Source organism: Panthera leo, chromosome B2 (genome assembly GCF_018350215.1).
Source record: "Panthera leo isolate Ple1 chromosome B2, P.leo_Ple1_pat1.1, whole genome shotgun sequence".
Lineage (NCBI taxonomy): Eukaryota > Metazoa > Chordata > Mammalia > Carnivora > Felidae > Panthera > Panthera leo.
The window spans coordinates 82650063-82794241 of NC_056683.1; the positions used below are offsets into that span (position 1 = coordinate 82650063).

Genomic DNA, 144179 nt, shown 5'->3' on the forward strand with positions numbered 1-144179 from the left:
TATCCCTTAGGGAAGAAAACTCACATGGAGGTGATTGGCACATAAACAAATGTATCAAAGGCCAAAAATGTATTATCTCACCAATTGTCAGCAGAATTCCTCTTGGAAAGAAGTTTGGTATAGCACCTAGATAAGGAGCTTGGGATAGAAAGTAAGATGATGATGAATTGGGGATTAGCAGCAATCCTCTAGGCAGGAATAATATATCCATGCAAGCAGGATTGAGAGTGCAGATAGCAGTGAGCTGACAGATAACAGGAATAGGCCAAGTTTTAAAAGGCTTAAGAATATCCAAAGAATTAAATGTGGAGATAAGATTTCATGAGGCCAGTATTATCCTGATACCAAAGCCAGGTAAGGACACTACGAGAACATAAAATTATGGATGAATATCCCAGACGAATGTAAATGTAAAAATTGGCAACAAAATGTTAGCAAAGCAAATTCAACAGCACATTAAAAAAGTTATACACCATGATCCGGTGGAATTACCCTGGCATTCAAGGATGGTTCAACATACACAAATCAATAAATGTAATATGCCACATTCATAAAATAAAAAAAATAAAAATCATGCAATTATCTCAATAGAGACAGAAAAATCATTTGAAAAAATACAACATGATAAAAATGCTCAAAGATTAGGTTAGATAGAACAAACCTCAACACAATAAGGGCCATATTTGAGAAGGCCCCAGATGACCTTACACTCAATGGTGAAATGTTGAAAGTTTTTCCTCTAGGATCAGGAACAAGATAAGGGTGACCACTCCCACCACTCCTATTCAACATAATATTGGAAGTCCTAGTCAGACCAATCAGGAAAACAAAGAAATAAAATGCATTAAATTGAAAAGGAAGAAGGCAAACTGTTACATGATCTTATATATAGGAAATCCTAAAGACTACACTAAAAAATGGTTAGAACTAATCAACACACTTTGTGAACTTACAGGATACAAAATCAACAGGCAAAAAATCTGTTGCTTTTCTATACACTAATAACAAGATAATTGAAAAAGAAACAAAGAAATCAGTCTCACTCACAGTAGCATTAAGAACAGTAAAATACCCAGGAATAAATTTAATCAAGGAGGTGAAAGATCTGTACACTGAAAACTATACGACCAAGACTTTGATGAGAGAAACTGAAGAAAATACAAAGGAAAAGATAACTTGTTCATGGATTGAAAGAAGGAATATTGTTAAAATGTCTGTACTACCCAAAGCAATCTATAGATTCAATGCAATTCCCATTAAAAAAATCCAATGGCATTTTTTCACAGAAATAGAAAAACAATCCTAAAATTAGTATGGATCCACAAAAGATCCTGAATAGCCAAAGCAATCTTGAGAAAGAATAAAGCTGGAGACATTACACTGCTTGATTTTGAGCTATATTACAAAGGTATTGTAATCAAAACAGTATGGTAGTGTCTTAAAAACAGATACGTAGGCCAATAGAAAAAAATAGAGAATGAGAAATAAACCCATGCATATACAGTCAATTAATTTATGACAAAGGAGCCAAAAATATACAGTGGGAAAGGATAGTCTCTTAAATAAATGGTGTTGAGAAAACTGGATAGCCACATGCAGAAAGATTAAACTGAACACCTTTCCTACACCATTCACAAGTTAACTCAAAATTGTTTAGAGACTTAAACATAAGACCTTACTCCATGAAATTCCTAGATGAAAACAGAAAAATCTCCTTGACATTGGTATTGTCAAAAGCATACACAACAAAAGCAAAAATAAGTAAATAGAACTACCTCAAACTAAATGCTTCTACACAGAAAAAAAAAAAGCCATCACCAAAATGAAAATGAAAAGCAACCTATGGAATGGGAGAAAATATTTGTAAATCATGTATCTAATAAAGGATTAATTATCAAAATATATAGAGACCTCATACAACTCAATAGAATATATATATATATATATATATATATATATATATATATATATAATTTAAAAATGGGCAGGAGGAACTGAATAGACATTTTTTTTTTAAGAAGACATATAGGGGCGCCTGGGTGGCTCAGTCAGTTGAGCGTCCGACTTTGGCTCAGGTCACGATCTTGCAGTCTGTGAGTTCGAGCCCCGCGTCGGGCTCTGGGCTGATGGCTCAGAGCCTGGAGCCTGCTTCCGATTCTGTGTCTCCCACTCTCTCTGCCCCTCCCCCGTTCATGCTCTGTCTCTCTCTGTCTCAAAAATAAATAAATGTTAAAAAAAATTTTAAAGAAGACATATAAGTGGCCATCAGGTACATGAAAAGATGCTCAACACCACTAATAACCAAGGAAGTGCAAATAAAAACCACAAAGAAATATCACCTCACACTTCTTAAAGGTCTATCATCAAAAAGTCAAAAGATAACAAGTGATGCAGAGATTGTGGAGAAAAGAGAACCCCTGTGCACTGTTGGTGGGAATGTAAAATGGTATAGCCATGACAGAAAATATTATAGAGGTTCCTCAAAAAATTAAAAATAGAACTGCTATATGATGTGGCAATTCTACGTTTGGGTATTTATCTAAAGGAAATGAAAATAGGGTCTCAAAGAGATATCTGCATCCCCATGTTTATTGCAGCTTTATTCAGAATACCCAAGATATGGAAGCAACCTAGTAGACAAAGGGTAACCTATCTATCTCAACTCTTGTCTCAGCCATGGAACTTGCTTTGGCCAATGGGATATTAATAGGCATGGGCTTGGAAATACTTGCATGACTAGGCTTATCCTCTTGCACCTCTGCCAGTACCATGAGAAAGGTTCAGGAGAGAATGAAAAACACATGAAACAAATCCAACCAGCAAGGGTCAGCTGAGCCCAGGAAGCTGCAGACACATGAGTGATTGTAGCCAAGACCAGCAACACTATCCCTGCATACCCTGCCTAGTTCAGCCACCCTCAGCCAATTGACAGATTGGCTTATTTTTTTCAATGTCATTATTTTTTTTTCAATGCAGAGATAAGAAAAAAGAAATGGCCTGTGATAATTTTCTGATTTGATTGAATGGAAACTGGGGCTATTAATCAGAATATAAAATTTTTAGGGGAAATTTCTCATTTATTTCTAATATATGTAGTCTCTAGTGCCTTTAGGACATTATCTAATATTTTCCAGATACTTCTCAATGGCAACATAATGTCTAAGCCCTTCTATGTTTCCCTCACTCTGAAGAGATGACATTCCCCATAACTCATAGAGAAAACAAAAACTCATTTTCTCAGAGTTAATATAGGAAAAATCCTATTCCCAAGCTAATGATCTCCATATCTTCCCCAATCCCCATCATTGCCTATTAGTCTCAGTTGAATGGAATATTTCCACCCTTCAGAGCTAATTATCCCTTTTATACTTTTGATCTCATTTTGTCCTAAACCCTCAAAAATTATTCATCAGTTGTTTCCTTCTCTTTCTCCTATATATATTCAATTGCTTCTGACCATTGATTCCTTTAAGTACACAGTATAAATACAATCAAGCCTATATATACGTAAACATACAAATACACATGGGCATGCGTACACACACACACACACACACACACACACATAATTTAAAGCTTTTCTTACATAATGAGTAGGAGTCAAAGGAGGATGGGAGCAAAGCAGTCAGAATGAGTGCATGTTTAAAGGCTGAGTAACACAAGACATGACCAAGTGAGAGAAAGTTGCCTTAAGTACTAACCAAGAGAATAAGGAAAGATTCATATAAAATTAGATCCATGGTATGGGAGGCATTGGATATATTTTACAGGCAGTGGAAAATCACCGTACAAAGGAACTCTTGATGCTAATATTTGCGGCCTGAGTTTAAGTAATTGTCATTTCATTAATTTTAGTTATAAGATTAATTTATACTTAGCTCTACTTGATTTACCCATTCAGTCATTCAGTCAGCCAGTGTTTATTGAGCATATATCTTTTGTCACAATCCATCCTGGGAAAGGGAGTTATACAGAAAACAATAAATGTACATCTGAACATTATTATTTTCCCAAGAAATTGCTTCATTAGACTCACGTTTTCTACGATTTTCTTCTCTGCATATTTTAAAAATTATTTTTATTAATACTAATTTTAGTTCCTAGTGCTAGTTCCTTAATTTAAAATCTGTGTAATTTAGCCACTTAAATGCATATCACAAAGATTATAAACTTAGGCTTATATAAAGATTAATGAAGTAGGACATAACATGACTAATTTTTCTCTTTCTTTTCTCATCACTCTTCATATTCCTTAACATAAACTCATATGCCCATTCATTTGTGTCAGCTCTTGCTCATATTTGGGTCAATCATCAATGATTTGTCATGAAAGCTTTGAGCCATGTTTTGGCAAGAAAAGAGCAAAGGACATTCCTGTGTAAGAAATAACATGTGCAAGTGAATGGAAAGAAAGCAAACATATCAATCTACCTGGCTAATGACGTTAGTGGGTGTTTCAATATTTTTTAAATAGGTATGGAAAATATTTGTTTTTTGTTTTGTTTTATAGTGTTTTTTTTTTTTTTATTGGACTATAGCTAACATACCATATCCTATTAGTTACAGGTATACAACATAGTGATTCGACATTTACAAAATGATCACCATGAAAAGTATAGTTACCACCTGTCACCCTACAAAGCTATTAAAATAATATTGACTATATTCCATATACCATACTTTACATCCCTGTGACTAATTCATTTTTTTTATAACTGGGAGCTCATACCTTTTAATCCCTCTCACCTATTTCACCCATCTTCCCACCCCTCTCCCCTCTGACAAAATTTTTTAGGTTAATCTGAGGTTAGATGATAGAGAAGAACATGGATGTTTATGGATGTCTGGCGATGAAAGAACAGTTTATTGAGCATTGAATCAGAAATAGCACAGCATGACCATCACAAACTATAGATATGAAATGATTAGACAAGTATACAAAGCTCTTGAGGATATCTTGATGACATCACACACTATAGATATGAAATGATTAGACAAGTATACAAAGCTCTTGAGGATAAAACATCTGATTTGCTCCTGGATCCCAAGCAGGAAGTGTGTCTCTCACTAAAGCATTAGTCTTCCTGTTTCTTTTTGCTACAACACGACAGAAAACAAAAAGATGTTTAATGTTTCAACAGATAAGTCTCATTACCTACTTGTTCATGGTTGGTCCATTGTGATTGTGCCTATATTGTGACCTTATGCCCATTTGTGACTTATAAGCCTCCAAGAATATCTAATGAGACTGTGTATCTTTTCCTGATCTTCAAGCATGAAGGCAGAGAGCTCTGTTAAGAAGCTGCCACAGTCATCTAGGTGAAAAGATGATCAAAATCTAAGGTGGTTTTTCATGGGAATGACTGGGAAGGGATATACTCAAAACTATATAGAACAGTGATTTTAAAATCCAAATTGTCTACATCTATTACTAACATTTTTGAGCATGTATCAGTTATAATCCAATCAGAGAAGGAAGAACATCACGAGTGATACGAGGGATTTATCCAGAGATTCATTTTTACAAGATCCTGGAAGCTGGTTAGGCAATCTATGGAAGTCTGTTGCCCCTACACCTGAATGTGAAACGGAAGATAGTATGGACATACCAGAACCTACGAGGACGAACTGGTACTTAGGAGGACGAACTGAAGCCTATATCCATCTGTCCCAGCTTCTAAGCCTCCATCTTGGATGAGGAAGGTGAACTGTGGTAGGACTGGCGTAGCCATTACAGAGCTCCACCTGCTCCTGGCCTGTGATCCAGTAAGGCTGAAGTAGGTGATTTGGCTGGAGCTGCAGGACCTGCAGATGTGGCTGCTGCCTGCCGGCAGGATGAATGAGCACATTCACCTCGAGGTGGGTACACTGCAACAATGCCTGAGTTGACAAAGACCTTCTGAGCATAAATATGTTGGCCACTCCACTTCCACTTTCCAAATCCTGTGCAAATGTCTCTTACAACCAACTTTAGCTAAGAACCATTCAGGGAGAGAATTCTGGGATAGTTGGCGACACTTATTGCTGGTTAAACAATCTATATAAGTCTGTTCCCCTAGTATCGGGATCCAGCTTAGCCAAACTGACACAACACGAAGACATAGCAGACACTACATATGTTGTGTATACTTGGGTTTCGGTTACATTGAGATAAATGTGATATAATTTAATAACAGTATAAATGGCGTTCTACTCCCAAATTCAAATGGACTGTTTGAAGAGGTTATATTAACATGACTTAGAAGTTATATATATATATGTCTCTGTGTGTGTGTGTGTGTATATATATATATATATATGCATATGTATGTGTATATGTACATATATATACATATATACATATACATATACATATATACGTATACATACATATACACATATATGTATGTATACGTATATATGTATACATATGTGTATACATATACATGTGTATACATATACACACACATGTGTGTGTACATATATGTATACATATGTGTATACATATATGTATATATACATATACATATATGTATACATATATATACACATATATATGTATATGTGTATATATATATAAAACATATATATATATTTACTTATTAATGAATTTATGTAGGCTTTGTGATTTAGCGAATCTGCGCAATCACAAAAATAAAGAATGTAGCAACTAGTTTTAAGAGGGATTTGAAGAGATGGGTCGCAAACTGTTGAGTCTGGGGTACATGCAAGATGTTGCACTGGAGTAGTTCCTTACCATACTAAATAAATGAATGCAGATCATAAGAGTACAATGTCAATTGGGAGACAGTTTGAAAAATGTGTGCAAGTGGTGGCCATTATAGCCATGAAAGTTCACTAATACACGTAAAGTGAAGAGATATTACAGTATGTTCCAGTAATGAAGCTCAGAGCTCAGTATAAAACAAACATATTTGGCATTTTTCCCTTCATTCTAAAGGTAACTATAAACAAATAGAAAGCTGCTGTTAAATATACTATATTTTGTTTTATATCTTAGCACTTAAAAGCACAATATATTTCATGATATTGAAATCTCATATTTCACATGAGATTTGAGATTTTCTAATAAATTTGACATACATGTGCTTATGAAACAAAAATTAAACTTTTAGGTAATTCTGAGCAGCAGACTATTTTTGCTTCAGAAATATTTTTTATGGAAAATATTAAGCTTTTAACATGTGATGATTTTCTTACATAGGAAATAATTTTCAAATGCACCTGTATTTTTCTTCCCCTTTCCATAAACTTTTGTCTTAATGTTTTATTGTGACTTTTGATATTATGTTTCCTTTTAAAGTTAGTCTTTTATTTTTTTCTGCCTTATGCAAACTTTGTATTTTTTTTTTTTTTTGGAAAGATCATTTTCATTATCAAGGAGTTAACTTTTTGGTTTGGGGAAGATCAATATTTGTTTTGGCTTGCCCTGTTTATATAGATATAGAATTTAATCAACTCAAATATATGGTCTTCATTTTTCATTTGGAAAACTTGCAGGACTTTGAAGAACTAGAGGAAAAACATTTAGTTCTCAATGCATGCTGAGAATAACAATTAATAGAAATTTCAACATATACATTGTATATACAGCTGTCTGGATTATGACTGTGGCAAATCCCTATGGAGACCAGATTTATTGACTTTGATAAATGATACATATGCATATATACGTATATATTTTTTACTTAACTTCCCTTAAAGCCAATTTTAAAAGTAGGAAACTGGATTTTATTTTGCATGTAAACCATAACACCTTGTTGATGGGCACAGACAATCAATTTTAATATAGCCAAGAACACAGGGGAATTTTCAAGGTTATAGAACAATTAGGTCACAGGAAAATGAAAGAGTCATGCTGACAACACTTTGGGTGGAATAAAATGATAAAAATTACTATTTCTCTCTATATAAATTTTGTACTGACCCCTGCTATACTAACAGTTTTGATGAAGAAATACAGAGTAAGTTCTAAGAGAAGCAAGTCAAGAATAAAAAGGCTTAATGCTGACCCAAAATAACATTTTACTTCCAAGGTTAAAAACAGAGATGGAATGCCCTCAGTGGTTGACTTTCTTAGGCAAAGGTGGTGGCGTTGACAGCTATTACCATTATTCAGCACTTTGGAACTGTAATTATTACAGGACTGCGTTCTATATCGTTGCGTTCATTTCTTAGGTGTGAATGTATTAAAGAATAACAGTATTCTAAGTCTAGGTTACTTGTGGGCTGAATAAGCCCCTTGAGCATAAAGGTCACAACAGAACATATTTTTCTTTCTCCATATTTACATTTGAATTAATTGAAACCCTGAAATTATATCATGGCTTTGGAACTTTATGGAGAATATCACTGGCTGAATCTATAATTTCTTAGAAACTTTGGAAACATTTTTTGTCAGTTTTGTAAATTTGTGTTTATTAAGAGAAACAGAAAAATATTACATCTCCATATGCTGATTGTTGTCTAAATTTTAATTTTTGCAGCAGACATCTCTTAAATAAGGAAACTCATTTTTTTTCAAGAATGATGCTGCATTCATTATCATATTTAGAGTACGTCTATATTCTTCTAATGAATATGTAATCACTAATCGCTTAAACAGATAAAATGATATTTCTCTACTATTCTTATAATGGATAAGTTAGAAAATACTGCTTTTCAGAAATGATTTAATAATAGGTACACTATTATAATTGTATTCTGATTCATTTAAGTAAGTTTTTTGTAAATGTTTACTAATGAAATTATCTATTAAAAAAGGGCTTTCTGAAAGTGCTACAGTGGTTAAACTACAGAGAAAATTGATCGTAGATTTAAAATACCTTAATGAATTCACAAGCTATCGTGCACATCTGTGAACATTTTGCAGGATCAGTGATAACCGATTATTCCATTAACTGTATTTTGGGGATCATTTTTTGCAGTGTTCAACATTAAAAAATGTATATATTGGCAATTGAATGTACAGTCTATATTTTTTCTATTGGTATTTACCAGAATTAAAGGAAAATTCTTTTTAAAAATACTTTCTTCAAATAAGAACATGGTAAGGCTCACATTCTCATGCTCATAGAGATCAGTTCCAAAGGAGAATACTATGCAATGTCAGGTAGTTAAAGACAAATTGATCATTGTTTTAGGAGAGGAATTGGGAATAAGTTAAAGTTTATTGACATTCTTTTATCTGCCAGGTGACTCAGCAACATGCTGTATATCAAAAATGTCATATATATACTCACAGGTGCATATCAATACATACACACATCATTCTTTCTCTTCCTTTGTAACAAACCTGTAAATTGTATCTTTATCTTGTTTTACGGACGGGAAAGTAAGGTTTAGAGAACAGAGTAAACTGGACCCAAAAATCACATCTAGATTGTTCTCTTTATCACCAATTGCTTTTGTGCTGTTATGTGCTACGTAGCAGAGTGAGATCATACTAGCTTTGTAGTGTACCCTTTTTATTTCTGGAAGAACAGCTTCTGTGTGTAAAATGTAAATACTTATCTAAATTCACCTACCCAATCCTTTGATTTGTATCATTCCTAAAGGAGTAAAGATTTAAAAAAAAAAAAAACAGAGAAAATAATCATTCAATAATTGAGTTCTCCTGGGACTAAAATTTTAAGATGTTTCAGTTAATAACTATTCTATTGGTTCATTTAAACCATCTAATCTCTTTATTATGCTCACTCTCTCAAAGAATCTACAGTTAGAATCTATTTCTAGAAAGACAATCATGAGCAAACAAGAAATCCAGAAAACAGTCCAAATTATTTCTTTGCTGATTCTACAAATCACCTTTTAATGATCATAGACCTAGAATGAGCTTCTGACAGGCACTTTTTTGCTCTGGTCTCCTGCTTCCCTGCTCTACCTTCAAATGTTTTCTTTATTTTTCACTTTCCCTCCTGTCAGAACCCATTTCCACCCTGAAAAGGGTCCTGTAGATAGTGAGTATGATAGTCAGGCTCTGCCCTGACTCCCCTCCTTAACCATGTCACCAAAGACATGGCTTAGATCTGTAGGATTATTTACAGACAACATCTGTCATGTCCGTATTAGGAAGACAATAATTTACAAAAACAGTGAGGAGACAGACGCTGTTAGTGTGATATAGTCACATGAATTCAGAAGTACACTAGCACCTGTTCTTAATTACATTGGCATCAAATACTACTACACGTTTCAAGTCCACACTGCGGATGTGAGAGTAGGGTTTAAGCTTTGCTGCTGCTGCTGTTGGTGGTGGTAGTGGTTTGTTGTTTTAATCTCCCAAAAGGTATATTGCTCAAGTTTGAGATTATTTTTATCCAATGATTACAATGCTTTCTAGGAAGTTTGTAAACATTCAATACTTGGGCACTTAGTCATGAGTTTCATTTATTCTAAAATGTAATTTTTTCTTTGTCGAGTAGAGTAGCTAAAGTAACTATGTTGAACTCGAGTCCTGAAAAACAACTTTGATAAAACTTCTGTGGTTCTTTCATATGGCTTGTTCTATGATACAAAACCATCCATTTCTACAAGAGTACCCTGGAAACAGACTATATTTTCCCAGATTTTTCCCCGTTGCTTTAAGTGAAATTTGCATTTGAAAAAGTATTTAACTCTAGCTTTAAACTTTTTTAGGGTCATTGTAATAATAATGATATTTATTAAATTGTGCTCACAATTCCGACTTTAATCCTGGAAGCACCTACTGGTGTCACCTACATGTGACAAGTGGAGAAGCGAGTCTTAGACACTCTCTTGGTCAAAATCAAACAATTATCCCAGGATTGGGGCAATCTATGAACCAAGGTTCTGACACAGGGACTCTCTGAACTTAAAACTCAGTTTTTCAGGCATTACAGAGTTACTTACAAGCACCATGTTTATGATGTGCTACTCAGCAGCTCAACTCAATGCCAAACTATCCCCTGAAATTCCATTTATTTTCCGTTTCTGAAACTTTGAGAGCTAGGAGATATTCCTTATAATAATGTGTTCCTTTTTAGTTACTTCTTTGTGGGAAGTAAGGGAGAGGATTCATTTTCAGAAATACCAAATAAAAGCTTTGCTAATTAACAATAGGTTTACAACCTTTTAGAAATATGTACAACACCCCGCCACCCACGCCCACACACACAAAATGGATTCCCAAACCCTTAGACAATTCACTTCCTGGTTCTTCTTACCCACTCTGACTTGTGGGCTTATTTTCGTGGGCTTATTTCTGTGGCTTTGCAATGAGCATGCACCATAAACAAAGAACGGAAGGACTGAAAGTGTCTGCATCACCTCAGGGAATGTATATTTGTTCCAGTCAGACTACTTTTTGCTTTACATGGACATAGGCAACACCTGGGTAAGGCTGTAACCTCTGTAGTACTCAGCCAATGAGAACCCAGGGGAGGGACTTGCATGCTAGGAGATATATTGTCTGCTGTAACTTCCCAGAGTGTGTCTGCCCGTCAGACACCCCCTTTTGCAAGAATGTTGATTACAACCTCATTTCACTGTGCTCTGAATCTCCATGTCCCTCCCTTGATTAGGTTGATGGGCTTATCTCTATCGTTCTTCCATCCATTTATTTATTTATTTATTTATTTATAGTGGTTTGAGCTAAAAAGAAAATGGTGTCTTAAAAAGTCAAAGTGTAACACAAGACTGCCATCAAAGTACTGTTGCCAAGGGGACATTGTGTTCTGATTTAATACCATGGTCAATGGCAGCTTTATTTATTTATTTATTTATTTTTTTTTAATTTTTTTTTTTTATTATTTTTTTTTATTTTTTAATATATGAAATTTACTGTCAAATTGGTTTCCATACAACACCCAGTGCTCATCCCAAAAGGTGCCCTCCTCAATACCCATCACCCACCCTGCCCTCCCTCCCACCCCCCATCAACCCTCAGTTTGTTCTCAGTTTTTAACAGTCTCTTATGCTTTGGCTCTCTCCCACTCTAACCTCTTTTTTTTTTTTTTTTTTCCTTCCCCTCCCCCATGGGTTTCTGTTATGTTTCTCAGGATCCACATAAGAGTGAAACCATATGGTATCTGTCTTTCTCTGTATGGCTTATTTCACTTAGCATCACACTCTCCAGTTCCATCCATGTTGCTACAAAAGGCCATATTTCATTTTTTCTCATTGCCACGTAGTATTCCATTGTGTATATAAACCACAATTTCTTTATCCATTCATCAGTTGATGGACATTTAGGCTCTTTCCATAATTTGGCTATTGTTGAGAGTGCCACTATAAACATTGGGGTACAGGTGAATGGCAGCTTTATTTATAAGTAAAGCTCTAGATTCAGAGAGAGCTTTGAATGTTAAATTAAGATTTAGGATAAATTACCAAGAAGCATTCTACTCAAGTCTAGATAAATTTTCGCTTGATAATAACACTTAAAATGGGGGAAAAACGAGTTGTATATCTAGGTATATAGTCTTTCAATACTGCTTGTAGTTTTGCATGGGAAGAGTTATGTTGAACTGTTGAGGCAAAGAAATATTGGGATGGGAAGGCAGGCTGAACTTCCTGTCAGAGAGAAATGGCTGCTTTAGGAAGCAGGCATGAGAAGAACGTGGGATTTTACTCTTTTGTCAAGACGCTGCTTTTTAAAGGATTAAAGGAAGCCCCAAAACCTGCAGGGGAACAATCTGCCCCTTTCACTTGGATGATCATTAAAGTCACATTTGCAAGTGTAAGAATCACATCATTCCTCCCTTTTCATCTATCATTTTAAATCATATCATGTAGCACACAAAACAATCTCATTGTGAAAAAAGAAACTAAAAGTGAGAGCTGAGAAACAATAAAGTGAACATTCCTCTTTATTATCATTTTCTCACTCTATATTCCTTTCCTCACCATAAAAAACACTAACAGTTGTGCTGAAATATAAATATACTTAGTTTTAAAATTTCTACACAGCATTCCATTAGACAGATATAATGTAATTTATCTGACTTTTATCTAACTGAAAGACATTTTAGGTTGTCTCTGTTTTTGAGGTTGTTATTTTGCTACTAAATAATGCAGCATTAAATATAATTTGATGAGTCTCTGCAAATGGGTAAGCATTCTTTAAAATATACTATTTGAACTATAGATCAAATATAGATATCTCAAGCTTGATAGATATATCATCAAGTTACTTTACTTCCACTATTTTACCAATTTACACCCCTGTAGTCTATCAAACATTACTTATATCTATCTTTTAAATGATGCCACTCTAATGAATAAAAATGATTATTTCTTAATTCTGATTTGCAATTTACTGGTTACTAGTGTGATATAAATTATTTTCATGTTTTTATTTGCCATGCATATCTATTTTACTTAGAAATCACAGTTCATATTACACACCAATGTTCCTATTTACTGTTTTTTCGTTTCTGTTTATATGTAAGAGTAAATATGTCGATTAAGTATATTGATATCAACTCCTTTTTTGTTTTAAGTTATTATTCTCTTTTTACTCACCTTATTATTGTTAGTCATAGCTTTCCTAACAGCATTACTTCTATCTTTTAGATTGGGAATATTAAAGGTCTGACACTGTCTTTTTAAACTGTTTAACATAGTACCAAGCACAAATAGTTACTTGGGGTGTGTGTGTGTGTATGTGTGTGTGTGTGCATGCACACACATGCGCATCTCATGTGTATGAAAGAGATGATGAATCCATAGGCTATACATTAACAAGACAAATATAGTTTACATCAAATAAGAAGTATGACTAGATTTATTTGAATAAAATGGAATTAAATGTGACTGAAGAGTGTGCAGGGTCCACAGTATGCATTTTGTGGACTACAGCACTCTAGCTGGGTCATCTGGTCATGTTCCTTTGTGCTATACATAGGTAGATCCACGTGTTAATCAGCTCAGTTGTGACATATATTTATAACCTATGATTAAACTCATAATAGACTGCCCAGAACAGAGCACAAGGTCAAGAAGAGAGTTGGAAATACTAAATGAAACTGGGGATTTATGGCTCTCCAACTTGGGCAATTCTGTTCATCAAAACTAGTGTCCTCAATTAGTGGTTCAAATAGTTCACTTCTCACTGAATTATTTAAAGGTTGAAGTTACGTAAATTCAAGCATTTTCTTAAGCTTGTTTGCAAAGGAAGAACAGTTTCATTTTTTATTTGTGAAGACATTTCTCAAATTTTAGCATGTCTTAAGTTATAAACCTATATGGGACATGCTATTTTTTTAAATAGATTTTAAGATAATTATATCTAGATGCCTTGAACATTTTAAAAGAACTTGGAGCATGGTGGGGGAGACTATAAATGTAAACACCCTGTGAGATACTTACAAAGATGTTGGTCATTGTAAAGGGTATAGAATAACTGACAAAATATTTTTTCACTTATAAAATAACTAAGACATCAAGCACATAAAAGATATTTGTACTGCTGGATAACTATATGGATGGCTATTCGACTATTATAGAAATATATAAAAAGAAAAACTACAAAAAGATACCTAAATTACAAGATTGTTTCCATGGCCACATCCAGAACCTAAATGCAGATTATTCCAGGCCATCACTTATACAGCATCTTAAAGACCCACTTGAAATTAGAAAGACCGCTTCTCTCAGATGCATATGATTCAACTTTGTTTGGAAAAGAAAGCATTCATTAGGAGGCTCTTGCTGGCACACATATAGCATCATGGGAAATGATTAGCGGAGAAAGACAATTAAAGGACCCTGATGAAAGCCATGCCACCAAGATGTTGACATAAGTTGTTCCTGACTTTGCTCCCCCACATGAGAACAACTAACAGCTATTTAAGAAAAGCATTACAACTGAGAGAATCTTAGAACACACGGGGTGAGAAGGAATCCTCCCTCTCTGCACCACGGAGACCAAGAGAGTTTGTGTGAGGAGAGTAACAGAAAAAAGAAGTGGCTACACATTGATTATATTGAGCCTTCCCCAGGCCAGTACAGCAACATGCAGAGAAGGCTCACTGAACTTGCAGTTCCTCCAGTGGGGAAAGAGAACCGCTAGGACACCAGCATTCCCTTCAGCATTGTACGTTGCTTTGTGGGAGCTCCTACTCTGATCTCGCACCACAGGGACCGCAGAGGAATCCCCAGGGCTCAACCCCTGGAAATCTGATTGTGACAGGAAAGCAGGGCGGGACTTGCAACAACCAGCACAGGGATCTTGGCAGACCAAATTCACACCCACAGTGCCTAAGTAGTAATCCCAGCCAGTGGTTCTGCTCACCCACAGAACAAAGTCAGTGTTGCACTCTCACCAGGAGACTTGATGGTTTGCAGATCTGCCTGACTTGAGTCCTCAAACAAGGAGTTTCGCTGGCCCTAGCCCAGAGCCTATGAGCAGGTGAAGAGCTGAAGCTCAGCCCCACCCACTGTGGAAAGTGTCTTCCAGCTCCATTTGACCACAAGGGCTGGTGACAACTCCTGGAAGCAGTGCGGCCCCGCTGCACTCAAGCTAAGAGACAGGTGGGCGGAACCATTGCCTTCGGATCAAATCCAGTACTGGGTGTGGAGCATTCTTGTACTACCCATAGTCAGGAAAATTAATTTAGATCAAGACTAAGGCTAGCTCCAGCCACTCCCAACTAGAGAGACTGTTTGAAAAATTAATAGTAGCCTGGAGTGTCCTCTCTTCTTTATCCCCAGGAAAGGAGGTGAAGACATAGCCCCATCTGCAGCAGAGGGTATCTTTGTGCCCCATATGACCAGAAGGACTGGCCACAACTCTCAGAAGATATGCATGCAGCCCAGTGGTTCTTAAGCCAAGAGGTGGGAAGGCAGAGCTAATAGTTGGCAGAGCAAAGCCAGTGGCCCTGTTCAGTTAGGGAACTTAGGATGTGATTGCTTGAATTAAGTCAAGAAAGAACTCTCCTAGCTTTAGAGCTGCTTTTCTGGCTGTGCCTGGGAGGGGATCTAATTTGTAGCCCTGCTCATTACTGAAGATAACCTTCAGTCTGTCTGTTCATAGAACCTAACCAGTACCTGCAGGAAGCTGCATAGCCCATCCAATAGCCCTGCCTACAGTGGTACTTGAACTGCAAGTAGAGCTTGTGGCTTCTCCCATCTGCAGAGCAAAACCAGTGGCCTCACCTGACCAGAGAACTCAGTACACACACTGATTTGATTTGGATCTCCTAACAATGAGCTGTATAGGCCCTGGGCCCTGTCCTAGGAAAAACAGAAATCCAAGAATTGAAAAATATAACTGAACTGAGGAATTCAATAGAGTTTCAAAAGTGGACTCAAACATGCAGAAGAAACAATCAATGACCTGGAAAATAATATGTTGGAAATTACCCAGTCAGCAGAGCAAAAGATAAAATAATGAAAAAGAGTAGAGAAAGCCTATGGGAATCACGGGTAACAATGGAAAACAAACAAATGAACAAACCAATTTTGACATCGTGGGAATTCCAGAAGGAGGAAAGAAGGAGAAAGAGAAAGATATAGAAAGTATATTTAGGGGCGCCTGGGTGGCTCAGTCGGTGAGCGGCCGACTTCGGCTCAGGTCATGATCTCACGGTCCGTGAGTTCAAGCCCCGCGTCGGGCTCTGTGCTGACAGCTCGGAGCCTGGAGCCTGTTTCGGATTCTGTGTCTCCTTCTCTCTGACCCTCCCCCGTTCATGCTCTGTCTCTGTCTCAAAAATAAATAAACGTTAAAAAAAAAAAAAAAAATTTTTTTTTTTTTTTTTTTTTTTAAAAAAAGAAAGTATATTTAAAGCTACAATGGCTGAGAACTTTTCAAACGTAGGGAGAGAAATAGACATCCAGATCTATGATAACCAAAGGATTCCAAATAGACTGAACCTGTATAGGACTACATTGAGACACATTATAATTAAATTGTCAAAAGACAAAGGAAGAATTTTAAGAACAGCAAGAGGAAAGAGAGAAATTATATAGAAGGGAACCCCCATAAGATTATCAGTGGATTTTTCAACAGTAACTTTTTGGGCCAGGAGAGAGTGGGATAACATATTCAAAATACTGAAAGAAAATAATAGTTGACCAAGAATATTGTACCCTGTGAAGTTAGAAATGAAGAAGAGGAAACAAAAGCCAAGGAAGTTCATTACTATCAGACATGTCTTACAAGAAATGCTAAAGGGAGTTATTTGAGTAGAAGTAAAAGAACACTAATTAACATAATAAAAACAGTGTAAATCTCACTGGTAATGGTAAATGTATAGACATAGTTAGATTCAGCAATGTGGAAATAGTAGTGCATCACTCACATACAACTTCAATTTAAAAGTTAAAAAAATAAATGTAATAAAAATAACCATTAACTACAATAATCAGCAATTAGTTACATAATATTAAAACATGTAAGTTGTAACAGCAAGGACATAAAATGTGAGGGGGAGAAAAAAATAAAAGTGTAAAGTTTACAAATTTCACTGAGGTAAAGATGTTATCAGTTTAAAATAGGCTGTTACAAGTGTAAGATATTTTCTGTTAGCCTTATGATAGCCACAAAGGAAAATCCTATGGTAATTATACAAAAGAACACAATAAAGAAGCCAATGCATAGTGATACCAAAGAGATATCACAACATCAGAAAAGGGTGTAGGATAAAAAACAATGAACAACAAATCAAAGCAACCAAAAAACAATTAACAAAATGGCAATAGTCAGTCTTTACTTACCAATAATTGTTTTAAACATAAGAAGATTAAATTCATTTATTAAAAAGCATAGAATCACTGAATGGATAAAAAGAATTAAACAAGATCCAACAGTATGCTGTCTATGAGAGACTCACTTTATCCTTAAAGACACATACAGACTGAGAACGAAGAATGGAAAAAGACATTTCAAGTAATAGTAACCAAAAAAAAAAAAAATTAAAAAAAGCAAGGATATCTATACTTAGACAATAAACTTTAAACTAAACATGGGGAAAAGAGACAAAGAAGGTCATTATATAATGATAAAAGAGTTGATAAGTCAAGAAGATATAACAGTTGTAAATATTTATGCACCCAACATTGTAGCACCTAAATACATAAAGCAAAAACAAAAGAGCTAAAAGGACAAATAAGCTGTATTACATTACAGTAACAGTTGGAGACTTTTATATCCTACTCTCAACAATGGATAGACCATCCAGACAGAGAATTACTAAGGCAGTAGTGCATTTGAACAACAGTAAAAACTTCTTGGACCTAACAGGCATACACGGAACCATCCAGACAGAGAATTACTAAGGCAACAGTGCATTTGAACAACAGTAAAAACTTCTTGGATCTAACAGGCATGCACGGAACATTCTATCCAACAAAAGGATACACATTCTTCTCAAGCACACATGGAACATTTTCTAAGATAGACCATGTGTTTGGCCTCAAATTAAAGCTTAGCAAATCCAAGAAGATTGCAATGATACCAAGTATCATCTCTGACCACAGTGGCATGAAACTAGAAATAAATAACAAGATCAAAATTGGAAAATCCATGAATACAGGGAAACTAAACAACAGTCTCCTAAACAATCAATGGATCAAAGAAGAAATTAAAGGTGAAATAAATAGAGTTTCTTGAGACAAACAAAAATGGAAACACCACATACCAGAACTTCAGGGACACAGAAAAAGCAGTTCAAAGAGAAAAGTTTATGGCAATACACATACACATTAAGTAACAAGAAAGGGGGCACCTGGGTGGCTCAGTTGGTTAAGCATCAGACTCTAGATTTCAGCTCAGGTTATGATTTCACAGTTTGTGAGTTCAAGCCCCACTTCAGGCCCCTTACAGAAGTGAAGAGTCTGCTTTGGATTTTCTCCCTCTCTCTCTGTCTCTCTCTCTGCCCCTCCTTATGCTCTCTCTCACTATCTTTCTCAAAATAAATAAATAAACTTAAAAAAAAGAAACAAGAAAGATCCCAAATAAACAACCTAACTATGCCTTAAAGAAGTTAAAAAAAGAACAGACTGACTACAAGTTAGTAGAAGAAAAGAAATAATAAAGATTACAACAGAAATAAATGAAATAGAGAACAGAGAAACAATAGAAAAGATTAACCAAGAGTTGGTTCTCAGAAAAAGATAAACAAAATTAACAAACCATTACCAGACTAACCAAGGAAAACAGAGAAATGACCCAAATCAACAAAATTATACATGAAAAGAAGACATTACTACAGATATGACAAAAATTCACAGGATCATAAGAACCTATTATGAACAACTATATGCCAGACAAACTTGACAACCTAAAGGAAATGGAAATGTTCTTTAAAAATACCACTTATTGGACCCCTGGGTGGCTCAATCATTTAAGCATCTGACTTCAACTTAGGTCATGATCTCATAGTTCATGAGTTTGAGCCCTGCATCTGGCTCTGTGCTGACAGCTCAGAACCTGGAGCCTGCTTTGGATTCTGTGTCTCCCTCTCTCTGCTCCTCCTGCCTTGAGTGCGCTGTCTCTCTCTCTCTCTCTCTCTCTCTCTCTCGCTCGCTCGTTTGCATTAAAAAATAAATAAATAAATAAATAAATAAACATTATAAAAAAAGAAAAAGAAAAATACAACTTATGAAGACTGAATCAGGAAGAAACAGAGATTGAATCAGGAATCAAAGGTCTATAAACCTATAGTTATCAAAACAGTCTGATACTGGCAGGAAAACAGACAAATAGACCAACAGAACAGGATCAAGAGCTCAGAAATAAATCCAAGCATATATGATCAACTAATATTTGACAAGAGAGCGAAGGCTACTTAATAGAGAAAAGACAGTCTTCAATAAATGGGATAATTGGATTTTCATATGTAAAAGAATGAAACTGGGCCTATATCTTACATCATCCACAAAAAGTAACTCAATACGGATTAAAGACTTAAATGTAAGATTTAACGCCATAAGGCTTTTAGAAGAAAATATAAAAATAAGGCTCCTTGACATGAGTCTTGGTAATAATTTTTTGGACATGACACCTAATGCACGAGCAACAAAATCAAATATAAACAAGTGGGACTACCTCAAACTAAAAAGGTTCCACACAGACATCAATCAATCAATCAATCAATCACCAACAAAGTGAAAAGAAATCCTATGAAATGAGGAAAATTAATTGCAGTCCATATTCCTGATAAGAGATTAATACCCAAAATATGTAAAGACCTCAAACAACTCAATAGCAGAAGAAGAAGAAAAGGAATAAGGAGGAGGAGGAGAAGGAGGTAGAGGAGGAGGAGGAGGAGGAGGAGGAGGAGGAGGAGGAGGAGGAGGAGGAGGAGGAGGAGGAGGAGGAGGAGGAGGAGGAGAAAAAAGAGCCAATTAAAAAATGGGCAAAGGTGGGGCTCCTGGGTGACTTCTGATTTCAGCTCAGGTCATGATCTCACGGTTCCTAGGTTCGAGCCCCATGTCGGCCTCTGTGCTGACAGTGTGGAGCCTGTTTGGGATTCTCTGTCTCCATCTCTCCCTACCTCTCTCTCTGACTCTCTTTCTCTCTCAAAAATAAAAAATAGTCATTTTTTTTAAGAATGTCAAAGGACCTAAATAGACATTTCTCTAAAGAAGATATACAATAGACCAATAAGTACATGAAAATATGTTAAACTTCATTAGTCATTAGGAAAATGCAAATTAAAACTGTAATGAGATATCACCTCACACGTGTTAGAATGGCCATCATCAGAAAGACAAGAGATAACAAATGCTGGAGTGGATGTGGAAAAAAGAGAATCCTTATGCACTGCTCAATGGTATTATACACTGGTATAGCCACTATGAAAATCAGTATGGGAAATATTAAAAAAATGGAAAACAGAACTACTGGATGATCCAGTAATTCCACTTCTGGGAATAAGTGAAAATAACTTGAAATGATATCTGCACCTCCATGTTTGGAGGCATCATTTACAATAACCAAGACATAGAAATAAGTGTCTATCCATGGATGAACAGATAAAGAAGTTGTGTTGTACATACACAATGAAATCTCATTCAGCCATAAAAAATGAAGAAATCCTACCATTTGTGACAACATGGATGGACCTTGAAGGCATTATGCTAAGCAAAATAAATCAGAGAAAGTCAGTTTAATCTCACTTAAATGTGGAATCTAAAAAAAAACAAAACAAAACAAAAACAGAAAACCCAAACTCCTATAAAAAGAGATCAGACTTCTGGTTACCGGGGGTGAAGAGTAGGGGGAGGGGAATTAGAGGGAAGATACTCAAAGGTACAAACTTCCAGGTACAAGATGAATTAATACCAGGAATATAATATATAACATGATGACTGTAGCTAAAATTGCTATATGATGCATAGGACAGTTGTTAAGAGAGTAAAGTAGAAGGTCTCATCCCAAGGAATTTTTTTCCTTTTTTTTTTCTTTGTATCTATATAAGAAGACGCATGTTAGCTAAACCTACTGTGGCAATCATTTCACAATATGTGTGAATCAAACCATCCTAGTCTATACTTTAAACTAATACAGTGATGCATGTCAATTATCTCTAAATGAAACTGAGGGGCAAAAAGTGCTCATGAGTTGAAAATCCAAATTTGTAGTATGTGTGAACCTACGTTCAGTAAAATAAAATATTACACAGAGGGGAAAATCTATTACTAACTGAAATTGAACTTAATGATAAATGACAAAGAACTTAATGTTCCACAGAGGGCAAATATTTAAGAAAAGTCAGTCATTAAAGAAAGAATGATTTTTACATTTTGAGGAATAGGGAAACAAATTGGAAGTTAATACACATATCCCAGGGTTTTTTGATCTTGACACTATTGACATTTTCGGCCAGATAATCCTAGGTTGTTTATGTTGTGGGAAGGCTCTCCTGTGCATTGTAGGATGTTTAATAGCATCCCTCCACTCTATCCACTGGATGCCAATAGCACCCTGAACCCTGCTTCAACAAGCCAAAATGTCTTCAGACATTGTCAAACGTCCCTTGGTGGGGGAAAGGCAGCAAGATCACTTGGTTGAGAATCACGCGTATATTCCGTTAGTGTCACTACTGTAGAGAAAACTGGTTTATGGAAAGGGTTTATCAGCACGTATGGCTGTGTTTGTTACTTTACTAGTCAGTTTGCTTAAAAATGAGCTATTTGGTTGCATAGGTAGACATAATGTGAAACTATTTTCTGCTTGGATAGCATTTTTATGATCACTGTACTGGATTGACTGAATAATATTGATCACTTAAAATTATATTATATGATATTATTGTTTATATTTTAGCCATGCTTTCCCTTTGGAACATTACAGAAAGCAGTCAAACTTGAGTCTGAAGTTTGTATTTTAAAGAAGTTTATTTGTCCCTCTTGAAGAAATAGATATTTTTGACAAGTGCAATAAGTGGACATTACTAGAACAATGCTAACACAGGGGGTTAACAGCTTGCACTTATACAAAATACTTGAAGTCAGTCAGGAAGCCATTATTATGACCTTGTGCTGACCACATTCTATGAAGTGTTACATGATCAGGGACAGGGAAGTTGGTTAATGGAAGTTATATAGTAGCTAGATGTATCCTTGTCACACTTCATCTAAACTGATACATTGCAACAGTCCACACTGCTCAGACCTGGCAATTACTGTCCAATTCCAATCTATTCCACACTGCCACTATAATGAAAAATAATTAGGAGCCTGAAAATGAGTTTTCACATGAAATGGTTTCAGTGCTTGGACACAATCGCCTTTGGCAGATGGCTTTGGGTTTGCTTTAATATAATAAAGACAGTTAATCATCTCTAAAGAGTGCACTGAATGAATAAACTTTTAACACTACTTTCTACAATGAAACTCTTATATTGATCAAATGTTTAATGCTCAGGGTGGAGGTTTCTTTGGTCCAATTGTTTGGAATGAGCACATAAATCACTGGAAAATAAATGCATTAGAAAAGAAGAAAATCGGTTCGAATTGATTATCTACTATTGATGGAGAAAAAAAAAAAAGCTGAACGCTAAAATCAACTACTTTTCCTGAACACTGTTGCTATAATAGATAAAGGTATTTTTAGATGTCTTTATGAACACTGATTTTGGTAAGGCTGAAATAAATCACTTTATAACAACAAAAAGTATGAGTAATGGGGCAATGAGAGTCTCTTCAACAAATGGTGCTAGAAACATTGGACATATATGTACAAAAAAACCAAAAATGACTATAGACACAGACCTTACACTTTCCACAAAAATTAACTCAAAATTAACTATTAGTTCTAAATGAACACTGCAAGCTAAAACTTCTAGAAGATAACACAGGAGGAAATCACAGGTTATGATAATTCCTTTTAGAAACAACACCAAAGACATAATCCATGAAAGACACATGAAAGAAAGAATTGATAAGCTGAACGTCAGTACAATTAAAAGACAATGCCAAGAGAATTAGAAGACAAACACAAACTGGGAGAAAATATTTGCAAAAGCCACATCTGATAAGTGACTGCTATCTGAATATACAAAGAACTCTTAAAACTCAAGAATAAGAAAACAAAAGAACTCAATTTTAAAAATGGCCCAAAGATCTTAACAGATGGCTTCACCAAAGAACATATATGTATGGCATATAAGCATATGAAAAGATAATCCACATTTATAGCAGCTTTATTCATAAATGCCGAAACTTGGAAGCAACCAAGATGTCCTTCAGTAGGTGAATGGATAAATAAACTGTGGCACATCCAGATAGATGAATAGTATTTGGTGCTGAAAGAGAGAGAGAGAGAGAGAGAGGAGAAGGAGGAGGAGAGGACGAGGAGGAGGAGGAGTAGGAGGAAAAGGAGGAGAAAACAAAAACAGAAAAGAAGCATCAAGACATGAATAGACAAGGAGGAACCTTAAATTCATATGACTAAATGAAAGAAGTCAATGTGAAAGACTACACTTGATATGAATCCAACTGTATGACATTTCAGTAAAGGCAACATTATAGAAGTGAGAACATCGATGGTTGCCAGGAATAAGTTTAGAAGTGGGGTGGTGAACAGGCAGGATTGTTAGGGCAGTGAAAATACTCAGTATGACAGTATAATGATGGATGTATGTCATTATATATTGGTCCAAACCCATGGAAAGTCCAACAACAAAACCGAAACCTAAGGTAAGCTATGGACTTTGGGTGATTATGATGCGCCAACGTAGTTTCAGCAATTGCACAAAGGTACCACTGTGGTGAGTGATTTTCATAATGAGGGAGGCTATGCAAGTGTGGGGCAGGAGGTAAAGGAGGTCTCAGGACTTCCCTCTCCATTTTGGTGTGAACCTAAAACTGCTCTAAAAAATATAATCTTTGAAAAAGTATTTGTGTGTATGTACCTATATACCTATATATATTATATATACAATACATGGTATATATAATGTATGTATTGTACATGTAATTGTAAAATAAATTTATTTTTCATGAAGGGGAAGGAATCCTTCTGTTAGAAAACTCAAGTTTTAACCACAAGTTGTAAATCATTTATCAATTTTTTTCTGAGAACAAGTGACAGGTGATTTTAAATTCACATTTCTCAATTGAAAAAAGATAACTCACTGAAAAAAAAAACAGAAAAAATATCAATGCTTTAGAATTAAATTTATTTATTAATTGTGTGCTTAATCAAGACTGAATTCCATTATGAAGAGCTTACATTCAGAAGTGAACTGAGCTATATTTTGAAAGTACATAAATAAGATTTGTCATTGGCAGAGATAAGTGGTTTATCAGAGACTGTTTCATAAACTGACAGCATTTAAGGGTACTCAGCTAGTGGTAATTTTTCTTCTTTAAATGATTTGATTTTGTAAAACAGTATTGGGATCCTAACAGTTTCCAAAACTAAATAATAGTTTGGGTATTTATATCCAGCAGCACTTTAAAAAAAATTTTTTTTAACATTTTTTCATTTTTGAGACACAGAGAGAGACAGAGTGTGAGTGGAGGAGGGGCAGAGAGAGAGGGAGACACAGAATCCAAAGCAGGCTCTAGGCTGAGCTGTCAGCACAGAGCGGGACAAGGGGCTGGACCCCACGGACCAGGAGATCATGATCTGAGCTGAAGTCGACACTTAACCGACTGAGCCACACAGGCGCCCCTCAGCCGCAACTTCTAATTGTATAATATATGACTGAATTTTCTCTTAACTTTGCAAATGTGCTTAGATCAAATCCCTTTATTGTCTTTTTTGGTTATGTAAATACGTTACATCATAATCAATGTTTGAAGTTTTGATTCGTTTTACTTTTACTTTCACTAAAGGGTACTTGGTATTTTCTTAAATGTCCATAATTTAAAATAAATGGCAATGTAAGTCTAAAATGGAATTTTAGTTTAGTTTCATTTTAGTTACTCACTTAAAATGCATTATTAGAATCAACGTATATGCATTTTGAAACTTGTGTTTGCAAGTATATCTGTAAATAGTATTGCAAAGCTAGATATGCCATTCTTTATTTTCTATTGACTATTAAATTTTACATTCCGTTATAGATACTTAACTGCTAGTTTTCTGCGGTCCTGATTTTCCATGAAACATCTTTTCCTGTTCTTGGTACTAGATTCCTTTTGTTTATTGGTTTGTCTATGTCTTGATGGGCACACATACATGACCCTTGTTCCATTTCTGATTTCAGGTACTATGATTCATTATTTTGATTAATAAATATAATACCAGTTTGAGAAATATCATTGTCTATACTGAAGGGGAATGATTCTTTGAACCTTATCATGAGTCTAAGACCATTTAGATACCAATGAATAATATCACAGTGACAATCTCTCACTTTTGTAGCAAGAAGATGACAATGGAAACCATTATGAAATGTTGTCACTTTTTGCTAGTTTAAAATAACGTGACATGAGTTAGTTCTGCCGACTGCAAAATGGATGCAGGTTGTCTTGCCCACAGTCCCTAGCAAAGCACATTGGGTTGTAGCTTTAGAGTCATGTTTTGATTTTCTGTGGTTCTGTTGAGCTAATCTGAAAGATTACCCTTTTAAAGAGCAATGAGGGTAGTGTGTTTCCTCTACTGGGGAACTCGACTCACCCATTCTGAGAGATTATCATGATAAGTATACTCATAATGCCCATTACCTATTTCACCATTCCCCCACCCATCTCCCCTCTGGTAACCATCAGTGTGTTTTCTGATGCCTGAGTGGCTCAGCTTATTAAGTGTCCAACTTTGGCTCAGGTCATTGTCTCACAGTTTATGACTTGAGCCCCATATCAGGCTCCGTGATGACAGCTAAGAGCCTGGAGCCTGCTTTAGATCTTCTCTCTCTCTCTCCCTCTCTCTCTCTCAAAAATAAATAAAACCTTTAAATATTTTTTTTAAAAGCCTGTTTCTTGGTTTGTTTCTTTTCCCCTTTGTTTTCTTTCTTAAATTCCACATATTAGTGAAATCATATGGTATTTGTCTTTCTCTGACTTATCTACTTAATATTATACTCTCTATATCCATCCATGTTGTAAAAGCTGGCAATATTTCATTATTTTTCAAGGTTGAGTCATATTCCAGTGTGTGTGTGTGTGTGTGTGTGTGTGTGTGTGTGTGTGTGTAGGTGTGTGACTGTGTGTACATTACATCTTCTTTGTCCATTCATCTATGGATGCACACTTGGGCTACTTCCATAATTTGGCTATTGTAAATAATGCCTCAATAAACATATATTTTTATATTAGTGCTTTCATATTCTTTAGGTAAATACTCAGTAGTAGAATTACTGGATCATATGGTAGTTCTATTTTTAATTTTTTGAGGAAGCTCCATACTGTTTTCCACAGTGGCTGCACCATTTTATATTTCCATCAACAGAGCACAAGAGTTCCTTTCTCTCTGTATCCTCTCCAACACATATTATTTCTTGTTATTTTGATTTTAGCCATTTGTGACAGGTGTGAAGTGGTGTCTCATTGTGGTTTTGATTTGCATTTCCCTGAAGATGAATGATGTTGATGTCTTTTCATGTGTCTGCTGGCCATCTGCATGTCTTCCTTGAAGAAATGTCTGTTCATGTCTCTGCCGATTTTTAAATTGGATTATTTGTGTTTTTGATGTTGAGTTGTAGAAGTTCTTTGTATATTTTGGATACTAACCCTTTATCAGACATGTCATTTGGAAATATCTTTTCCCACTCAGTAGATTGTTCAAAAAAGAAAATTTTAAAAATTTATCTGTAAACAAATAAGTTAAAGGACTTCTCTTAGCAAAGGATTTTGCTATGAGGTAATTTAAGTATTAAATCTTCTACTGTACTTAAATTTAACATAAAGAGATGACAATTTTTATACAACACATAAGAGTATATTTTACACATTTAATCATTGAAATATAATGTATTTCAATAATGAATTAGCAACAAATATTATAATTTATATTATATAAACAAAATTATTAAGAAATGTGGGGCTTATATCGGTATGCTACTTATAGAATTAATTTTTATCTTGAATGCTTTTGTGGTCTGAATTATGACATTAAAGTTTTTTTTTCCAATTTTTATGGACCCAATATTTAATATATTTAATTAAATTTATACTTGGTATTTAAATAGTTTGCATAAATGACTGACAAGGAGAATTATTATATTAGACTCTTATTTAGGGTCTATTCTTTTAAGATTTCTGTCATAGTTATACATACAAACACACAAACACACACACATACATATATATATATATTTTTTTTTCTCCCTAGGCATCTCCTTAACATATTTTATTCCAATTTATACACCAAGGTGTGAAATTTGTTTATCAAAATATGTATCCACTTTGAACATCATTAAACTGCCCTAAATTCATTTAAGAACTCTCTAAAACTGGGGCGCCTGGGTGGCTCAGTCAGTTAAGAGTCCAACTTCAGCTCAGGTCATGATCTCATGGTTCGTGAGTTGGCGGCCCACATTGGTCTCTGCGCTGACAGTATGGAACCTGCTTGGGATTCTCTCTCTCTCCCTCTCTCTCTCTCTCTGCTCCTTCCCTATTTGCACTTTCTCTCGCTCTCAAAATAAATAAATAAACTTAAAAAAAAAGAAAAAAAAAACCTCTTTAAAGCCAATCCCTATGGTAGTTCAACATGGAGCCCTTTTTATCTTGATATGTTGCCATTTATCATTATCTTATGTGTATACTTGTTTAGCCAACTCACTCTTCATGTGACAGTGCTCAGATCCGGGTCAATCTGAATTCATTCTGCAAGTCAACATCCTTGAGATGTAGCATTGAATGCATGTTTTCTCTTTAGCCAGAAAATTTGTATTTTAATTCCCCCAACTAATGAAATTTATCTGGTAAAAGATGCTTTGAACAAGTTAAATATAACAAAACTATGAAAAAATATAAGATCATGTCCTCAAAATAAAATCTTTCTTTTTCAGATACATTAAGGCGGATTTTACTCTAAGTGCAATCAAAGTGTCCAAAAAGTGACAAATTATTTGTATCTCTGTAGAATTGCTGCTGAATTTTAGCTGAGACCAGATTAAGTATTAAAAAAAAAGTTGAAGCATTGAATTTGTTGCAATATGAGGAAATGTGAAAGTTTGAAACTACATTATATGTTTAATAATTAACCCTCTCTGTTGTTGAAAGATATTCAGTGAAGGGGGCTGAGGAAAATCTGACTGGGTTGTTAGGAAGTCCATATTGAGAATGGGCTTGCCTTATATCCTAAGGCACTTAAACTTGGATCTTCAGGAAAACGCGTTACAGAATGAGAGAAATGTTCAGCCCTATAAACCTAGGAAGTTCATGCTGTCAGCAGGACAGGTGATAGATTTAAGGGCAGCAGAATCAAAGGAGATATACTGGATAAATTGCTATTTTAATAATCCAGGCAAGGGGTGATGAAGCAAAACAAAATAAACACAAGATAGACTAAATACTTACAACCAAATAAACAACAAAAAATGATTAAAAGAAAATATAGGTAAATATTTAACTTCTATCTGGAATTAAAAGAGTTTCTAAGTACACGTGTTTAAAAGAATCTTGAGTATAGATACATTTGGCCAAAAAAAATGTACACACACATTCATGTAAAAATATTTAAACCAAGCTAATATCACAATTACTATCAGTTTCTCAAAGCTGGGAAAGGCCTGATATAAAAGTAAAATAAAATTAAACTTTTAACTATGTAAAAACAACATAAAAATTCATAAGAATACCAAGAACTTCTTAAGAAAAACTAGCAAAATCACAACTCCTCAAAAAAGAACACAAACTACTAATACCCAGAAAGCTTATCCACACCACCACTTACCCACACCACTGATCAGATATGCAACTTCAATTCAAGATAATACATTGTTTCTAAAAGTCAGAGTAAAATGTTCTGTTACCAGTTTCATTAAGGCAGTTCTAAATTGTGAAGTCTTCTCATTCTCATCAATTTATCAATCTTCGTAAACATTAAGGTATGTACATTTATTTTGTCATTTTTTTAAGCACATATTTGTTGAATGCCCATTATGTTTTTTTAAAAATTTTTAAATGTTTTTAATGTTTATTTGAGAGAGAGAGAGAGAGAGAGAGAGAGAGCAAGCATGAGTGGGGGAAGGACAGAGAGAGAAGGTGACACAGAATCTGAAGCAGGGTGCCGGGCTCTTAGCTGTCAGTACAGAGCCTGACATGAGGCTTGAACCCATGAACCTGAGATCATGACCTGAGCTGAAGTCAGACACTTCACCAACTGAGCTACCCAGGGGCCCCCAAATGCCTACTATGTTTTAAAGGGTCATTATGCATTGAGAATATAATGGGAAACAGGGTCCTTATGACCCCCAATTTTAGGAAATATATAATCCTGACTGGTTGAGTAATTTAATGGAGTAAATTTTCTTTCTAGATAAAAAAAATCCTATTCATTTATTTTTATTTACATCTGAGTCTGAGCCTGCTTGCTTCTTACAAATTCTTATTCATGTATCTTGATCAGGATTTCACTCGAAGAGCAGGCAAAATAAAGCCAGAGTATCTCTCATCTAACAATTCCCATGTTTTCCAAAACCTTGTACAAATAGTCTTAAAATCATCCCAAAATATTTGGAGAAGGTGGTGATCTTTCTGAGCATCTCAACACTGTGGGCATGCTTTGGTTATGCACATTGGCTCAGTTCTAACGAGTGTCTCCTAATGGTTATAAGGAACTGGGTTTAATATACTAGCAAAAGAGTAAAGTCTAGTAGGAATGGTCACATAATAATTGACACAGGAGTACTTTTGGATTCTCTAGTATTTTTCAGCCAAAGTGTTATGTTAAAATATTACTTAAAAAGACAAATACAAAAACAGAAACTACTATGCTTCTGGGACTAGTCAGGACATAGGGGACGCAGTGGAGAACATTAGAAACAAAACTCTCAGGGAACCAAGGGCCTGGTTTCATACTGCTCTTGAGACCTTCTTTCCTGAATTTAAAAACAAAAGCATAAAAGTTTTGTTCGTGGGGGATATGATTTCATTATTGGGCACCAGCAGAATCCTCAAATGTATTCTAACTAGAGTCAAACCTAAACCATCAGAGAGCTATAGATTCTTCGACTGAGGTCCCTTATCAAATTGCTTTTACTGAATTGAACTCTTGCGTACTGGATTGAGAAAAACTACTCTTTAATCTAAAATTATGTTTAGCGTATGCTATTGAACTGGTCCAATCACTTAGTTTCCTAGGAGAACAAATCTTACAGCATTTAACAAAAGACACATTGGTTAAGTAAAAAATACTATGGGTACTAAACTGAAATTTTTCTATGGCTGCAGTTAACATAGTTTCATAATTTTCCAGACTGTAATTATTATGGATTTTTTAATGACATACAAACTTAGAACATTTGTCTTCCCTATTCTGGTGTGGATCTAGAGTAGATTTTCTAGAAGTTTTATTCTTCCCTGTGTGTACTAGCTTGTGCTGCCTCTTTGTACAGGTGAGATGATCATCCTATAAAATGCACTATGGTTAAGTACTACACTTTTTTCAAGAGAGCATTAACCTTCCTCTCCATTCAGCTGTTTTTAAAAATAGTTTAATGTATTTTAATAGAACAATTACAGGAAGAATACAGAAGACAGACATTAGAAACATGTACTTGAATGTAAGACAACTCATTTAGAAAAGTATAATAAATGGATAGAATTTGTTTGATAAAAATGCTACAAACATCATTTAGTTGCTCTCAATAAGAAATACACTTGTTTTGAAAAAAACCTAAACACCGGAATTGTCCAGAAAAATTTACCAGGTTAATTTATAGTTATTATAGAGTTGAACTGCTAAAACTTGTTTACCGAAATATTTTGACTTGTATTAATGCTTTACATCACCACATTTGTATTAAAAATCCACACACAAAGAAAAATGGAAAAACTGCCAATACTTGATTTCTCTCCCTTATTTTTCCATTTGCAATTATATACTTAGGTACCTTTTGACCTCATGGGGGAAAAAATCCAATAACAGGAAGAAAAGAATTTTTTAAATAATGAAATGTTTCCTAATGAATCCTTAAGCACGTTTTCCACGTATGCAGCTGTTAGCTGGGTGTCTTTGGGTATACTTGTTACACATTTGGTATGGAATGCAAACAAATTGGTGTTTTCAAAAAGGGCAACGAGATAGACCTCACTTGTCTCTGGCAAAGTACCAAGAGCTGCACTCCGGAAGCGCAGATCTGTTTTGAAGTCCTTGAGCAAGGTTTCACACCAGACTGTGCGAGGGAAGTTTGCCATGGCATTGTACTTCTGAACACATCTCTGGGAGTGCCTCAGTAGTAGACACATAAAATGAGGTTTCTTCCCTCCTCCAGTAGGGGGCGCGCTCTTGCAAGCAGCTTTTGGCAGCTAGTTGCTTCCTGGGTACTTTGCCACCAGCCGATTTGAGAGTAGTAACCTGCGCAGAAGCCATGGCTTGGAGGCTTCTTTACTATCCCCTTGTCTTTCGCCTGGAGTTTCGTGAGCTAGAGGCAGCCCTGGGTTAGAGAGCCACAGGGGCTGCTCACACAATTCTCCATGTAGCCGGTAATAGTCCAGACTGTGTACATTCCTTATTGCTACCGTCAGAGGTCGCTGCCGTTCGGTCCCTGCGGAAGCCTGGTTACGAAGCTGAAATTTAGGGAGAACTGCTTGAGGACTTGCTCGAGTCTAGTACTTCTCTGGATTATAACAAACCCATAGCACGGAAAGACTTGCTTCTCTGTTTATGACCCTTTTGGAGTTAATTTTACTACATTGATGGAAGTTCAAAGAAACAAACCTTGCATTTAACTATTTCACTTACATTGGACAGATTTTTTGGGAACACTAGTCACTAAATCCTAGTATCCTGCATTTGAGTAATGACCATTCCATTCTGGACCCACTATTTGAAAAAGCTATGGATTTGATAAGCAACCGTTTTCTTCAGCTTAATCTTATTTATGGTGAGTATTCTTGTTGTCATTTTTCCTCTGCAAAGAGTCTAATAATCAAACTCCTCACTTAACACCGGTAACGTTAAAAAACTTGCTACTTGGGGCACCTGGGTGGCTCAGTCGGTTAAGGGTCGGACTTCAGCTCAGGTCATGATCTCACAGTTGGTGGGTGGAGCCCCGCATCGGGCTCTGTGCTGACAGCTCGGAGCCTGGAGCCTGCTCCGGATTCTGTGTCTGTCTCCCTCTCTCTCTGCCCCTCCCCCGCTCATGCTGTCTCTCTCTCTCTCTCTCTGTCTCTGTCTCTCTCTGTCAAAAATAAACATTAAAACAATAATAACAAAATAAATAAAAATAAAAAACATGCTACTGTACTAATTATATACCCTGGTCACATTCATAGTTTCCAGCCCTGTGATTTCATTTCTAGGAAGCAAATCTAAATAAATAATCAGAAATTCAAACAAATTTGTGTTAAAATTTCTCATAAAGTTATTCATAACCAAACCTAAACCAGGCTTGATTTAGAAGAAGGTAACAGTTTAAAAAACTGTGGTACATCCCCAAGATAGAATTTTAGTCAGCTATTAAATGATGTTTAATAATAACTTCAAATGACACGGAAAACATTATACTAAGAATGTAGGATTCAGAACTGTGTTATACAGGGTCTAAAATATGTGTGTGTGTGTGTGTGTGTGTGTGTGTGTGTATATATATATATATATATATATATATATATATATAATGAACAATGTTTATCTTTCAGTAATGAGCTTGCACCAGATTTTATTTTTATCCCTATGAATTTCTGCATGGTTCAAGTTTTCATAATGAATAGGTACTAATTTAATAATAATTTTAAAGAGTGCAGTTTTTCACAAAAAAGTATATATATAAAGTACTCAGCACAATGAAAACAGAGAGAAATATATGAAACTGAATGCTTTCCTTGATGAAAAATATGTAGGAAATGACTGATAGACTTGGGGGTGGGGTGGGGTGGGGAAGAGGGGTGGATAGGAGGAGTATAGGGATGGAGCATAGGACGCAAGAAGTTCTGCTAATAAGTACATAAATTTGGGGAAAAAGAATAAAAATTCACTATTAGACTTGGCATTTTGAGGTAACCTCAGGACAACTATGGAGAGTGATCCATTGGGCAGTTACGTGTTAACATCAGATCTAAAACTTAGGGCTTTTTTGAAATTATGTTAGTTTTTTAAAGATTTCTGTCAGTATTAGAAGTGAATCTTTGAGTTGCAAAATCGGATATGATATCGTTATAAGAAACATATGCTTTATTTTACATTGCTATGTCAAGAAACATTATAGCTAAAAGAGTTTTAAATTAAAAAAAAATTAATAATTAAAAGTATTTGGATTATACTCATGTACACTTACATCGTGGACCCGAGCTCCTAGAAAATAGCTCAGGGTTTAAATGGTTTCTCTAACAGCACTTACTGGATGTCAGTACCATCCCAGGACTAGTTTTGCTTACTTTCCTAGGGGTCTCTAGCAAGAAGGGTAAATGCTTTCTCTTCTCAGTCGAGCCACGCTTTCCATTTTGAACCCTACCTGCCAGAAGTTAGCATCAGATCCTTGCTTCTCCATTGTTCATGAATACACTTATTACCGAAGATGGGAAAGCTTTAGGGGAATGAAAAATATATATTTTTTCTAAAGAATATAAAATTCAGTGATTCCTGCCTGAGAAAATATTGAAGTGGTTTCCCAGGAAGTTCTAGCTTAGTTTTCTTTTTCCCTGACATCATCATATATATGATTCAGGATTTATGTAAAGTTAAAATACGCCTTAATTGTGTATGTTACCCAATATCGTCAAGTTTATTTAGAAAAAACAGAAGGTGGCTATGACTTTTTTCAGTGAGTACTTGAATGGAGATTGAAAATAACTATGTTTTTCAATTAGTGCGTCACATTTTATAGGACGTAGTAACATGCGGTGGAGTCAGGTTTCTCTGCTTGTCACTTCACATATAGGATCCCAACATAACGCCACCCAGCAAGCAATGCTGTGTTTGTATAGGCAGCAATATGATATTTTTCCTGAAGTTTAAAAGGCAACATAGTTTCACATTTGTACATTCAATTTCAATTCAAAACTATGGTTTGAGTGGGAAAAGGTTGAATATCAGATCTTGATTATTTTTTGTCACTGGGCCAAAGCCTGGAAACCACCTCAAGTGGACCTTTATTTTCACCTGCAGCCCTGAAGCATAATTGAATTGCTTGCTCAGCAATCATGCAACACTCAATAAGGGGGCAAAGAGAACAATTGACTTCATAATTTACCAGGTGCGCACGACTTCTCCGTGAATACAGTTAATTTATAAATAACTGCTAAAAGTCAGACATTAGGTCAGGATTTTACGTAGATGAATGCTATGCACAAGGAAAAACAACGTGCTTTTATACATGATTTCATTCTGTTGAATGAGACAGATTGAATAATTGTTATTGTAGTTTTAGAAAAAAATCTTTAAAAAACACGTTTTTATTAGATCATGTTTATCAATGCCCTCTATTCTCCTGGTTATTGTGTAATTAAGAATAGCTAAAGAAAGTGTTTATTTTAGAGTAATTTTTAAATGTACAGAAAGATTTTTGTAAACAGTTATCCCCTTAAAGACATTGAGTTCTGTTTTAATATCGAATAAGAGAATAGTTACTCCTAAATAAACATAAATTGGCAATGCTTTGTGTAATGCAGAGTAATCTCCGGTAATTGTTTTATGATAATAAAGTATGTTTTTCAAGGGAGAGAGGAATAAGTAAAATGAAAAACCATGTAGCTTCTTACACTTGCATGGAACAATCATTGCCGGATTTGGTGTAGTGAAAAGTACTCTCTATCCTGGCCATTTGCTGCCTTGGATATAGCTCATGAGTATTTCAAGACAAAATTGGTTGACCATTCACAGATTTCAATAGATCTACATCCCAACTGGTAGATTAAGGAAAGAACTGTGTGCATGGCTCAGAATTCACACTGATAGCATTGTATAGTTATACATCTTATGTAATAAATGCCATTATTGGAGGGTTTTTGTCACTAGTGTGAAGCTGGACTTTGTTTTCATAGCATCATTTCTTTTGTCCTGGATCTTTACCTGACATTTTAACAAGTATAACCGCTTTTTATTTGGTTTATGATCATTGATACAGTGGACCTATCATTCCCACTGTTGGAAAATACACACATTTTTTCTTCAAAAATAATTTTACCAAGCTTTTGCAGTTAAAATAAAACTGTTACAAACTTAAAGGGCTCCAGGAACAGTGAATTAATGAGGTATGGAGGAAACAGAAAGACAGAGGAGGTTATAGAACATAAATGTTGCCCCCACTCCTTCAGTTTCTATGGCAGAAGGCTCTTCTGTTCTGAATTGGCAAACGTCACTTAGAGACATTTATGTCAGTAGAAACTCTTATGTCTGGAAGCTCTTCCTAAGATATTTGGAGTTCTTAACAAATATTCGAAAAAACATGGTACCCTTTGGATGGCACGCAGAAGTAAGGGAAAAATAGGTCTGCTTTCTGAATTAGGAGAGTTGCCTGGGTTTAATGAGGTATGCACAGTGTAACCGTATCAAGTGCTCCAGAACACTTGGTATAAGGCCACATTTTATTTTGTTTTGTTTTTCCAAAATCAGCTTAAATCTGGCTCTCAGTTTCTACTTGGGAGACTTAGGGAGAATTCTGATATGAGTTCTGATTGTTGCCCTTTTCCCACTCATTCCCCACCTGCTCCCAGCCTGTCTTGGCCATCTGCCGTGGCCTGTGCGGCCCCCATGCCTCCTTCTCCCTCACAGAGCCATGTCTCTGCTGGTCCTTTACCATGCCTGGCAGGGCTGCCTCATGTACCATACCCAGCAATTGTCTCCTCTGACATCCTGCCTTCTCTCAGTCACTGTGGGATTGTGGTATCTGCCGTGTGCCCCGTCCTGCAAATCCAGTCAGAAGTCCACTCTACAGAGGGCCAGCAATTGGACAACTCAAAACAAAGAGACCTAACTATCCTGCCTATGGGCTACAGGGAAAATTGTCTTACAAGTTTTTGCTGTGTCTGTAGCAGCAAAAACCACTTTTTTAATAAAAAAAAAAAAGATATCAGTTAATTCACCACCAACTTCTTTCTATATAAAAGGAAAGTGACTGTGCTATTTTCACCTTCCCTTTGTTTTTGTCATTTCCCCTCAGTAGCCGGGAAGGTTGTAGGTGAGGAAGAATGTCCCTCTTTCCTCTTTTGTGCCTTGTACAGTTTCCACACGTCTTGGAATGCGCGTATTTTGTGCATACTTTGCTGCTGCTGATTTCTTAAGTCTCTATGAATTCTGTCTATCTACTACTTCCCCAACTCATGTAAGAAGGTTAGAGTTAGATTAAAAGCTATGCTTCTTTGTCTTGGTATTATTTTTAAAAGAAAGAAAGTAACTATGCTGAACTTCAAACTGGCTTTCTCTCAAGCCATGGAAACAAGTGTCATATCAAACAGTTGAGTCCTGAATTCTTACTAATTTTTTCACCACGACTTTGCCAAAGTTTAGGTTATAATATGGGGAAGAGAGAGCAATGATGATCCTATAAAATACCAAATTAAAGATTGTGTTAGACAAAGAAGAAGAGATAAAGATCTGTGTCAAGGCTTTCACTAACGAAGTAGCAGACATATAATGGAGAAACTGGGTAGGAAAATTTTTTGTCCACTTTCAATAAGATGTAATATTTTTAAAAAATATTATCTGTACTTCAATAGAAAAATAAAAGTTTTCCAATATGGTTGAAGAGTAGATGAAATTGTTCATTATGGCAAAGACAAGCTTCTGTCAGGTGGTTCATTCAGTTTATCTCAAAATGGTTTAACTGCTATTGAGGATCAAAGTTAAGAATTATGTGCTCCTCGTTTGCTTATCAAGAGCTCCCATCACTATTTAGCTTTGAACGTATAGGTGGAAATGAATGAATAAAACATCCTCACCAAATGTGCTATTGGGCTGAGTTATTAGCCGGTCCTTCATAATTCTAAACTCAGTTACAGCCATAAAATAAATTTTTGTTTCTCAGTCTAAATCTAATGCTGAAAAAACTTCAATTTGAGAGGACATCCACTTTAGTATTAAATTGAAATCCCACGGGATTTAGGCAGGAATTGATGAAATGCTGCCTGATTGCTCTCAAATGTTGGCTTAAGGTAAGTAACACTTGGCTCACTTAAGATCAAGTCCAATTTTACTACACGTTTACCCTTAAATCCTAAATCAAAATAATCTTTGGATTTTCAAGCTTTGGCTATGGTAACAGGTGAAATAAAATATATTCATTCCTTCATGAATTACTTGGATTTAATTCTGTTGGAATAGCAAATGACACAAGTTTATAACTCTGCTGCCTCTCATGTAATTAGAAAAGTAGCATTCCAGGTGGTCTGCAACTATAGAAAAATGTCACAAAGAAGCCTCAAAGTAGCATGGCATTCTTCCCTTTAGGAGATTATTGATGGTGTGTATATGGATGGAGTCACAGAGACTTCAAGTATTGGTAATAAATGATAGCGTCATAAGCAGGACTGAGTATAAACTGATGCTTTAATGAATAAAGAAATATTGCCTCTCTTCCTCCAGACTAAGGTTTGTTTTGTTTTGTCTCTGCATAATTCCCAAGTGAAAAAAAATTTTCTTGTGACTAAGACTCAGGTATGAACTAAAGTGATTTATAGTCAGATCAGAAGCCAAGAGATTAGTGCCAAAATAGTGGTGAGATAATAAAATACTGAACTTGGATAGAATCCAGGCCCCTCAAATAGGAGTTGAAAAGAAACTGCTGATCAGCTAAGAAAGACCACAAAGGGTGGTGTCTGTTTCGACTATTAGCAAGAATGATGATTCTGATCCAGTTTTTGGTTGGTTTCACTCAAATTTTCTCTATGCTTGTTCAAGTGCTATATCCCAAATTGAGAATATACAAATAGTCCCATGCCCGGTGTCCTTTTATTTCTTATGAAGGAAGTTTTGAGTTCAGTTGTCCATCCACAGCTATGAGGAACAGAGATCCATTTAACTGACTGCCACTAGGCTAGGCTGGAGTAGACCGCTCCAGCATTCAGGGTTAGCCTTATTTCCATATAAGGAAGTCCTTGCATTTCCAGGTTTAATTTCCATTGCTTCATGGGATACAAAAAGTCTGACTCTTGCTCCCCACAGCTGTTTCTCATAATAAAACAGAATTCAAATATTTCCCTGTAAGACACACTCCTTCGCAAGAGTTGTGGCCGGGGCTGAGAATGTCAACTCTCATCTCCTGAGCTTCAACTTCTTTTGACACCTTTTGATGATCAATTACATCCCACCACTGTTGGCTGCATGTCAGCACTTCCCAGCCCAAGCATTGAAATGTGGCTATCCTCTTCATTTCCCATTTCGTTGTTTAAATAAAACTGGAATATTTAAAGGTTAGTTATGTAGAAAAGGGAATAAATAAAAAGAATCTGCAGGTCAGTATTGTGCTTGACAATTCAAGTTCCTACTGTCACTTTGGGGTTCACTTCCAGGGCACTATTTCATCAATCCCAACCCGCTCGTAGTAGCAATGGCCATCTCTCCCCACTGCCAAGAGTTACTTCAATCACATGTTCAACATTCAGACTTCAAAAAGGAAGCTGAGATAAATTATGATTTTGTTAAAAAAAAATCCCTTAATCCCTCTTCTTTAATGGCCTCCCCCAGTAAAATGGCATGGAATGAAACGCATTCTTCAGAAAGAAACATCTCATTTCAAACTGCAGCTGAATAAAAGTGTTGGATGGTATAAGCAGATTCTGTCTTATGTCAGGGTTTTTCCCAGATTCATCAGCAAAAATGATGATATTAATTATTTTAACTGAATTCAAAACATTTATGCTTAGCGTGAAAATTCTAAGCTAATTTTCAAGGATTAAACAAGTATAAACTCAGATATTCGTGAAAGTCTTTTAAATACATACTACCTACCCATTGGCTGGAATATTCAGAGGCAGAGATATCTTGTGGCAACCGGCAGCCTGTGTACATGGTAGCTGATGTGATCAAGTGGAAATCATGCCAGTTAAACTTTAGGGGGAAATACTTTTTCTCCATTGAACATAGAAGGGAAGATGATTGCAAGATGGTCAATCAGTCTAATACTGTCAGTGTATATAGACTATGTCGTTGAGTAGTCAGAATGTTGAACATACCTTTGAATCTCTGGTCAAAGAGGAAGCCTTGCTTATCTGGCAGGGAAACTCTATTTTGGGTAGAGCTGGGAATGGGGACCGTGGGCTCTGAGTATGTTGGAAGTTAGGCTTCCGTCATCCCAGCCATGTCCTCTGGGACACTTACTTGAGCACTAAAATGATTAGCCTAGGAGTATAAATTGATTCCATCTCCTTATGTCTACTCCCTTCCCTCCATCCCAGATATTCTAAAAAAGGCAGGGCCTGCTACAAGGGCCAACTTGTCTGGGAAGCAATTTGTCCCAACAATCTACCCTCTTGTCCCTCTGGGATTCTACTCAGGAAGTGCTGGGCTGAGCGAACAAAGCCAGTTAGTTCTGAGCCAACAAATGATGTGTGTGGGTCTTGTCCTCATTTTGCCACCCACTGGCTCTGATACCATTTCATATCTCTCCATAATGCCATAGATATAAAATGCTTAGTACTCTGTCTAGCAAAGAGTATGTTCTCAAACTGCAGCTAACATCTTTTTCTAGCAGCATTAAAAACCCTACCTCAGTGGTTCTCCTCTACATTGTATTCCCTCCTGACCTTGTTCTTCAGCCAGTGATCTAGGTACATGATGCTTTTAGGTTTTGTGCTATGATGTGACTTGAGAAACAATGGCCTGAGTCATTATTCAACCTCAGGATAATTACAGTGTGGGAATGTTTTAAAAAATATTGTTAATTTTTATGTATTTCCTTCCAAAGATGAAACATGCCTCTTTTCTTTTTTCTTTTTTTTTTTTTTTTCACTAAAGGGAAACATAAGCTTAAATCAGAGGCTGTCTGGTATTTTTTAAAATGCATAAACATGTGTTTACTATTGTGTAGAACAGCTGTAATTTGACTGTAGTTGACTAATTCTGATTGTGTTTGGATTAGGTCATTCAAGAGCAGTCACAAAGAATTTACTGACTTAAGTCTTATATAATTTTAAAAATCGTTCTCAGAAAGCCATTATGTATAGAAATTTTCTCTCTCCTCTTACCTTCATTATTGTTTAGAAAAGCAATTGTATCATGCAAAGTGGTCATTGAGTCTGTAATCTACCAAATTCATGGAGATGGTATTATAATGTCAGAATATGTCAAAATTCAGAAGTAAATGAACTGCTTTGAATCATCATTTCATGGCTATTTGAGTGCAATTATAAAGATCGACTAATGTTTCTGATGCTATAAATATGTAATGTAATAAATATTTCAATATTAAAAGAGACAAATCAAGGAATTTAGTAAATCACAATGAGTCACTGGAGACTGCAAGGAAAAGGGTATATGTATATGTAGGCACCATTTTATGATTTTTTTTCCCCTCTAACATCTTTTCCTTCATTCTTTTTTTCCTCTACATTCTTTTATTCTTACATCTTATTTATTCCTTTCTTTTGTTAATCCTCAGAGCTCCACAATTGCCATCTTAACAATGATTTGAGAACTATTAAGAGATAAATGTTTACCACGTTATTTTAATGACTTTTATGTTCATTTTTCTGTTAGAGAAATAAAATTCTTTATAACGAATGCTCTGTGTTGATCTGGCTACTGACGAATGCCTGGTGGATATCTGGTGAGGAAAGCAGCAAAGAGAGAAGAGAGAATTGTGAGGTGTATACCACATTTCAGGGTACACCGAGTCAGTGGGGGGGGGAGGCCATGCTGCAGTGCTTCTCATGAAAATAAGATTTTTGAGTACCTTTCAAATTAATATGCCAGTCCATATTTTTTTGGCATAATGAGAACATCTTTCATGTGTCAGAACAGGTTTTGATTATAACTATATAAGTGAAAGCACAGATATGTTGATAAGGTGACCTTCATCTTAAAGTTTAAGATTGATTGTCTAAAGTACTTTTAGAACAAGCAAAAACTGAATAGGAATAAAGCATGTGAGTCATAGGGCTACCTGACCATAGAATTCAGCTGTTTATGTTTGAATGAAAATAGCAATTGCAAATACAAATCAAACAAAAGTCCGCTCAAATGAGCAGCCTATGTCATCACTTAACTGCTTTCTTCCCCTACCAAGAATAATCAAGATGACTTTTGGGTAAGTTAATCCTTATGCTCACAAATATGTTTGCCCCATAAGAATTTAGAGCAATTGCAAATACAGTTGTTAAAATGGCTTACAGCTATCCCACAGAAAGCGTGCTTTCTTTTTTTGCTTCTAGCCTTATTTTTATGAAATCTCTCTCTCAAACATGTGTTGTTTTATTTTGCAAATTCCATATAAACATGCAATTAAAATAGATTTATATTTGTATCCTTTTGTCCGATTTGGAGTGTGGCGTTCATTGGGTCCCTATTGAGGGCGGTGTGTTTCGAAAGTAGACTAGCTCCTGGAGGCATTGTACATAAGCTCTTTTCGAAGGTCAGGAAATGGTCCTGGAAAGGAGCTCTATCTGAAAGTTGTATATTAAAAACTCCCTATCTGCCTCTTACTGGATTTGCTTTTGTGGATGATACCCTGAAGCATTTGCTGTTGTCACCTTAGAGGTTTTTTTGGAGAACAGCTTCTACCATGTATCTACTGCTTTTTGTGTGTTGTACCTTTTACCTACCGTGTTTTATTCCACTTCTTCCCTGTCATTTCTCTCCCATTCTCCAAATTCTTTTATTCTTTCAAGCCAAATTCCAATGCCATCTCTTTCATGAAAACTTCTTTGAATACTTCAGTCATATATATTTATTTTAATTATTCATAAGAATTCCCCCCTACCCCCTCTTAGAGCACCTGTTACTCTCACAGAAACCATTGGAGTGCCTTATAATGTTATCATCTCTCTTTGGGATGTTCAGGGACAGGTAATGCTCTGGTACTTTGCATATAGAAGGTACTTAATAAATACATATCCTGGAAATGCTGCCTGAATAAAATATTATCGTAATATGTAATAATGAGTTAATAACAAAAGGTAATTTCACACATGCATGTAGGTACTTACACAATCAGTTACAGTACTAACAATTTCCTATTGATGACAAGGTCAGCTAGGTAGTTATCTAATTTGATCATTGAAACTGATAAAATTATTATCACTATTTCATCTTCTTATTCATAGTTGTTCACTTAAAGGTTCAGCTGGCTTAAGAGGGGCAAACATGATCAATATTAACATCGAGTCTTGCCAAGTTTACTGCATATTTTTGTTTTGTTGCAAACGTATTTTTTTTGTGCAAAACAACTTATGAGAAACTAAGTGGTCATCAAACAAATCTTATTTTTGCTCTTATGTTTTGTATACTCCGTGGCCTGATCCTTTTGGATTCCAAAGGTTTCACATAAAGAGAAATGGGGAAAAAAACCCAGAAAACATGCATGTGAAATATCAGAATTATTTTTTAAATAAATGCTAGTACTTACTGGAAGTTAAGGATCTGTAGCAAGAGATAATCCACTTTAAACTTCCATGAAAACATAGAAATTTCAACATTAAGTATTCAGAAATTACATTGAAATGGGATATTGAGATTCCTACTTTGGACATGGTCTTTCATTACTACAGTAATAGTTTAATCATATGGAATCACAGAACAGAATTTTATTTCAATGGACACATGGCTACTTTCTTTTTATTTATTTATTTTTATTTTAAATTTACTTACTTAAATTAAGTTAGTCAACATACAATATAGTGTTGGTTTCAGGAGTAGAACCCAGTGATTCAGCACTTACAAATGACACCCAGTGCTCATCCCAACAAGTGCCCTCCTTAATGCCCATCACCCATTTAGCCCATCCCCCTGCCCATCTCCCCTTTAGCAACCCCCAGCTTATTCTCTGTGTTTAAGAGTCTCTTACGGTTTGCCTCTCTCCCTGTTTTTATCTTATTTTTCCTTCCCTTCCTTTATGTTCATCTGTTTTGTTTCTTAAATTCTACATATGAGTGAAATCACATAATATTTGTCTTTCTCTGCCTGACTTATTTCGCTTAGCATAATACACTCTAGACCCATCCACGTTATTACAAATGGAAATATTTCATCCTGTTTGATCGCTAATAGCTACTTTCTTAATCCACTCTTCTTTCCATCCAAGTATGCAAAAGCAGTACCAGAACCGTAATGGAGAGTATCAGTGAACGAAGACCAGGCAAGAGAACAGGCTATTCATCCCTATATGAATCCCATACTTATTTGGTAGCAGAGAGGTATAAATTCTGTAGCCCACAGAAGCTGAAATGCCACTGAGAATGTTTCCTGTTACCAACAGAAAATAGGAAAATGGAAACCAGCATCCATACTTCCTCTAAATCATCTGTACTCAATAAATACTCAGTCAAATTCTTGTTTTATTTTTTCCTTATGACAAATATATTTAAGTCATTGGATGTTTCCATTTTATGGAACTGGGAATTTTACTCATATTGAAATCCACAATCATAGCTTTTCATATGGAAATTTCTATTCCTCAAGTATACCAGCATAAGAGTCTCACTTTTATTACTTCGAACTTACTAAAGAGACACCAGATCTTGTTGTTACAGAATGTGTAAGGCATCGTTCACAAGCGTTTCAGATTATAAGGAAATTTATTTACCACTAATATGATGGTTCCTTTAAAAATGAGACAATTATTTTGAAATTGAAATGAAATGGATCTAAATACTCATAAAGGGTGTCTTAAGCAATATTTTGATTGCCTATGGGATATATTGGATATAGATCATTATTTAGGAACAATTTTTGTGCTGTATAGATTTGGTGAGTTCTTACTAATCTTCTTTATTTATCTGATGGCATATAAGCAAACTTTGGGGTAAGCCTTTACTTTGGATAGTGCATTTGCCACACTGTCTCAAAACTTTAAACTATTTTTATTATATTATACTATTGAAATGAGGTGTTAAGAAATGATGAATAGCAAGCCTACTTTCGCAGTTGTTTCTTAGCTTTATATTTTCACATAGCACATTGAGTCGTACACACTTAAAATCCTATCACAGAGGGGAGCCTGGGTGGCTCAGTGGTTAAGGGGTTTTCTTTGGCTCAGGTCACGACCTCACAGTTCATGGGTTTGAGCCCCGTGTCAGGCTCTGTGCTGACAGCTCAGAGCCTGGAGCCTGCTTCGAATTCTGTGTGTCCTTTCTCTCTCTCCCCTCCTCCCTCCCTCCCTCAAAAATAAATAAATAAACATTAAAAAAAATCCTATCATGGGGTGCCTGGGTGGCTCAGTTGGTTGGGCGTCTGACTTCGGCTCAGGTCACGATCTCACAGTTTGTGAGTTCGAGCCCTGTGTTGGGCTCTGTGCTGACAGCTCAGAGCCTGGAGCCAGCTTCAGACTCTGTGTCTCCCTCTCTCTCTGCCCCTCCCCTGCTCGTGCTCTTTATCTCTCTCTCTCAAAAATAAACATTAAAATTTATTTTTTTTAAAAATCCTATCACAGAACCACTAGAATGGAAGGGCATTTAAAAGTCATCTAACCCAGAGTTATAACTTTATTATACCAGCAAAACCCTTTTTTCCAAATAACATTGTATATGGAACCCCAAAATATGAAACAGATGGAAAGTGTGGCGGCTCCCACTGAAGAGGAGGAAGTAAGCTCAATCTCATCCTCACCTCCTGCAGCAGAACTCTGATGCAACAATCTGATAATGACTGATCTGCCCAATCTGCTCAGGATCTTTTCTAAAACAGTTTTTGACAGATAATCACACTGCCCCTTCTGTAATACTTTTCCAGGGACAGGAAACATGGTGCTTTATGAGAGGGGCCCTTTCTTTTTTTTGAAAAATGCGTCAATATTATAAAATAAAAAATGTCCCTTGTATTCAACTTCCAAGTAACATTTCCCCATTATCTTATTCTTGTTCTCTTGGGTGATTATTTTATATAATAACTTTTCAGATATTTGAAAACAGCATAGCCCTATAACCCATGTCACCCTGGGCAAAAATAAACTTGACTGAAAGGGTTCACATTTCCCTTCTCGAGGAGTGAGATACACTCCGGCCTCTGCTTTGATCTCCCCGGGTGATGCTGTGTTCGGGAGACAGAGTGGCTTTGTCCTTTGGTTGTAGCCATCAGCAAAAGAGAATCATACAGCAAAATCTAGATGAAGTTTGGAGTCTGACTAAAGCAGTCCCAGGAAAATATAGAGAGTCTAGTATTTTCCAGTCCTTGGAATTTGACAGATATCAAAAACCAGACTCAAAGCAAGGGTGACTAAAATGCTACATAAGCAAGACAAGCAAAAATAGCTGCAGAGATTAGAAAATAGACTCAAAGTTAAAACCTTATATAGAAGGGAGAGAACATTTTTAGGAGAACCTAATCGCATATACAGGGAATATACTAATGACGTAGGATAATATGTTTATGTGTTCCACCTACTCTGAGAACCATCAAGCTAACTACAAGCATTTATTGGAAACTTCCAGGTCCACACAGCTAGCAAATACCCATACCTGCCACCCATTTGTTTGGGGTAGTAACTCTGACAATGGAGTTCTCAGCCATTTTTCTTTTTCTTTTTCTTTTTCTTTTTCTTTTTCTTTTTCTTTTTCTTTTTCTTTTTCTTTCTTTCTTTCTTTCTTTCTTTCTTTCTTTCTTTCTTTCTTTCTTTCTCTCTTTCTCTCTTTCTCTCTTTCTCTCTCTCTTTCTTTCTTTCTTTCTTTCTTTCTTTCTTTCTTTCTTTCCTTTTTTCCAGTCTGTAATAGTAACATGCTGCAAGTACAATACTTCCCATCTATCCCTTCCTGGCCCTCACATCTTACAATTTTTCAATCAGTTTAGTGAGATCAAGTCCTATTCTATTTAATTTCCAGTATGCCATCATTGCTTTCTCAGGAAGTGGGGTTGGCAGTCACCCTGGATTGGGAAAAATACAAAAAAAAAAAAACAAAACTGGTTAGATTTTCAATGTTTAAGAATGAATCAACAGGAAATAAAGGCCAACAACAGAAAATCCAGGAACAACATAAGGCCTCTGAGAGACTTGGGGACCCAGTAAGGTGTGTAGAAGAAGGGTGTAGAATAGCATCAGTATTATCAGTATGACCGTCAGTATCCAAGGAGCTAACGTCATGGAGCACATGCTGTCTGCCCGGGTTGGCTTCAACATTTTGACTTGTGATAATTAACTTAATTATTACCACTCCATTTATTATACACACAAGTAAATAAATACAGAGGGATTAAGTGAACAGTCCAGCATCACACAGTGAGTGACAAAACGAGGATTTAAAAATAAACAGTCATGGGGGTGCCAGGGTGGCTCATTTGGTTCTGCGTCTGACTTCAGCTCAAGTCATGATCTGGCCATTCAGAGTTCGAGGCCAGGGTCAGGCTCTGTGCTGACAGCTCAGAGCTTGGAGCCTGTTTCAGATTCCGTGTCTCCCTCTCTCCCTCTCTCTCTCTCTGCCCCTCCTCCACTTATGTGCTTGCATGCTCTCTCTCTCTCTCAAAAATAAATAAACATTAAAAAAATTAAATAGTCTGACTTTACAACTCAAACTGTTAAAAAAAACCACAGCCTTACTGAGGCATAATATACAAAGAATTTCAAAAAATTCTTGTGTACATTTGGATGAGTTTGGACATATGAAAACATCTGTAATACTGTCACCACAATCAAGGTAATAAATATATGTAATACCCCCCAGAGTTTCCTGTATCATTTATTTCCTCTGTGTTTAGTAATGACATTTAGTATGACATCTACTCTTTTCACAAATTTTGAAGTGCACAATACCACATTGTGAGCCATAGGTATTAGAGTATTGGGAAAACTGGCTACCCACATGCAAAAAATCACCTCAGAACATATTAATGACTTACAAAATTACATACAAACATCGTCTCAAAACGTATTAACAATTTAAACATAAGCTCTGAACTGTGAAACTCCTAGAAGAAAGCATAAAGGAAAGTCTTCTTGACATTGGTCTTCATACCGATCTCACGGATATGACTCCAAAAGCACAGGCAACAAAAGTAAAAATAGAGAAGAGGGACGACATCAAACTTATAATCTTCTGCACAGCAAAGGAAACAACCAGCAGAATAAAAGGTAGTCTAGAGAGGGGCGCCTGGGTGGCTCAGTCAGTTAAGCGTCCCACTTCGGCTCAGGTAATGATTTCTCAGTTCATGAGTTGGAGCCCAGCGTTGGGCTCTGTGCTGACAGCTCAGAGCCTGGAGCCTGCTTTGGGTTCTGTGTCTCCCTCTCTCTCTGCCTGTCCCCTGATCGTGTTCTCTCTCTCTCAAAAATAAATAAACATTAATTTTTTTAAAAGTAGTCTAGAGAATGGGAGAAAATACTTGCAAAATATATATCTGATAATGGGTTAATTTCCAAAATATATAAGAAACTCCTGCAACTCAATAGCAAACCAACCAACCAACCTGATGTAAAAATGAGCAAAAAACTTAAACAATCATTTCTTCAAAAAGACATCAAATAGTGAACAAATATATGAAAAGATGCTCAACATTATTTATTATCAGGAGACTGCAAACCGAAACCACAATGAGTTATCACCTCCCTCGTTAGAGGGCTATCATTGAAAAATCAAGAGATAAATGTTGGGGAAGGTGTGGAGAAAAGGAAACCCCTGGGTACCATTAGCAGGAATGTAAATCAGTATAATTACTTTGGGAAGCAGTATGGAGTTGGCTCCAAAAATTAAAAGAGCTATTGTATGATCCAGCGATCCCACTTTTGGGTATACATGCAAAGGAAATGAAAATGTCATGAAGGGACATCCTCACTCTCATGTTCCTTGCAGCCAAGCTATGGAAACATCCCAAGTATCCACTGACAGATGAATAAAGAAAATGTGATATATACATACAATGGAATATTATTCACTGTTTTCAAAAAAGGAAATCCTGCCATTTGCAACAACATGGATAAACCTGGAGGACACTATGCTAAGTGAAATAATCTAGTCACAGAAAGACAAACACTGCATGATTACATATTATATGAGGTATCTAAAATAGTCAAAATCACAGAAACAGAGAATACAGTAATAGTTGCCAGGGACTAGAAGGTGCAAGAAATGGGAAGTTGCTATTCAGTAGATATAAAGTTTCTGGAGTCACACTTTTAATTATGACATTTAACTTTGAAAAAATGATTTAATATATAAAAGAGAAGAAAATAATATACAACTTTCATTTTCTTGTCTCAAAGGAAATAAAAAAAATAAATCTGAAATAAAAAATAAAAGATGGTAAGAAAAAAAAGACAAACAGAAAATGAGAGCTGAAGAAGGAGGCAAGAAAAATGAAGGTGAAAATATGGGAGTACGGGACATAGAGGAAAAAAAAACTTGATTATCAAATTGTCAACTGCATTAGAAATTGTTAAATCGGAACTGGCACGCATAAACTCAAACACATGAAGAGAGCTGGGAGGATGCTCCAGGATAAAAGAGATGGGGAAAAGTTGGAAAAAAATCATAGATGAAGAGGAAAATAAACAGAGATCAATCAACATTAGTATAATTGTTGTTCTTAACAAAAACACACAGAACAGAAATGATAATCAAGAATATTATAGGAAAAATCTCTCCTGAAATGAAAGGAAATTGAGTGATCAGTTACAAATTCTCCATTATAGAACATCAAATGAAATTAAATGAGATAGGAATTCAGACACACCAGAGTGAAATGTTTTAATCAAGTCATTTAGAAAAGTACAGAAATTAGACTGACTTTTCTTTCATTTAAATGAAAAAGTTTGAGATTGATGGGTTATATAACACATTCATGTAGGAGAGCAAAGAAAGATAGTGGTAGGTGTCCAAGGGGTGAAGGAAGTAAACTTTAACCACACAGGTTTCCCAAAACAAAAGTGGTTATTTTAGTCAGAATCAAAATAAAGGCATTGAGAATAGGTGAGTCACAGTATAGAGGACCAGTAATGAGGATTGAAGCAATTTAAGGTGAGTTTGGAGTTAGTTATTATAAATAAGGAAAAATAGAATGGCATTTGTTAAAAATAATTACATTTATTGGATAAAGATAACAAACACAATGAAAATTAGTTGGGAGTATACTCTTTCAGATTTAGGCTACAAATAGTTGGAATTCAGAAAATCTGATCAAAAGCCTAGTTTTATTCTCAGATTTGCTAGGAGAAAATAAGTAGTGTTTCTATTTCGAGGTTGATATTAAGAAAACCATAGATGTTAGTGTGATTTGTTTTTAAACTTTGTTGAGAGAGTCCCCAGTTTAATGAATGGTCAAGGGACTACATTGGGATGTACTAAACTATACCTTCAGACAGGCTGATATAACCTTAGTCACTGAAATTCAGTAAGTACTTTCTATTTGCCAGGCATTGTACAGACAATAGGTCATTTAAACTTCTCACCAATCTTGCATGTTTCTATTATGGTTTCCTTCCAATAGATAAATAAACTGAGGAGTCTCAGACAGATCATAATAGTTTTCCAAAGTTTCACATTTAGTGAGAGGCAAAGCAGGTTTGAGCCCAGGCAGTCAGATTACAGGGAATCGCTGTTAACACCACAAATTACTCATATTCTCTTATGAGAAGATTCCCAAATCACTGAATCTTGGTATTATTTAAACCCCTACATATAACATCTTTTATGGTAGCTTCTTAGAAGTGAATAATCTCATTAATTAATATAATTGGCTTTTTAAAATTGTTTATTTATTTTTGAGAGAGAGACACAGCATAAACAGGGGAGGGACAGAGACAGAGGGAAACACAGAATCTGAAGCAGAGTCCAGGCTCTGAGCTGATAGCACAGAGCCCAATGCACGGCTCGAACCCACGGACGGTGAGATCATGACCTGAGCTAAAGTTGGACACCCAACTGACTGAGCTACCCAGGCATCCGTAATTGTTTCTAATTCTGTATTTTAAAGGGATTTTTTCATTTCAAATATATGACTACCTTGCTGTCAGTCATGTGTATATGAACCATACACTAATTCATCAAGTATCGCCTCTCACATTCTACTTGGGACTACTGCTTTAATTTGAAGACCAACTTTAACAATGCTAACAACTAGAAATCAAAATATTAGTGGAAAGATTCGAGAAGAAACAAAGAGCTTTGTATTTTACTTCCATATTCCTGCTCCTTCTCTCTCTCTCTCTCTCTCTCTCTCTCTCTCTCTCTCTCTTTCTCTCTCTCTCTCTCTCTCTCTTAGCTTCACTATCTAAGTTTCTTATGGTTAATACATAATAGAAGAATTGGGAACGAGTTCACTAAGTTTCTTAGGGAAACTTACGCATGGGTTAACAAAAAAACATTACTCCTGGGGAGCTTGGCTGGCTATAGAAACACACCCCTATGCCTTCTTTAAATTTAGTCATGCCAGGGGCTGTCAAACTCTCTTCATTATGACATCTACCAATTCTTTTTTTCCCCCCCACAAGCCTTACTTACAGAGTGAAAATAAAAGCAGTAAGTTGAGTCAACCAATTAGACAGGTAGTTTGGGTTCATACGGATGAGACAACTAGGTAATTGGCTATATCATTCATTTTCATCCAATTGCTTTGGCATTGAAAAGTCAGAGCCTGGGCTTTTCCAGAGTGGCATATGCCTTTGCATGTTATGAGTGAACTTTTACCTTTCAAATTAGGCACAACAACAACACAGACAAAACACATTTCTTTCTGGTCTACTCCCTATGGGTAACTGATATTATCACAGCTAGAGCTGAGTGGCCTTGAATATGTAATTTCTTTTTGTAAAAAAATTATTTTCATCTTGGGGAAAAGCTGTATTTGGCAATGCATCAACTCCTCTGCTTTAGTTCATTATTTGTTGGAACAAAAGTAAATATGCTTACAACAAATTAAGCATCAGAATTTTTCTTTTGGTTTCTGGTAGTGTATTTTACATTCCACTACCAGTTTTATCATCAAATCTGTCTGATTTTCAGGAAAAAAAGCAACATTCATTTTTAAAAATTTAGATATAGTATGCTCATAGTTTTGGCTTATTCATGAAAACTAATAATCATTATGTCCAAAAGTTTAACAAATGGCTGAAAAACAAATTATTAAATGCTCACAAATATCAATTTTGAGGTAAATTTTAGATGAGCAAACCTTTAATGAATACTGAAAAAATTTAATTGAATATATTAAATGTGACACAATTATTTGTTGCCAATACTTCAGCTTCACTTGAACCTAACATGTTCCAAATAACAGATAACATTCATGAGACTCTTTTATAATCATTGAAAAATTCAGATGTTTCAGGCATGGTCTGTGGGTAAAATATGTGAGTCAGGATACTGAGCTTTTAATATTCACATTTTATCAATAAATTTTTACTGATTTTCCATTGTCACTTAAATATGGATGGATCAAAAATTCCTAAATTTTATTTTGCGTAAAATGTACAAATTCAACTCTAAAAGTTAAGGGTTAAGTTAATTATATGTTTTTTCTTAAACTTTTACCAACCTGAGAAACAAAATTTAGACTTTCACTTGTCCCCCTTTGACTTACAAAGCCTCAGTTTTATTTACCACAAAATTATCAGCCTTTAAAAGAAAAAGACTATTTTCCCATGTTCAGTTGTTCTATAGGGCATTTATATAAAAGTAATGCATCACATAACCATTGCAAAACTTCATCACGTGGTTTATTTACCATCTTAGTTTTCTTAAGAGACAGAAGGGTAAAATGATAGCATCTTCCTTTATGTAAAAATATCGATTTTTTGATTGATGTTGCTTTTAGTGAGGTTTTGTCATTTTTCAGTCTAGAATTTGACTGGCTCTAGAATTTGATTACAAAATATTATCTTGGCTATTTGATTAAGTTACATAATATTCTAAATGTATAGGGAGTTTTTTAAAAAATAATTTAATAAATTTTACTTTTCAAAGAAGTTGAGCAAAAAACATGACAGAGTTCCATATATCCTTAGCTTTCACATACTAACAACTTCCCCCACTATCGACATATTATGGAACATTTATTATAATCAATGAACTTACACTCACGCATCATTATCCCTTAAAGTCCATAGTTGATGTTAAGGATTCACTCTTGGTGTTGTACATTCTGAGTTTTAGCAAATGTGTCATGACATGTATCTAACATTGTTGTCATGCAGAATCATACTGAAAACTCATTGCCCTAAAATTCCTCCATGCTCTGCCCATTTACCCTTCTTTTCCTGACCCCTAATAACCACTAGTCTTTTTACATTTCCACAGTTTGCCTTTTCCAAAATGTCATATAGTTGGAATCATACAGTGTGTATGTTTTTTAATTAAAAATCAGTTAGCATTTCAATAACCAACAACACTCACTATGCTAATAAATTCCAATAACACATAAAATCCATTGTGGAATAAAAAAGTACACCATCTACAATCCTGGGTGAAAGTGTTTTCTGTGTACTTTAAATCTCATCGATAAGCAAATATTGTACAAATGATTTTGAAAGAGATACATGATGTACAACCTAATTTACAAAAAAACAAGGGCAGAACAATCTATTGCAAAGGTGAATTCACTCCTCAGCAGGTATGTTTCATAACCTACGTGAAGAGTTGTCTTAGGGCAGGCACTACTGATTTTTGTTTTTTTGGAATTCTCATGCAGAATTGTACTTCATTTTGTTCCAATTCAAGAGGGTAAGTACTTATGTGGCACTGGAAGTACAATTTTGCCCATGATCTCCTCAACTTTATTTATATTGGTCTTTAAGCCTTAAGTAGACAAATCTGAACACACTGCTCTCACCTTTAAAACATGAAATTAAGTATAAATTTCTGTAGATTCTAGAGTGTGTAAGACAGAAGCAAAAATATATCTAATTCTATTCTATAAGAGCAAAATATTTATGAACACAGAATTTATCAGAATAAATGTAGTAGGAAATGTATAAAATGCATTGAAAATAATTATTTATAGTACATAAATTATTCATACCTGAGCAATTTTTGTCCCATCTATTATAGTGTAGCTTGCATCAGACTATCACTTCAGACTAATCACTGAAAAGGGGATATATATAGGTGATATAAATATATAGATATAGATATAGATATAGATATAGATATAGATATAGATATATAGATATAGATATAGATATAGATATATAGATATATGGCGCTGGAGAACACCCTATATAGGAAGGATTAGATAAGCTGTACTTTTTTTAAGGAAAAGAAGTACATGCTTAGAGCACAGCCTCTCCCCCCACCCCCGAGGATATTTTCCATATCATAGATCAAGAAAATAAAGCCTGAGTGTAATCAGCAGTCTCAGCTGAGAGAGGACTATGTTCAGGGATGGTAAAGGGCAGGACATGAGAGACAATATATATGATAGAAAATGAGAGGCAATATATCTGATAGAAATAACAGCAGAGAAGTAGTCCACAAATCCGCATATAATGTTCCTAAAATCATTGGTGAGATCCTAAATTGTACTCATGAGGCATCACTCCACAACTCAATAGAAAAAATTTGTAAAGTTAGTTTGCTGATCAATGACTTCAGCAGCTATGCATATTGAACATAAATTCTGGAATTTGAATTCCAACAAGATGGAATGGCCTTGATAAATACCTTAGGCTTCCAGTTGCAATTTCAGTGGGTTAAGCATTAAGAATAAAGGCTACAATCTAGAAGTAAGAACCAGAATCCAGAGAAAGGGATATGCCTTAGGAATATGGGCGAAACTGAAATTAAGAAACAGAGCCTAAAACCAACCCTTAACAAGATCAAGTGATTCCATTAATGTTTTATCTTCTAGCCAAAAGAAAACTTAACCATCAAGAACCTCTTTAATCTTTATCCACAATGTCCAATAATGAATACAAATATGAGAGACATGCTAAATATCAGAAACACATGACCACAAACTAAAATGAAATAAAATAGGCATTGGAAATAGATATCTCAGTTGACAGATTTTAATCATGATTAATATATTTGAGAAAATGGAGGGGAAACTTAAGTAGATAAAAGAAAATTTCAATGGTAAATTTAATTTTATAAAAAAGAATCAATATTCTACAACTGAAAAATAAAATATCTGAAATTAATAATACATTGGATGAACTTAACAACAAACTGAACACAGTAAAAGAGAGGATTAGTGAACAGGAAACAAATTTTAAAGGAAATATAAAAACTGTAGTACATAGAAGAGAATGAAAATAACAAAATAAATATGTGGAACACAGTTAATAATTCTAAAATAATGAGACCCATTTAGTCCCATTAGACTAAAGAGGAAGAGAGAATGGGAGAAAGCAATATCTGAAGAGATAATAGCTAAGAATCTTGCTACATTAATGAGATCTATCAATTCACTGAGTTAAACTGTGAACTTGAAGCAGGAAATAGATAAAGATAAGTGTATCTTGCCACTTGGTATTGAACTTCTGGGGGGAAAAGAGGCAATGAAGATATGCCAGAAGATTTTTTAAAAACATATTATCTTCAAAGGAGCAAGAATAAATTGATCACTGACTTTACAATGCAAACTACAAAAACCAAAAGAAAAGAACTGATATCTTTAAAATGTTTAAAGAAACAAAACTCTTTATCTCACTTAGAATTCAATACCTAGCAAATATCCTTCAGAACTAATGTAGACATAGGGATATTTTTAGGCACATACAGTCTGCTGTAATTCATTGCCAGCAGTACAAAGAATACCAAAGCTTGTTCTACACACAGAAGGAAAATGATACTGAATAGAAGCCAGGAGTCACTGGAAAGAATTCAGAATATGAAGAAAGGTAATGATGCAGGTGAAATAAATGAATATTGATGTTTAAAACAACAATAATCATGTCCAGAGGAGATTATAATACATGTGAAATAAAATAGATGACGAAAGCACAAAGGTGGGAAAGGTAAAATGTACTTAATCTTCTCAGGGGGTTGCAATTTGTGAAAGTAGTTAAAGAACTAATTTCAGGTAGACTGTAATAAGTCAAGGAGGCATATTGTAATCTCTAGGGTAACCATTAAAGGAATAATAAAAATGATACCTAAAAGGCTGGTAGAGGAGAAAAATGGAATAATTATTCATACTTGATAGTTTTTCAATTTAAATAGATGAACAATGGAAATACTTCATTGGTTTAATTGAGTAATGTATAAAATATAGTTTGTTCTTTTCTCTAATAAAAGAGCATTAAACTTCAGTACAATTTTATACCAAAATTTTAACTGAAGCTATTTAAACCTTTTAAACAACTTTATTTGAAATATCTTATTTTCTAATAAAGAGTTCACCCTAATGGTTGCACATACTTTTATAATTAAATAGTACATTAAATGCATATATTAAATTGTATCTACTCCTGAAAAAAAATGTCAAATTCAACAGAAATATCTGGCATCATTTTTGTACCCATCTGTGAGCAAAGGTGAATTACAACATGCGGCAACTATTGGCTTTCATTTTTGGGTGGACTGAAGATGTATCTGAATAAATAGAAGGAAGGTCACAAGCTAATGGTGTTCATCAGTAGAGGGGAAAGCAAAAGTGAACCTTGTAACCATAAAATGCTCAATTTAACCCTAATACTTTGTAGTAATATGAAGTCATCATCAAACAAGTTTTCATTAACTAAAACAAACAAATAAACATCTAAACAAGAAATAGTATGACTCTGTGAAAAGTAAAAGCAACTGCAAAGTTTCAGTGAATTGTGCTCATTAATTTAATACTTCACACTTATTACTTAAACACCAAAGTTTACCAATCACTATAGTTGAAAAATTGACCAAAATACTTTCTGCTGAAACAAGTGTTTTCACCCAAAGCTAATGGCAGGAATGAAATATCTTACTTGCTTTTGGGTCAGAATATGAACCTGGACTTGGGATTCTAATGCCAAACAATTCTTTCTTAAACATATGTTTTAAAAATATTCTAAAAATAGTTTCTTCAATATCAAAGATAGTATCATCTTTCACTTCTGAACACAGAAGGGAATTACAGCTAATTGATCAAGCAGGAAAAAGTCCACATAAAAGTAGTCAAATAGATCTCTTTGGGGGATTGGGATGTATACAGAAATACATAGAGTGTTAAATTCCTATCATGATAATGATTACTAATAAATCCCAAAAGTAAGTCGGAGGATGTTCAAATGTCCACTTATTGTTTAGAGAAGTTGAGCATGTACTGTATAGTTGATATTAACTAGAGAGAGCTTTAAGACACATGCCAGGAATGGCACGAAACTCATTTCATAATTCTCACAATATTATAGGATAGGTATTTATACTACTCTATTTTCTAAATAGGAAAATTGAACCTCAGAGATATTTAATTATTTGTTCCAGTTTTCACAGCAAAAGAAAGCACATCTGGGATCCAACCCCAGTCTTCTGAGGTCTTTCTACTGCGCAACGATACCCAATTTGGGCAACCATCACTTGGCAGACGTCATCTAATTTTTTCCCCCAGCTATCCTGTTAAACAAGAAAAAAGTTCTAAGTCTCATGCAGTAAGTGAAGTGAGAAGGAAGTTACAGAACAACTAGTTACTCCCTTCAATGGTGAAAATATCACCTACATTCCTGGCTCCACCAGTTCTGTTTCATGCCTCTGAGCAATGCATTTGACCTTTGTTATTCAACACCAACTGGCTTGTTTCCTCGTGTGTTTACTGAGCAAGTGGCAACTGTTGTTAGCTTCTTTACCCAGGCTCTCAGCAGTGGCCACTGAGGGCAGAAATTGAGAGAGGATGGCCAGTTTACCTTGACTTTCTTGTCATATTGACTGCCTTCTTTTTCCCGTCATTAATTTGACAGAATCGTTTACTTTTTTCTACTCATCAACATTTTGGTGTATTTATTTTGGTTTTTATAAGATAGTGTCTGAGTTTTCATTAGTAATGCCTTGCACTTATCGAGAAGCAGTATGCTATCAGAATGAAAGGCATACACTTTCTGTTTGTGCTTCTGTCCTCTGAAGGTTTCCTGATAAACCTTCAGGCTAAGATTCTTGTAGTAGCATTACACCGTTTCTCAGAGTCCATTTTCCCCTTATGCCAGTATAATTTACAAGCTGAGCCTAGATCCAGTGTCTTTTCAGGATAATAAATGTTTTAAGAAAAGTATGTTGGGGCGCCTGGGTTGTTCAGCGGTTCATCGTCAGACCCTTGATTTTAGCTCAAGTCATGATCTCACAGTTCGTGAGTTTGAGCCCTGATGCAGAAACTTTATTTTTTTCCTTTAAAATAGAGTTTTTAAAAACATAAATCATTTAAGTCACTATTTTTTAATACATCATTTTAATACTATTCCCTCATATACTTTTTGCATTCAAAATATATGCCTTATTTCTTAACTGAGAATACAAAAGAAAATACTTGAGAATCAGTCTTAAAAGGAAATCTGGATGGACATGGAATTTTAGTTGCATAAAATCAAAATCATATTCAGATGCTCAGATGGAATACCTCACGAGTATACATACCATACTCTTCATTTCTTCTTAAGTTTGTTTGTTTGTTTGTTTACTTGGAGAGAAAGAGAGTGTGTACATGAGCAGGGGAGGGACAGAGAGAGAGGGAGAGAAGGAGAGAGGGAATCCCAGGCAGGCTCTGTGCTGACACCACGGAGTCCAATGTGGGGCTTGAACTCACAAACCCTGAGACCATGACCTGAGCCGAAACCAAGAGTCAGACACAACCAAGTAAGCCACCAGGTGCCCCTCCCTCTTCATTTCTTGTTATAATACAAGTGTTATTTTGCCATAAAATAGCTCAAATGTTAAACAATTGTTTAAGAAAAAGTTTATTGGGGCGCCTGGGTGGCTCAGTTGGTGTCCGACTTCGGCTCAGGTCATGATCTCATGGTCCCTGAGTTCGAGCCCCGTGTCGGGCTCTGTGCTGACAGCTCAGAGCCTGGAGCCCGTTTCAGATTCTGTGTCTCCCTCTCTCTCTGCCCCTCCCCTGTTCATGCTCTGTCTCTCTCTGTCTCAAAAATAAATAAACGTTAAAAAAATTTAAAAAAAAAGAAAAAGTTTATTAAATATTATTTGTCTTTATTGTATCAGGAGTCTTGGAGATTTTTTCCGTTATTCTAAATATTCATTTACTTACAGTAATAAAATATCTATCCCTCAATTGTATCCAAATCCTTTACACAAAATAATCATTTTGATTATATAACTACTTATTGTACACTAGATTCAAATACATTAGCACATATCCAGATTCCTCTTTTTTTAGTAACTGCCCAGCATACATATAACAGAATATTGCATTATCAGGGGCACAGAAATTAGCCCTATCAGCCAAGACCATTCTTCAGTCAAGCTCAACAGACCTTATTACCTGGATTTGGCTGTGTACCCTCAGGCATATTATGAACCACATGAGCAGATGATTGAATGGGAAAAAAAATCTCCATTAAGAAAAAAATTGAGATTTTGGATTCGACCGCCTGTCCATTAGTGACATAAAGTGCTGACAAGCAGAACAAACAGTGAGCAATGTAATGTCAAGGCCTCTAGTGAAATGAAGTTTCATAACTTCACTAGGGTTGATGGATGGGTAATAATGACATTTTCAAGTGTAGAAATATACTCTATTAGGAACATCATAGAATGTGTCTGTACAAAGTAGTTGTTACAGCCTGGTTGCTCAGGGAAGATGACTCTATACAGTAAGAAAACAGTCATGCGCTTATAAATGTTTAATCAGGTTAATATTCTGTTGCTCTTTATCATGCCAGAGAACGTCACTTATTTGGAGTGTAATAGTTTACAACAGAATTCTCTTAGACAGTGAAAAGACAGTGGAGAATTCTACAACATCAAATACTCAAATATCTGACATTAACAACGCTGTAAATCTGACACGAACAATTTATCAATTTACAGGGAAACTCTGCAAAAATGCATTACTGACGGTGTTATCTGAATAGTAAATAATCCTTCAGGTCTCTGAAAAAATGCAAGCCACCATATTCCTTGTAGATTAAATCACAAATACAACTATCATCTTTCAGCCAGTCAATTGCAAAGGAGCTATGTGTCTCTAATTTATGTCGTATCCTCAAAAAACCTGTCTGCAGTAGCATGAAGAATCAAATTGGATGGTTTTTGTAGCTATGTGTTCAATTTGTACTGTTTTGCCTTCAAGAAGGAATCCTGTTCTTTTAGGAAAAGGAAGTCTTGCTGGCAACAAAACTCACTTTGGAGTACACGAGCATCAAGTTTTTTTAAAAGCATAGAATGCGTGTGTTTGAATGTTCCTTGGCTATTCAGAACATCCTGGAATTATGACTTCAAGGAACTGAAATGCACTTCAAGCACAGCTGAATGATAAAAATCATGTGATAGGGGATTTTCACTACAGCTGTAAATTCTGAGTTAAGTGATTATTCTAGTCTAAAACTTTCAGCGATGACATTACGCACGTTACCATATATTATAGGAACTAAATAACCCATTCAAGGTTTATTGCCACAAAATACATTTTCTAACATACGAGCTATTATTTCCTAAATGATTTTAACATTAAAATTAAAATCATATTGTTTTAAATGTTTTCCTAAAGTGAGATTGTTCAACAATTTCACTTTGTGTATTCCTAAGCTAAAGAAAGAATACAGATCATTCAAGAACTTCAAAATACTTTTGGTTTTCCATCTCTTTTTCTTCCTTTGTGCCTCCCTGTTATTTTTTTTTTATTCTTCCTTCCTGCCTTTCTGCCTTCCTTCCTGCTTTCCATTCTTTTACCGTTCCTTCTTCCTTTCTATTATGGGTACAAAGTTCATGAGAAAATACCCCAGTGACCTCACTACATTTGTAATGGAGGTTGGGGGACTGCCAATGGCACCTTTGAGTTTTACTTGTGTTATTCTGTTTTGTATTTATGAAGGCAGCTTCATATTGGCGCTTTATATTAAAGTTTTGGCTCTTCTGCAATTTAAATTTATATTATATATTGATCCAATGATTCTGTATGACTCTGGTATCTATTTTTCTATATTACTGAACATGCCGACAGTGCAGCATTTCTCAGCATGAACTCTATTCTCAGGAGAAATTCAGGGCTGCAATTGCCTGGAGTATTGCAGGCAAAGCGTTCTTCGAGAGGGAAATGGAGCAAAAACAGCTCCATTGGCTAAGTAATTAATTGATTTAAGATACGAGAAGAAAAAAAGGGAAATTTTGTTTACTACCCACTATTTAACTCTATCTTGAAGAAGAGGTTTAGGTAGCAAGTGTCTGAGAGTTTTCGTCCTAGTGCCCTTGTTATTACCTGTACCCAGAGTGGTTAGTGTTAACTGTTCTGAAGTACACAGCTGGTTTTTCCCTACTCAGGCAACCATATATTTTACAACACTTATTGCTGAAACTTCAAACTCTCTTTCCGTAGCAGGATCCCTGCTCTAACTTCTTAGTGATAGTTGTGGAGACACTTCTATAGAAATAGCAATTTGGATCTAGAGTTAGTTTTGATATGACATGAAAATCACAAGGTATACCTTGGGGAAATCTATCTTCTAAAACTCGTCTGGTATTGACCACATGTCTGCTGATGTCTCTTACACTATCAGCTGCCTTTAAATGTCAACTATGAAATACCTTCAAACACTTCAAGCGACTCAGAGCAGGTATAGGTTGAAATTGCAGGCAATTGCATGGTACTCGTGAAAATCTCTCCCTTGTGAAAAGCTGGGTACAAAATATAATGTTCCAGAACAGTTTTCTATATGTCTGTACATATATGTACATAATACTTCAATATTCCTCCTTTAAGAATATAGTTCACTGTGAGAATAAATGTTTACCTTGACAATCATTTTTTCTATATGTATACACATGATACATGAAAATGAGAGATGTAAATACAATTCTCTATTTACCGAAATAAGTCCTCATATTAAACTAAACTCTAAGTTGCATTAAAATTTTTTTTTAACGTTTATTTATTTTTGAGACAGAGAGAGACAGAGCATGAATGGGGGAGGGTCAGAGAGAGGGAGACACAGAATTGAAACAGGCTCCAGCCTCTGAGCTGTCAGCACAGGGGCCCGATGCGGGGCTCGAACTCACGGACCGCGAGATCGTGACCTGAGCCGAAGTTGGCACTCAACCGACTGAGCCACTCAGGCGCCCCAACTCTAAGTTGCATTAAAAAAGAATGCAAATGTGCTCAAGGCGAAAAATGGAAAACAATAGGTCACACAATTAAAAGTACAGGGAAGGACATCTGTCTTCAAGCCTAACTGGCTCAAGTGTTCTTTTGATATCTCTTTTTATTTCTTCTTTTTTGGAATTTCTCCTAAGACTTGTAGTTTTATTTATTCAGTGTTTTAGAGACAGCTATAATTGATTATTACAGATGGTAATATTTTCATGTTTTCTCATGTGAAACATTACTCTAGGTAAAAAGTAGAAGTTCCTAAAATTTACTCCAAGAACTCTTCTTAATCACTATATTTTTTACCCATTTCCAATGTGCCATCTATTTTACCACCATCTTGGTGTTATTCATTTCCTTTAGGTTTTAATATTTATTTGCATAAAACTGTTTAAAGCTGACTTTTGTGATTTTTAGTTGTTCTATTTCAAACGTTGTCTTTTTTTCTCATTTTTTTGTACTCTATTTTTTATTGATTAGCTAATCAATAGTAGTTTATTTTATTTTACTTATCTTTTCAAACAATCGGCTTTTTATTCTATGTGTTAGTTTGTTGTTTCCACATTTTCAACCTCCTTGATCTCTGATTTTAAACCCTGACTTCTGCCTACTTTGTTTTTTTCTAACTTTTTGAATTATGTATTTAATCTGTGTATATTCAGTCTTTCATCTTCATTAATATAGTTACTTAAATCCATACAGTTTCCTATAAGCGTTGCTTTAACTGTCCCCCCAATTTTTATATATAAATAATAAGGGCATGATAATTATTTTCTAGAAATTTTGTAAGTTTGGTTTGCATTGTTTTGATCCAAGTAATATTTTTTCTTGACCTAAGAAATATATAACAGACGTTAATTTTTTTTTAATTTCCCGATGAAAGTATCTTTTTAATTTTTATTATTAATTTCTAGTTTTTATTGCATTGGCATCAGAACACTGTTTGTGTGATTTCAATATTGCAGACCTTACTCAAGTTTCTTTGTGCTATAACATAGATAGGTACATAGGAAATTAACTGGGATTTTTATTTTTACAAATATTCCATGAGCACTTGAAGGAAGGTATATTCATTATTTACATATCACATATTTACATATGTGTTCCCCGATGATGTGTGTGTGTAGTATGTGTATGTACATATACATGTATATATACATGTATATATACATATATATATACATGTATATGTACATATATATGTATACACACATATATATGTATATATGTGTGTATATATGTATATATATGTACATATATATGTATATATATGTGTGTACATATATGTATATACATATATATACACACATATACATATATACACATATATACATATATATGTGTATATATATATAATCTCCCTTTCTGATTATACTATTTAGGTCTACATGCTCAGTTATTTTTATATACTTTTTTATCTTAGGTTGAGAGAGATATTTTAAAGTCTGTTTTATTTAGTTTGTTTTTATTTTTCCTTGCACCTCTTTTGGTTTCAATCTTATCAAATGGCCACTATGTTATTTGATGCATAGATTCATAAATTTTATATCCTCATTGGAAATGTAGCCTTTTTTTGCGTTATAAGGGATCTTTTATCTTGTTTATTGCTCTTTGTGCTGAATTCTGTCAGGTCAGACATGAAGATCACAAGCCCTGGTTTCATTTTGTTTATCAGGTGACCTTGGTTTATCTCTTTATTATTAAGCTTCTGAAATCTCTTATAGCTAAGTATTTATTTTATAAAGCATATAGCTGTGTTTTTTTTTAAGTTTTTATTTATTTATTTGAGAGAGAGAGAGCAAGCAGGGGAGGGACAAAGAGAGGGGGACAGAGGATCCAAAGATCCCAATGCAGGGCTGGAACTCACTAACCATGAGATCACGACCTGAGCTGATGTCAGACTCTTAACCAGCTGAGCCACCCAGGGGCCCCTGTATTTCGCTTTTTGAACCTATCTGAAATCCTTCTTCTCTTAGGTGTGTTAAGCCAATTACATTTATTTATAGGATGTATATATCCCTGACCTCTAGTTTTGTTTTGTTTTTCCACTTAATACCTACTATGTTTGAGGCACCTGGGTCAGTTAAGCATCTGACTTCGGCTCAGGTCATGATCTTGCAGTTTACGAGTTCAAGCCCTGTGTTGGGCTCTGTGCTGACAGCTCAAAGCCTGGAGCCTGCTTCAGATTCTGTGTCTCCCTCTCTCTCTCTCTGCCCCTTCCCTGCTCATACTCTGTTTCTCTCTCTCTCTCTCAAAAATAAATAAACATTTAATTTATTTTAATTTAATTAAATTTTAATTAATTTTTTAATTAAATTAAATTAATTAATTTAATTAAATATTATTTATTTTAAATAATAATAACATTTACTATATTTTACTATATGGTTTGTTTTCTTTCCCCAACCCCTCTCTCCTAAATGTGTTTGGTTCTGTTTGAATTTCTCCTGATATTTAGGAAGGCTAATATTCTTGCTCTAGTAGTTACCTTTATGCTAATATCTTTACTTAGTGCTTCTAGACCTCTTTACTTACTCTTCCACTTGTTTTCTAAGCTTTAAAGTATTTCCATTATTTCCATCTTTTATCTCAGGGACAATCAAATGTACCTAATTCTGCTTATCCCTTCTTCTCTCCCTCTTCCTCCCATTCTCTTTTTTGTTGTAATATTTTCTTTTGTTGCACCATAGAAAAAATAGCATGTTACTTTCCCATCTGTATGCCCACATTTAGTTTAGTCTTAGGTCATCAATTAAACATTAGTTGATGCTTACCACCAGCTCTTTTGCTGAAGGTGCCTCAACCATATCTTGGTTGGATGAGGCTCATCATCTATTGTCCTACTAGCCTTGAATAATTTAACATTCATTGAGTTTGTGTTGGGGAAGGGTGGAGGGAGTTTTGTTCTATATTTTTTACTTCCTAGTAGTTGCTGCTGTTCCATTGAGTCTCAAATCTGTTCCTGATGTTTCCGCTCAGGATCAGGTATTTCCTTTTGAGGTGAATCCAAACAAACTGTATTTGTGTTCTATCATTATTCAGATTCTGCACCGAGCTCCTATATCCGGGCAGTCTCGCAGGAGAAAGTATTTTAAAACATCATCTTTTTATTCTCTCATTTCACGTTTCACCAACCTGTATAACTTCCAACTTTAATGTGAAAGTAATCTGTTACAAAAACATTTTTTTTGCCATAGAGAGTTTGACAAATACGTTAATACAAAAAGAAAATGGATAGCACTAGAATTGCAATCATTTAAATTTAAAATTGTATAAATGTGGTTACTTTACAATATAAAATTTGACACTTTCAGCAGTAATTCATTTGCAAAGTATTCTCAGTGTTTCTGGCACCATCTGTTTACCTCAGGGAAGAAAAGTCCACATTTTCTTGTGTTTAAATGCATAGTATACTGATTTAAAATGTACGTCACAAAGACAAAACTGTAACATCCCAATTTATATTTACAGATACTTTACCCTCAAGTGTTTCTTAAATAAGTGTGAAGGGTGAAAAGTCAAAACTTCACAAAAATAATCTCAGTGCTTCTTAATATAGACATGATTCAGAATGATTTGGGTTCCTTTAGTTTTTAAGTCTTAGCTTTATTTTCTATGACAGTCACCTATTCTTTTATCGAAAAAATTTCATATCTACTAGGAAATCTCCAGATTAATTAAGAATCAGCAAAAATATTCTTGAAGTCAATGGCCTTTGATGAAATGCAATGTGATTCCTTTAAAATAAACTCATTTTTGTCACTATAGGCAGCTAGAAAGCACCCCCCCTTTTACAATTTACTCTTCATTCTCTAACTGGATATTAAAAAGACATATGTGTATAGAGAGTTTGTTTTCTTTTGTTTGGAAGCATGAAGTGAAGAGGAAACTATCTCCTATGACCTGGTGATGAATATCAACTTGCCTGAGATTATGTCAGAAATGGGAAAGGTAAATGAATAAAATTCTGCATTATGTAAGTAAGTACAAAGGTCTCTATGCACATATGTACATATTAATAAATAATGATACACATAAATACTGCTAGACCAGAAATGTTATTGGGAGAAAGTCTTATTATATTTTCTTTGAAAAGTAGTATTATAAATCAAATTACATAAAATTTTTCTTTAGTATAATTCTTCCTAAAATTGTAGATTTTGTTTGGCAAAGAGTAGTTTTTTTATAACTAGCACAGATATTTGGATAAATTATGCCAATGGACCCCAAAATAAGATTATTTCAGCTGCATCAAATGACAATGACTGCTAACTGAAACACGTCACTTTTATTTCATGTGCAGGGATGATTTTCCAGGGTCAGAAAACTATATAACCAGAGTATTTACAAAGACCTTTTCAATGCCATATTCTCCCTTTTTCTCCCCCATGAACCTAAAAAAATGAAATACACAAAATATAAATACAGTTAGAGGCACCTGGGTGGCTCAGTCGGTTAAGCATCTGACTCGATTTTGGAAGAGTTTTAGGATTCTCTCTCTGTCCCTCCCCTGCACAAGCCTGTATGCGTGCTCTCTCTCAAAATAAACAAATAAACTTTAAAAATATATAGAAATACAGTTCAGATGGCTAAATACGCAGATGTCTAATTTTTATTTTAACTTCATAAAACTGTCAGGAGATTGAATGCCGATAACAAAATTAGTGACCCCAGATAAAACATGTAATGCCATTTGTAAGGGAGAAAAAATAATTTTCCCTTTTGAATTCCTGACACCTCTGGAATAAAGGACAGATTGAGAAGAGAAAACAAACAGAAGTTTACTTACTTATTATGCATGAGAAATATGGAAAAATGAGTAACTCCCTGAGAAAGTTTAGAATTCAGGATTAAATATCATTTTAAGAGGGAAAGGTGAGGGGGATAAAGTCCTCTTAGGGGAGAATAAAAGACAATGGGCCCTTAGAAGAATAGATAGGAGTCAGGATAGTTGGTAATAAAGTTTGTTCCGGTGTTGACTTCTAGTCTCTTCTGTGATAAGCCAATCTTACCTGGCTGATGAAACTACCCTGGGGAGGGGCGGGGATGTATGCGGACTGATTCCCTTTTGGAGGATCTGTCTATTTAGGGCAGAATTCAGAGAAGTTCTCTGCCTTCATTTACTGTTTTCAAAATAATCAATACGCCAAAGTGGCATATTTTAAGGTGGCAAATCCTGCTACCCTTTACACTTATAAGAATGTGCTGTAAGTAATGAAGCATGATTCATAAACCCAAACACAGGACTCTGATACCAGATCAGCCCTGCCCTGCTGCACGCCCATAGACCAGCCGCCAACCTCTCTATGTATCAGTTTCATCATCTCTGATTTATGATAATAAGTCCCCTGCATATTCTGCATGTCATGGTAAAATTCAAATGGAATGGCAGTTCTGAAGGCAATTGAAAATGCAAAAGCCCTACACAGATGCTCAATCATGTTTATGGAGTCCTTGGCTTTCTTTTTCAGTAGGAACTAATGGATAACACTATTCAGCCCCAGGACCTCTTTCTGTATTTTGTTCTCTCAGTTTTTATATACAAAGGGATGCTTGGAATAACGTTCACATGAGTTAATAATAATTACCTCTGGATGGTGGGGTTGCGGATTTTTTCATTGTTGTTATTCTTTCCCTTATATTTTCCTGGCTGGTTGAGTCATTTTATATGAAGCATAAATTATTTTTATAAATAAGTTTTTAGCTTAGACAAAACCTAACCAAATCCAATTGGAAGTTTTCTTACATACTGATGTGTTAGATAGGATACATTTTAATCATCATAGAATGCTCCTATGTATCAAAAAATTAAATGTTCCAACAGATAATTCAAATAAAGGCTATCCAAAAGATCAGTAATGTTTTAAAATGCTTGCTTTTCTAGTAATCAAAGAATCGAAGATGTAAAAAGCTAGGTCTGTCATTGTAAACTGCTGAAAACCAAAGTCAGAATGAAGATTTTTAAGGCAGGAGGGGAGACGAGAAGTGAGGGGCACATTAATAGCAAATTAGTAGCAACAGGAGTAACAGCTGGTTCTCAGGTAAACAATGAAATTCATAAATTAACAAGAAGATTCTAGAATTTATATGGAAATGCAAAGAGGCAACAACTACCAAGCCAATCTTAAAGAAAAAGAGGGGCACCTGGGTGGCTCAGTCGGTTGAGAGTCCAACTTCGGCTCAGGTCATGATCTCGCAGTCTGTGAGTTTGAGCCCCGCTTAAGGCTCTGTGCTGACAGCTCAGAGCCTGGAGCCTGTTTCAGATTCTGTGTCTCCCTCTCTCTCTGACACCTCCCCCCGTTCGTGCTCTGTCTCTCTCTGTCTCAAAAATAAATAATGGTTAAAAAAAAAAAGAATAAAACTTAACAATTTATGTTTCCAGGTATTAAGATGAATTTCAAAGATATATTAAGAGAATGTAGAATTGGTGCAAGGAGGGAAAATATAGGCCAGTGAAGAAAAACAGAAAAAGGTTCATGTATACAGTCACATGGGTTTCTTTGTTGTCTTTCTTTTTTTTTTTTTTTTTTATTAAGTAAGGCTGTAATGCTGTAAATAAAAACGAGACAAAACAAAACAAACAAACCAACCAAAGAGGATAAAGTTTTCTATAAATTGTGCTGGGCCGATGTTAAAATTTTAATCACCATAATTTCTTCTTCATAAAAAAAAAAAAAAGAAAAAATGACTCTTAACCTACCCACACAGTACACAAAATAAATTCTATATTGATTAAATCTAATGTCAACAATATAACAATAAGATTTTGGAGGAAAACAATTATCTTCATGTAACAGACATAAATTAAAATTTATTAAGGACAACATAATGCTAACTACAAAGGATAAAATAAGAATGATATATTGAACTCTAAAATTGAAGACTTCCATTCATTAAAGGTCATGGATAAGAATAAAAATCAAGCCATGAAATGGATATTTGCAATGAACGTATGTGACCTGTGACTTATACCTAGAATGTACAATAAATTCCTATAAATCAACCTAAAAAGGCAGGCAGTACAATAGAGAAATGGCTTTGAACAGATGCTTCATACAAAATGATATGCAAATGTCCAGTAAGCATATTGAAAAGAAGCTCAGCTTCATTAGTTATAAGGATATCCTCATTAAAACCCACATCAGACCCACCAGAATGTCTATAATGAAAGCAGCAGAAAATACTAAGTGTTGACAAGGATGTGGAACATACAGAATTTACATACACTCCATGTAGGACTTTGGGAAACTGTTAGGAATTGTCTGATTTGTCTGAACATACATGTAACCTATCAATTCTACTCTAAGTTATGTATACATACACTTGGAATGTATATATATATGTTCGTCAAATGGCATATGTGAGATTATTCATACAATCACAATTCTTTACAAAGTTGAGAAATAACGCAAATGTCTATTAACAGTGGAGAAGATAAATAATATTTTTTCATGCAATGCAATTCTCTAGAGTACCAAGAAGGGACATACTATTACTACATTTAACAACACAAATGAGTATACAATGTGGAGTGAAAGAAGCATGACACACAAGTTTCATATAACTCTAGGTTCGGCAACGATCGAAACTAATGGAGCTAGAAATCAGAATGGCCATCAGTTTGGAGGAAAGTGACTGGGAGGTGGCATAAAGTGACATCTATGATGCTAGTAGTGTTTTATTTTTTGATGTGGATAGTGGTTACATAGGTGTATTCACTGTAAAACTCAAGGACCTCAAAGTATGTGATTTGGCATATTTCAATTTAATAAAAGGAAAAACATTCACTACAATACAATTTTCCAGCTATCAAATTGACCTTTTTTTTTTTTTTCAGGACAATATTCATAGTTAGCAGTGAAGCGGGAAATATTTTATGTCACCTAATAGAATGGAAATTGATGTAGATTTTCTGGAAACAGTTGGATATTATCTAGTAAAGCTTAAAAAACAGATGCCCTCTTATCAAATAACACAATTTCCAGGACTTTTTCCTATAGTAATAATCGGAGATATGAAAATATCTGTATGTAAAAGAATATTTCACACAGTTTTATTTCTATATCTAGACATTATAAACTAATTATGTAGGGATTAAATAAATATATCATGGCATGGATTGACAGAGTGCAAAGCCATTTGAATTGATGCATTCAGACAGCATTTTCTGGCTACTTCAATCTTAAAATTAAAACATTAAGTGATAAGCTGGTTATAAAGCAGGATATAAAGTGATTCAGGTTATGCTTCTGTTTTCACTGAGTAAGGAATTTATTTTGTGTATTTTTTTATTCTTATATTTTCTAGTTCTAAATTAAACATAGAGTATTTTTATACTAATCAGGCATATTTCAAAAGAAGCAATCTAATAATATCATACAATTTTTAAATCAGGTATTCATAAAAATACAATTTAAGCACAATATCATTTTTAGCATCATGTATTTTCCCACTTTAAATGAATACGTGACTTCAGATTTTTAATCCATTTCCATACTGTTGTACCATGCTAAGCTTTTCTTTCTTTCATTTGCTATCCAAATTATTCCAGTTTATTTTGTAACCTCAAATACTGCAAAGAACATCTTCCAGTCTTTGCTTCTGTTAAATTAGTTCCTTACTATAAATTCTCAGAAGCAAAAATCCTAGGTCCAAAAGTACAAATGAAATATCCAGCACAAAAATTAATTTATTGAACAATATATTTCAATTACTATTTACAAAGCATTCAAGTCTCTCCTAGGTATACAGTGGACATGAAAATCTGGATGTTGTAGTAGTTCAGAGGATAATAGTGAGGGGCTATGATCAAATCTGACCATAAACAGGTCAATAGAGTTGGTGCAGAAGAATGCCATGGGGGGTAAAATGCAAACATTTAGTGTATGCCATCTGATTAAATCCCATCACCATAGCCAATTTACTCATAGCTAGATCAAGCCCTAAACAACTATTTTTTTAAGTTTATTTATTTTGAGAGAGGGAGAGAGAGATGGAGAGAGCACAGCGGGGGGGGGGGGGCGGGGGGAGGGGGGGCGGCAGAGAGAAGGTAGACAGAATCCAAAGCAGGCTTTGCAGCAGCGCAGAACCCAATGTAGGGCTCCAACTCATGAACTGTGAGATCATGACCTGAGCAAGATCAAGAGTTTGACACTTAACAGACCAAGCCACCCAGATACCCCGATCCCTACACAACCATTGTTCTACCTCCCTGGGTTCCACACACTTAGATACTTGTCTCTGGTTATTGGCTGAGACTTAATTCAGTCCAACATTCCAGATGCTGGGTAAAGAAAGCTATTACCTTTAAATCTTGGTAGAATATATCTGCCTTTTGTTGCTCCAAATTGCACTGCCTTTATTGCTACCATGGATCAAGTTTGTATCAAATTCACCATCTACTGTTTTAACTGCCTCATCTATATCATTATATATCTCCCAGCTTCAACCCCCAGTCGAGCTCTTTCCTTTAGGTTAGTTTTCCCCGAGTGTATTACCTTGTGTTTTCCAGGCTGTGTCTAATTTGGTTATGTTCTTTTATATCTCACACTAGCTGATCGCTCAATAAGTGTAACATAATTGTTTGAAATCTGCTGCTATACTTTGTTTTGGAATAGTTCCCTGAACTCTAAATACCTGAGCATGAAAATAATTAAGGTGAAATATTGAATACAATTGATTTCCTTGTACAAAATATTCAATATGCTCTTTAGATTTAGGGCACCAAAAAGGCTTCTTCTGGATGATATTAAAAGCCCACTTTGTGGCTTATGCACATTCTGTAAATCCTATTGCTTACACATTTATTTTCATTGAATATAGCATAAATGTATTCTATTTGTGTTATGCAGAAGTCCTTTAAGTTACAACTAACTTGGAATTGGCTCACAAATTGAGTTTTGATGAACAGTTGTAAGGAATTGGAGGAACAACAATATTTAACCAGTTTATATCACTGTAGAAAAAAAAATCAGAGTTTTCAGGGTTCAGTTGTGTAGATCTGTCAAGTAGACAAATGTAACTCAATCATTTTGATGGACTTGTTTATCTATATTGCACAGGAATAAGTTAATATTTTTATGTTGAAGAGACAGGTAACTTATGTCTATAAATTCTAAAACAATAACCTGACATTCTGTATCAACATACGATAAATACAAATGGAATATTTCTCCGAAACTTTTATCCAGTATTAAATTATTCCTTAGAGTTATGTTCTTGGCTTGAGACCAAAACAAACATATTAATAGTGAAGGTAAATGGGACACCGCAATAATGGTAATGAACATGGGTGATGACTCTTTCAACTCTCTGCTTCCAGAAATGTTTGTGCCCTCTAGTACCCAGGCTATATGAGTCTAATGCTGTCTCAACATTTCCCCAACTGAAGGAGAAAAGGAAATGCTAATTGTCAGAAAAAGAGGTTTCTGACCGTAGAGAAAACTCTCAAAGAGACCCTGACTCCTCTGTTCAAACTACTAATCTCCATCTGTGTAAAGTATTTAACTTCAAGTCACCAATGAGATTGGGGGAGCCAAGCGATTCCTACATGTTTGCTTTCTCTTTTGTTCTCCTTACTTAAAATCAGAGGTAAAAAAAAAATTCTTAAATTGTGTCTGTGATCTTTATTTCCATAATAGTATAGATTTTATTATGAGAGATGTTTCCATATATAAATATTTTTATATTTACTTATCTTGAGAAAAAGAGAGAGACAGAGAGAGAGAGAGAGAGAGAGAGAGAAATTGAGTGGGGGAGAGAGAAAAAGGGGACAGGGAATCTGAAGCAGGCTCTGAGCAGACAACAGAGAGCCCAATGTGGGATCCAAACTCATGAACCATGAGTTCATAACCTGAGCCAAAATCTGACACTTAACCGACTGAGCCCCACCAAGGTACCCTTAGATGTTTCCATATAAAGGGATCTAATTACTAAAATGGAAAGAAAAGATATAAGATTGTTTCACTCAGAGCGTTGTTCCAGAGCAAAGAATAATAGGGATAAAAAATTTCAACATTTACTTTCAAGAGAATGAATTTGGAAAAACCTCACTATAATTCTCTTATTTGAGTTACAAAGATCAAATTATTATCAGCATCAATGTAGCTTATTTTCTGTTTCAGTTTCTGATGCCAAATAAAGAACTGGCATATTTAACTATGAAGTTCTTCTGCTAAGGAAGACAATATACTCACAGTTATTGTCTCACTTTTTATACATGCGTAAGAAAACATGGAATTGAAAATGGACAAAATTAAATTTTTTTTTAATTTTTTTTAACATTTATTTATTTTTGAGACAGAGAGAGACAGAGCATGAACAGGGGAGGGTCAGAGAGAGAGGGAGACACAGAATCTGAAACAGGCTCCAGGCTCTGAGCTGTCAGCACAGAGCCCGATGCGGGGCTCGAACTCACGGACCGCGAGATCATGACCTGAGCCAAAGTTGGACGCTTAACTGACTGAGCCACCCAGGCGCCCCATGGACAAAATTAATTTTAAGAAGTCATTTGATCTAAATAAAAAGTCATTCTTCACATTTTTTTTATTGTTTTTGGGGGGGGGCACAGCCCTCAAATAACTACCAGCTTTTTGATTTTTAAAGTAATGATGCTGCTATATCAGAGTTTTGTTTTCTGAGTATTATGTGCTCACAGACAATGATATCAATACGCTCTTGCTGGAAGTCTGCTCAGCTTCAACTTCACACATACCTCTAATCAGGGATTTACAACTGACCCTGCTTCCAAGTTTCTTGCATCTCTCCAGTATGGCCTGGGTCATGGCACCGTTGGTTGGTATACCAAAGAACTGGCAGAAACAGCAATGTCTAATGTTTCTCCATCATCACCTGAGAACAGAGTTGACTCCCTTTAACTATTTGTGTTCAAGCGTCACTCACTTTATTGGTGAACACCTTACAATATTGTCCTTGAAGGGACAAATTACATAAGTTGCATCCGGAAAGTATTGTAGAGAGACAGGTGAATAAGAGATGCCTTTCACATTTAATCCTGTGTTAAAGCAAGCACTCTGTCCCCTGCATGTGTATTGCACATGCTAATGGAAGAAATCGTGGCAAAAATTGAAAATATAAAATATCACAGCAATTTTGATATACTTCTATAAAACTATTAATATGTTTTTAAAAGTGAAAAGTCTAGGTAGATGCCAAAATGTATAAGAAAAATTGACAGTAAGTATAAAATGAGACTGTCCTGGGAAAATGAGATCTAATGTTCACTCTATCCAATGCCCACAAAGCTTCTGGTTTAAGTAATTACTGATCTTCCTCTAAGACATATTTTATATAAACACATTTTACCATCCATCCCTGCTTTCCCAGTCACCAGTTATCACTGGTCCTTGAACTCTTTTTCTTATATTGTATTTGCATATTTATCACCTAAAGGTGATTCAATCTTCCATACTTTATTCCCCAAAACTATTACTCTGTGCTCTTTGAAATTTACAGTGGAAATCTTTTGTTTGTTTCACATTGTTGTCATGCTTAAATGTGCTGTCTTCCGATGAGACAATTTCCTTGAAGTCTCCTGGAGCAATGGCTTTGATACCCCTCACCTCCCATGTAGAGAATCTCAGGACCTGCAGTAGAAGGTAGATGTTCTCCACTACCTTCAAACCACTTTCCCAACAAGACATTTCCTCAAAAAAAATCCCAATTTTCAAAGTTCATGACATCTAACTATACCACTTACTTTCCTCTCTTGTGGTCCTGGATATGCCTCATTCATTTATAACTTGGTATTGAGTCAGTATACTTCTAAGAGCCCTGAAGGAACCGTGCGTATTCCTGTAAAGAAATACTTGACACAGGCATCCCAAACCAATTTCATGAAAAATAGGGAAATAAGAAATTGGGATACAGACTTTGGGTCTTTAATATCTTTGAATTTGATCTCATAAGAACGAGAGTATTATGATTTTAGACTTTAATTCCTTTCACTCTAATGTTTTTGAATTTTAACTCACAAGATAATTTCTAATTTTTTTTCTTCCTGGAATTAATCTGAGGATATTGTATTTGAATTTGAAGCCATTTACATTGTTGTCATTTTATTATCACAGAGCCTTTATGCATTTGGAGTATCATAATGTTGTCATTTAATTTAATTTTAGTATCTCTGAGAGGTTATATTGGATAACTTGGTTGGATACAATTTGTGATGAAACATATAACAGGGAATGGATTTTCAGCCTCGGATAATTTAATTAACCCTATATTTTTGACCCACTTTGGAGCCTCTTATGATTTAAATATATATCACCTCAATATTGATTAAAATAGTTGGTATTAGGGAAGTGCTTCATGAAGGTAGGAGAAGGTATCTCTCTACTCATTGTTGATTTTCTCTTTTTTTAGGAAGAGGAAACATACCTGTCATTTTTGCGAGACGTAATGGTGAAATCCAAGTTGATAACAGAATACAAAGGTGGGAATGTTCAATAATACTCATTTCTCTCTTCTCATGATTCCTGCCATATATAGGAATATCCATGGTCACAACACTCCTGACCTCCCCCTGGACCCTTTCACTTCACTAACATTTAGTGAATGCTATATGAAAGGAACTGGTATAAGTGATTTACATGAATTAACTTATATGAATGTTATGAGGTCCATAGGAGGGCAGCAACATATTTTGTCATAACACAGAATGTTATTACTTCCAAACTAAAATGAGACAAGGGGGTTAAATAATCTGTCCAAACTATAAGTGACAGTTATGTTGCCAAATCAAATCTCCAGTCCCCAATTTTTATTATATTCACATTTGAAGAGCTTTCATTAGCAGTTGAACACTTCCTCCTTTTAGAAACATATGTTCCTCTTGGTTTCGGTTATCCCACAAACACTGATTGCCTTATTTTCCCAGTGGCCAGTCTCTCTCAAACCTCTGTGGTAGGTTCTAGCACACTGCTTGATTTGCTAACATTAAAACTCACTGGGGCCTTGTTATAAACCTCATTCTTGATTGTATCTACATTCTTTCTCTAAGTAATCTCATGTGAGACCATGGCATTATATATCATCTAAATGTTGAAGACATAAATTATATCCCTGGCCTTCATCTCCACACTGAAAGCTGGAAGTATGTCTCCAAATATTTTGGTCAATTGTAACGTGGATATCTGAAAACTTTTCCAAACATAATACGTTCAAATAGAACTATTGAATCCCTACCACATACTCCCATCCTATTCCTATCAAGACAATCTAGAAGTCATCTGTAAATCCACCCTTTCCTTTATGTAAATGCCTGTAAAAGCAGAGGAAAGATACATACTAAAGTAACAACAGCTATTGCCTTTAGGGGCTGTGTTGATGGGGAGAGAAGGATGAGCTACACGAGGAATAAGTTATATGTGTTGTGTATTTGTGTGTGTGTGTTATATACTAAAAAATGGGGGCGTTACAAGGGGCTTTTACTTTTTTTCTCAATATACTTCCTTATTACTTTAAAATTTAAAAAATAAAAATGTGTTCATGTCTTACTTTATAATTCAAAATATTTTTTGAAAACCCAGGAATCTGATTTCTATGCCTACTATGAACAATTACTAGTTTATATTTTTCTGCACCTTTTTTGTTTTATTCAAATGAGACCAAATAAGCCCAACTGTGTTGTGATTTTATTATAACATTATAGACTCAGTTTATATGGTTAAGCTCTGTAGCTCTATATGTATCTACTACAAAGCTAAATATTAATTGAATAATAGATTGAAATCATTTTTTTCAGGATCTTTTACAATGTAGGCATCAAAACTTCACTCAATATTTAAATTGACTAGCAATGTAAAATAGAATTTTTTCTAGACCCATAAGATAAATTATTTTTTCTAACATAAATCTCCTTGCAAATACAGGAATATAAAATTTTTTCACACTCTAAAATATAAACAAGTTAAATTAACCTATTTGGGGCCCAGAATGAAGTATTCAACTCAAGTAAAATAACTACAAGAAGAGAATTCATTATTCATCTATTAAAGAAAATCACTTCTTACATTAAACTTTTTAAAATTCACTTATTGTACTTATTTTAGGGACTACCACTGCATTACAAATAATGGAAATTGAAAAATATAATAAATGGACAATACTTATCCTAGAAAACAAAACTGTGTATTAGTCATTAAATTCAACGAGTCTTATATTTTACACAAAATTAGATCGAGGTCTGATCTGGATTTTTGAATAACAGAAAATTTTATCTGTTAATTTTGTGTATAAAAGGTGATGGGGAAAAAAAAAAGAAAGAAATATACCTAAGCATGATTTAGTGTTTTTTTTGTTTGTTTGTTTTTTTCTCATAAGGTCTATCATACCTTTTAGTACTCATTTTTGGGTATATGGTGTTAATTTTCTGGTTTGTGGAAGGTTGGAAAACAGATGGATTTGAAAAATTATAGATAGGTTGGCTATCCTAACAAGAAATTGGGTAGACTTTTATAATTTTGGTTCCCTTGTTTATATCTTTTATTAAAGGAGAAGTAAATGTTGACTGCTAAAAGGAACACTGAGGCAAATTATTATTTCACTTTTTGTTTTAACCTCAGAGTAAGTGGAAACAGGCTGCTAAAGCAATTATAGAAGGAAAAAAAAGGAACCTAGGCAATATATTGCAGTTTAAAATAATTATTAAGAAAAGTGTCAGGATCTGTAGCTTACCATATGATATGCTTTATTATAATTTAAAACTCTGCATTCTACCTCTCCTCCTATTTTGTCAAATTTCTAAGAAACTGAACCTCAGAAATACCTTTTTTCATTTTCATTACTTATTATATTGTCATTCCCTTTCTTTCAGTACAAAAGTTACCTATGGAATGTTCTATACCAATTAAACCTAGTTTCTTTGTGCCTACTTTTATTTCTGGCTTAAAGTTAGGAAGTCAGCATTCTGATCAACGAGTTACAGTGCATGTTACCAGCCCTCTTTCTTTAGAGTTGGTGTAACTTTTGACCTCGCCATCACTGCCTCATGAACACTCTCAATCCATTGTTTCAGGATTCTATGATCCTTATTCCTCTCTCATACATTTCTATCCATCCCGTCTCTACCTGTTTTGCTAGATCACTTCTCTATATCATTGGAGTTATTCTTCAAGATTAATTTCTTGGGTTTTACATTAGCTATCTTATACTCAAAAAAAAAAAAAAACCGAAACAAAACAAAAAAAGATGCTATATATTTTAAGTATTTAAGGAAGTGTTGATGCGAGATGTCAGATTGGACACATTTACTCCTCTTCCCCACAAGACATCAATATAAAGGGAGTAACCTCTAACAAGAAAGAAATAGGCAAATAGCAATGAGAGGATTCAACAGATATTTTAAGGATAGAATATAGATGAAAGGGTGATGACAGGAGATAGAGAGTGTAGGAAATAGAAATTGGGAATATGTGACCAAGTACCTGAAATGAAATCCTGGAATGACTCAGACTCAGACATAACAAGTGGGAATGGAAACAGAGAATATCTACGGAGGACAGGGCTTCTTCATCAGGTAGCCTGGCCCATTCTCTTGCCCTACCCAAACATGCAGCGAGATCAAGCTCCAAGCATTTCTACCCTGAGAAAAATCCTAAGGATTCTTCTCTAAAATACTGATCAAACTGACAATAGAAAAGTAGAGCTTTCAGGAGACTTTCATTCATTCAACAAATATTTACAGCATATCTACTCTCTACCAATCTCTCATTTGGTTGCCAGAAATACAACATTGATACCAAGTTTCTTTTCTCCTGAAGCTGACGTTCTAGTGGAAATGTCCACACACACACTGACACACACGCACACACACACACACACAAACTAATGTCAAGTAGAGATAAATACTATGAGGAAAAAGTTAAGGAGGTTAAGGTTGTGTGTGTGTGTGTGTGTGTGTGTGTGTGTGTGTGTGTTGTGTGTGTGACTTACATAGTGTGGTCAGGATACACATAAAGAGAAAGATGGAGGTAAGCAGAAATTCTACAACAGGAGTAAAACAGATCATTTGAGGCAAAAAAAGATCTATAAAAGAAGAATTGGAATACCATGAAAAAAGAAACAGAACAAAAATAGTCTGAAAAAAACTAAAAATAATTGCTGAAGAAAAGGGTTAAAGGTTAAGGCGGAACAATTTCCAAGAAGATCGAGCCAATACATAAGAACTCAGACCATATGCCTGAGGAAGCCCATACCAAGTGTGAATGCATTTCCAACTGACTCCAGAGTCCAGGCTCTTTGCCCCTGTTACATACTGATCCAAAAATCTACATTTGTTCATTGTTATTATTATTTTTTTAATTTGAGAGAGAAAGAGAGAGAGAGCGCAGAAGAGAAGGGCAGAAGAAGAGAGGGAAAGAATCTCAAGTAGGCTCCACATTCAGCGTGGAGCGCTACACAGGGCTTGATCCTATGATGCGGGAATCATGACCTGAGCCGAAATCAAGAGTGGCTCACTCAAATGACTGAACCACCCAGGCACCCCAAACGTTTGTTTATCTTTAAAATGGGTATGCTGATAGCTTGCAGTGTTCTTCTGAGTTGAAAGAGATGCATATAAAGGGTTTAAGATAATAACTGACACATATTGTTTGGTGTGTAAATGCTAGCTATTATTAATATATTGCTATGCTCAGTCTTTTAGAGCTCTCATTAATTTTAAGCTGTCAAGTTTCACCTCCTGTGAGTCTTCACAAAAATCTTTATTTTCGTCCCTGATGTCTCCTAAGTTCGGGTTCAATATTTCCATCTGCCTCCTTCATAGTTCCACTTGAATTTTTTGCTTTTAATGTACTATTACCACTGGGAAATGTTGTAGTGTAATGGAATTAACCTGAAAGTGAGAATCAAAAAATTATGCTAAAAAAATAAAATTGTGTTCAAATCTAACTTTAGCATAAGTTGTGTGACCCTAGCATGCGATTCAGTTTCTTCCTTTTCAGTTATTGAAAAGGGAAAATGAGAGAATTTAATTCAGTGAAGTATAACATGATTTCTAAATTAATTCTGCAACCAGATTATAGATTTATGAAGCATCAATGCCCTTTCCCAGCCTCTTTGTTTTCAAAAATACCCAAACAAACAAACAAACAAACAACTCTCATAATGATTTTCTTAGATATGCCCTTCTATTCTTTCTTACTACTATCTTAGGTTTGGGTGTTATTGCTTAATATCTGGGCTATTACAGTGTCACCGTGGCTGGCCTCTCTGACCAAAGCTTCCATCCTATACAGTCAATACTTCACGATGCTCCTGCTTGGTTGTCCTAAAATACTGATTTGATTATTTTATTCTCCTCCTCAAAAACTTTTGTGATTCACCATGACTTTCAGGAGGAATAGAACTATTGTATTTGACATTCAAGGACAAGCGAAGCAGGTCTAATTTTTAGCCTTTTTTTTTTTTTTTGCCAGTAGTTCACCATTTCAAACAAGCTCTCTGCCAGCCTCCATCAGACTTGTGCTTTTTTACCTCCATGACTTTTCTCACACTCATTTATTTTTTATTTTTTCAACACTCCACATACAATAGTCAAATGTAAATTCCACCCATCTTTCAAAGTCCAGCCTAAGTGCCTCCCCCTGTCTGAAGCCCTTACAGATTGTTTTCTTTGAGCTGCTTTAGAACTTATTTCGGTACAACTAATATATCATTTATAACATATTAGTCTGCTTTATAATTATTTGCATATACATATTAAGACCTCTATTTGATTTCAAGTTTTTGGATGAAATAAATCATCACCACAGCACCTAGCATGATGCCCGACATGCTGAATGTCTTATAAATATATATGACATGAATTAATGCATTTTTTCCTAGGACAAAAATAAATAGGGCTTTCTTTCTTTCACATTAAATGTTATCAAAAAGTATATGATGAGGCCATTGACATTTTGCAGCATAGATTTACCATTAACATATATTTTGTTTAGAAACAGCAATAATATTGAGAGGTATTCGCATTTATACATCTTAATCAATGCACATGAAAGAAAGAAAACTGTTCAAAGATGTTGTTCAAAGAACAGAGAAATAAAAACTAAATGAGAAAATATTAGCCAATGATTTCTAATAAGAATTTTTTTGAAAATCCCTGACAAATAATTATGTAAACTTTGAATTTGTCTGCAAGCTTGAATTAGCACAAGGTAACACAACTGGATTCCTTTCAGAATTAAGTCAAATGATAAAAAATTCTAAAGCACAATGTAGTAAATCCTCTGGAATAATCATATTAGGATAAACCTTTGCCTGGAATTCTAACTCTTGAGTAGAATGCTAAGACGGTCCACAAAATGATAAACAGGAGAGCCTTCATCTATAAAGATAAAATGACTCAGTAAAATATGCAGTTAGTGTTTATACATATTCTGTGTGTGAGTAATGATATTCACTAATGAAATACTTGTTTGGCTTCAGGTGATAAACATTTGTTAAACAAATTTTTCTTCTGGTAGAGGGATCTGGGCACTAAGAGGTACTCATTGACATTTAAATATATTTTTTTTCTTCACCAATAAAACACAAAATATTTAATTATGCTGATTTGTTAAGCAACTCGCACTGAGCTTGGTGATTGCTATCTTCTTCTTGGCGACATCTTTCCTTAATCACAGTTTCTCCCAAGCATTCAGGACAAAGGCTGGTTGATATATTCTTGCGACATGAAATCCCCACACTATTGGAGCATACTGGTTTGCTTACTGGTGAAACTGGTTCCCTTAGGGATGACTATCCCAGGAATATTTAAAAGGACTAGTGAAAAATAAATAAATGAAATGAAAAATATTAGAGCTTAGGACATGGTTAAGACATATTGGAAGAATATACGTGTGATGTGTGAATAGAACATAATACAAAATTGAGAAGGACACTTCATATAAATAGTAAAGAAAGGAAATGGCATTGGCTCCTAATTAAATCTAAAAATGTGGTATTTCCAATTCTTAGACATTGCTGTAATGTTCCTAGCATATAGGGCCACAAACAATGAACATTTTCTTGACAAATGAGTTCGTTGAAGATACAAAAGCAATTTTTCCCATCAGCCATGCTGACCTTGTTTTATGTCTCCCCATGCCACGAATATCATAAATAGTTCTAAAAGTGACACAATATCCTATATTCTAGAAATCTCAGACCCAACAAAAGCATAGCTTAAAATTTTATTCATAATATAGTTCTAATGGAAATACACACATAGAAGATGTTTACTACTTTCCCATTAAAGTCAATTTTCCATATATAGGCTATTTATAGCTTTAAACTGAGAACCAAAACCTTTAGAAGACTACATTGAATATAGACAGTCTGTAAGCCATGGTTACTTAAAAAGTGTTTTTCATTTTCTTGTCCTTATTTATTTCACTCAGAATTCATTCTTACTTGGAACCCACAGGTTAAAATACCATAATTTTAAATATGATTAGTGTCTGAAGATTAGACCAGACTACAAAACAGCAGTGAAATACTTGGGAGAAACTTCAGTTTTGTTTTGTTTTGTTTTGTTTTGTTTTGTTTTGTTTTGTTTTCCTGGAAAACTGTAAGATTGTATTACTGAGATTTTGCAGGTTTCCCTATCCTCCTTGATAATGATGTAATGCATGGTGTTAGAGGTTAGTCAATTTTCTCCTCACTTGAGCACATCAGCTGATAGAAGGGTACCTAAGAAAGTAGACCTGGCCCTTCCTTCTCACAGTACATGAAGCGTTTTGAGAGGCCAGGGCCCAATGAAAGGGACAGAAGATGCTCACATCTCAGGCAGAGGGGAGGATCATTCTCCAACTCATCTATTCAAAACACCAAAGCTGTGCATTCATAATGTGTGAATTTAAGTCAGTCCTGAAACTGATTAACTGACAGTTGGAGAATTGAGCCACAGGTAAACCTGAACTTCTTCAAAGTTTTATGTTATTATTATATAGTTATTATATTATGACATATTATAACATATAATATATTGTATGTAATATTATATATATTATATTATTATTAGAGAGCAATGAGATTAAAGTTTTTCTGATCATTGACAGTATAAAGCTATCATATGTGGAATAGGGTAGAGAAAAACTTGTAACCTAATTAACTTTTTTAAAGCTAAAGAATATATTAAGATATGCTCATATTATACAAGCCCTAACTTTCAATTTATCTAGCCATAACTAATACCTATCGATCCATGTATCTATCTATCCTCTGTCCATCCATTCATCTGTCCATTAAAGAGATTTCACAAAGCTAGCATTATGAAGATATATGTGACATTCAGAATTCCATTACTGACTGTGCCTGTAATCCTAAAGAAACCATGTTCTCCTTGCAATGAGTAAAAAGTGATGATTAGAATTATGCTCAGATAGATTTTCTTTGACATTTCAGCTGCAAGCTTTCTATCTACTTCTTCAATCTGTATTAATATTAATGTAATAACCCTACCTGACCCATAGCTGCAGGCATTCTAAGTGAATCTGCATCTTTGCACAATACTGCCGATTTTAGGGATATGAAATTAGCAGGAGTCGCAGTGCAGTGGAGAACTGCCATTCCTCACCCCACTCTCTGAGATGTTACTGAAGCAAGAAAAAGGATCAGGAGACTGGGATAGTCTTGGGTCCTTCCTGAGTGCCAAGGTCAAAAAATGTGGATATAAAAGGAAAGGAAAGAACTAAAGTATTTCACATCAGGTAAGCAAAGATACCATGAGATAGGATCTAAAGTCAAGCAAGGGGTCATATATAATAAGGGTGGAACATTAATTTTTGATTTTTTATTCTGTAACTTGTAAACAAGTATGATTACCCATAAACAATAAGAAATATTCATCTAGGAAATGATTAGTCATATCTATATCATCTATATGTATACACACACACACACACACACACACACACAGGGAGTTTTTGCTGGTTTGGTTGGTTGGGCTTTTTTTCCCTCTTTTTGACCTCTGTGTCTATGTGTCAAGGTCCACCACATTTCCTTTCCTTCCTGATTTTTTCATCATCCCTGTAGGCTTCTTAACACCAAGAAAAGACACGTACAAAATGCTAACATATATCCATTTATTTTGTAGAAATTTTCAAGAAAAACTACCTTTCTTCTGGTGAGTACCGCTGTCATAAACCTCATGGGAAAAACTCTCCCCTACATTGTAGAAATAACTTCTGTGCTTGCTACACACAAATAAGGTTGTAGGAGAAGTAAACATATTAAAATCTGACTTACTCCCAAGAGACTCAATAACATTTTTAAAACCAAGGAAATCAGAGGAAAGGTACAAGCATTCACACAGCTATATAAAAGTTTAAAAATAAAAAAAAAAGTATTTTTCATAAATGATTTCATATATTCCTCAGGCTATAAAGCAAACCAAAATAACTGAACAAAAAAATCGTAGAAGCATACAAATACTCAGATGATGGAGATGGTTAAAGGTACATATTTCAGAAATAAATTTCCATTCCTGGTTCCCTCTATGTATAGGAAATGGAAAAACCCTCAACATTATAAGAAATTTTTAAAAGGAAGGGGAAACAAGAATCGCTGTCCTCATGGCCAACATACTTTCCTCATCACATCACATAATGCTGTTCTGGTTTTATCTGCCAACCATTCAGTTGTCTACCACAGGCAAGATTCCCTCTCACTGCGCTCCATTCAATAGAGCATTTAGACTGCCAGCTATCTTGGCCGCAGATTTGTAGGCTGCCTGTTTTGTCTTGCACCACATATACCCTATCCTGCATGTTTGATTTCTGAAAGCATCCAGAGGTGTCTAATTACAATAGATTCACATTTGCATGTGTAATTTCTTATTGTTTGTCAAACAAGGAAGGAAAGAGATATACTGGTAGGTAAAATTTTCCTAAAGGAGGAAGCAAAGACTCCTGCATAAGGAAAGTAATATAGGTAAGGCTGACATTTCTACTGACATTCAGTGATTCAAAACAAAAACAAAAGCACAAAACAGTGACTCTCTTTCCTCTAGGTCTTTTGGCTTCAACTGTGATTTTCTTCATCTTATCTCCCCAAAATATCAAAACATCTCATGGCATTGTCATGAAATCCAGAGGAAAATTGTACAGTTTCATGAATCACGTATAGAGGTAGACATAGCAGTCGTAGGCAAAGTTTTATCTTTACTCCATACGTTTGGGGATCATAATGCATTTCATTTGTATACTTATTCTTTTACCCTTTAATGCAATGGGTAAGGCTGAATAAATAGAGAAGCACCACCATATTAGCTACTCTCCAGTCCAATTCCTAGCCCTGGCTGCAAATGTGAATCACTTAAAAAAGCTAAGCTCCGCCTCCGGAAATTTCATTTTTAACTTGACTGAGACTTTTTTCTAATATTTAGAATTGATCTGATACAGTTTAATCCTAAAACACTAAACTAACAAGTTCATTCATAATCAAACTAAAAAATCAAAAACAAAAACAAAAGCACAGAACTAAATACACTGAAAGATAAAAGAAATTCCCAAAGGGTTAATCTCTCCTGAGTTGCTACTTATGGGTTGCTCCCTGATTCACCAATACTCTTCAAATAATGGTTTTCTATTTAATTATTTTGGTAGGCAAAATAACACCCCCCTAAGACAGCCATGTCCTAATCATCAGAACCTGTGAATAAGTTACATTTCGTGGCAAAGGGGCATTAGGTTGTAGATGGAATTAAGGCTGCTAATCGGCTGACCTAAAAATAGAGAAGTTATTCTAGTTCACCCACATGGGCCCAGTAAAATCACAAGGGTCCTAAGAAGTGGAAGACTGAGGCAGGAGAGGGTCAAAGAGATATGATAACAGAAACTGGGTCAGAGAGAGTCAATATGACTGGTTTTGAAGATGGAGGAGGGATGCTATGATTAAAGGAATGTGGACAGCTTCTAACAGAAATGGTAAGGAAACCAGTTTATTCCTAGAGTTCTAGAAATGAAGGCACCTCTTCTGACACATAATTTTGGTCCAGTAAGTATTGGATTTATAACATATAAAACTGTAAAATAACACATTTGTGTTCTTTTAAGCCACTGAATTTGCAGTTATTTGTTAAAGCAATGTTAGAAAACTAATACAACTATTTTATTATAGACCTTTAAAATTTGCTGACTGGCATTAAAATAAAAGCATAATTTAATTATGGTAAACAATTTAGAGCAACTAGCAATAAGCCAGAGATTAATATATCCATGCCAGTTGGTAATCTAATCAGTAAATTCAATTTCACATAAAAAATAGAAATCTTCATATATGTGTGGATTACTTATAAAAACAAAAGTTGGGAATTATAAGTGAATAAAAACATTTATTAAAATAGTATTTCACCTTTTAAGAGTAGAGACATAAAAATATAAGCAGATGGCATGTAAATAATCACCTAGACTGCCACCATGTGATACAGATTAAGGCACCAGACTTGACAGTTAAGTGAAAAAGAACTACATACTACTTTGCTAAAACTAAGAAGAGATATAATTTTCTACCTATATTGGAAGCATTAAGTGCTCAGCAGGGAGCAGAATGATTTATGATAGCAGAGGTAGCATAATGTTCTGGAAAAGAAATTAAGATAAAATTAAGCTGGATATCAGAAATGGTCTCAACAAAATGCAGTAATCTCCCAAATAAATTGGTGGGATCTTTACCACCTGAGAACTTTACATAATAATGACTTTTAAGATCAAATACTTTTTTTTTAATGTTACAAAAGACTTGGAAAAAAATTGCTTGGGCTCATAAAACTATATGCCTCCCATTTTCAGAAGGGAGGTATCCCCTAATATTTACACCAGAATGTACAAGCATTTAAAAATATACATATGCATTTGACTCTTGAACAACTCACTGTTGACAAAAAGACTTACTGATAACAAAAGCAGTAGATTAACAAATATTTTATATGTTATGTGTATTAAATACAGTATTCATGCAATAAAATAAGCTAGAGAAAAGAAAATGTTAAGAAAATCTTAAGGATGAGAAAAATATTTACAGAGCTACACTCTGTAATTATTGAAAAATTTTGCATATAATAAACTCACACAATTCAAATTTATTTAAGGGCCAACTATACATATCATTATACACACACACACACACACACACACACACAAACACACATATATATAATATACATATATTTTAAAAACAATCTATATATCCTTTTAAAATTTTTTTTAAGTGCCTTTTATTTATTTTTGAAGGAAAGAGAGACAGAGCATGAGCAGGAGAAGAGCAGAGAGAGAGGGAGACCCAGAATCCAAAGCAGGCTCCAGGCTCTGAGCTGTCAGCACAGAGCCTGATGAAGGGCTGGAACTCACAGACTGTGAGATCATGACCTGAGCTGAAGTCAGACACTTAACCAACTGAGCCACCCAGGCACCCCATCTGTATATCCTTAAACTACTACAATTGCAACTATTAGAAACTACAAGTTACAGCATCCCATTGTACAAATATCCCTGTTACAAAAAATATTGATAAATCAATATTCACCACAAAATAATATCCATATTTCTATAACACAATGATTCCACCTAAATCCAAATATAACCATACCTGCTCTCAAAATTATACAAATCAACAAGGACATAGAACAGTGCCTGTCCCCAGTAGTCATAACTGGATAGAGTACTCTACAGGGTTTTGCCTCAGTAGTAGAGAATAAACAGCTAAAGATTAGACATGGCTCTGGTTCTATTATTAGGAATAATACCCAAAATGATCAAATTGTTTCCAAGTAACAGAAATGAATTCCAGAAAAACCTCAAGAATATTTGTGGGAACACAAAAGTATTCAGCATCCAACAAAGTAAAATTCACAGTGTCTAGCATCTAATGAAAATCGCTACCTATTTAAAGGAACAGGAATATATTATCCATAATCAGGAGAAAAAACAAATTAATTGAAACATAACTAATTATTACATATGTTAAAAACAGCAGACAAAAATAATAAAGAACTTATTATAACTCTATGTCATTTTTAAAAAGCTAAGTAGAGGGGTTCCTGGATGGCTCAGTTGGCTAAGTGTCCAACTTTGGCTCAGGTCATGATATCACAGTTTGTGGGTTCCAGCCCCAGACTGGGCTTGTGCTGACAGCTCAGAGCCTGGAGACTGCTTCAGATTCTGCTTCTCTCTCTGCCCTTCCCCCACTTGTGTTCTGTCTGTCTCTCTCTCTAAGAAATCTACAAACATTAAAAAACATTTTTAAAAAAGCACCAAGTAGCGACATGAAAAATATTTTACAAAGACCCAGATCAAGCTTCAAGAGATAAAAACTACAATGCAGGAGTTGAAAAATACACTGGTTGAGAATAACAGCAGATTTGACATTGCAGAAGAAAAGATTAGTGAACTTGAAGACATAGCTATAGAAATTACCCAAAATAAAACACTGACAAAATAAAAAAAAAATAAAGAAGAATTTCACTTGGGAAATATGGAGTAGATATACATTTCCAAATTTTATCTCTCAGTTCTTCTAAAAGCCTTAAACATTATACACAAAACAAGCATAAGAAGACTCTATAGGAGAGAGAAGAAAGAAGATTGTCTCGGGACCTTGGGACCAGAGGAAAGACATAGTGATAATGTACCTGGATTTTCCTTTTGCCTTTTTTATGCCAGAGTAGGTGCTAATAAAAACAGAAATATTGAAATGCTAACAGCAGCAGATAAAGAATCCCCAAGAAAATTCTCCTCACTCCAGGTAGTTAAAGGATTAAGAAAGGAAGAACCTAACAAGAGTTTTAGATAATAACCATTCTGTATCAGCAAACCACCACAGAAGAGATTGTGATCCTTCTGCCCAGAAAAGGATGATTCCCTCCTTCACCACGCTGTAACCAGGTACCCAAACCCTCCTTCCAAGGTGGTGTCAGAGAAGGTTGAGTACAATATCACCACTAAGGTTGTAATGAGGCCACCTACTTGCACACCATGATGTCATTGGATACCATGTGGAGAACCTGGACTTCTACTCCAACCTGGTAATAATAAGGTACCCTTCTTCCTCCCCACTGGAGGAGGAGAATGTCAGAAGAAGCCCAGTAGACAATCAGAACATGCACCACTGTTGAGTAGTAACAAGGTTCCCCCTCGCCCCAAAACTTTGTCAATGAGGGCCATGTAGGAACAATTATGAGTCACCCATGTCCTTCCCAGACAGGGTGGTATCCACAGAGTCCTAATGGGAAAAAGGGCCTCCCAACCCTATCCAGTAGTGACGAGGAAGACATAAATAACCAATATCAGGAACAAAATAGCAGATATCTCTATAAACTCTGTAGACATCAAAACATAATAAGAGAATACTGTGAATAACTCTATGCACATGAATTTGACAACTTAGTTAAAAAGGACCAAAATCTTGAAAAGTAAAAACTACACAACTCACTCAACATGAAATAGAAGAACAGGAGATGTGAATAGTCATCTGGTCAAAAAGTATTTTTTCTGGATTTTTTTAAATAGTGAATTCAGTTCCTTCAGACCCCAATGATTTCACTGGAGAATTCTACCAAGTATGTAAAGAATTAACACCAATTCTACACTCTTATGATCTGTTCCAGAAAACAGATAAAAAGTAATATTGCCCAAAACATTTTGTAAACTCAATATTATACTGACACCAAAACCTGATAGAGCTAAAATAAAAAATAGTGACAACACCCAATGCTGTCCAATAGCAAAAGATGTGGATAAACTGGATCTTTGATACATTGTTGGTGGGAATGCGAAGTGGCATAGTGACTCTAAAATGTAGTTTGGCAATTTTTTAGAAAAATAAAACTGTACTTAGCATAATATCTGCCTGGATATTCACTCCAGAGGATCAAGAACTTACAACTAAACAAAAATGTGTACATGATTATTCACAGCTGTTTAATTGTAATAACAAACTGGAAAAAATTAAATGGCTCTCAACAGGTAAATGGCAAACACATACACTCACACGCGCGCGCACACACACACACACACACACACACACACACAAAACCCACAATATGTTCGTACCATAGGATACTCTTCAGCAGTAAAAAAGAACAAACTATCAATATACACCACAACTTAGATGAATCTTTAGTGCTTTGTACAAGTGAAAAGAGCCAACCTTATAATGTCACATAATATATGATTCAATGTCTATACTTCTTTTAAAAGCATCATTGAATTATTTTTATATAATTTTATTTATTGTGGTAAGATCATTTAACATAAAATCTACCTTAACAAATTTCAAGAGTAAATACAGTACTGTTGACTATAGGAAAAATGTGCAGAATTCTAGAACTTACTCATTTTGTTTAAATGAAACTTTGTGCCCATTGAATAGTAATTCCCCATCTATCCCTTTCTAGCCCACAGAAACCCCAGTTCCATTCTGATTCGATGAACTTGACTACTCTAGATAAATTATATGAGTGGAATCATGCAATATGTGTCTTTCTGTACTGGCTTATTTCACTTAGCATAATGTCCTCAAGTTTCAACCATGTTGCTGCATATTTCAGGATTTCCTTCTTTCTAAAGGCTGAACAATATCCCACTATATGTATATACCACATTTTCTCATGCATTCATCTGTCAGTGGATATTGAGGTTGTTTTCACATCTTGGCTACTGCGAATAGTGGTTTAATAAACATAGGAGTGCTAACATCTCTTAGAGATCTTGATTTTAAGTCTGTTGGATAAATATCTGAAAAGGCATGATAAGAAAGAGCGTTGAATTTTGTTAGACGCTTTGGTTGAATCTATTGAAATAATTATGCCATTTTATCCTTTATTCTGTTAATGTGGTGTATCACATTAATCAATATTTATATGTTGAACCATCTTGCATCCCATGAATAAAACTTAGTTGGTCATGGTCTATGGTCCTTTTCATGTGCTGTTGGATTAATTTTGTATTTTGTTGAGGTGTTTACATCAATGTTCATAAGGGATAATGGTCTGTAGTTTCCTTTCCTTGTAATGTCTTTGTTTCAAGGCTTTGGTAGCAGAATAATGTTGGCCTCATAAAATTAATTTGAAGATGTGGCCTCTGGTTTTGATTTTTGGGAATATTTTGATAAGGATTGGTATTAATCCTTCTTTAAATGTTTGATAAAGTTCACAAAGGAAGCCATCCTTTCCTGGGCTTTTCTTTGTTGGAAGGTTTCTGATTACTGATTCAATATCCATGTTAGTTATATGTCTGTCAGACTTTCTTTTTCTTCGTGATTTAGTCTTAGTATGTTGTATTTTTTTTTAGAAATGCATCGATTCTTCTAGGTTATTTAGTTTACTGGCGTATATTTATTCATCGCCATTTCTTCTCACCCTTTTTTAGTTCTGAGGCATCATTTATAATGTCTCTTCTTTAACTTCTTTTCACTATCCTTAGAGAGAAACCTGACAAAAGTTGTGCAAATACTGTTCCCTGAAACCTATAAAACATTGCTGAAAATAATTATAGAAGATTTATATAAATGGGGAGGTATATCATGACCATGAGTCAGAAGATTCAATATTATTAGTGGCAGTTCTTTACAAGTTGATTTATAGAGTCAATACAATTCAAATAAAAACCCAAGCAGGCTTTCTTTTTTTTAGAATTGGAAAACTGATTCAAAAATTCTTATGGAAATGTAAAGGACCTGGAATAGCCTAACAATTTTGAAAAATAATAATGCTGAGGAATTAATATTGCTTGGTTTTGAGATCTTCGTATGTTGAACCTCTGTGCACCCCATGGATAAGACCTACTCGGTCATGGTGTATGATCACTTTAATGTACTGTTGGATTGGTTTTGTTATTATAAAAGTGCAATAATCAAGACACTGTGGTATAAGAGATAAGCTGGATAAATGGATTAATGGAAGAGAATAGAAGGTTCAGAAATCGGCTCAATACATTTATACATAACATTTTCAGCAAAGGTGCAAAGACAATTCAGTGGAGAGAGAATAGAAATTGTGTTAAAATAATTTGATCTCCATGTAAAAATGAATGCATTTTAATCCATACTCATGTTATATTCATAAATTAACTTAAAATGAGTCATAGCCTAAGTGTAAAACCTATAACTATAAAATTATTAAAAGAAAAATTAGGATAAATTTTTTGTGATTATGGGTTGGATAACAGTTCTTTTTTAGGAGCACCTGGGTGGCTCAGTTGGTTAAGCATCTAACTTCGGCTCAGGTCATGATCTTACAGTTCATGAGTTCGAGCCCTGCGTCAGGCTGTGCGGTGACTGCTTAGAGCCTGGAGCCTGCTTCAGATTCTGTGTTTGTGTCTCTCTCTGCCCCACCCCTACTCATGCTCTGTCTCTCTCTGTCTTAAAAATAAATTTAAAAAACAGTTCTTTTTCTTTTAAAAAAAGTTTTATTTATTTTGGGAGAGAGAGAGAAACAGTGCGTGTGTGAGTGCACGCAAGATAGAGAGAGGCAGAGGGAGGGACAGAATCCCAAGCAGGCTCTGCACCCCCAGCAGGGAGTCTGATGCAGGGCTTCACCTCATGAACCATGAGATCATGACCTGAGCCAAATCAAGAGCATGACACCCAACTGACTGAGCCACACAGGTGCCCTTAAAGAGACATTTCTTACATAGGACATCAAAACTCCTATCCATAAAAAAAAAAAGTTGTGTGTTTTATCTCATCAAAATTAAAAATTATCTACTCTTTTTAAAAAAAAATTATTACATTTATTTATTTTCGAGAGATAGGATGAGACAGAGCATGAGTGGGGGAGGGGTGGAGAGAGAAGGAGATACAGAATCTGAAGCAGGCTCCAGTTTTCCAGCAAGCATTCAGCACAGAACCTGACGCAGGGCTCGAACCCACAAACCTTGAGATCATGACCTGAGCCGAAGTTGGACACTTAGCCAACTGAGCCACCCAGGAGCCCCCCAAATTATTTTCTCTTTAAAGGACACTATTATGAGACTAAAAGGACAAGCCACTCACTTTTATCACAAGTCTGTATTGTATTGTGGATATATAAAGAACTTTAAAACTCAATAATAAGAAAGCATATAACCAATAAATCAAATGAGCAAAATATTTGAAAAGACATTTCACCAAAGAAGACAAATACATGGCAAGAGAGCAAATGAAAAGATGCTCAATATTTTAAAAGCTGCAAATTAAAACTGTTTTATAATGCACATTTTTCAGCGTGCTTACAGATAAATAAGGATCGTAACAAGTGTGGGCAAGGATTTAGAGGAACTAAAGCCTCCATACACTGCTAATCACATGGTACAATCACTTTGGAATAGTTTGGTAATTTCTTTAAAAGTTAAGCATTCACCTTTCATCTGATACAGTCGTTTCACTGCTAGGTATTTATCCAAGAGAAATAAAAGTATATGTCCATACAAAGACTTGTACATAATGTTGATAGCAGCTTTATTTGTAATGGCCTGAAACCAGATTCAACCCAAATGCTCCATAACACCTGAACAAGCAAACAAAGAGTGGCACATCCATGCCATGGAATATTTCTCAGCAATAAAAAGGAATGAATTATTGCCGCATGCTCCGATGGATAAATCTGAAAGTAGTTATGCCGACTAAAAGAAATCAGGCAAAAAGAGAGAAAATAGAGTATGCTTCTATTAATGTAAAATTCTAGATAATACATCACTTTTTTCATGCTTGAAATGTTTCTATAATAAAAAATTTCTTTAAAAAATAAAGATACTGAATGACAAAGACAATGTAACCAAGTTGAGAAAGTGATTACAAGAAAATGTGTATATCTGACAGGTTGTTTCTAGCTGTTTTATGGAAAGAAATGTTCAAAAAGATTAAGAACTTATAAGCAAAATTCAATATAAAAATGGGTAAAAAAATAAGAGTAAATGCTAACACATAATAAATGTGTAAAGATTAATATTCTTATTTAAGACTAAGAAATCTAAAACAGAATCATGATATTCTTACAGTTCTGGAGGCTAAACGTCTGAGATCATCATTCCAGCAGTCAGGTTCTGGTGAAACTCATCTTCTAGGTGGTAGAAGGCTTACTTGTTGTATCCTAACATGACAGAGACAGAAAAAAAGTAAGCTCTCTTATGACTCTTAAAAGGACATCAATCCTATTCATAAGGGCTCTATCTCCATGACCTTATCTAATCCTTACTACCTCCTAATACCATCATATTGGAGGGGTAGCATCTCAACACATGAATTTGGGCATCAATATAAACATTCAGTCTGTAAAATCACTTTTCATCTATCATATTGGGCAGTATTGGAAATCAATAATATTAAACATTGACAACTAGAATGGTGATCTGTTGAGTGGTGAATGTGAAATTTTAACTTGATGAATTTCACAAGTTGTGCTCCAAAGTTACAGTTCTAATTGATATTTCCACCAGCACTGCGAAAAATCCTCTCTTCCTAGTCATCTAAAGCTGGTGCTATCATACATACTTTTTATATTTTTCAAGTATGGGTGAAAGCATTGCTTTAATTTCATTTATGTTTCCTTTATAACCTGTGGGTTGAGTAATTTTTGTACATGGTGTATTTTTCTGTACAAACCGGAACTTTTAAACACTGCCTCATTGTAACCTAATTTGTTAAACACAGAGGTGTGAATATTCTACTAATTAACCCATATGGATATTTTCCAGCCGATAAAGTTATTAACAATGGAATAATATTAACATGAATATATACTAAGACATGTATCAGTCGTCAGGTAATTACATATTGAACAATGAGTATATATATAAATGAGTCCTAATCCTTTTATTAGCGTGATCTCATAGAACTTAAAAATATTTAAAAAAACATTTTTTTTACATCTATTTATTTTTGAGAGACAGAGAGAGACAGAGCACAAGTTGGGGAGGGGCAGAGAAAGAATGAGACATAGAATCCAGAGCAGGCTCCAGGCTCTGAGCTGTCAGCACAGAACCCCTTGCGGAGCTCGAACTCACAAACCGTGAGATCATGACCTGCGCCAAAGTTGGATGCTCAACTGACTGAACCACCCAAGTCCCCCTAAACTCCTGTTCTTACATTTTAAGAAACATAGTTTGAATTAGTAGTACATAGCAGGTAGATACCTGTCTGAAGGTACAGTTACCTTGGGACCACTTATCTGTAGGATGTTGGTACCAAGTATTTACATGTCATCATTCAAACACTCCGGAACTTAAAAAAAAAATTATTAAATTCTTAAAAACACAGGCATAATTTTTAAAAGCCAAAACATGTAATAAAGAAAACTAACAAGAACCTTTTGTTTTTATGCAGTAGACTTTTTATACCAGAGGTACATAATTCGCATCGGGTTGGTCATTTAACATTGCTTACTTTCACTTAACAGTCTCGTGTATGACTAAGGAGAAGGGCAAGGAAATGAGCAGAATTGTGTTAAAGTAAGTTACGCTCCTTTCCAATTTTCTTTTCTACAGTTGTACAGGCCACTGATATTTGGTGTGATTCATATATGTATTAAAAATTCCCCAGAGCACAGCATTCTCTTGTTTATCTCTAGGAGCTCTGATGATCCTTTTGATTAATTCCAAATTCAATTTACAGAAAGCTTTAGAAATGCAAAGGCATGGTTTCGATTTCTCCAGATCTTATTTGTGGAAAACCTTGTGCAATCTCTGCTAAAATATCAAGGCTCACCTTTGATAGGTAATTCGTGACCAAGGTCAAAGAGAGAGCAGCGCTCCCCGAGGGACCACCCACCTCGGGCTGACTAGAGTAACACGTTGTGAAAAATGATGTGAATTATGCATGCAGCAGTACAGGCATGACACTGTCATTTAGTTGGTTCTAAAAAAAGATTTGGTGCACAGTAAATACAACTGATTTTTATGTATCTTGGAAGATGACACTTTATTATAAAGTATGTCACAGTCATCCTCTGGCTGTTACGACATCTAAAGTCATGTTGGTTTTACAACCTTCCCTCCCAATTACAATTCTGAAGGGTGGTTAGTGACAAGTGTGCAGTGTTTTGTCAAACCATTGAGTTTATACAGATGGAATGCTGTTCCGCTCACCAAATCCATTACAAGTGCAAATATGTGGCTAAATGGGCCAGTGTTTGTTTTAGACGTGAGTGCAGCCAGTAACCAGAATGTGTTAAAGAAAGTCTCCTATAGCTTTATTGAACACAACTCAACATTCCACATATCTTTCCAATGATCATCTGCTCCCCTTAACCCCTCTGTATCTTACCTCATTTTCAGTGCAGCACAAACACAAAACACATCCCAAAATGAAGCAAAACCAATTCTCATAGGAGCTCTCCTAGGGATACAAACCCATTTGGTTACATCGATTGAAGGATAGAATGGGTCTAGCATTTTCATGTAGGGCTAGCCTTGTCATTCCTCTGATTTCACAGGTAACTTTAGAGATTACTAATGATCTAGTTTGTAAGTGAAGATAAGAAAACATGTTCTTAAAAATTCCTAGGGAATAGAAATTGTTCTTCTCCCTTCAAGGGAAAATACTGTGTTTACTGGACATCAGTCATGAAGGAAAAATGGTAGTCACATCAGCTATTTAAAATCCTGTTTTCCTTATGCTGCTGACTAAACCAGGAAGCAGAGAATAATGCAAAAGGGAGAACAAACAGTTTGTCCCTTAATACAGAAAACGCGCGGCAAGCACCATGCTGGCTGGTTCCAGTGTCATTAATCTTTTCCTACAGTGCAAACTGTCACCATCAGGGCTCCAGCGACACATGTTCCCAGGTCCACATTAAGGATGAAGAACCACTGCAAGGTTTTGAAATCTGTCTGGCTTCATGGGTAGACTGTCTTTTTCTTACTCGATAAAAATCAAAACAAATCCACGGCAATGGATAATAGATCTGAACAGAAAAATATTGTTTGATTCTTTTAAAATGATGTAGCCCAATTCATGTCTTTCTGAGGTAGAGCTAAGGGCCCTCTATCTTAAGAAATTTACATTAAGGCTTGGCAGGGTCTCAAGTAATGACATTCAAGAAAACTTGAAAATGACCTTGCAGATGTTTTATCTTTAGACCATGTAAATGGAATACATTCTATCTCCTAAATCCATGGCCTGGTTAGTTTTTCTTTAAGTAATGATAATGCCAAAGATTTCCTAAAATGCTTGCTGAAAGCATTTTCCATCTGAGACTGCATTTAAAAGATTTTTATTAGTAAAATATTCTTAATTAAATGATAATAAATACGAAAGTGCCATAAGCATAGGACTTTTGTACAGGGTTCTCTAATTTGACATTTTTTCCTAGTTATCTGTTTCTTTCTCCATTTCAACATTCTATATCATCAGAAAACCATCAGGATGATGGAGACCATACTGAGTCAGAGTGATGAATCACAAAAGCTTCAGAAACCCTTGCCAAAGAATACGCCATTTCTCACAGAATGAGGAGTGAGTACAAGTCATGGCCAAAACGGCCAGTCTTGCTCCAAAGCACAGTTGCATAAATCCACTACATGTATTTGTCCAGGAAGTTAACGGTGGAAAAATAATGTGACAGTAAAATGGTGAGAAAGCAGAACAGTTGTGGAAAAAAAATTGAATTGAAAAATGATGAAGATGACAGAACATTTATTAAAATATAATAACAATATGAAACCCACTGGGGCTATTAGCCTCAGGAGAAGTTCTAAAGCCTGAGCCCGCGGTTTCTGCACAAAGCAAATACGGAATTCACGAGATTTTCAAGTTTCTATTGAAGATGACTTAGAATTTATTCACTGAGGGATAAAACTGGGCTATACAAGTATAGAAAATTTAGTTAAGTGCATTAGGTCAAATTCTCCAAAAGACATCTATTGATCCATATATTATCCAAGTGTATATATCTTTTTTCTTTAATGTTTATGTTTTGAGAGAGAGAGAGAGAGAGAGACAGTGCATGAGTCGGGGAGGGGCAGAGAGACAGGGAGACACAGAATCCGAAGCAGGCTCCAGGCTCTGAGCTGTCAGCACAAAGCCTGTGGCAGGGCTCGAACTCACAGACACCGAGATCATGACCTGAGTCAAAGTTGGATGCTTAACCGCTTAACCAACTGAACCACCCAGGTGCCCCCCCCCCCCCACTGTATTTATATTTCTAAATATAAACCAACCATCCAAACCAAGATGCACATTTTCTGTTTGCCCGCTTTCATGAGTTGGCTAGAATAAAATATGCCTCGATTTGAATGCTTGGACAATGTGAGTTAAGAACATAATGTTGAAGAAAAAAAAAAAAAGAATCCAAAGGTTTTAATCTCTAAGAAAAGTAAGAAAATGGAGTAGGCTTAATTTCCAAGAAAAGTAAGATAAGAAAATAAAGATCTAAGTATAGAGAAGAAAGAAACAAGGAATAATAGAGCAAAAGAAAACTGATGTCTATATCTTATCCCAGGGTTGAGCTTAAATAGCTTACAAGGTGCTTTCATATTGCCTCATGGAGTAACTGTCAGATGTAATGCATGGAAAGGGTGAAGAAAATATGGCCTTTAGTGCAGTTCCGTTGCATTCCAACCCTTAGAGTTGTGAGTTCAAAGGGGAAAAAATGAAAGTATCAGGTACACAGGAGAGATACACTAGTTACAATAGGGAAGAGTCATTAAGAGAAAAATATTTTAACAGACTCAGGGGCAGAAAGGACTTCACAGTAATAAGAAAGGGCAAACAAACCACATTTACTTAACTGAGTTTGGGTTGTAAAAAAAAAAAAGGTAGAGGAAAAATGCCGCACATGGTCGGTTCATGCATATCAGCAAGCACAGAATATAAACAAGACATTCTTTTAGACCTGAATTAATAAGTCTAACAAGAAAGGAGAGAAAAATGTCATTTTACCCAAGTCCAAATGAGTTACATGTTATTAATAAATGTGAGCAGGTGCCCTACAGCACCTGGCTCCACAAAAATTAGTTTTATGTTAGAAGACCCACACAAATAGCACTCCCAACCCTGTACCTACCAATCACATATGGCATATTCAGTTTCGACAAAGCTGGTGCAAATCGGATTACCCAGGAGAGAGGTGGTCTTTCATGAGTGCCAAATCCTTTGCTCTTCCCTTTTCTGTTGTAATTTCCTCCTTAAACTGCTCTTTCTGGGTCATTCTATCTTAGTTTTTTTCAACGAGGTGGAGATCTACACTACACAACAATATGGACTTTGCTGAATTGTAAGAACATTCAAAATGCAGAGAATCTTCTTCCTGAATCTGATGTTTCTTCAGGAAGGAGCAGGAAGTCTCAGGTCTTACCACGAAGCACGCTGAAGCATGCTGTTTTGACCTCAATTAGCCCCTAATAGAGCCCACATTTTACTCATTTTACTATTAACATATGCCCTTTCCTTGTAACTAACGCATAACATAGCATCTTTCGTCGTTCATCTTTTTATATCTCTTTGGCAAGTGCTGCTTTCAGCTTTTGAGCATTTTTGAACAGTGACTCATTTATCCGTAGATTGGCAAATGGGAATGAGAAAGATGATATGCGGGCATTAAACCAAATCCTGTAACTCAAATCCAAGTTTTTAGGAATAGCTAACGTAAACATTTCAGCTTCCCCCAAATTCCTGCCAAAGCAAATGCAAAAAATAATTTTAAAAGAGTGATGTTTTTACATATACACACATTAACACATAGAATGTACAGAGTCAGTCAACTGGATCAGAAATATTATAAGCCTATAGTTATGTACAAACCAGTAAGTAAGTGTTTCTTGAAATCTAATAAAGTCATATTAAACTACAGAAGTACCTTTAGGGGCATTTCACTTGTTCAGTGCTCAGTATCCAATTGTTTTCAAATTTACCCACTTTCCTGAGTCTCTGCCTCCTAATTCCAAACACCTGTGGATATCTCTAACTGGATTATCTGCCAGAATCTCAGTTTTGACCTAAAAAGTCAAAAACAGTCATCATCTTCATAAACTAAACTGGCTCGTTCTCCTGTAATCTTTGTCTTTGTCTATAGACAGAGCCACTGTCCTTTCCATAGGACTACGTGAATGTAATCTCTGTTTTTTTCAGGATGTCCTTGATCCCCGACTCCCCTCTGCCTCTCCCCTTTCTCCTTTCCTCTCTTCTTTCCATCTGCCCCCATCTTCACCCAGCCCTCTATCCATTACTTTCTGAATGTGGCTTTGCTATGGGTACTATTCAGGTGCAAGATCCTTCTATAAGCTTATTAAGTAAGCCCTGCATCTTGCACAGTAATTTGCACATAGTAGGTAGAAGTAGCTTTATTTAATAGCTTAGTGAAAATTTTAGAAATATTTATGCATTTATTTTGAGACAGAAAGAGAGCATGCCAGCAGGGGCAGGGCAGAGAGAGAGGGAGGAAGAGAATGCCAAGCAGGCTCTGTGTTGTCATTAAAGAGCCCAGTGTGGGGCTCGTTTTCCTGACTGTGAGATCCTGACCTGAGCTAAAATCAAGAGACACTTAACTGATTGAGCCACCAGGCACCCCAAACCCCAAATTTCACCTAGTGAACATTTTAAAACGACTTTCTTATAGCTATTTATAAACTTAAATTGTATTTTCCAATAAAAAATATTAAAAGAAGTCCAAGTAATGCTATAAAATCAATATTTCAATAGATTTATTTTAAAATTACATTTAATTTATTTTTTGCTGATAAGCAATCCTTACCTATGATTGGAATAGTAGACAAAAGGGGAGTGTTTTAAAAAATAAATTTTAATTCTATAATAGATAATTGTATTATTTTCTTCTATATTCTCTTGTGGTTTTATACATATAAATGTATATAAATACATACATACATATATGCCCAAGTTTGATATTTTTGTCCAAATTGGGAGTGTACTAAAGACACAGTTTTTTTTTTAATGTTTATTTATTTTTGAGAGACAGAGACAGAGTGCAAGTGGGGGAGGGGCAGAGAGAAAAAGGGAGACACGGAATCCAAAGCAGGCTCCAGGCTCTGAGCTGTCAGCACAGAGCCTGACACGGGGCTTGAACTCACGAACCATGAGATCCTGACCTGAGCTGGAGTTGGACGCTTAACCAACTGAGACACCCGGTGCCCCTAAAGACATAGTTTTTAATCTTTTTTAGTAACATTTTACCTTGGGAATTGGTAATTATGACAGCTGTACAATATCCATCATATGTGAATCATAATGTGAATCATGTCAGGAAACTTAATGTATTTTTTTGAGTTTGAGTTTTTGAGCTCATTTTTTTCAGAGTTTGAGTGCTCTTGTCCCTATATTTTCAGCAATATCAAAGATTATTATTAATTATTATTGCTTTAGTTTTTATCTCTTTCATTACCAAGAGCCATACTTCCCCTGTTGTATCCCACCTCCACCATTTAATAACTGCTGGCCTCGGGCAAGTTATTTGATACTTTTTGATGCTTCTTTGCATCAGTTTTTTCATCTGCGAAATGACGTTAATAACAGTTCTTTGTTCATAATATTGTTTTGAAAATTAAATGACCTAATAGATGTAAAGTCCTCAGGACACTGCTTGGCATATAGTAAGCTATACGTAAGTGCTGTTTTTATTTATGTCACTTTAATGCTCTTATAACATCAAATATATTGATCATTTCCATCGGGAATTCCCTCATGACTTATATGCTTAAAAATTTACTTTAATATTAGTTTGTACTCTTACAGCTCCCTCCCCTTTCATCCTAAAGGCTACATTTTCTGACAGGGCAATGTAATTCCAAAAGAAAATAATTTGCAGAGAAATTTATTTTCTTTGAATTCAGAGAAATGTTTACTATCTCTTAAAAATCTTTTTAAAGGCTCCACATTTCTTCTATTCACTGATTTGTTTCTCACTCACCCCAGAAAGCAAAGCTATCATGTATGCCGGTCAAGAACTTGCTAGAAGTTCAAACTATGAAACACTCAGTATTGGCTTGCACTTGTGTGCTCACATCTGAACCGGGAGGTCAGGCTATCCTGGCCTTTGGAGCCCGGTGCCGCCTGCATGCTGCCATTGTCCAGACACTCTGCCGTAGACTGTGAGGCCTTGGCAATGGGGCTAAATTCACCTTCATCTCTCCAGTCCTCTGGGTTGCAGTGCCTTGGATGGATAGGTCACTCCGTCTGAGTGAATGAAAGAAGGACACATAAATGTTGGTCTATTCAAATGTTCTGTCTTTCCCTTTAAGTAAATAATAAAATAACATGAATTTGTTCTATAGATCATGACAGTATGGTCTGTAAAATTCAAGCCCTCCTTCTTAGTTTACCAACGAACCCACTGCTACCTGTGTTCTTCCAATTTCGAAGAAAAATATCGCAGGTGCCTGTTGGTTGCTCTAGTCCCTTGGAAACAGAACTGACAGGTCAAGTTCAGACTTTGCTCCTTTCTAGTTGTGTCGCCTTGCTCAGGTGACCATGTCCCTAGTCTCAGTTTTCTCATCTATGGACACAGATGACATCCACCTCTATGGATTGCCTATGAGGAGATGGGGAAAAAAGGTCTAATGACATACCTGGCTCATCAGAAGATCTTAATTTTAAGAGCTCCTCTTATTCTTTTTGTCATCATCGTCATCATTAATGAATATAAAAGACATTCTAGGGGAAGAAGGAAAGCATGGAACTATTTTCACTGAGTTGCCTATGCCACGTATCAGAGAACACAAAAATCACTGTGTATTTTAAAATAAAATCTTTAATTTCATATAAAATGTGTCTGGAAAAGACACAGATTAGTACCCATATATGAAAAATTTCCTTCTTCTGATACTTTTTTTCAGGTCTATTTTTTAAAGGACCCTAAAAAAGAATTCAAACGAGGTAAGAAGTAGAAAACCATTACCTCAATCCAGGTTTTCTATACCAAAATGAGCTAGTTCCCCTGCAGATGAAAAAGCCTCAATATGTGGACTTCCAGGAAATCTATAAATAATAAAACACTATCAATTTGAACCAGTGAAAGTGTGTTCTAATTCAATTTTCATTATATGGTATCTAATACATACAAAAAACTCTATTGGTGAGAATTTTACCCTTCGTTAGCTTGCACTAATTTTTTCCATTCTCTTGCCTCAAGGGAAGAACTATATTAGCATGGCTTTCCGTCCACCACAACAATATTTATAATTGTTCAAGGAAATGAAATCTTGCCTCTTGATATACCTTCAAAAAGCTCAGCAGCATCTTTCTCTTTCTTTGGAAATAAGGGAAACCTAACCTTTTTTCATTAAAACAAAAGAATTTGGATTTAGACAGTTAATTTCATACATAATAATTTTTTCAACACATGAGCGCACTTTTCTCTCCGCTTTGTAATATATCCACTCTTAATAAGGGAGAGGTGGATTAGGCTAACCTAATTGCAACATGAGTGATAAAGACAATTACAAAGGAAAGCAGTTACCATTTTTTGTACTCTAAAGTGGAATTGAAGGGTAGTGTTTTCTATTCTTCAGTGAAATTAATTTTGACAGAAGACAAACTATATTTAATTTTTCTGGGGGAAAAAAAAACGACCTCCCAGCATTTCCTCATGTTTTGGTAGAAAAACTCATTTTCTTGGGTATGTGTTTGAGGAGCCATTTACTTACACTTAACCAAGAATGCTCTTGTACAATCACTTTTGCTCTGCCCGATTCTCTGGCTGTACAAGCCTTGCTCCCACTCCATTGGAGGGACAATGAATCTAATAAACAAACATGTAAAACCCTGAGCAAATCTGTGTTTTCAGGGACATGGGGAGGGAAGAGGCACATGCCCACAAACTACAAAGCCAAGAATAATGTAGACAAACTTACCCCAAGACAAGTCACCAAATTGAGTCAGTAGTCTGCGTAGTAACACCACCGGGAGAAGGCACCTTCTGACCTATGGTTTGAATCATCTGCATCCCTTTCATACACTGCTATTTTTCAAGGCTTAAGAATTCATTTGTTGTAACAAACGCTGTGTTGAAAATAAAAATATGTCTGGGAGGAGTCTAGATCCTTCTTCACACGTGTATTTGAATTTGTCCAATGAAGTTGCATTCCTTCTAAAAGGTAGCTGAGATGGAGGTACGGAACAAAGTGGGAAAGATTTAACATAGAGAAGGGTAGCAGGTAAATTTAGCTATTACGGACACTGACTAAAAGGAGGATGGTAGGACACAAATTGAGTTTCACAGAATTCGGCCTAGGGCCACAAGAAACAAGGTACTGAAATGAGGCATGCAAAGTTGTTAAATTAATTAAAATAGGAGGCCATTAGACTGATGTGTCTCTAAAGCCGGGGCACCTGCTTAAGCAAACCAAAATCTAAGGCTGTAAATACCCCAAGGTTAGGAAACTGAAACCTAAGGACAGCCAATCACAAAGAGCCAACTAGGATTTAAGCTACAGCCAATCAAAAATTTCCTTACTATGTGTCTGCATGTCCTCTATGAAAGATTTTTCCCTGTTCTCCTCAATAGGGCACTTCTAACTGCTTCCAGTTTGGTACTGTCTGATTTGAATTTATTTTTGCTCAAATACATTTTTAAAATATTAATATGCCTCAGTTTGTCTTTTTCACCAGTGACAAACTTCTGTTTGTCACACTTTCAGGTTCAGTCTTATGTCCAGGAAAAAGGGAGCTTTCTTTCCTTAACACTTGGCCACGGTAGCATTTGTCTCTACTATTAGGAACCAGAATATTTGGGCTGTTAATATAATTCATTCAAGCTATAGCTTAGACCATCTTTGGGTTTGCCTGGGGTCCAATCAACTGATTATGTTCTTATTTGTAAGTAAAATATGGGTCCAGTGTTCCAGACAATTTTAGGATTATGTTTTACTGCTTTCCTTTGAAGTCATGATATAGTGAAACTATCAATAATCTCTTATGTTGTGACATATTAACTGAAATACATATATTTACTTATTTATTTATTTTAATGTATTCATTAAGAATTTGTAAGGGTAAATACAAGTTAAAAATAAGAAGCTTAATTTTCTGTGTTGAAAATAAGGGAAGATATTTCCCTCCCTTCTTTTTCTTAGAACAGTTACCTTAGAAGACTCAAAACTACTTCCTCCTCTCTTTGAAATGTGTGTATCCTGTTGAAGAAGTGATAGGTCTTTTGTCGACTTAATGACCCAGGAATGTCTCAAGGATCTGGGAGCCATCTCTCTGAAATGTAAGCATCAAGGAAGATGGTGCCCCTATCTCCCAGTTTCTGATGGATGTATGAACCTTAACTTTGGTGGCCTTCTTGCTCCAACTTGCAAAACTACCTCCTGTCATCAATATATATGGAATTTGTTTTTCCTCTGGATAAAACCAGTTGGCTAACACATGCTCATCACTCTAGTTACCAGAGAAAGATAGGATGATCTATAGGTGAAAATGGTGCTGTTAATTCCTCTTGATGAAGTTTTGGGGTGATGAGGGGCTCATGGGGCCCGGAGCCAATGGCCAAGAAAGAATTCTTGAAGACATCTTTGGTGCAAAAAGGTGATTTTATGAAAGCACAGGGACAGGACCCGTGGGCAGGAAGAGGTGTACTGTCAGTGTGTGGGGGTGACCAATTTAGATTCATGGAGTTGGGGAGATAAAGTCAAGAGGGAGTTTCTAAAGAAACTTTCACATGCTAAAGACTTACTGGAGGTCTAGCTATTGTCAAGCTAAGGTGGTTTTCCCCCTAGAAAAACATTCACATTAAGACAGTAGGGGGTTCCTGGACTTTAGGCTATGATGGGATCGCCTTTTTCCGGTAAACTGGTGGAGACTCTTACCAATTTAACCATTTTTTTTTTGTCCTTTCCTGTTCTTGGGTAGTCTGGAGTGTCCCAGGAATATCATACATGTCCCACCTGGGGGATGGGGGTTGCTGTTAGCCTACACTTTGCCCTCAGCTTGCCCCAGGCTCCCTCATCACTCTTAACTGAGCACTAGGTTTGGTTTATCCTGAAAACATGTATGTAATGGATTGTATCTGCTCGGTTACAAAAGAGAGTGTCTTTATAATCTTTCTGTTTTATGATCTCTTGTTGGATTACCCGTGATACACATCACATTCTGGTTTCATGCTTATTCAATGAGAAAAGTGTGCTTTTTCCTCCACCACCTTTGGAGATGGGGTCTGGGTTGAGAGAAGATGCTGTTTTTAATGATAATTCCCCAACAAACTAAAATTTGTGATCTTATATGATGCCACCATTTTAATTTACTTATAACTACCCCATCTTATGCAGTGTTTGAAGTTATTTATAATCATAAAACATCTTTAAATATTAACATTAACAATCAATAAGTAAAAGATGCATTGATAATATGAGATTTTGGTAATGCATAAATGCATTTATAAGGCCTAAAAATTAAAGAAGTTGGACTTCTTTATGGGCAAAGAATAAGGAGAACATGATCACTTCTAAGATTCATGGTGTCCATGAGACAACAAAACCAATTGCTCAGCAAAAGTGAAGACTTTCCTGGCACAGAGTTCTGAGATGCATTTCTTTTGAATATTCATAAGAGGCATACCCAGTGATCTTGTGAAAAATAACCTCGGCATCCTTCCTGTATTACAAAAAATAATGGAAGAATTCCATGTAGTTGTTTTTATAGTGTCCACCAGTACAATTGGACAGAACGATATCAAAATGAAATGTACTGAGAACTGAAAGAAGGAGTTTCAGATTTGTACTCCCTGATGATTTGACTTAAACTGTGGTTAAAGTTTTGAATTTTGAGAATACTGTACTACTTCTCATGCATTCATCCTTGAATGTTGTTTCTTCCAAGCAGGCAAAAGTAATTCTAGGTTATATTCTCTCCCAAGAGCCTAGATTGCAGACATTTTGTGCTGATACTCAAAGGCAGATCCGTAAACTTTAAAAATAAATCAATAAGTTAGAGGTACATTTCTTATGGAAATGATGTGATCCAATCAGTACTTCTTATATTTAAATGAATAGCTGAGGAAATATTGACTAAAAGGTCATATATTCTGGAGACACAGCAAAAAAGATGACCTATAAATCTTTGTGATAGAAAAAAATAAAATAAAAAGACAAAAATAAAGAACCTGGAAAAATTATGTAAAATACAACAATCAGGTTTAAAATACAAGGAAGAGCTTTCAGGAAGAAAAGTCCCAGGGGCCCCAAATTAGAAGAAACTGCAAAACAAAGAGCAATCACCTGATGCTACAGCGGCCCAAGGGGGTTTACCTTTCTCAGAATCTTGGAGGCTTTAGTTTAAAGGCCATCTGGGAACAGGAGACAAGGCCACAGAGGTGAGGTGAGGAGCTGCTACTGATGTCATCATATAAATCTGGGACACGTGAGCGGCTATCCCAGCAGTGATGGAGTGGAATGATCTGGTTTACAATGTTTCTCTTACTTCAAGTTATACCCACGTCCGCTAGATAACTCCCCATCCAAAATGCAACTGGAAAGTTGAAAAAAGAATCCTGTGTCAAATGACGCTGAAGGCAACTACCCTTCTCATGGACAGATTATTATCTTCTATCTTAGATCTATCTATCTATCTATCTTTCTATCTATCTAATCCCCTGTTCCCACAAGCATCTGGAGTTGCCTCCTTTCTTTCATTAGTATCAGCATTCTTTGTGCTACGGAACTCAATGTAGGGATCAACCTTTTAACCTGCGAAGAGTTCTTTTAATGTATGTTTATTTTCTTCAGAACTAAGGGCACTCAGCACCCAGATTTCCATACAGTAAAACCTTGGTTTGTGAGTATAATTCATTCCAGAAACACACTTGTAACCCAAAGCACTTGTATATCAAAGCAAATATCCCCAGAAGAAATAATGGAAACTCAGGTGATTTGTTCCACAACCCAAAAATATTCCTATAAAAATTATCACAGTACTGTAATATAATAAAAATAATAAAGAAAATACAAAATTTAAAGAAAAATAAACAAATTACCCTGCACTTACCTTTGAAAACCTTTGTGGCTGGTGTGAGGGAAACAAGAAAGGGGAAGGTTATTGTATAGGATGATTTTCACTATCACTAATGGAATCACTGCTATCTATTGGCTCAGTGGAATCTTTTTCTGCCTAGGGGACATTGTATACTTTCTCATGGATGTTGACTACAATACAGTATTAAACTCTTGTCATATCCTGCGTTTAATGTAACTGGCAATAAGGCAGCAGAAGAAAGGCTCTATATCTGCAGGCAGGCTCACCTAGAATGAAGCAAAGCATTCCTAAGCTTACTCTTGTGTGGAAAAGCAAAGGACTGTCCATTGGTGCTTTGAAGTGACAAAAAGATACACTAGTGTCAGTTTTGGACACTTTCCAACGTTCTGAAAAAAAAAAAATCACTGATTTCTGCCAACACTATGGCCTGAGACTAAGCATTTGAGTATGGGAGATGATCACCCACAATCCCACAGTGAGAGAGAGAGAGAGAGAGAGAGAGAGAGAAGTATTGGCTCATTTGTGATCCTGTGACATTCGGTATCACATACTACTCATATTGCAAGGCATTGCTCATTTATCAAATTAAAATTTATTGGAAATGTTTGCTTATCTCGTGGAACACTCACAAAACAAGTTACTCACAATCCAAGGTTTTACTGTATGTATATGTATATATATGTATATGCATATCTGTGTGTGTATGTATGTGTATGTATATATGAAAAAAATAGAAGAGGAAGTAATATGCATTTATTTAATTAATTGAGCACAAAATTTCCATTAATACAGATGTCAGATCTTAACTGAAAACTTACATTTCCTTACTACTATAAAGGAAATATAATAAAAATGATTTTAGCTTGTAATTGGCAAATGTCCTGATTAGTTTTATATTTCTAAATGTCTCTAAATTCATTTATTTGCATAGTTCAACATTTCTTAATATAGGGTCTAGGTAGAAGTAATTTCATTGGAGTTTTCTATGGTTCTAGTCCAAATCCTACATGCCAGAACCTAGGCTTGAATTTAATGACCAAAGAATCTAACAGAATTCAAGATAGTCTATGGGAGGTGGGGGGGGGGGGTGGAATATGAAATCAACAGCCATGTGAGGAGTAGAGTTGTTTTTCTTTTTTTAAAGAAATTTTGGAACAAATACAAAGGAATTATTAAATTAGTGAGTTCAAGTGAGTCATTACCATTAAAATTTGCTATTTTTTAATTGCTTAAGAAAATCATCCATACCTTCTATTTTTCAGACTTCAGGAGAGTTGGTAATCCAATTCATTGGCTTTTTCATAACAAATGTTTGACATATATTTTTTTTATTATCTTCAAGAATTCCTGAAGGAGGAGGAGGAGGAGGAGGAGGAGGAGGAAGAGGAAGAGGAGGAAGAGGAGGAGGAGGAAGAGGAGGAGGAGGAGGAGGAGGAGGGAAAAAGAGGAAGAAGAGGAAAAAGAAAAAGACAAGTAGCATGGTGTAGAACTCAAAGCTGGTATTGAACGCCAGCCATCAGATGTGAAGAACATCTCATTGACTATTTGGACGGTGGGGAGCCAGACCCTTACACCTCAAAAATGAGAAAAATACTAAAAGCAAGTTTATGTAATTCTGTATTTATTCTCACACTTATGTAAGGCCCTTATACATTATAATATCATTAAAATTCTATAAATTTGACTAAGAAAGCAATCTATAACATTTATTATTATATTATGAACAACAATTTTAACAAGACTTGAAAATAATCATGGAGTTAACGTCCTTAATTTTTGATCAGTTTAACACCACGCACTTCACTAAAATGTTAATTACAACATAAGCAACCAAAAAGCAAGACACAAATACACCATAGATGAAGATGTGCAAATAGCTAATAAGCATGAAAAATATTCAATCTCTACCACTACTCATCAGAAGAATGCTTTCTTGTTTTGATTTTTATTGTTTTTTGCCAATAAGCAAACTAACAGAACAAAACAAACTATAATAAGTAATTCTTGCAAAAGCCTAGTGGGATAAGCTCTTACATATTGTTTGTAGGAGTGAAGGTAGAAGTTGTTGCAAAGTATTTTGACAAAGCAGGCATACTCTGTTTAATGTTAGACCTCACGATGTTAATTTGTAAACTTGTTTCCAAAGCGTTTTCTTTAAAAAGGAGAAAGATAGATGGATATAACTATAAATAGGTGTAGATAACATTGTTTGTAGTGTAATCTTAATGTGTGTTTATTTTTTGTTCTGTTACCTCATTTTCTGAGCCAATGAGAATCAGCAAGGCAGACACCTCTATGTACTTTTGTACAGTGAAAATTAAAACATCACAAATGCTATTGTTTGCAAGTGCTTTGCGTTAATCTATCCTGAGTTAATATGATCTAAAATTGTGAGGTTTACTTAACTACAGTCTTTCATTCTGATATTTACTTCTTTTTTTCCCATATTAACTGATAAAACTTTAAAAGTGGGTAGAGCAGAGGAACAAAGAAAGCGTATAAACCTATAAATCGTCAAGACAATTAAGCTAAAGACTGAGTCTGACAACTTCCAGGAAATAGGGGAGGAAATGGAAGATGGGGATTAGCGAAGAATTAGGGTTGGTGAGGATTCTTTGACACTTCAAAGCATATCACATTAGAAGCACAGCATGACTGTGAATGGAAGCTGAGAGACTATGACCTGAGACATGTATAATGGAAGATCAGTTGCCATCGTAAGATATCAAGCAAGGATCTCCATGGGGTCTATGCTATAAGAGCCCATGTAGCTCTGATTCAGTTAAAAGCCCCATATCCACGAACTCATCTCCTGAACTACGTTGGAACATTAAGGTATGTATCAAAGTCCTTAATTATATATTTATCTCCAGACAGCTATTTTCACTCATAGACATCCGCCCTAAGAAAACAACCAACATCTGTATGTAAGAATGCTTAGCTAACATTATTTGTGATAGCAATAAATTATTCATAAATAGATATTTAACAATAAATGTAAAGTTGAATAAGAAAAAGATATGTATATGATCAATTATTATAGCTTGTAACGTGTTATATGGGTAAATAAATAACGGACATGAGGCACTACAATGTATTATTGAATATAAGTCAAAGCAGGGTATGTATATGCATTATAGTATTATTCCAATTTTGTCAGTATCTTACATACTTATAGAATTACATTTTCTATGATATATTAGAATAAAATTGCAAAAAATATTAAGTGACCACTGGCATCAGATAAAACATTAATCATTTTTATATTCTTTATTCTGAAATTTCACATATACTTCCATGATTATTACCTCTTTTTTATAGAATATGTATTGACACACGTCAATATGGCAGTGGGTCAGTAGTCAGACTTTAGTTCCCTCATTTATTACATTTGGCCACCAGTTTAAATTTTTTTTTTGATGTTTATTTATTTTTGAAAGAGAGACAGAGCACAAGTGGGTGAGGGACTTTCTCTCTAGAGAGGGAGACACAGAATCTGAAGCAGGCTCCAGGTTCTGAGCTGTCAGCACAGAGCCCAATGTGGGGCTCAAACTCATGAACTGCAAGATCATGACCTGAGCTGAAATCAGATGCCTAACCAACTGAGCTACTCAGGCACCCTGGCCAGTGGTTTAATACTAAATTTATTTTTGTCCATGCTCTATGTGCTATATGTTGACCTGCCCCACCACTGATGAATTTACTATCTTTTTGAAAAATTTACAGATCACAAGCAAAACAAGTACAATGCCCAACTTCATCGTACTGTTGGCATTTGGGGAGAGTCCCCGAGAGATGTTTTAGAAAGAACGGACCTTCAGAAATGCACCAGTTTTTAAATAACTAACAAGTTACAGCATTTCTGACCTTCCAGTTCAAGAGAATAAACCTCCTGCTACCCTATAGTTTCAAAAATAATTCAAAAGTTGGAAAATAAATGTGGGCGAGAATTTCTTCTCTTTGTCTCTCAGTCATATTCTGAAGGCACTTGGCCACTTCACCTGAAAATGTCTATCCCTGAGAGCTGAATTTCTATGTGAGCAGCGGCATTAGGTTTACCCTGCTCCCTATCGTTCTGTGTGCTTAACATTTCATCTTTCTGTAAGATCATAAATTCACCAGAGTGGTGGAGATTAAAAAAGGAAAGGAAAACTTCTAAAAAACTTCAGTTTTAAACCAGAGAATCATACTTAGCGATTTTCTCCTACATTCATGTGTTGGTAGAAAACAACTAGATTATTTATCCTGTCATCCTTTCCTATTACTGAGCACTCATTGCTTTATCTGTACCCTTTCTCCCAAACCAAGATCGTTATCACACTGCTTTGTTTTATCACAGGTAACCACAGGAAAGTTTTTTTGCCAATCAACTTGCTTGTTCTTACTAGTCAGTGGAATTTTCCTCCCTCTAGTCTCTCCCCGCCCCCCCCCACCATCCACACCTCAGGACTGAAAATAGCATCTGGATAATTTTATGTCATTTCACGTAGCAGAGCCTGTTCTTCAAATTGCCCTAAGCAACGATAACAATAACAACAATAAAAACCCCTAAATAATTGCAAATTACATCCAAGCTGTAATAAGTGCAATTAAACAAAATTCACTATGACCATTAGGTCACTTGCTTTTTAGTAAATAACATTAAGGCTAGAGGGATGACTGGAATTCATTTAACATAATCAAGGAAGCCTAACATACATCACACTTAGAAAAAACACTTGAACAGAGCCTCAATTGGGGTTAGACAAGGCAAATGCTCTTATACCAAATACTTGCACAGACAGGAAGAACTCAAAACGCTTTCCTTGGGAGTTTGGCAAAGACCGAGGTTCCCGCTGTGTATTTTCCATTATTCTGGAATAATTCATTAGCAAACATTACGAGTTGGCGGCATCACAGATATGCATTAGAATAAAATTATTTTCTCCTTTGAGTTCATAAATAAAATGCATTTAGTCAGTAACTCCTGCATAAGAGAAATGCCACTTTTTTAAAATAGTGTGTTATTCACTAAGTTTAATGAAATTTAGTCAGAAGTAAATTAACTGAATGCCTTCCAAAGCCAGGTACATCAAAAGATGTCGCGACTTTTACCTGCAAAGAGTAGCTAATGTTTACTACACTTGTTATGTGCTAGGTACTATTCAAAGTATGTTAAATGTATTAATTCATTTAATACTCCCAAAGAGATTAAGTACTGTTATTATCCCTGTTTCATGGATTTAAAAAACCTAGATGGAGAAATCAAGCAATCCAATGTTACCCAGCTAGAAAATAGCAGCGACGTGTTTCAAATCTAGGCATTCTGGTTCCAAAGTCAATAATTTTAACTGTAGGGGCACCTGGGTGCCTCAGTCAGCTAAGCATCCGACTTCAGCTCAGGTCATGATCTCCCAGTTTGTGGGTTTGAGCCCCGTTTTGGGCTCTGTGCTGACAGCTCAGAGCCTAGAGCCTGCTTTGAACTCTGTGTCTTCCTCTCTTGCTGCCCCTCCCCACTCATACTCTGTCTTTCTCTAAAAATAATAATAATAATTTTAACTGTAAAGTTACCCTTCCTTTTAAGTGTTAACATGTATGTGTGTGTGTGTGTGTGTGTGTGTGTGCATGCACTTGAAAGACAAAGGGTATCATCTACACTGATATCTTCATAAAAAGATTTTTGGTATATGATATCAGAGAAAACAAACAAAATCCAGGATAGAATAGTTTTTTTTTTCCAATACCATATCTTTATCTTATAAAATCAATCACTTAAATTAGCAAGATGATAATTTGAGTTACTAAATTATTTTTCCAAATAACAATTGATAAAACACCAACCTCGTGTAATATTTATCATGTCCTAGGCACTAAGTGTGTTTTGTGATTATCTCAAGTGTTGCAAACACCCCATGTCAGGAGGACTGTTATAAGTCCCACAGGTAAGACAAGGGAAATTCAGGAACACATGCATTATCCTGGCCACCCCTACTATGTGGTTTATGCCATTGAATACACATAAACAAAAAGGACATAAAAAAAGATAAATGTAAATGTGATAAAGAACATGGAAATGGTGGTGCCAACAATCAGAGGTGGGAACGAAACACCATGTAACACCTCCCATCTGTATTAGTCAGCTCAGGTGACCATAACAAAAAAGCATGTTGTACTCACACAACAGAAATTTATGTTCTCATTAGCTGTGGAGGCTAGAAGTCCCAGGTCAAGGGGGACGACCAGTTAGTTTTCTGGTGAAGTCTCTCTTCCTGTCCTGTGGATAGCTTCCTTCTTTCTGTGTCTTCACATGTCCTTTCTTCTGTGTGTTCATGCAGGGAGAGAGGAAGACAGAAAGAGAGAGGGGCAGGGAGAAAGAGAGAACATGTGAACAGGAGAGAATGAGTTCTGGTGTCCATCTCATAAGCATGGAGGCTTATCAGATTTAGGCCCCACCCTTATGACCTCATCTAACTTTACCTCCCCAAAGGGCCTAATCTCCAAATACATGCTCACATTGGAGTTTAGGGCTTCAACATATGAATTCAGAAGGGACACAATAGCATACACAGCACTCTCCAAGAACCTAAGGTTTAGAAATAAGGGGAGAAGATGTATTGTGATCCTTATCTGACAAAAAAAAAGTGTGAGCTTCTCTGGAAAAATGGATATGTCATAGGTGTTTAAAGGATATGTCATGCAGAAGTTCACTGAGTAACACAATGAGCTATTTCCTTAACTACAAAAATATAGAGATGTTCCTCATACGATTATCTCTCCCTCTGTCCATTAGGAAGTCACTATTCTAGGAAGCTAAGCAATTATAATTCAGATGGGAAAACATACTACTTCTGTGCCACATGTCTAGAGTTCTGAAAAATACTTTTTTTTTTTACTCATACTACAAAGTAGGGTGTCATGTAGCTAAATTTCATTAAGTACATTTATGGATAAAGTAATATGTTACCTTATAGCACTAGAGGAAAGCTGACAACATTCATTTAAAATATTAATGCTATGCCATTAGCTCTATTTTTAAACTAGTTTTATTTATTTTTTTCTCCTTAAAGCTCATATTATACTTCTGAGAAGTTCAAATTCAGAATGTTATTATATCATTTATCACTGATAATCTGAAGGCAAAGTTAATATTATCAGTCTAAAATTAGTACCTGCTATCGGCCAGACATTATCCGAGATAGTCTTAGACCCTGTCTAATTGATTCAGCAAATGTTAACCAATTACTATGTAGTAGGCATATATGCCCACAAACATACTCTCTTGTAATATACTTGGCTTTGTTATATTAAGTGATATTTTTGGTGTCCTATATTTGCGTCTTGGAAAAAACATTGAAAACAACTGACATAATCATTAATGTTTATTCAGCATGTATTTTGTTCAAGGTACAAAGGCTTTTAATATATAGACTCTGAATTCAGCTTGATGAAAAAAATACTGTAAAAGTGGTTATGCTATTTTATAGATGCAAAAGTTGTGCCTTAGAGAAATTAAATAACTTGCCTTGAAAACATCATTAGTAAAGGTTTGAACAAGAGCATTTTCACTCAGGAGTCCAGGTTCATAACCACTATGTGTTATAATGCCTAACCTTTTAAGTATTTTTGTACTGATTTGAATCCTATTCATAGTTACTTTCTTCTGACATACTATTCTCATTGTGGTTAGATCTCTTGATTGGAAACAAATCTTTATTTCAACCATTACTTGTCATCAGAAAAATAAGAAAAAATGTAAAATGTTTTCCCTTGTACAGATAACCATTATGATAACCATATATCAATTTTATGGCATTTTGGGGACAAAATTAAATGGATAGTAGAAACAAATATACATTATTATGAGTCGAATTTTTATTGGTTTATAGATTGTTTATATGGAGCATTGGTCAACATTATCTATAGACTATATATAGGCTTGCCAGAGAACCACTTAATTTACGTATAGATCTGAAAATATTGTCACAATACCTTCCTCACAATATGCACTTCGTCAGTGTGAGTGCCATCAGACATGGTGATGCTCACCTGAGTCGCAGCCAGTGCTGGCCAGTCTGCTCAGTGTCAGATCATCAATAGAAGAACAGGCAGCAATCTGTCCTTCCCTTAAGACATACGCAACCAGTCACCCTGCTACTGTTCCACATCTTCAATGAAAAAGCATTTGTCTGACAAATTTAAACCATGACCGTAACAATTTGACAAAATCTATAATTGGCAAACAATTACCTTCTTGGCTGTCTGAGAGCTACTTTAAATATTTAAGTCAATCTCATTATTAAAAATGAATGAGAAAGACAATTCAAATGATGGGAGAGAAGAGGTAAGGAGTTTCACAAGACAATGGTTATCACTATATGCAGGACTTGTCCTGGGCATAATCTAAGGGGTTTAACTTTATTTTTGCTTAATTTTATTTTGTGAATTAAAAGGTTATTATGCTCAGGTTTGTAGCTGATTCAAAAGTGAGGCTACAATGGAGCCTTAAGAAAGATATATTTTATTTGAATTAAAAATGGTAGGATTCCCCCAGGTTTACTGCACAAGTCGGGGATTGAAGTTTATCCTTCCCAATGTTAGAAAATCAAAATAAGTAATGTCAACTTCAGAATGGGATTAACACTTTACATAGAATCAAATTGTATATATTTACACATCTACCTTCTATTATTCTCTGTTTACACAATCAAGAAATATTTATTGAGCTCTCTCTTAGGTATCTTTTTTTTTAAGTTTATTTATTTATTTTTGAGAGAGAAAGAGAGTTTGTAAAAGTGGGGAAGGAACAGAGAAAGAGGGAAATAGAATCCCAGGCAGGCTCCGCACTGTCAGCACAGAGCCCCATGTGGGACTCAAACTCATGAACCATGAGATCATGACCTGAGTCTAAGTCGGACGCTTAACCAACTGAGCCATGCAGGAGCCCCATATCCTAGATATCTTTCTTGATGTTAGGGATCCAGTGAAAAACATATAAAAGGTTTCTGCTGCTTATATTCTACTGAGGGTAAAAAACAATAAACATGTAACAAACCATGTCAAATGGTGATAAATGAAAAAAATAAGTTATGGTTGTGAGGCCGAAAGGAGAGGAGCTTTGATAAAGAGGTGGCCCAGGGAACCTTCAAAGTAAGGACATAAGAGATGAGGCCTAAATAAAAATAGTTATGAAAATATGAGGTGAGCATTCCAGGCAGGAAAAAGCCCTGACATGGAAGTGATCATAATGTGTTTGAGAAATAGATAACATCCAGAATGGCTGGAAAAAAGAAAGGGGAAGGGCGGTATGGCAGAATTTAAAGACATAAACAACAGCCAGCTCTGAGTTCAATGTGAAGCCACTGTAGCATTTTACAAATGACCGATATATTTTAATTTATGACTAAAAACATGTTTTGACTATTGTGACAAAAATAGTGGAATGGAGTGCCAGGAGTGGGATCTGGGCCTGCTCTGTTCAATACACACATGACGATTTCCATTTAAATTTAAGTACATTAAAACCAAATAAAATTTAAAAATTCAGAATTTCAGTCACCCTGAACACATTTTAAGTTCTCATGACCACATGTGCTAATGGTCAGTGGGACAACAATGACATAGAACAATTCCATCATTGTTGCCATTCTATCTAGGTAATGGATAGTAGTTGTGATATTGCTATGTTGGCAGTGAGAATAAAGAGAAATTGGTGGATTGGGATATGGCCTGAAGGAGTGTGTGTGTGTGTGTGTGTGTGTGTGTGTATCCCTGTACATCAACCATCATTAAAACAAAATGTAGAAAGAACTCTTCTCAATGATAAGATTTAGTAAAGCCCAATAGTTACTGATAATAAATAAAAATATAACTATACCCATGACTCAAGAATAAATGTCATTCAAGTTTTGGGGTGTAGAAACATGTCAATGTAAAAATGACAAAGAATTTTAGGTCTCAAGAAACTACGTAGCTTGCTTAGTCCAGTCATCTGGAAATAGAGGCCAACAGACATTGAATGACTTGCCCAAGTATTACGTTGTCAAGCACTGGAATTGAGAGTGGAAAATAGTCAGCTCTCCTAAGTCCCATCCAATGCTATTACAATAATATGCTTCCAACTCTATTAGTTGTGTGATCCTTCACCAATTTACCCTTCTTGGAGACACAGATAACTTTGCTCTTGTATCCTCAGTACCTATGACAATAGGCACCTAATAAATGACGATGAAAGTTAATCGTATATCTGAATCCCAATGATGGAAGAAAAAAGAAGGAAGAAACAATTAAAAGGCCTTTTAAGTTTGTGCTCTGTGTGGAATGTCTACTTGGTGATGCTATAGGTGGAATGATTGTGCGCCCCCTGAATTTATATGTTGACAAGTAATGCCCAAGTTAGGCATTAAGAGGTGGGGTTTTGGGAGGTGATTAGGTCATGAGGCATTTGCTCTGGAATTAGTGCCCTTATAAAAAAAGGCATGAGAGAGTCCCTGGCTGCTTCTACCCTTGGAGGATATGAGAAGAAACCTACCACCTGGAAGAGGCCACTCACCCGACAATGCTGGAACCTCTGTCTTCTACTTCCAGCCTCCAGAACTATGAGAAATAAATTGCTGTGGTTCATAAGCCATCCAGTCTATAATATGTTTTCATAACAGCCTGAATGGGTTAGGACAAGTGGCAAAAAATTGGTGGGCATTAAAATTAAATCAGTTTACATACATAACATCTCATTTATTCATTTATTTTTACATCTTTCACTGAAAAAATATGGCATTTATAACAACACATGCATAAATGAAATAAATGACAACAATATTACAAGGTCAGGATGAGAGAAAAGGAAGTGTACTATTGAGCTATTGAAGGTTATTATATTACCTATGAAGTGGTAAAATATCTCAGTGGGCTTAGTATATTTACAGAATTGTACAACCATCACCATGAAAAGAAATCCCACACCTATTACTGGCTGTTCTCCATGCCCCTTGCTTCCTTTCTCTAGCAAACACTAATCTACCTTCTGTCTCTATGGGTTTGCCTTTTATGAACATTTTACATACATGGAATCATGTAATATGTAGCCTTTTGTGACTAGTTTCTTTCACTTAGAGCATTGTTTTTCAAGGTCTGTTCATGGTATTCTATGTATCAGGACTATACTCCTTTTTATTGATAAAAAATAGCCCATTCTATGGATATACCACATTTTATTTATCCATTCATCAGCTGGTGGATATTTGGATTGGTTCTATTTTTTGGTGATTACGAATGATGCTGCTATGTTTGCGTACAGTTTTTTTTTTGTTTGTTTTTTGTTCTTATGTGGATATAATGTCCACATTTCACTTGGGATGTATTTAGGAGTAGAATTGCTAGATAAAATGTCAACTCTGTTTAACCTTTTGAGGGACTCCTAGACTTCAGCCAACCAGCTGCACCACTTTCCTTCCCCACCAGCATTGTATGTGGGTTTCAGTATGTGCCCATCTCTCCTTGTTCATTACACTCATCCTAGTCAGGGAGGGAAGTTTGATTTCTTGACAGTTAAGGGATCTGAGCACCTTTTTGTGTACAGGTGACTCTGTTTTGCCACAACATTAATTAAAATCCATTTCTTTGGTTGCACGGGGCAGGAAAGAAGAAAACAGAGGATGCCAAGAGCACTAGTTGATGTGACAAAAACCAGAACTATACTCCTATCAGAATTACATGCTATAATTTATTGACTATGAGTATAGTAGTTAGCAAAGTTTTGAAAACATAACAGCAAAAGACAATGCACAGAATTATCTATTGTTAGATTTGTTCTGAGGCTCTCTTGTTAGGAGTGATGTTCTCTACCTGAAGGCTGTCTCTTTGGGCATAAAAAATAGAAGCAAGTCCTGAGATGCACACTAGCATGGTCACGGGTGCCATATACCTATACTCTACAAAGGCCAGTTATTCTGGGAGATGTAATGATAACTAAGAGTGCTATCACTATTCACTGGAATAATAAACACAAGTGCTGAGATTGGTGATTCCTGAAAAGGATCACATACTTGAAAGCTTAGCTAGGTCTAGCAGGTGAAGTGCAGACTTGAAAGCCAGTCAAAGCAAAGCAAGTGGAAACCCAAGGGGAGAACTGAGTAGTAAATAGTGTATAGCACAGAAGCCCAGGCAAAGAGTAAGGGCAGTAAATGCAACAGTAACAACCAAGGCTGGTGCTTTTCTGTGGCCAGGGCAGTTAATCAGACACAAAGAATGCAGGAGCTCAGATGTATCAGTGTAAATCAGCAAGGCTCACAGTGTGCTCCAAGAAACAGACAACTTAGGGCTAAGATACAGGAGAAGATGCACAATTAAAAAAAATCAATAAAAATGCCTTGTTTCCTGGTGAAAACATTTTCTGACAAGAGGAAAGTCTGAGGATTAAAGAGCTCCACAAATATGTTACACACATTCTGATTGTTAAATAAACACACCTATTCCTCCTCAGTGCTGTGGTTTTTTTTAATGTTTATTTATTTCTGAGACAGAGAGAGACAGAGCATGAGTGGCACAGGGGCAGAGAGAGAGGGAGACACAGAATCCGAAGCAGGCTCCAGGCTCTGAGCTGTCAGCACAGAGCCTGACACAGGGCTTGAATTCACAAACCATGAGATCATGACCTGAGTCCAAGTGGGTCACTCAACTTACTGAGCAACCCAGGTGCCCCAGTGCTGGGTTTTAATACAAGTTAAAAAACATACTGAAAGTATTTCCATTGGTCATACCTAAACATATCACCATCTTGGTGGGTGTCTAGAATGTAACCAATCTTTAAAAGAGTTTCCAGGAGAAAAAAAAAAAAAAAAAAAAGAGTTTCCAGGAGTGACGCACAGACGTGTTTACCTAAGTAACTACTCTAACTCGAATGCTGAGCAGCAAGGCCAATGAGTGCAGGACTGCACCTGTTTTTCTAACTGGGATTTCACCTATCTGGTATTCAAAACCTATATGTTAAATGAATTAGATTGAGAAAATGGCAATTGCGTGAACTATTGTGGATGAGTTAGGGCTTACAAAATCACAAATACATATGACCTTAAACATATATCCACAGTAAGACAGCAAAAGGTAAAGATGCATACTGCTATTGACATTGTAAGAACATTGTTCAGCTAATCATACAAGCTTTCTGAATATATCAAACATCTCACCAAGCTTAGAAGATAATCTATAACACACCATGTTGTGATGGTTTATTTTATGCATCAACTTCATTGGATGCTGTGAAGGGATGTTTTTTTAGATGTGATCAATATTTAAATCAGTAGACTTTGAAGAAAGTAGATTAGAAGATCCCTCCATAAGGTGAGTGCGCCTTACCCAATCAGTTAAAGGCTTTAAGGAACAAAGACTGAGGTTTCTCAAAGAAGGAATTCCTTTCAAGACCTCAACATAGAGTATCCAGCCTGAGTATCCGGCCTGTCAGACTGCCCTACATATGTCGGACTTGGCAGCTTCCACAATCATGTGAGCCAATTCCTAAAATCAATAAACAAAGAAGGAAATAAACAGACACAGAATAGGAGATATATACATATAATAGGCGATATATAATCTCCTGTTGGTTGTGCCTCTTTGGATAAGTTGACTAATACACATGTTTTACATTCTCAGTTAACTATTATCACCCAAACTCCTCTTTTTCAATCCTGGAGACCTGCCTATGTAGAGTTAGACAGTTACTTTGCTTCTAAACACAATATTAGTAATAATAAGGCTACATTTCCCAATCAATAAAGATAATAAAAATTAGTTCCTAACATCAATGAGATGTTGTAAGGATAAATTAGAAAACATTAGAAATTTGTTCTGCAGTCTCCAGGGGGAAATGATTCTATATAAATAGAAAATGGTATCACATTATTCAAATACATATAAATGATCTAATACTTCATATCAAATAAAAATCAAATACTTTCATAGCATTAGCACAGTAGAAATTGCACTGGTAGGAAAAGGAAGCTTAGAACCTGAATATCCTGAATTTTTTATTTGTTATATTTAGATGATTTGATAAAGGAATGTGACTTGTGATCTTTGTTTTTTTTATGTTTTAATAAAAATCTTAATATATATAGGAGGGTAATGGGAAAATAATGGCTCTAAATGTTAATTAAGGTACTTTAGAATTGGGGTAAGTTACTAACTTAATAATGATTAACAATAATTTTTCCCTATGTACTTGGAGGATGGAATTAAAATTCTACCCTGTTGATTAACACACATCAATATCAGGATTTATTTTTTCCTGAGAAATGAGTGGTAGTCACTCAATAAATTATGTCCTCATCCATCTGGACTTCTTCTACTATGGACATGGAACAGAACCACTGAAAATTCTTTAAACTTATGAGCATGTAATTGCATTTTGCAAATAAATTACACACTGGTGTGCATGCACAGTCACACACACACACACACACACACACACACACACAACTAACTTGATATATAAGAGACCTTCCTGGGGCATCTGAGTAGGGCTTAGATGGGCATCTGATTCTTGATTTCAGCTCAGGTCATGATCCCAGGGTTGTGGGTATGAGCACCACATGAGGCTCTGTGCTGAGTGTGGAACCTGCTTAAGATTCTATCTCCCTCTGCCCCTCTCCCCAGCTTGTGCGCTCTCTGATAAAATAAAATATAAAATAAAATAAAATAAAATAAAAGCTTTATTATATAAAAGTGAGTATATTATAATAAATAAATTTAACATAAAATGTTCCGATTTCTCCTGACAATCGTAAGATAAACAAAATGGTAAAGACACATTTACTATTCTATTAGAAAACTGAAATGGTAAATTCTTAACAGTATAATGTCCACCAACAAAATATTTTCACTATTTGGCTAAGACAGGAAAAAGAACAGGCAAATCTGAAGTACATAGTTACATAAATGCCTGGAATAGCAGAAATGACCTGAGCTTTTCTTCCAAAGCAAAAGTATGAGAAATACCGCATTCCTATTAGAACGCACCATGGGAATTATCGACGAATTAGGGGTGGACGTAACAGAAAACCAACAATTATTTTGGACTGAAATGTCAATAAAAGAGATGGATTATTTCAAAATCGAATGAATATTAAACATTTGGTACTAAAGAAATAAACCTGCCTTCAATTGCAAGGATAAATAAAACGTGTAAAACTAGGGGAGTGTGTGGAGTAGCTGGTTAGAGCCTTATCTTCAAATAGCACTAGTAGATGTGAGTGGAAAGTGATGTTGGAAATGGTCTGTCCCTCCATTGATAGAGTCATTTGAGAGATGAGCCAAATGAAGCCAAGAGAATTAAAGGGGGAAATAACATTTACACCAAGCCCATCCTCAACGTTGTCAATATGGATACTAAAATCACCTAAGATTAATAGGCTGTGTGATTCCAGAGAGAGCTGAGAAGGAAAATCTATAAATTCATTAAGAAAACTTGTGGTTTCGCAAAAAGGTCTGTAAATTAAGCGTTGCTAAAGTTGTATGCTAAAAGCCAATAGATACATACATAGAGACAAAATTGAGATGCCTTGATTTTGTGGGACACATTTTAAAAAGATTTAACTCTCACCACCGCAGCCTAAAACAAATTTTCACTATATAAGTTAAGGACATAAGAAGATTATGATGCCCAAAATAAGATTTTAATTGCACAGTAGCCTTATTATCAAGTTAATCCAAGCCATTTCTAGAATGTTGCATTTACCACTAATTCTGTGGTCTTGATAATAATTATTCTTTAGCTACAAAATATCATTAGAGTATATTACAAAGAGCTCAATATACTATATACAAAAATTTTAGAATTTACAGATTTATATATTTGGACTGTACTCCACTTAAGGTATAACTACACATAAAATGATAGAATAAAATATTTATGTATTTTAGGTAATAGCTTATCTTTTTTTGTTAGTACAGTTAAAATGTTATTTCTGTATCTCTAAATTTCTTTAACAAAAGTATTGGAATATTATAAATAGAAGTGACACAAGAGATGGGCAATTCTAAACCCTCATCATCTTACAGATAAAGAAACTAAGTCTCAAATGTGTAAAATACATTTACTGAAATTGTCATAGACTTTCAGCTCATAACCAGCTCATAAGAGAGAGCCATGGAATCTCATTGCAGTGTGATAATTTCTTTAGTTTCAAAACCTCTGTTACTTCCACAAAGTGAGGTGAATTCTGTCTTCAAATCTAGCCCATATGCTGACTGACTGTGTGACAACGAGTGAAAGATCTTACTTCTCCAAGCCTCAATTATGTATCCATAAAATGGGATAATCCTAACAGGTAACCAATCCAGGTGTCTGTTCTAAATAAACTCCATCAGCGGATCCTGAGCAGAATGCCTGCCACGTGCTAAGTGTTCATTGCCTCCTAGATACCATCATCATTATTATTTCTCTGCCCCTCCTGGCAAATAGCCACATAACAAAATACTTGTTGACTGTTGGGTGAAAATAAGAAAAGTGATTTTAGAGTATACCGAAATATATACTTAAAAATTCCAAACATAATTGAACAAAATGTGAAGAGAAATTCCCTAGCTACTTTGCCTTCATAAATAGAGAATTTTTTTCATTTTAATTTTTTTTCTAAAAAAGTTTATTTTTATTCTTTTAAAGATATGACATTAAAATATCTGTGGGTTCGGTTTATATGCATTTATTTCTCCACTAGATCTCATATTCAATGTGCCAGCCTAGCAAGTGTAATAAAAAGATTAGCCATTCACAAATTCACTTCAAAGGAAAGCTCCCTGAATCACCTCCAATCCCTGATGCAAGGTAATCTGTACTGACCAGCAGAACTGTTACATCTTCCTCCAAAACAGGGCAAAGACGTTTTGCATAAGTCATCTTAACAGAAAAATACTCAAGTATTTCTGTATTTCTTTTCAGAATTACTATTATCCACTTTATTTTCTTCTGTGATAAAGCAGAATAGTAAGCCATAGAGTATAGACAATCCAGTTTAAAGGGAGAAGTAAGTACACGATTAAAATATTAAAAAATATAATCAAAATGAAAAGACAATCTGTGGAATGAGAGAAAATATTTGCAAGTCATGTCTCTGCTGGCGTTCATATAAAAAATATATGAAAAGCTCATACAACTCAATAGCAAAAACAAAAGCAAAACAAAGAAACCTAACCTGACCAAAAAATGGGCAGAGGATCTGAACAGACATGTTCCCAAAGATATGTAAATGGTCAACAGGTATCTAGAAAGGTGCTCAATATCACTAAACATCAGGGAAATGCAAATCAAAACCACAGTGAGGTATCACCTGATATCTGTTACAACGGCATTCATCAAAAAGACAAGAGACAGCAAATGCTGGTGAGGATGTGGAGAAGAGGGAACCCTCCTGCACTGTTTTTGGGATTGTAAATTGTTGCATTTTGACTATGGAAAATAGTAAGGAGGTTCCTCAGAAAAATAAAAACAATTTCCATTTGATCCAGCAATTTCACACACACACACACACACACACACACACACACACACACACACATATATATATATTCTGTGTATATATATGTATATATATATATATCCTAAAAAAAATGAAATCATATGTCAAAGAGATACTGTTACCTTTCCCCTACTTGGTGAGTTATAGGCAGAGACTGTACCAGAAGGAGTTGCCTCATAAAATCATCTTTATCTGCAGCAAATAAAGAGATGCGGGAAATAAATTCCAAAGCCATGACTCCTGGAACAGGGGTAAGCAGGATCCTCTTATTACTGGTTGGGATGAATATTCAGAGGGGATTTTAATATTATAATGAAACTGGTTAACTGTTGGGCACTTTGTGATTTATCTGCACAGAGGTTGTCTTCAAATGTTTCTTTTCCAATTCCAGTAATTTGCTAGTTTCTAAAAGATGAAACTGAAATGTTAGCCAAAGCTTCTAGGAGTTTCCTGACTTCAGGGAGTCAGGGTGTCATGCCAGTGACAATATCTGTCACCCCATGTTCATTGCAGCATTATTTACAGAGCCAAGAAATGGAAACAACCTAAGTGTCCATCAGTGGATAAATGGATAAAGAAAATGTAGTATACACACACACACACACACACACACACACACACACACACACACACTGGAATACTATTCAGCCATAAAAAAGAAAGAAATCCTGCTTTTTGCAACATGAATGAAACTTGAGAGCACTATGCTAACTTCTAAATAAGTCAGACAGAAAAAGACAAATACTGTATGCTCTCACTCACATATAGAAATAAAAAAAATAATTAACTTGTAGATACAGAGATCAGATTTGTGCTTAGCAGAGGTGAGGAGGGGTAGAGGGATTGGATGAAAGTGGTCAAAGGCACAAACTTTCAGTTATAAAATAAATATTTACTGGGGATATAATATATGACATGATGACTATAGTTAACACTGCTCTATGGTGTATTTGAAAGTTGCTGAGAAAGTAAAATCCTAAAAATTCTCATCAAAAGGAAACAAAAACCTCTCACTCTCCCTCTAAAAGTATAGTATGTGAATGGTGGATTTTAAGTAAATCTATTGTAATCATTTTGTAATATGTGTAAGTCAAGTCATTATGCTGTACACCTTAAACTTCTACAATCCTGTATGTCAATTAGATCTTACTAAAACTGAACGAAAAAAATTTTTAATGTACAAGACAGGTATTCAGTATTGCCCTATTGATTTTTCTATCTCCACTTTTTTATGCTTTTTTTTTTCTTTTCTTCTGATTAATGACCTTTCATTTTCTATTTTTTTTTTTCTTTTCTGGAGGTAAAAAACCTGTAGAAACTTTAAGTGGTGACTTTCTTCAGTTTATCATTTTAATCCATTTTTTGTATTCCCTTTCAGTTGTGTGAAGCTTTAAAAGCTCATATTCAAGGGGCGCCTGGGTGGCTTAGTCGGTTAAGTATCTAACTTTGGCTTAGGTCATGATCTCATGGTTCCTGGGTTTGTGTTGGGCTCTGTGCTGACAGCTCAGAGCCTGGAGCCTGCTTCGGATTCTGTGTTTGCCTCTCTCTCTCTGCTCCTCCTCTGCTTGCCCCCCGCCCCCTCTCTCTCAAAAATAAACAAACATTAAACAAAATTTTTAAAAGCTCATATTCAAAATAGAGACTACCACCTCCTTTTCTAAGTATCCACCTAAAAGATTTGTAATTTCAATTATTTCAAGTTATTAATTGTTCCTGCACCAAAGACAAATATATATCATGGCATTTCGATGTCACTAGATACTCTATAATTTTTTAAATCTAGAAAGTATATATAATAGAAGATCCACATATGTATTCCCTTCTTCCAACAACCACACTGATGAAATATCAAGAATTACATGGAATTTTAAAAAGAAACCCTAATATAGTTGCCCAATGATAAATCTTTATGTAAGATTTTCTATATAGTTAATAACTTACTTTGCTTAATTCTGAAAGAATTGCATTTTCTCTAAGAAAACATAACTAAATAATACCAGTAACAATTATCCAAACACAAAACTTTCAGAAAGTTATAGGTTTGAGCCAGAGCCTGAAAAATGATTTAAAGTAATCAAAATTCATCAGAATCTTTCTCTTTAAAAAATTGTTGATATTTCAAAATTGTTTTAATTTACCTCCTTCCATATTGTAGTCAACCAGATCTCAGAGAAGAGCAGTCTGGAGATCCAGGAGAACAGAGCCTACCCCTCCAGACAGAGCATAGTTAATTCACAGTGTACCTCCTGAGGTAGTAGATGGAGCCTTTATTGTGAAAACCCTCATTCTGGATTCCAGATACTTGGAAACTATGCTAAGTTCTTCACAAAATGCAAATAACTTTTGGAGGCTCACTTATTTTGTTTTCACCTAAACGTCCTGGGGTGTAAATGGATTTGCTAATATTTATATTCTTTCTCGAATGTACGGATAAGGTAGAGACGAGACTGTCTCCAGGAGAAGTGAAAGGGGGAATCGAAGCGAGGCCCCTCATCAAGCATATACTCACACAAATATAGAGGCAAGTTTTTTACTCAGTCCAAACCAGCTAATATTGGGCAATTGATTTTGTAGAAGTAGTCATACCACATTTCACATAGAGAATCAGGTATAGACTCATAAGAAAATTCATCACCTCTACTGGAGTGCCAATGAAAGGAATGGGTGTGGGGGGTCAATACATATAGAAACAACAATGCACATTTAATATAAAACACTGATACCAAAATGAAGGCATTGGAAACAGCCTTTAATAAGAGACTCGGTTCCTAGAGAAAGACAGTAGTTGGAAGAATTCCTTGCTAACATTCTGAGGTTCTAGTCCCAGCTCTGTCCAGCTCTGCCAGAGCCATACAAAGGGAGCCCATTAAATTATCATCTCCAAACCCTGGCTGCCTCATTTGCTAATAAGGGCCATGGAATGTGCTATTCTCTAACATCTAGGATTCTGTGAGATATTTTTAGAAAAAAGAAAACCAATAACTCTGAGTGGACGAGTATATCTTCAAGTATATAAAACAGACCATAGGAAAAACTCTGAATAAAATCTCTTTTGCCAATGATAACAATAAAGATACAAATAAACATTAAGGGGCGTCTGGGTGGCTCAGTCAGTTGAGCTTACAACTGTTGATTTCGATTTCGGCTTAGATCATAATTTCATGGTTTGTGGGATTGAGCCCCACGTTGGGCTCTGTGCTGGCAGCATGGAGTCTGCTTGGGATTTTCTCTCTCTCTCTCTCTCTCTCTCTCTCTCTCTCTCTCTCTGCCACCACTCCACCCCTCACTTGCACACTCTCTCAAAATAAGTAAATAAACATTTAACAAACAAATAAATAAATAAATATTAATATATTTGAAATAGAAAATGTGCCCAGTCTATAAAAAAAATAACAACAACAGCAACAAAACCCTGTAGACATAGATATAAACTCCAAAATAATTTCAGGAATGAAATCACATTTCTCTGGGCCTGCATCCTATTATATTTTTACTAAGGGTTGTATTTAGTTTACATGATGTCAGATCCACCATGGTAATAAAAGAAACAACCAATGACATTATACATCTTCTAGAAAAACAACCTCTTTGGGCTCATGCTTCTAATTTTCATTAAAGTAAATAATTATGCCACAAGTACAATTATTCTTACCTACCAGAAAATCAATAGGACAAAGTTTAAAGGAGTTTTTCATTTAAGCTTTAGTGAAATTATTAAAAAATATTTTCAATATCACAAGAGTTTACGCTTAAAATTTTTTAAAGATCATAAACTAAACAAAAATCACTGCATGCCAATCTACGTGGGACATTTTGCCAGACACCAATTCTAGTTCTGAGTAGTTCTGCTGATAGATCTCATTTTTCTTTCATAAAAATATTACTTATACAACATAGATTCATAACGTCTTAGCCACTTTCGAAAAAGTACCTGTATTTATATTTTTAATTTTGGATTCTGTTATCTAAATCAAAAAGTTCACAAACGTACTAAGGCACCAAGGGAACTAATAAATATTATCACCCAAAATCATCATGACAGTAAATGGAACATATCCATTTCCTTCTTTGCTAAAATAAAAATCCTTAAAATCAAACTATGAAAAAAAAATTCAATTACTTCTAAAATACCACAATTAATGTTTGTCCTTGAGGACCTGAACAAATCTATAGATTGTGCAATTTCCACAGTACTTCTGCTTGAGAAGAAACTATCCACATACAAACCAGACACATATTTCAAAACCTGTAAAGAACTTTGGCTTCATCTCCTTTGTGGTCTATACTCTTTGCTACTGACATTTGTAAAGAATTAATGCTTCTGGGGCACCTGGGTGGCTCAGTCAGTTAAGCATCTGACTTCGGCTCAGGTCATGATCTCACAGCGCGTGGGTTCGAGCCCCACGTTGGGCTCTGTGCTGACAGCTCAGAGCCTGAAGCCTGCCTTGGATTCTGTGTTTGCCCCTCTCTCTGTCCCTCCCCCACTCATTCTCTCTCTCAAAAATAAACATTAAATTTTTTTTAAAAAGAATTAATGCTTCTAATCACAATTTCCACACAGAGTGCCATTTTTGGAACATACCAAATATTCAGACAGCAACTAGTAGGTGTGGGCTTATAGCTTTTAAGAACGAACTAGGCTGCACGTGTTTTGAGCATGCAAAGATTCATTCTAAAATTGGCACTTTAGAGTCTGTGCAAACTCGTCGACCTATAATAAAGCAAGAACATTTATTTTAGCTAGTGGATTTGGTATTTGCCTAGTGAAACCTTTTAAGACAATTGGAAAATTAAATTATCTTTTAGTTCTACCAGCACAAAAGCATGACTGTTACTAACATAACATGGGATGGATATGTGCAAAAAAAAAAAAAAAAAAAAAAAAAAAACCCAAAAAACAAAAACCAAAACCAAGAGAGTGAAAAAAAAAAAAAAAAAAAAAAAGGTTGGGACACCAGAGCTTCAAGGGAACAAGCACACAAGAAAGTTGCAAACAAACATGAGGAAATTATATGTATATGTGGAAAACTTTAAATAAAAGACTTGATTGGGAATGAAGAAGCTCTTCCTTTGAGATTTCATGGAGTACCAGGCCTGGAAAGAAGACAAAGCTGAAAGACATTGCATTACCTCAAGTCCTGATTGTATTTAGTTAATATATACATAAAATAAACATTTGGTTTTTGGCATTCCTTAATTATGTTTTAAATTATATATCTTAACAACTTGTAAATATTGGATCCTTTAGAGCAATAGTAAATATTTTTAAACCTCAAAAAAATATCTCAGACTTCAGCATCTGGTAAGATGTAATGATATATATTTGTTTAGTATTCTGGAAAAGTAAATTTGCTGGTTTCATTCCATTTTTTCCTCGAAAGATTATACCACTAGGCATGTTTATGTAGATAGTTTGTATCCTCACATTTAGTAATCAGCCATTTTCTTTTTCGTTATGAAACATCAAAGGCATAAGTGAATAATCTGTGATTCTTCTAAAACCATACCTATTACTCATAGAAATTACTAAAAAGTTATTGGATTAGTAGTTTAATATTTACTTAAAAAAGCAAAGTTGAGCCTGACAGATATGGAAGAATATAGGAAAACTATAGCTATCTGATTTAAAAAATCAACAAAAGTTTTCTCCGCTAGCCTCAAAGCAGAAAGATGTTACACATTAACAATTGAAGCCTGGTTCTCAATAATCATCTAGACTTAGAGAAACATCAGCAGAACTGATACAATTAGGGAAAATGACTCAATTTAGAGAATGCTGAGTGGATAACACTCAGATCTGCTTGATAGATATGAATTAGATGAGACTACAATGTGAAAGAGTGTGTCATCCACTGCCCTCAACTTCTCTTGTCCACTTCTGATAATCACAGCTAATCGGGATTCATCCCACTTGTCAAAACACCTCAGCGTTAAGATGACAAGTGAAAGAAGTAGAAACAGAGGCAATGATAGGTGGAGATGAAGCAGTGAGAGCAGATAAGTGGACTCTAATAGCTCATAAGAGAGGGATCAAGAGGGCCAAACAAAGGGAACTGACGGTCTTCGAAGCAGTAATTTCCTGTTACTTTTCCAGAGCAGATAAATTGCAAGGAGTGGGAGTGTTGGCCACTGTTCTGTTGGAGAACAAGTGAATGCGGGACCTGTAAGCAGTTTACACGGATTTCTTGGGCTGTAGTGAGGCAGTGAAGCAACAGGAGAAAGGGACATCTCCAATCTGCATCCCTCTTGAAGGGTGTTCAAGCCATGGCTGGGTTGGAATTCAACCTCAGATGTCTATAATCCAATTACTCCTCCAAACCATTCTCCTAAACTATCATCTCCTGATGGAGTCACTGCCATTACAAACAATTACAAGAGAAGAAGATCCTTTCCCTCAGAGAAGGCTTTTTGTTTTTTGCCTTTAGGGTAGCAAATCTACTGTAGTCTCATGTCCATAAAGAGAACTATCAGGGAAAAAGAAATACAGAGATAACTTTATAATTTGAAAGCCATTTGCATGGACTTTCAGTTCACCCCTTTTTTCCACTTCTCTGCGACTATCAATATTGTGTTTATCCTTAAATTCATATTTGGCCTTTTTGATGAGCAAATACAATAATAATGCTTTCTGACCAGGAACTTATTTAAAAAAAAAAAAAAAAAAAAAAAAAAAAACAAAAAAAAAAAAACAAAACAAAAAAAAAACAAAGAAGCAGAAAAGAAAAAAAAAAAATATATATATATATTAGTCAATGGATATTTTCCAATTAAAAACCAAAGCACACTGTAATCACTTCTGCAGATCTGCATTTGTTTGATTTAAATTCACTTATCAATTACATTATACTTTATTTCCTCAGTTTGAAAAGGTTTTTTTTTTTTTTCAATCCACTATGGGTACCACTGTTTCTAAATTAAGTTCTGAAGCAGAAGGTATTCAAGAGCATGTGTTCTAATGTTAGATTGTTGCTCTTTTAAATATATTCAAATTCAGATCAAACCAATAGATACGTCATCCTATGGGAGGAAGCTTGGAAAGCACCTAGTTATCATGGTGTTTAAAATGATATACAGTATGTGGAAGCTCTTGATAGTCTTATGTTTTTTCCCATTTTCATGCACAATAACAATACCTGACAAGATTTAGACTGGCACAAGTATATTGTCTGTCAAAGGTGCTTCAAGATTTATTTGGCTCTTAGTCGACTCACATTACTACAAGCTCTTTGATACACAGAGCACAAAGCAGCTTAACACTGTTGCTATTAGTGTTCAAACCACACTGAAAACACTTCATTAAACAGCCTACTGCAGTGTAATTGTTTAATAATATTTTGATTAGGTTGTTTAGTAGACAATCCATGCTGTAAAACATTCTCTTGCTGTCAAGTGAATCACTGGTAAAAAGGCTACAGAAAAAAACTTAAGAGAGTCTCTTAGAAAAGAAATCAAAGTGGAAAAACAAAACAAAACAGAACAGAACCCTAAGTCACTGTGCTCTTATTACCCACTGTATTAGTTTCCCATAGCTCCTGTAACAAATTACCACAAGCTCAGTGGCTTAAAACAACACGGATTTATTGTTTTACAGTGCTGGAGGTCAGAAGTCCGACACGGATCTCACTGGTCTAAAATCAGTGTCAGCAGGGCTGTGTTCATTTCTGGAGGCTCTAAACCAGGATCCATTTCCTTGTTTTTTCCAGCTTCTAAAGGCTTCCCACGTTCCTTGGCTCACAGCTCTCTTCCTTCATCTTCAAAGCCAGCAGTGATCAATGAGTATTTCTCACACCACATCAATCTGACCCTGATTCATCTGCCTCTCCTTACTTGTCGGAGTGGCCCATCCAAATAACCAAGGATAATCTCTTTATTTTAAGGTCACCTGATTGTGGACCTTAATTCCTCCTTGCCAGGTCATATGCATATCCCTAGCTTCTAGGGATTAGGATATGGACGTATTTGGGGACGTGGGGGGAGGGTATGATTGTTCTGCCTACCACACTCACCATATTGCCTCATGGAGTCACATAAAACTCATATTTCACACAGAAACACACTTCTTTGGGTGAGTGGAGTGCAATTTTTTTTTTTTTTTTTTAGTTCTAATAGTCAGTCATCTTTATCACAGAATCCAGAATCTAGTTTCAAAAGTTAATGTCAAGGGTGTGGACGTTCTGAACTCTTTTATTCAAACAACTGTTATTGGTTCACGTGTGGAAGACATGATTGTATAAGCCTTAGTCACAAGGTGAGAAGGACATTTTGTGCTCAGGAGAGAATACTAGTTATGATGGGTGATCTCATTCCTTCACAACATTCGCCCTACCGGTTGCTATAGCTCCCAAGAAGGAGGCACTGTTTTCACCAGTTCTGCTTTCATGGCAACAATTTTGGACTTTCTCACGATTGGAGGTCTTGCTTACTCTGACTGGTGGCTTCAAACAATCCCAACAAACAAAAGTCCAGGCCAGAGGGCTTCACAGGTGAATGTTACCAAACATTTAAAAAAGAGTGAATACATCTTCTTCTCAAGCTATTCCAAAAAATAGAACAGGAAGGAAAACTTCCAAATTCATTCTATGAGGCCAGCATTACCCTAAGACCAAAACCAGATAACGATTCCACGAAAAAAGAGAACAACAGGCCAATGTCCCTGATGGACATAGATTCAAAAACAACTCTTAATAAAATGCTAGCAAACCAATTCAAAAAATACATTAAAAAATTCATTCACCATGATCAAGTGGGATTGATTCCTGGGTTGCAGGATGGTTCAATATTTACACATCAATCAACATGATACAATACATCGATGACAGAAAGGATAAGGACCGTGTGATCATTTCAATAGATGAAGAAAAAGCATCTGACAAAGTAAAACATCCATTCATGATAAAACCCCTCAACAACGTAGTTTTACAGGGAACATACCTCAATATGATAAAGGCCATATATGAAAAACCCACAGCTAATATCCTCAATGGGGAAAAACTGAGAGTCTTTCCTCTATGGTCAGGAATAAGACAGGGCTGTCCACTCTCACTACTATTATTTAACATAAAACCGGAAGTCCTAGCTACAGCAATCAGACAACAAAAAGAAATAAAAGGTATGCAAAATGGTAAAGAAGAAGTAAAACTTCCACTACTTGTAGATGACATGATACTCTATATAGAAAACCGAAAAGACTCCACCCAAAAACCACTAGAACTGATCAATGATTCAGTAAAGTCACAGGATACAAAATCAACCTACAGAAACCTGTTGCATTATCATATACTGACAATGAAGCAGCAGAAAGACAAATTAAGGAATCAATCCCATTTACAGTTGCACCAAAACCAATAAGATACCTAGGGACAAACCTATCCAAAGAGGTGAAAGACCTGAACTCTGGAAACTATAAAACACTGAAGAAAAAAATTAAGCAGGACACAAAGAAATGGAAAAACATTCCATGTTCATAGATTGGAAGAACAAATGTTGTTAAAATCTCTATACTACCCAAAGCAATCTACACATTTAATGCAATCCCTATCAAAATACCACCAGCATCTTTCACAGAGCTAGGACAATCCTAAAATTTGTATGGAACCACAGAAGACCCCCAAATCGCCAAAGCAACCTTGAAAAAGCAAAGCAAAGCTGGAGGCATCACAATTCTGGACTTCAAGTTATATTACAAAGCTGTAGTGATCAAAACAGTATGGTACTGGCACAAAAGTAGATCATAGATCATTAGAACAGAAGAGAAAACTCAGAAATAAACCCACACCTATATGGTCAATTAATCTTTGACAAAGCAGAAAATAATATCCAATAGGAAAAAGACAGTCTCTTCAACAAATGGCTTTGGGGAAACTGGACAGCAACATGCAAAAGGACGAAACTGAATCACTTTCTTATACCATACACAAAAATAAACTCAAAATGGATTAAAGACCTAAATGTGAAACCTGAAACCATAAAAATCCTAGAGGAGAACACAAGCAGTAAACTCTTTTATATGAGGCATAGCAACTTCTCTCTAGATGTCTCTGGAGGCAAGGGAAACAAATGCAAAAATCAACTATTGAGACTTCATCAAAATAAAAAGTTTCTACACAGCAAAAGAAAAAAAAAACAACAAAACTAAAACGCAACCTATGGAATGGGAGAAGATATTTACAAATGACATATCTGATAAAGGGTTAGTATCCAAAATATATGAAGAATTTATATAACTTAACACCCCAAAAATGAATAATCCTATTAAAAATAGGCAGAAGACATAAATAGACATTTTTCTAAAGAAGACATCCAGATGGCTAATAGACACATGAAAGGATGCTCAACATCACTGGTTACCAGGGAAATACAAATCAAAACTACAATGAAATATCACCTCACACCTGTCAGAACAACTAACATCAACAATATAAGAAACAACAGGTGCTGACAAGGATGTGGAGAAAGAGGAACGCTTTTTCACTATTGTGGGAATGCAAACTGGTGCAGACACTGTGGAAGACAATATGGAGGTTCCTCAGGAAATTAAAAATAAAACTCTCCATGACCCAGCAATTGCACTATGAGGTATTTACCCAAAGAATACAAAAACACTAATTCAAAGGGAGACATGTACTCTAGTGTTTACAGCAGTGTTATCTACAATAACCAAATTATGGAAACAGCCCGTGTCCATCGACTGATGAATGGGTAAAGGGGTTGTGGTACACATACACAATGGAATATTACTCAGCCATAAGAAAGAGGGAACTCTCACCATTTTCAATGACACAGATGGAGCTAGAGAGTATCATGCCAAGTGAAATAAGTCAGTCAGAGAAAGATAACACCATATGATTTCACTCCATGTGGAATTTAAGAAACAAAACAATTGAGCAAGGGGAGAAGAAAGAGCGGGGCAAACCAGGAAACAGACTCTTAGCTACAGAGAACAGACTGATGGTTACCAGAGGGAAATTGGGTGGCAGAGTGGGTTAAATAGGTGATGGGGACTAAGGAGTGCACTTGTTGTGATGAGCACCAGGTGTTGTATGAAGTGTTGAATCACTTTGTTGTATACCTGAAACTAATATTATACTGTACGTTAACTGACTGGAATTAAATAAAAATTATTTAAAAAAGTAGTATTCTTTAGCTTCACATAAAATGCTCATTTGTTTCTCAAACATTTCTCAATGGCAATGAATGTTTACTGTAAAGCTCTGTAAAATTCTGTTGAATTATTAAATTTTGAAGTCATTTTGCTCAGTAAACAATGCAGAGGTTTTCTAATTCTTTGATATGTTAGGCAAAAATACGTAAAATTTGAAACCGAATGAAATATTTCAGTCATATCATACATTCCGTAATAATAAAGTGCTTTAAATATTATGTACAGTAACTCCCTGAGCTCACCAATTTGTGTCCCAAACTCCAGTTTCGAGTATTTCAAGGTACGGGAACCTGAGATTTCTGAAAACTTGTTCCATCTTCATTGAGTTCTGAATATTAATGATATCTTTATATCAGGGCCAGTTCTTCACCTTACGCATGATTTGAATCTTTTTGGTGAAGTCCTATTTCTAGCAATTCTAATTTTCTGTCTTTAGGTCACTTCTGCAAATAATTAAAGAAAGCTACCCTCTGCCCTGGGATCGAATAAACACCCCCTAGTCCCTATTATGGTTTGGTGTCTGATCCCTTCATCAGCCTGGTCATGTACATTTAAACACAGTCCAGTATAGTATATAGTATATATATATATATATATATATATATATATATATAGTATAGTATATATATTATATATAGTATATTCTTGGTGTGATCTGATCAGTTTTCCTCCACGTCTGTGCTCAGATACTGCATGTCCATTGATGTAGGCAAAGGTCCTGTTTTTGGTATAAATCATCACAATTCACTTTTTTTTTAAAACAGTATATATTCAATGAAAATTGCTAGTATTTTTATTTTGCTTTTTACTTCACTTAGTTTTAATACTAAATTGCTGCCGTTAAGCATTTTTCATTCTGTATTGATACTATTAGTTTCTTTCATTAATTTATTTTTCAGTCTTTCATTTTGAATCTGAAAAACAAACCTCTAAATATGGCTTCATTTAACTTCATCTTATTAGATGTAGGCTAAGCTGACTGAGAGCTGTTGGGATATTGATTCTCTAACCCAAACCTGTGCATTTTCCTTCTTTCGGTCATGTCAGCTGCACAGTTCATGAAGTGCCCTGGGTATCTTCATTAAAGTCATGTATAAGAAGCTGACTGATATTAGTTCAAAGATGCCAACATAGGGTGGCATCTTCAATGGTGGTCTTCAATGCATGAAGCAACATACTTCCAGCAATACTCACCTGGCTGGAATATTGACTACTGCAGTAATCTATAAACATCATTTTTTTTTATTTTTTATTTTTTATTTAGGATCCTTAGCACTTGTCACATACACTGAATGTAAAATGCTCTTGTGAGGAACAACTAAAGATGTCGCTGGTTGAATCTGGGCTAGCATCCCAGACTTTATTGCCCACTCTCAGCTTTACTGGGTAAGATGACCCTGGAATCCCTCTGCTGACCTTGAGGGCCCTGGCTTGAAAGCCAGAAACTTACAATTTTCAATTTTGTGAAACAACAACAGCAATTCTAGTTCAAACTTCATTAAATGTATGCTGTGAACCAGTCAGCCTCACAATCAGATCCACTCTTATTTGGTTAGTAATTTCCACTTGTCCTTTCAAAATGTCAACTGCTAGAATCCATGTAACTGTTTGTTGATGTCAGATTTCATGCTGGCATATGAAACTATGATATTAGCATTATATATTAAGCAAAATTTCTAGTTCTTGGTCTAATTGGGCATTACCATCTGAGAACACAAAATTTAGAATTAAATAATTACTTCAGCCAGCAGAGATTTAAAAACAAATTATGTTTATTTATTTTTGAGAGAGGGAGGGACAGAGTGTGAGTGGGGGAGGGCCGAGAGAGAGGGAGACAGAATCTGAAGCAGGCTCCAGGCTCCGAGCTGTCAACACAGAGCCGGATGCTGGAACTTACAGACAGCGATATCATGACCTGAGCTGAAGTCAGAAGCTCAACTGACTGAGCCACCCAGGTGCCCCCAGCAGAGTTGTTTTTTTTTTTTTTTTTTTTTAAATGTTGAATATGGTTTTCTGATTTTACAGAGGAGAAAACTATGTTCCCTGGGAGGTGAGAGAACAGTGTTAATGACGTACAGCTAAATATTATCAGAACCAAACCCTTATTTTGAATCTGGTGGTCTTTCTCATGCTTTACGGATTGGCATGGCTTTCTTGAAAACATGTGTACCAGGAATGTAAAGAAAGTGAAAGCTGACATTTGAATGCAGCCAGTTCTTCCTGCTGCCTTAATCATGTATGAATACCAGTCTCCATACTTTCAGGAAATTACAAATTTCGACTATAAATTTCACGAAGGCTTACAAGATTCTGTGACTGTTTTAACTAATACTGCATTATCCTTCTATAGTTTGTATTTCAATGTAAAATGTTTCTGAGGAACGTAAGGGCATAAGAAGGAAGGATCTGCCATCAGTTTATATGAAAATTTGCTAGTCTCTGGGGAGCAACCAAGATTTTACCTGTCATTGAGCTATGCCATGAGCAGAATATTTTTGCAAGATTTGAACTATAAAACCACTTACTGACTTTCATATAATGTCATTCATTTACGTATCCATGCATATATTAACATGTATCTTAATGTGACAAAGAGATAAAAGGCCATTTAGAGGCACTTCTCAGTTAATAATCATAACAAAAGAATTTGTGCCAATACTCTTTATATCTATCAAACAAAAATTATTAGAGTTCTTAGATTTATCTGCTGAAATATATAATCATCTGTTATTAAAATGAAAAAGAGATTGCTTATCTACTAAAATAGTACCTTCAATGTCAGGCAACAATAGTTTAATGACAAAATTAATTCCAATATTTTGTCTAGCTTTTAGTGCATTTACTTTGTTTCAATATGTTGGACTCTACTAACTAAAAAGAATCTTCTGGATAAAAGAATCTGCATTAAAGTTCTTGTTTTAACAATATCTTCAGTGCATTAAACACGCTCTGAAGAACAGATTTTTTTTTTAATGTTTATTTACAGGACACTGCAAGATATGAAATTCCACACAGAAATAAGAAACCTATTGAGAAGAGCAGCTTTAGACAGTATGTACAGTTTGGAACTTGTCAAGTATAGTTCTATTGTAAAAAGTGCTACAATGCCAAACCATTTAAAAAGAGTTCTGGGGCACCTGGGTGGCTCAGTCGGTTAAGCGTCTTGATTTTGACTCTTGATTTTGACTCAGGTTGTTGTCATCGCGTGGGTTTGGTTTGTGGGATCGAGCCCCCCCGCATCTGACTCACACTGACAGCTGAGGTTCTCTCTCCTTCTCTCTCTGCTCCTCCCCCACTTGTGCCCTCTCTCAAAATAAATAAATAAACATTAAAAAAATTTTTTTAAATGAGTTTTTAGTAGAGAAACAGTAAGACCTAGTATATGGGTTAAATGAGAAAAGTCTTGCTGTGAGGAACACCCTTATATTTGGAATTTAGAAAGTTAGGAGCGTCTGTTTTAGCTAAGAGAACGGTTTAAAAGTGATTGTTTTCAAAAAATTTAGAATAGCAGACTAAGATAGAAGAAACATCATAGCATTAGAGTCATCATAATTTATCACCTTTTCTCTAACGCTTTATTATTTATATCCTAATTGATTTAGGAATAGCTTAATGTTGAACATATTTGTGTAAACGGGATACAGTAGTTATACATCATTTTTGGAAGCATAACTAGTTAATAAACTTAATTTTATGTGTGTACTTATACATAATATAAAGTTCTAAGAGCTCTGAAACATCTATTTTCTTTGATTAAATTGTCTTCTTTTTCCTTATGTGATTGCCACCAAGCATCATGTCTTACAAGTAACCAAGAACCAATGTAATTCTTCTGTTATCATGGATAAATATCTTGCACAAGAAATGTGAAGAATTAAACGATTATCCAAGTCATTACCTGACATTTAAAAAATGTGATAAATGGTATAGAACAATTACTAAGCTGACACATTTCCAGCAAAACAAATTAGCCCAAGATATGCAATCATGCTTACATCCTCATGAGCTGAACATTAACTATAACTGCTCCCAACTGGGAGTCTTTAAATGATTGTGGCTCTGAGTTAGGATAAAATCAAAATGATAAAACATTTTTTAACTATTTCAAAATCATAAACTCGTATGGCAGAATATACTGCAGAGCGTGGTTCACTGGTCAGTCAGCACTTAATCAGGTTTAAAAGTCATTCTTTAACTTTCACCTGATGGTTTCAAGTCTTAGAGTGCTTCACAGAACAGGTTCAGTCAAAATCTAAATCTAATCACAGAAGTTCATCTAACTAAAATAGAACAGGAGAAAGATTATGGAGTTCACATCACTCTTTCCAGTGGTAAACACATGCATGACTAATGCGTATTTTAATTAACACCTGTGAACATATTAAACAAATATAACAAATTAAACACAACTCTTAATATGGGATATGCTTAATCAAGCTTTGAAAACCTGGAAGCTCAGTCTTGTAGGCAATTTGGCATACTCTCACTGGAGAGGAGAAAGAGCTTTAACTGTTTTTAATGACATGATTAGGACATTTTTTTTTCTTAATTCATTGAATTTGGATTTTCACCTAAAAATCATATAGACACAGTTTTGCTATAGGAAACTAAAGCAAACACAAACCAAAAAAAAAGCCATGCTTTCCTCATTACTTTGCTCTCAGATCTCAGAACTTTTTAAAATATCTTAAGAAACAAAACAAAAATTAGCATAATCTACAATGCCAATGTGGCTAGAACTTAAAAATGCATCTTAAAGAATTTGAAATATTTTCAAGGAAAAGTATTTTAAATTGTTAATGACTGAGTAGCTTTTTGGCTGCAATCCTAATGATGCACCTTCTTCCCTACAACCTAAGTGAATACAAAGGGCAAAGTAAAATCCTTTCCTAATTCCAACTCTCCATTATCACTGCCCAAATATTTCTGGAGGTTAGTGGTGATACAAAGTTAGTGACCCACATAAGAATAGTTATTTCCTGTTACACACTTTATATTTACTTTATAACATCTGTCTCCAAATCAAGTTGTTGTTTTTTTCTTTCCCTAAAACATGTGCTCCAACCCCTCACTGTCACCATCTTTTCCCAATGATATGTGACAATATGAAGCAAAGCTATACCTACTGGGGCTAATTATAAATTCAATCTATTAAAAGTGAGATTCAATCTTGATTAACCTGCAAGGCTAGAGGGTAAAAAAAAAAAAAAAAAAGAGGAAAAAGTTGAGCATTTAAACAGCAGAATTTTAAATATGCCAATATTGCTATCAGCACTAAAACATTTTGGGTGATTAGATGCATATGGACACACAGCAAAAATGGTTCCAGATCAAATGCTCTTCAAGGATAAATGAGTTGATCCCGTAAGAAATGGAAGGAATAGTTAAAGGAAAGCTTGCTGAGAAAGGCTTCCACTGCCCCAAGGCCCCTAAAGAAAGAGAAAGAGCTTCAAATAACTCTAGATGCCGCAGGGGCCCCTGTCTCACTGCCCAGCTCAGAATTCAATTTACTTGCTTGTTTTCGGTTGGGTTAAGTCAGAAAACAAGACAGATAGATGTGTCTTCTGTGTCGATGTAATACATTTACCTGATCTAAGGGAAAATTCAAAATTGATTTTCACCATGCTTTTGAAGTCAGATAAATTTTCCACATTCTAGAATTCATGAAGAGGTCAAGTCATTGATTCCTGTTAAAATTAAACAGGTGAGTAGCCTGTTTCAGAAATTAGAGAAAATAAGGTCCCTTCTTTCTAACCATGACCCAATTGCATTTCTGGTGTATCCAGTCTATTATATCCAGTTGGAGATCATTTGAAAATTACTTTATAATTTTAAACTTAATGATCTCCATCATCTATGATTCATCATAGATACCTAGGAGATGAGAGAAATCAAGCTTGCTTTGAAAGTACCAATGAAGTTGTTGCCGTGCTGTATTAATTCATTGACTCCAGCCCTTATCAATTTTTTAAAAAGGAAGACCTAAAAATGAATACGCCAGTTTGAATATTGTCATTTTAAGACTTAAATTACCCTTTCTCTAGATTGAGTCTCTTTAGAATGTTTAATTAGTTCACGTAGACACCTAGAGCATTATTGATTGTGTTGAACTGTCTATACTCTATTGCCAAGGTCTCTGTGGTTTTATTGTCCCAAATTGGCATAATGCTTTTTATTGTCAGAAGAAATTTATGCATAAGAGTCATAACTATGGAGCAATGAAATGAGATCCTGAGAGATGAATGATTTAGAAGCTAGAAAATGTTTCCTTTCAAAAATCAGTTACTGACTGCTGAATTAATAAAAGTATTTAAATGTGTAAGTGTGTGTAGATATATGAATATATTACCAAACATCATAAAAAGCCATTGACCTATCACTCTGTTTAAGAAAGAAAAAAACATTACCATTACTTTTTATGTGGTTTGTGTGTCCTTCTCCAGGTAACTTATCTCCCTTCTGTATGTATGCATATTCTTGAGTTTTTGTAATTATTTCTGTGCTTTTCTTTATACTATATCATCTATACTTGTAGTCCTTAATATATACTATTTACTTATATATAACTTTTTACTTAACATAAATGGAGTCGTACTGCTTATAGAATTTGGTGACTGGTTTTTTCTGCTCAGCATTATGATCTAAGGTTTCATCCTTGTTTCTTAGAGTTGAAATTAATGCATTTTTTATATTGAATAGCAAACCACTCCATGACTATGCCAAGAGGTTTTTTTTTCTTCATTTTACTATTGATATTGACTTGTGTTTTCAGTTATGTTTTGATGTTTATATCAAACATTTTGCTATGAACCTTGTTACTCATGTCTTCTGGTTCACAATTGAAAGAATTTCTTCAGGTCTATAGTCGGGAATGGATGTTCACATTTATTAAGTAATGGCCAATGATTTTCTAAAGTGGTTTGTACAAATTTATACCTTACAAGTATCATATGAGAGATTATCATTGCTCTACGTTCTTCCCAAATTTTGACACTGTTGAGGGTATGATATTTTTGCAAAACTACTGAGAGTGAAACTAGAGCTCATTGTAGGTTCATTTTAAAGATTCCGAAATATTAATTAAGACAAGCATCTTTTTATAGGCTTACGTGCTAGCTGAGTTTCATCTTGTGTGAAATGACACTTCAAAACTTTCTCTACTGGGTTGTTTGTTTTAATTATATTGATTGGGAAGAGTTCTGCATGCTAATCCTTTGTCAGTTATAAAGGTCACATGTAACTTCTCAGTTTATTTTACATTTTTAATTTTATGATGCCTTTAGATAACATAATTTCTTAATTTAATGAAGTACATTCTATCAATTTTTCCTTAATGGACTGTGTGTTTTCTGTCTCATAAATAATTTTCTACTCAAAGAATATGAAGATATTGCCCTACATTGTATTCTAAAGGTTTCAAAAATGTTCTTATCTGTTTAAATTTCGGTGTACCTGTTATATATTTTTGTATATGGTGTGAGTGAAGAATTTCCTTTAATGTTTTTATATATGATTAATCAATTTTACCAGCATTATATATTAATCAAGAAAGGCAGAAAAACCTAAATTTGTCCACTTTTTGGTTTTGTGCTTTTAAAAAATTTTTATTTAATTGTGGTAAGAACATTTAAACATGAGATCAACCCTGTTAACAAATTTTTAGCTGTAAAATTCAGAACTGTTAACTACAGGTAGAATATTGTACAAATGATCTCTAGAGCTTATTCATCCTGGTTAACTGAATTTTTATGCCTGTTGATTAGTAATTTCCCATTTCTCCCTCCTTCCAGCCCTAGGAGCCAACATTCCACTTTTTGATTCTATGAATTTGACTATTTTAGATATGTCATATAAGTAGAATAATACAGGATTTATTTTTCTATGA

The 144179-nt window shown here is 35.3% G+C and overlaps 1 long non-coding RNA gene across 1 annotated transcript; it reads left to right on the forward strand.

Annotated features, from left to right (window-relative positions):
• Positions 1–5260: 5260 nt before the first annotated feature.
• LOC122220183 lies at positions 5261–104845 on the forward strand. The gene is made up of 3 exons (XR_006202710.1): positions 5261–5859; positions 75137–75206; positions 104752–104845. It is a non-coding gene; the product is annotated as an uncharacterized LOC122220183 (long non-coding RNA).
• Positions 104846–144179: the final 39334 nt, after the last annotated feature.